Source organism: Hetaerina americana, unplaced genomic scaffold (genome assembly GCF_022747635.1).
Source record: "Hetaerina americana unplaced genomic scaffold, ioHetAmer1.1.p SCAF_1, whole genome shotgun sequence".
NCBI lineage: Eukaryota > Metazoa > Arthropoda > Insecta > Odonata > Calopterygidae > Hetaerina > Hetaerina americana.
The window spans coordinates 26490888-26635066 of record NW_027286069.1 but is presented as its reverse complement, the minus strand read 5'-3'; the positions used below and the strand labels follow the sequence as shown (position 1 = coordinate 26635066).

General features: G+C 35.8%; 5 protein-coding genes across 7 annotated transcripts in view; 2 read left to right on the top strand and 3 right to left on the bottom strand.

Moving 5' to 3' along the window:
• LOC139689744 (tudor domain-containing protein 5-like) overlaps positions 1 to 38137 on the bottom strand; it is a 58610-nt gene extending 20473 nt beyond the window's left edge. The window contains exons 1-11 of one of the 2 annotated variants that reach the window (XM_071586915.1): positions 37858 to 38137; positions 30899 to 31008; positions 25029 to 25330; positions 22986 to 23215; positions 18715 to 18892; positions 17475 to 17581; positions 14599 to 14775; positions 12855 to 13060; positions 10567 to 10726; positions 7202 to 7480; positions 6145 to 6345 (exon numbers count right to left, since the gene is read on the bottom strand). In XM_071586915.1, coding sequence (XP_071443016.1) covers positions 6145 to 6345; positions 7202 to 7480; positions 10567 to 10726; positions 12855 to 13060; positions 14599 to 14775; positions 17475 to 17581; positions 18715 to 18892; positions 22986 to 23215; positions 25029 to 25330; positions 30899 to 31008; positions 37858 to 38109 — 2202 coding nt within the window. In that variant the 5' untranslated portion in view covers positions 38110 to 38137. Of the gene's footprint in view, positions 1 to 6144; positions 6346 to 7201; positions 7481 to 10566; positions 10727 to 12854; positions 13061 to 14598; positions 14776 to 17474; positions 17582 to 18714; positions 18893 to 22985; positions 24681 to 25028; positions 25331 to 30898; positions 31009 to 37857 lie in introns of those variants that run through there. The other variant, XM_071586916.1, reaches the window with a different exon arrangement.
• A 16242-nt stretch (positions 38138 to 54379) lies between these two features.
• On the bottom strand, positions 54380 to 89955 carry Rop (Syntaxin-binding protein Rop). The gene is made up of 12 exons (XM_071586913.1): positions 89818 to 89955; positions 82721 to 82864; positions 82286 to 82441; positions 78154 to 78257; positions 76806 to 76954; positions 74766 to 74981; positions 73533 to 73634; positions 69552 to 69759; positions 67291 to 67539; positions 65614 to 65801; positions 61705 to 61859; positions 54380 to 58173 (listed from the first exon to the last, which is right to left on the bottom strand). The coding sequence occupies exons 1-12, from the start codon at positions 89843 to 89845 to the stop codon at positions 58112 to 58114; spliced, it is 1761 nt and encodes a 586-aa protein (XP_071443014.1). The 5' UTR covers positions 89846 to 89955; the 3' UTR covers positions 54380 to 58111.
• A 42-nt stretch (positions 89956 to 89997) lies between these two features.
• mRpL30 (mitochondrial ribosomal protein L30) lies at positions 89998 to 91391 on the top strand. Its single transcript, XM_071586914.1, has 3 exons — positions 89998 to 90238; positions 90839 to 90965; positions 91033 to 91391. Exons 1-3 carry the CDS (start codon positions 90084 to 90086, stop codon positions 91318 to 91320), a joined length of 570 nt encoding a protein of 189 aa, XP_071443015.1. The 5' UTR covers positions 89998 to 90083; the 3' UTR covers positions 91321 to 91391.
• A 129-nt stretch (positions 91392 to 91520) lies between these two features.
• On the top strand, positions 91521 to 115021 carry LOC139689688 (uncharacterized). 2 transcript variants are annotated; one of them, XM_071586887.1, is made up of 12 exons: positions 91521 to 91985; positions 93181 to 93389; positions 97135 to 97248; positions 97595 to 97825; positions 98079 to 98258; positions 99822 to 100093; positions 102183 to 102440; positions 102905 to 103421; positions 104490 to 104717; positions 109340 to 109557; positions 111941 to 111989; positions 114034 to 115021. In XM_071586887.1, the coding sequence occupies exons 1-12, from the start codon at positions 91811 to 91813 to the stop codon at positions 114292 to 114294; spliced, it is 2712 nt and encodes a 903-aa protein (XP_071442988.1). In that variant the 5' UTR covers positions 91521 to 91810; the 3' UTR covers positions 114295 to 115021. The 2 variants fall into 2 exon arrangements, with proteins under 2 accessions (XP_071442988.1, XP_071442997.1); XM_071586896.1 differs by lacking the exon at positions 111941 to 111989.
• Positions 115022 to 127228: 12207 nt separating this feature from the next.
• KFase (kynurenine formamidase) overlaps positions 127229 to 144179 on the bottom strand; it is a 29006-nt gene continuing 12055 nt past the window's right edge. Inside the window, exons 4-8 of the mRNA XM_071586909.1 lie at positions 142800 to 142934; positions 139950 to 140028; positions 133193 to 133378; positions 129032 to 129161; positions 127229 to 127358 (exon numbers count right to left, since the gene is read on the bottom strand). Of these exons, the coding sequence (XP_071443010.1) occupies positions 127230 to 127358; positions 129032 to 129161; positions 133193 to 133378; positions 139950 to 140028; positions 142800 to 142934 (659 nt within the window). The 3' untranslated portion in view covers position 127229. The remainder of the gene's footprint in view (positions 127359 to 129031; positions 129162 to 133192; positions 133379 to 139949; positions 140029 to 142799; positions 142935 to 144179) is intronic.

Sequence of the window (144179 nt, the reverse complement as noted above, 5' to 3'; positions counted from 1 at the left end):
ATCTTAAGGGCCAGGGGTAAACAGAATTACCTTCACTTTATAAGCTCAAGCTAATTGGCTGGAAAAATAAAAACTATTAAGTATTCTTTTCCGGAATCAGGCATAGAAAATGGTTGTCTTATTACAAATTTTAATAATATCACTGTTTTGAGTCAATAGTAAGCAACTTGGCCCAAATATTTCACTGAAAGTAGATACTAAATTTCCTGAATAACTTGTCAATTTATACAATGGAGCGCATTTAGTTTCACCTCATACGTGGTGCAGCCACTAAATTTAATATGCGTTGGCCAGGAGATCTACGGGAATGCCATCACTACTAATACATGCATACCTAGCATCTCTCCAAATAAACTCTTGAGAGTCTACAGGCATTCTACCTTAAGCGGTGTGCAAGTGTCATAAAGGCATTAAAAATGGTACTTTTATTACTAATTTCAATAATATCAAAATAATAACTAAAACAAAGGGTCACATAACAAATTAAAGTGAAGCTAGCCTCATGGGATCTTAAGAGAATAGATTGTCATCAATTATTGCTTTTAAATTTAAAGTTTTGAAATACCCTTCAGAACACAGAAACAAAGCAGCTGAAAGGTATTTTGGCCCACTTCCCACAGAGAAAATTAAATGAGAATGGAGCAAACGGTGGATTAGGTAATTGCAGATACGAGTAAAAAACTTTCCTAAATGATCAAAGCTTCCACTGAAACTGCCGCTTGAATATGAAAGAAAGCTTATAAGGTACCTAATCATGCTGTCATACTGACGGGAAGAATGAAACAACCCTCAACTTTTAGTGTTAGTGATGAAAAAGTCCTGGAGCTGAGAAATATGGTATTTGTAAATGTATCCTGTCAACCAGAATGGCACATAACTTTCTGAATGGGATAAAGTGTTTGCTGAAAACACCACCTATGATCAAAAATAAATTAGGGTGCCGTGCTATCCTCTACTCAGTTTGATATAGTGATAGATATAATGAATTTTTATTATTTACTCTAAGAAAACCCTTGTAGATGACAAGTAAGCAAAACTTGCAAAAAAACATCTCATGGATAAATAACACACAAATAACATGAAACTAACTTTTCTACAAGGTACCCTACAATCCACCACACTGGTGTGTGGCAGTGCATGATTCAACATCCATTATTAAGTTTTCCGGAACTTTTAATCACAACATGTGTAAAATAATGAGAATCACAATAACTATAGGCACATGTAGTAAGGTACAGAAATACCTTTCTATACCTATGGAAGAAGCTTTTAATAACAAGAAGGAAAATGGCTAAGGTTATATGAAATAATGGCAACAAACTAGGCTACTTTGAATGAAAAAGGAAAATACTTCCCTTCCCCCTAGTGTGGTCAGATACAGTCATTTGGTTTGTTCAATTTTGGGTAATATGGCATCTTAAATCTGTTTGCTCTATGTTTTACATTTCTGATATTTTGTCATGATTTCTCCTACCACAGGATGAAGGGGCTAACAATAAAAATAACTGAAATTCCTTAGTGCATTAGAAGTAAACCTGTGCAATACTGCCAATAAACATGTGGAAAAAGTGGTGTATTTGTCCCGCTAGATTGATGATATTCTATGTCTGTGCCAAAATCTATTTTGGCAATCAATCTAACTTCATGAGGATCCCATATTATAGCAGCACATTCTAAATAAGGCCTACTCAGCAAAAGATGGCATTACTTCAACCTTTTCTGGCCATCTCTTTAATCTTTTCGTCACATTTCCCTAATGCTCATCTAGTAAATCCTAATTTTTTGCTAATTTATCCACATAAGTTTCACCCTGGGAAGGTCATGATTAAAGGTAATGCAGAACTATTTAATGGAATCTACACTTTCTATTTTGGTATATTAGATGCAGTAGGTGATCAGGAGGGCACTATTCCAAAAAACTCAGAATAACACACTTTTCTGAGGTTTAATTCTATTTGCCATGTGCCACATCAACATTGTAAAGCACTAAGATCATCTGTTAAAGCTACTTTATCCTCAGGACTGTGCATACATCCACCATGTAAACTATTGCGTCATCAGCAAATAAGCATATCTTACTATTAATCACAGGGTTAATGTTGTTAAGATAAGGAATACATGAGGTCCAATTACAATTCCCTGGGGAACCCCTAAAATGACTTCTACTTCATTACAGAGTTATGATCTTCTACATGGGTCATTCAAAAAAACCAAGAGATGACACTCTGAGAAGAGGAAAATGTTTGCTTTCACTAAAACCCATGTGGTTACAGTTTCATAGCTGATTGAAGAAAAAGAATTTTGTTTATTTAGAAATGATGAAAAAAATGAGTTTTGTGCGGTAATTTAAAATTTCTATTTAAAAAAACTTTACCCTAAAAGAGATCAAAGTCAAGTAGGATGAAATTCAAGGTACATCTGTTCCTGTGAACTATTTACAATTGCATAAATGAGTTAAAATGTCCCTGTACATCCACAAATGATGAACATCATTTGGGATGTCCAGTGGAAGTGACTTCCTCCAAAATGATTTACCAAATCTACCATATGGTTTTGAGTGATTGACAAATGAAAGTTGGCAAATTAGTTGAAGCAATAGGTATATCACAAGGTAGTATGTTTTTGATATTGCAAGAAAAATTGGGGGTGAGAAAATCTTGGCAGGATGGGTGCATTTCACCCTGATGTGTGAATTTCACACACCGTCGGGCTTATTACTATGTGCACTCTACCATCACCTACAAAACCAACCGTCGGGTTGATTACTGGGTATTTACAAGCCAACACAATATGCCACCATATTGCTTTTTCACTATGATTTGTAAGTCGAAACGAGAGATAGGTTTGTGTGCCCTTTCATATGCTATATTGATTAACTTTCAGCAAATCAAATATTAAAAATTAATAGAATAAATGAAATAGAATTTTCTAGTTTCATTAATCTAAATAAATAAATCTGTTAAATCAAAGATACCTTCTAGTTGGGAAAAGTGGATGATGTCTGGTATGAAATACTACACAGAATCGGGAAGGATTAAAAGAGTGTCTTATGAAGAAATAAGCCAATGGATCCTGGAAAGTTGGCAGGGTGTCAGAGTGACTTGTGTAAAAAATTGATTTGAAAAACCTTTAAGCAATATTTCAACTCCAGTGCTAGAAGATGAGGAAGAGTTTCTTTGGAGAGTGAACTCGGTGATGTGCCTGAAGAGATAATAAATGCACTTAATGCATTTAACTGTGATACAGGTGACGAATTTCTTGGATTCCAGTGATCTACCTATCCTATCATATATTTGTACACACGCGTATATAGTGTGACGTACTCTACGTATACGTGAAGTACTATGCATTAGAATAAAAAAGTAATACGTATTAAAATAAATGAAATATAGAAATTATATGTTTCTTCTTTTTCTCATGGATTTATGAGATGAAATAACTGAAACAGTACCAGATATGTATAAAATAGAATTCAATTAGAAATGCATGCTTCCAGACTAATTTATTTTGGCTAGACTCTTCTTTAAATAATTGTGTACACATGTATGTTAATGCTTGGATTTTTTCAATTTTCATTACATAACATGCTTTGTCATTTTTTTCAGTCATCTGAACACTTTTGTATAGATAAGACAGGTGTTATCAATGGGAAAATACGGTAATTTGTTCTTCTATTTTTTCCTATGGATTAATTGAACAATAGAAGGAAATTCTGTCCTTCATTAATTCTTACTGGTATAGATTGAAAAGCATACAGATTGAATAATATCACTCCTGAAGCTCTTCCATTTTCTTTAAAAAAAATAATGCATTTATATCTACAAATATTGCTCTACGAGAAACATGCTCAAATGTCTAAGGAATATAGGAATATTCCTCAATAATAATTTTGTTCATCTAATTTTATTTGTAATAAACTGTTTGCCCTAAATATAAGTCCCCCTTAATGTTGGTGCAAACCTCCTACTGGAGAAGACAATATTTCAGGGGTCAAACATCATGGAAATGATCTATGTATATACATATGTGAGGTCTGTTCAAAAAGTATCACGAATTTTGAATTTTTGAGAGTTACGTATATTTGATTTTGGATTTTTTTGTGGCATTTTGTTGGTACATATGTCTCTCACCTATGCCAAAATGTTCGGCCATTTTGAATGTTGTTGATTGTTGACAGCTGTTTTGCTTGGACGTGTTTTGGCTTGTCTTCGATTTTTGCCTGTTCCAAAAAAATGGAGCAAAGCATCTGTAGCAAATGTTGTGTGAAAAATGAAATTAAGTGCGCGGACACATTCCAAATGTTGACTGCAGCATATGGAGAAGCTACCTTGGACTGAATCAATGTTCATCGGTGGAACAAAATGTTCTCAGAGGGCCATAAGATGTGAACGACGAAGGGCGTGCCAGACGCCCAAGCACGTCAACAACAGACGAAAACATTGATGAAGTGAAGAAAATAGTATTTGCCAATCGTCGAATCACCGTTAGAGGAGTTTCTGAGGACCTAAACATATCGACTGGCTCAGGCCATTCGATTTTTACCAATGATTTGGGCATGACATATGTTGCCGCGAAATTCGTACCAAAATTGCTCAATTTCGACCAATAACAGCAATGCATTAATATTGCTAATGAGGTGTCCACGACGACCCCCAAATTTGCTCCGGAGGCTCATAACTGGTGACGAATCATGGTTTTATGGTTATGACGTGGAAACTAATGCTCAATCATCCCAATGGAAGCTGCAGCACAAGCCAAGACCAAAAAAAGCATGCCAAGTTCAGTCGAAGGTGAGAGTTTTGCTTACAGTTTTCTTCAATTGCAGGGACATCATCAGTTCTTGCCACAAGATAGAATGGTAAATAAGGAATATTACCTGCAAGTTATGTGCAATTTTCGAGAAGAAATCTGCCACAAACGCCCGGATTTGTTTGAAGAACAAAAATTGGCTTTTGCACCATGACAAAGTCCCTACTCACACATGTTACTTGTGTGCAAATTTTTTGCCAAAAACAACACACTAATGTTGCTGCAGCCACTGTATTCCCCAGATCTGGCCCCCAGTGACTTTTTCTTATTCCCGAAACGGAAGAGGCCCATGAAAGGATGACGCTACGCTACCATTGACGAGATAAAGACTGCACAAGATCACAAAAAATGATTTTTTGAAGTGCTTAAAGGATTGGAAAAAACGTTGGCACTAGTAAGTGTATGATATCTAATGGGGATTACTTTGAAGGGGAAAAATTAGATATTCATGAATAAATAAATAATTTTTGAAAAACACAAAAGTCGTGATACTTTATGGACAGACCTCGTATATGGAAGAAAATTGAATGTCTACTCCCAGAAGTAATTCTTGATGTCTTTTTAATACAAATGGATGGCATCCTTTGGTGGTTAGTGTGTATCAACAATGGGATAAGTGGCAATGAAAACCGGTATCAACCTTTACAAAGTATACTGAATAAGCTTTGCAGAATATCACTGATCATCAGAGATCTTGCCCATCCACAACAGCATTTGCTCCTTAAACTTCAAATAACCTACCAAAGGTTTATGTTACTGCATAATATCAAAGCCTCATATTTGTAATCATGAAATATTGTAAAATGACAATATTCTGGTTCAATGACTTACTTACAAAATAAACAAGGAAAAATTGGGGTGAAAATTTATTATTCTACCAAATCCAAACTTGCTTTCAAATATGGAGTAGCAAAATGAAGGAAATCATTATGGTGGCCAGGAACTACCCATAAACAGGTATAATAATCCAAACATTTGTTATTCCCTAAAACTAGAACACTAATAACAGAGATTAAAAGAATGTAAACATCATAATATATTATGACTAAAATCAGTCAACAAAAAGCAACCACTTCCAATATATACACAATGCAACAAATTAAAGAGGGGGCCTACAAGAAGCAACAGGAAGTTTGAGATTGAATCAAATTAATACCCACATAATTGCATATTTAACAGAAAACATTTAGATGCCCCAAACCATCATAATGCAGTCAACATAAGCTGACCACAATATAAACATTTTAAATAAACACATTCATATGGAGACCAAATGAACTGAATAAGGCAATGTTAGATGACACAATTTGATCTTATAAGATCCAACAAATTTACCGGTCTCTGCAGTGGCATTGGAGATGATGATCCTCCAGGTGATGAATGCTCACTTTCATGTCTATGAGGACTAAAACAGGGAAACTCATCTTCCTCCGACATGACACCAAATTCAGCCAACTTTGCTGTAACTAGTAAATCATTAATATGTCTGTCCTCCTCTTCGTTTGTGTCTGTTAGGCCCATGCTCAAAAAATTGTCCTAGAAAACAATAGTTTAGTCCATTCTTAAACAAGGAAAAATAAAAAAATCATTTAAATATTGAGTAAATAGGGTGTTTTTTGATCATGCAAAAGGTTCCCAAGGGGTTTCCCAATTACGAGAATTCTACAAGTGACATCTTTAACAAAGATTTTTAATTATCCTTCAATATCATGCACTAATTTTTCCAGTTTGACTTTTTTAATTTGACTGCATTCGATCGATTAATAATAATATAAAATAACAATTGAGTCACAACAATTACACCACTCAATAGGATGAAGAAATTGCAAAAAAAATCACTTTGGTAAACACTTTTTATTAATTGAGACATGATAAATGATTATAAATTGATTATAGATTGATGATAAAATTAAAAATTGCATAATTTCATCCTTTAGATACATTTTAATGTAAATTCCACATCAAAACAAAAAGGAGAGGGTCAAATGCATACCCTTTAGGAGTCATAGTATGGAGACTTTGGATCTAGCTAGGACATTATAAAAATGATACTTTCTCTCACATTACATCTGGAGAAAGTAAAAATTGTTTAAATTTTTTCATTGCTTATGAAGCTTATACGGAAAACATAAGACCATTTTCTTATATTTTCCTACTGGCAGGTCAGAAAACAGTTGTAAGCATGCAGTGTCATCTATTGATTGATTCTGAAGCCACTGAAGTTACATTTTGACTCAGTAAACCTCTGCCTGTCAGTGAATAGTATTATTATCAAATTGAAATTGAATCAGCCCTCGGATATGCCTTGGATTTTAAGGGTTATCACCAGAAAGCGTATTACTTCTCATTATATTTAGATAATTTTAGTGTAAAATGAAAAAGGGGAACTTACCAACTTTCTTATATGGGTGACAGTAGCGACCATTGGTTTATTGGACACAAGACTCAAAAAATAATAAAAGCATGTCTTCGTCCATGTTGGCTTAACAGTGCAGATGTCATTAGATTCAGGCATATGCTTTAATTTTTTCCATAAGCCATAGCCTATAGGCCTTATGTTGGTAAGACATCCTCTGTGTGCTTGGCATGGTAACTTTGAAAACCTCGAGTCCAAAAAGTAAATTTCTGAATACTGAAGCTTCAATTTGGATCCATAATCTATATAATACACCTAAAAATGAATAACAGTGATGATTTTACTAATCCAATAACAAATAGTGCATGCATAGGAAAACCCAAGATACATAGTCATAAAATAGTAGTCTATTAAGCAGCCATATAAATATTTCTGGGCTAAATAAAAACATTTGTTAGGCAGATACAGTGGAACCTCGCTTAACGAGCACCTTCCATAGCAAGTAATTCACATTAAGAGCAAAAATATTAGTTCCGAAAATGACTCGCTTAGTGAGTGACTTTACCTATAATGTAGGACAAAGAGAGGGGAATTCCAAGATTTATTGCTTGCTACTTCAGTTTGTGTTTTGCACTCATTCCACTAGCCTTATTGTCACAAGTGATCACTTATTTTCCAAACTTGTGCTCAGGCTTATTATTAGTGATTCTGTGGTGGACAGTTTAATAATATTTTGGGCATAGGTTTAAAAATGACCACTAAGAAAACTCTGCAAGAAGAAAACCAAAAAAGAATAAAAATAACAGTAGAAATGAAAAGTAAAAATCGTTGAAAACTGGGACCAAGGTGTGAGCATGGCTGATCCCGGTCACACATTAACAATCAGTCGGCATCAACGATTGGCCACTTCTTCGAGAATGCAGACAAGACTAAGAAGATGTATACTTCAAATAGAGTGATAAGAGTATCTTCGTTATGTATTCTCAATGATTTTGAAAGGTTGCCACTCATATGCATTATTGAAAAGCAATTACAATGCAGCAGTATTAATGAGAATACTATTTGTTTGAAGGAGAAAGTGATTTTTGCCGACCTCACTAATATGATGTCAGGATCATCAACGGCTGAACAAGAATTTCAGAGAAACCATGCATGGTTTGAGAAGTTAACGAGAAGACCCGGGATCACGAGCATTGTGAGGTATGATAAATGCTGCAGAATCTGAGTCAAAGGCAGCAGAATACTATATCAGTGACTTCAAAAAGCTCATAGATTCTGAGTGTTACCGGCCACAACATGTTTTTAATCATGATGAGACGAATCTCTTTGAGAATAGGATGCTGAAGGGAACCTATACTTGTGCACGTAACAGTAGAAAAGGATGAATAGCCCGACCACAAGCCAATGAAAGGCCATCTCACGCTGCTATTTTGCACAACTACAAGCGGAGACTTGGAAATTAAACCCGTGCTTGTTTACTATTCATATAATCTAAAAGTCTTCAAGAAGTGTCAAGTCCAAAAAAGCAGGCTAAATGTGATGTGGAAATCATATGAAACTGTTACATTGTATCATGCATATGAAGCATCACCCTAATAAAGCAGTGGCTACACATGCTAAAAATTTATTTAATGATAATGCCGAGTCGCATTTTGACCTGAGGTTGAAGCATAAGCAAAAACAAATGTCTGTAGACAGCATTCTAGTCAAAAGGAATTAGGTACATATCATAAGTAATAAATTATTTACAGCGATTCTTTTTTGCTTTTAAAATTGAGTCTAAATTCTCAGTCCCTTCATTCCAGGATATAAAAAAAGGGGAACATGATCCAATATCCTAAACAATGTATGTACAATTTTCTTTGCATAAATATAGTTCATAATTTATTTTTTTAGGCATGGAATACTTGTCATATTTTACATTAATTTATATGCAAAAAGTTGTTTCACTGAATGAGTGTTTTGCTCTATGAGGAAGATCATGGAATGAATTATGCTTGTTGTACAAGGTTCAACTGTACGTTACTAAAGATTTTATTCCTAAAATATTGAAATTTTGAAATTTATTGAAGTAATGAATAACTGATCACAGCACTTTTCCACTTGATATCAAGGGGAAAAGCGCTACAATCAGTTATTCATTATGTTCGACTTCCATCACATCATGCCTTTAGCTACTCAATTTGTTCTTGGAGTAACTTCTAGTTAATGAGGGTACCTAGTTTTTAAACTTTTGAATTTACTTTGACAAGGGATCTTTGCAGATGTCCTGTCTCTTTATGTCATTGTAATGAAATAAATCACTTGAAAGGAAGTCAATGTTCCTTTTTAAATATACTAATAATATATTGAACCAATTGATGCAGGGTACAGGTAGAATGTTGAAGTGTAGAAAACAAGGCTTGCATGTTTCTCTATAGTGGATTTTCGCAATCATCCTGACCTCTTTAAAATTCAAAAATTTCAATGAGACTATACAAGGAATCACACAGTATGCTTCCACTACTGCATACAATCAGTCAAAGTTCATTGTTATTACAATTTTCTGACTGATTGAGGCCATTTAAACAAGAATAGATGCTAAATTGTAGTATGCTGATGGCACAGGAAGTCTATATGGTTACTTCAGGTTAGATTGGGACCTTATAGAGCCCAAGAAATTTGACATTATTAGAGGGTATTGCAGGGTTTTAGAAAAATTGATGAGGGACTGCAATTTTCCATAGGGAATTATTAACTCAAGTTTTCCAGGGGGCAAAGGGTCATAGCGTGAAAAAAGTTTAGATTAAGGGTATTTGTCATCCGAGTTGGATCCTGTATTAACCTGCCTTAAAAGAAGATGGGAGAGATCTGGTATTGGTGGAGTCAGTCGATTCTTTGATGGTTATCCTAACTATTTTGGGGTAGTAATTGGAACCAATATAAAATTATCATAAGAACTTTTTGACCCATTTAATATATTCTTACACTGTTTTTTACTTATTTTACTCCTCAAGCACACATTCATTACTGTGTCATTTTTTATAATGCGCATGCTTTATATTTTATCATCGACTGATAATGCATGTATTTAAGGACTTAAACATTTTTTTTCATGTCATTGGGGTGATTTAACAGAAAGGAAAGGGAAAGCACAATCAAATGGGAACTAGAAAATAAAGTAAAAGAGGCTGAAATTATCACTATAATTTGGCGGCAGAGGCATCAAGATATATTTTTTTGAGCTGAGCTGAACTTTAAAAGTTCAGTGAACTGAAGGTATTAATGTTGATTTCACTGATATTTACAAGATAAATTCAATATTATTATGTTGAAATAGTTTCAATAGAAAGCAAATTCCACAAACACTTTTGAAAATTGACATTTTATATCAAAATATAACAAGGTAACTGTGTACTAACCTCAGCTTCATGCAATGATGGTAATGATGATATTATTGCTCGATGCCATTCTGCATCTGGAGCTGATGCAGATGGATATTTAGCAGCACAATATTGACCTATCATTATGATTGCTTCTGGCATTTTATGAACTGAGGGCCCATTACCATTATAAAACACCCTGGAAAGAAGCATTTTTATTTCAATGAAGAGGGTGCATAGAGAACGTACTTACAAAGATAAGAAAACAGCCATTCTTTTTGTTTATTAGAGTCCACATATTAAAATTTGTATTTACTTCCCTTGTTCAAAGTGACATATCAAACAAGACAATCATAATTTATTCATGTAAACTGACTGTCCATTAACTGCATGCACAATGGGGAGAGTCACTTACCTGATTTGAGTTTCATAACTGTGTAAAACAAAACTTTAAACATGTACCTACATTTAAAAAAATAATAAAAAGATTCCGTTTCATAAAATGGATTTTATCAAGTCTTAAAAAAGGAAGTTATGTTGCCACGCCCTGAATGACTCGCAGCCATGATATCTATTGCCCCTTGATGCCTGGGTGAAAAGAGTTAGAGGTAAACCCAATGACCAGTTTTTTTCTTAATGACATTGGTGATTTAATGAAAAACATGTTTCTTTAGTGATACTGTCTCGTTTACTTGCATTGGGTGGGCTAATGATTCTCCTCTAACACAAACAAGTTAGCTTTGTTTGAGTTTTTGGCTTGGCTTTTATACTCTTCAATCTTTTTCGTTAGACACAGGACAGTAGCCATGGCTAAATGTAAACTTAAACCACCAGAGTTTCACTAGTGTGGATTTAAGTTTACCCTAATGTAGAGAATATTTGCTAAAAACTGTTAGCATTTTGTCTATGGCATTGGTTTTTGAAATGGAAGAGCTGATATTATAAGTACATTTTAAAATAAAACTTTCATCTACATTTGATTATGTTTAGATGCCAAAATTGTTAGATTTATGTTAATTGCTTTTCAAACACCCCATCTTCTATTACAAACTGTAATATTCAACATACATTTTTATTTGTGTTTTGAATTGTGATTATATGGTTACAGTAATGTACTAAACATAGGTACAACAGGAATTGCACAAGTGAATGAATACTGACTCCATTATAAATGAGCTTTTGACTATTTGATAAGTTTAAAAGGGCACTGCTCAATATACGTACTAGTTGAAATCAATGACTGAAATACCATAATTCAAAAATTTTAAATTAAAACTTTATTCAATAAAATTTTTCACCAACACATTTTCCGGTGGATAGCACATGCGTCATCTACCAGATAATATATTAATATAACCAAATTCTTTAGTTATGGAGTTATGGTAGTGCAAAAATAGAATCAAAAGCCTTTTGTTAGTAGCGAAGAAAAATGGTTTACTGTTTCCATAAATATAAAGATTAGATGATTGAAAATTTTCATGCTATTTAGTAAATGCTCATATCCGATACAATATTGCTACTTGCATAGTGTGACCTAAATTTTTTAGATGAACCTGAAATTCTTAGAAATCTCTGCGATCAGAAATAATTTTCCATCTTATCTTTTCAAATTTAAGAGATATGAAATTGTATTTTATTGAACTTTCCAAGTTTCCTTTCCAATAGAATCACTGTTGTCACACTAGCATGACTAGTACATGAGAAAAAGACATTTCTGACCAATTCATAGATTCACTGAGCCTCCTTTAGGACAGTAAACACTATCTTTCACTCAACCAAAAAAAAAATATCTTTTTTACATTAAAAGTTCACAAACATTGTTTTTTAAAACATGAAAAACCAACACACAAAACTCTTGGGTACAGGAAGTAAAAATTGAATTTAATAAAACTATTTATTTTATCAAATTTTATAAAAATGGGTCGCGATAGTCTAGGGGTTGAGCGTTGGACTACTGACTGGAGGGCCCAGGTTTGATTCCCGGGCAAGTCTCTCTGGGCACCTGCAGCTCCGCCCAAGCTATGTGATTTTTTGGGTACCAGATCTTCCTAGGAAACCATAACCTGCACAGGGAAAGGAACTGGCCCCCCTACCCTGAAGTGTGAATTTTACATGCCGTTGGGCTTAGTCGTGGGTGAACTCTACCATCACCTACCAAACCGACCTTTGGGTTGATTACAGTGTTTATGGTTTTTTTTATTTTATAAAAATAATTTAAATGCATTTACACCAAAACAGATCTCACGGCAAACTGCATGAAAATGCCTACCAAAGGGTTAAGTAGTGACAATTACATTGGATATGTATGTAGATTACTGTATACTCACTGCATTTCATCCATCATGGCTTCAAACTCTTCTTGTAAATTTTTCTCCCAGATTTGAAACCAGAACAATGATGGCGACTCTACCTCTGCAACCTGAATATCAAAGCTGTAACCAGGTGCTAAGTCTTCTGGCAGTTCTTGTAAAGGTATCACTTCATTGTATTTAACTACATCCATCGGATAAAGAGCATTGATGAAGTCATCATCCTGCAAGATATCAAAGTATGAATAATTCAAGTATAAATATTTCAACCAGAGGTTTGTGAAACATTTTTTTTAACAAGAAATGTAACTCATAACCTTAAAACAATACCAGTGTTTACTCATGAATGCAGAAAACTTAACTTATTAATATGTATCTGCAGGGAATCACTTTGTCATATTCACTTATAACTTTTCTTGTATCAGTTCAACTGACCAAGTTAATCCAATTGATCACCAGCAAACCAATACTTATTATTTGGGGTATTAAAAAGCTCCAAACATGAAATTCATAATGCTATGTGATCATATTCGTAAAAATGCAACAATGGCGTGAAACATCAGGGTTTAGATCATATAAAATCCCAATGGCTGCCTTGCACTTGACACAATGAAATTATCATGAGGAAATGAGACTTCAAAACGCAGTGGCCCATTTCAAAATTGAATTATTTCATTTAAAATATTTTAGGGCAAAAATACAACTAAAAGTTACGTAAAAAGTAGTTATCTAAATGAAAATATCTTGTCATCAGCACATTAAATTTTTCAAACTTAAAGAAGTAATATTTTGAAAATGAACATAAATTATCCAGATGAAATAACATACATAAACTTATTATCTAACAAAATCAAACTTATTGCTATGTAGCTCTCATATACAGATTCCTTTCACTCTTTTGGAACAGGACCTAACAATGATCTGACAAGTCTACCAGCTTAATTCCTCTCTCATAAATGCTCTGAATTAGTCGATAAAAATTCTCCCTCCCACATTTCCCTAAGCCTTTAAGAAGTTTCATGGGAAAACTGCCTAAACCCAGAGCCTTATTGGATTTCAATTCCTTAAATGCCCTTTTGTATCTCAATATTTTCCCCTCAACCATACATATCCCCAGTCCCTACATGTGTAACTAACCATATTAATCCATCAGGTTAACCAATTCACAGAAAATTAAAAAAGCATGCACTAAAATGTATATTTAGGGCGGTAATTCATTTTCTGGATTCTCATTCTAATTTTTTTCCGGTTCCCCATCAAACATCTTTTTCCCAATTTTTCTTCATATTTCCCAGAAAAGCTACCAGCCTAATATGGTGATTTACATACTTAATACTGCATTCTAAATTGCTAAGCTGGAAACATAAGCTATTCTCTCTAAGGCAATTTAATGAAAAGAGAGACTTAAGTTTTGTCATTTCAATACAATTTCAGCTCCCTGAAAACTAAGGTATAGAAGGTTACATCCTCAAATATTCCTTTTTCACCAATTCCAATCATTAAAGTCAATCTTACATAGCGCTTTTGACAAATGACTGTCTTAGCTCAGATTCAAATTATCTCAGAACTAAAAATACGATCCTTATTGGGAATTCTCAAATTGTAGATCATGCCTCAGAATTATTAAAAAATGAGGCCTTTTAAAATGTTTCAGAAGCTTTCAATGAATATTAGCATTTGGCAACTGTTTCCTAATTTTTCAGATAGAATGGCCATCTTGACATTAGATAAATTGTAGCTTTCATATCTTACTTGGTCTTACCTTTCTGAGTCCAACAAACATATCATCCTGGGATGAAAAACAAAAAGGCATGCACACAATTGGTGTATAGCCGGAAAACTTCAAATGAACGACATTGCGCTTTGCTAGGTGGCCAAGTAATGCCATAAGATTTTCAAACCCAAAGTCAATCAATGGAAAATCTTCTTTGTATTTTGCCTGAAGTAAAGTAAAATTTTATTAAAAACAAATAGTTCTACAAAAATTACAAGCATTATGCATGTGAATTTAAGATTCTTACTAAACTAAATACAAATGAATAAGGCATGTTTAATTAAATAAGGCTTTTAAATGAATTGGCCATTTCATTACGTATTCCAACTTGGGGAAAGTGATAGTGCAAGGAGGTTCACGAGGAACTTCAAGTATGAGTGCTGTCTGAAAAGTTTCTGACCTTAACATGAAGATGGCAGCACTCCTCAATAAAAAGTTGAGGATGGTGTATGCGCGTACATTGAAGGGTACTTATCAAATTTTCAGCCATTTTGGATACTCAGTTGTTTGACAATATTTTGAGGAAGCTATAGAAAAGGTTTTTGTGAAAATTGAAAAAAGTGAGGATCAAGCTACCATTAAATATTTGTTTCCAAAAGGCAACATGCTTATGCAAATTAAAGACAAGTTGGATACTGTGTTTAGGTACTCTTCAACATCATTTTACAACCGTGAAATTTGGGCATCTGAATTTGAACGTGGCCGTACCACCTTGATTGATGATGAGCATTAGGGACAGCCAAAAACTGTGACAACCACTGATAACATCAAAACAGTTCGCCAAATGGTACTAGACGATTGTCGAATTAAGTTTAGAGGGATAGAAGAGGCTACGTGCATATCAAAAGAATGCATTTGCCATATATTTGCCAGATAAACAAAATCAAATACATAACCCTGAACCAAAGCTACTGATATAGTTAACAGCTTAAATACCATATTTCTTCGAATCTAAGATGCCCGCAAAAATAAGACATGCCCAATTTTTAATACCTTAAAACAAAAAATCGTTAACAGGCGATTCTCAGACGCAGCATAGTTTGGGTTCAAAGGGGCATATTTTGGGCAAAGGGGCATGGGTAAAGAACCGAGGCCTGGTGTGTATTGCGATAGCTGTGCACTATGAAGTTCAAAAGGCAAGTTATCTGGGAATAGAAGAGCAGCTGAAAGATTTGGTGTAAACAAGTGCAGTGGAAGATGATGGTGTCAAAAAAAGACCGCTACTTTTGCATGCAAGTCTTCACGAAAGAAAATCACTGGGCCAAAACATGGAAGATTCCATGAAGTCAATGCAGCAGTTTGAAATATTTCAACACAAGGCAGGAGGGTGGACTTTTTGTGAGCTTCGACCTACTGCGACAAGAAGTCAACAACAAAGCAAGAATTTTAGGCACCCCTTGCACACAATTTTGGGCCAGTCAAGGATGGGCAGAAAGATTCATGTGACGAACAGGGCTAGTATCGCGGTGGTGAACATCAATTTGTCAGCAGCTCCCGGTGGACTTCAAACACAAATCAGTGTCTTACCAAAACCAGCTACTTGATCTTTGAAAGAAAGGGAATTTCATGCTGGGGCAGATGGCTAATGCAGATGACATGGCAATATACTTAGATATGCCACCAAATTACACACTGAGAGAAAGGGGTCAAAAAAGTTCTTCTGAAGACAAAAGGGCATGAAAAACTCTGAGTGACAGTGATGTTGGCCGCTACATCTGACGGTCAAAAGTTGCCGCCATATCTTATCTTAAAAAGAAAAATGATCCCGAAAGGAGGTGTTCCCAAAAGATGTCATCATTCAGGCCCAAGAAAAAAGCTGGATGACAGAAGAATTAATGATTAACTGGTTAAACACCAAGCAGGAATGCAGACCAGATGCCTGTTTGAATAAGGCTTCTATGCTTGAACTGGGCTCTTTCCAGAGTCATCTCACTGATGCCGTAAAAGAAGAAATCAGAAGGATGAAGTCAGAACTTGAGGCCATTCCTGGGTGAATGACATCCATTTTGCAACAGATGAATGTTGGCATTAATAAACCATTCAAGGACCGACTCCAAGAACAGTACATTTCATGGTTGTCTGCACCTGACCATGAGTTAACTGCTACAGGAAAAATCAAAGGAGCTTCTCCTAACAAAGTTGCACAATAGGTTTCTGCAGCTTGGAGAACCCTTTCTGAGGAAAAGATCCTGAAGACTTTCAAGAAGTGCAGTATCAGCAACAAGATGAACAGCACAGGAGATTCCTTTGGGAGAAGGTTGAACAAGATGAAGTCTTTGCTGATGAGGATGATGAAAGTACGTGTTTCCTATTCCCGTAGGTTATAAGTCTTTTTATCCCTTCCTCTAACTTCACAACACCCATTTACATGCATGTTTTTTTCTGTTCAGATGCTGAGTAGGAGCAAAGTGATTAATATAGCAATGCAGACGAAGAGGACAACGTTTAAGGGTGTAACCTAACAATGCACTGAAACAACAAATCGAAGTAACCTAAACAATGACATTACCTTTTACCAACTTTTTTGTTACTGTACTTTCAGTATAGTTTCTTCAGCAATCAATTACTAAGACATCTGTTTCATTTCTTTTATGCCTCCTTGTAATAAGCCTATCCATAGACTGGCACAGAGCTGTGATGCCCGGGAATAATACCGTGCAATTGTGCAGGTTACATATGTGATCTCTCACCCGTTCTTAAATGCGATTTTAACCTCTGTATCTAAGATGCACCCCAATATTTGAGGGGGAGAATTGCTAAAAAAAGATGCATCTTAGATCTGAAGAAATACGGTGATTGTGAAAATAAATAAAAATCAACAAAGAACATATGAACCACATCTAGAAACTCATGGTGCTTCATACCTTATAAGCCTCTAAGAATTTAGCTCTTTCAATTCCATTTGGGTGGTCCAGTAGGAGATTTTCTATGCTTCTGATGAACTTGGAAGGTAGTGATGGCATTTCGTTCCCTAAAGAAAAAGAGCAAATAACTTTCACACTTTTCAGTGAGTGTAAAACAAAAATCAATTGACAGGAAAAGATTAAGTGCTTCAGTACAAATCTAAAACAAAAGCATCTCTATTCCTGGAGAGAGCATCTGAGTAAAATATTTAGAAACATTACCAGCCTTCTTACTCCATAAGTAGGTTCAAAACATACACACATAAAGTAAAACAAGATAAAAATCAGAGAAATAGACTCAAGCATAAAACACACAGTTATTGGCACAAGTATTGTGTTGTATTCCTCTTGGCCACACAACAAAATGTATGTTGATACTCTGTGATTTGAAATAAAGAATGGTATTTATGGTTAGGGTATCTGATTTGAAATTACAAGCAAATGAAAGGTAATAAAAATGGTAGGTTGCCTGGAATGGTATTACATGGAGACTGCCTCCCAGTCCACTGGTCTTGAAGATAAAATTGAAATTCTAGTTCTAGGGAAAGTCCTTCATTGCTATGCCAACACCTACTGTAATATTTAACTTGACCTTCCTCTTTCTCAAAAAGGCATATCTTTTCTTTTATTAACATTCATTCTCATCCCAAACATATGGCACTGACTTTCCAATGGCCCCAGTAACCTCTGGCTGCCAGGCAAACTACAGCTTGAATATCAGCAAGCCATCCACAACCATATCACAGGATTATAATTGAATCTGCCTTCCTCAATAGTGTTTTTTAGTGGGAAATTGTAATTTAAATGGCCTGGGGGTACAAGTCTTTGCAGTCACCTCACCAAGGAACAGATGCTGCAAGGACTACCTTTCATCTGGCTTCTACCTTTAAACCTAACTAGCAAGGGTGACCCTCCCCAAGAGGAGTTATCATTGGTCCTATCAGTATCACTCTTGAGTCTATCAGAATGAGTAAAACCCTTCCACCACACCAAGGTTGTAGTCTCCTGGGAGGATAATTTTCCATGCTTGCAGAAAGTTATAAAAATGAATCTTTAGAAAAAAATATTGTTGATATTATAATTAATTTTCTTAAAGAACCTGGCACCCAGCTGATGTAGACTGATACTAAAATTATGATTAAACCTAGAAACTGATCAATATCTAATGATAAAATAACACTTTGGCAATGTATTCCCTTACCTTTCCCAATCGGAGCAACTGAAGAATTCCACACAGAGTTGGATTTAGAGTCGAATAAAAGCCAATCTGAGTTTTTGTCAGGCCTAATGCAAATGAAGACATCTTTAAGTTTGGAAGCCATTTGTACAATACTAATAAAACCTAAATCTTTCACATCGAGATCACTACCAGTAAGCACCTGAAACAAATAAAAAAGGTTTGAAGGATAATACAGAATATGCAAATATAAAAGAAGTTAGGTTTGAAGTCACTGAGTGAATGAATGCAGAAATCACAAAAGAAAACATAAAAACTATAACACAATAACAATAACCAAATATTTCCAACTCCACGGTAACTAATTTATTTACTATATTAATATAATAATTAGGACCATGGCAACGGAGGGGAAAAGGAGCATGTTTATAGGAAACATAATTCATGGATAGCCTGTTTACTTGCAACAAATGTAATGCACGGTTAAAGAACTCCAAATTTATAACTTCAGTTTGTTTTTTTTTACAGACAAAATAATGTCAACACCATGTCCCTGGAATTAGTAAGCATTCTCAATCAAAGTGGAATGAGGGTGAGATAAGAGAAAAATTAGAATTTTTTTAAATTAATATTGGTCTACACACCATCATGGCCTATCCAACGTGAAGAAACTAAACTGCTTACGATTTCACTAAGTGGAAATTTTAAATATTCATATTAAAACAGATGCAATAGTATTTTTCCACTGATGCTTAAGGGCACTTTGCATTCTGGTGTCTGCATCATAAAGTCAATGAAGATTATTTCTTCTGAATCACAAAAAGCACTAAAAAGTCACAATGGCTGTCCCATCCGAAGGATGAGACAGCCATTGTGACTAAATCTGGCGAATGAGGTAATAATTCAAACTTCAATTCAAGAGTTTTGGCCATTGCAATAATGGATTTGTGAGCTGGTGCATTGTCTTGATGAAACAACACTTTCTTCTTACCCAAATGCGGCTGCTTTTGCTTGATTTCTTTGCTCAAACATTGCAATAAGTTCAAATAATACTGGCCGTTGATAGTTTTTCCTTTTTTAAGATAGTCAATGAAAATTATCCCACGCGCATCCAAAGAAACCAACACCATGACCTTTCCTGCACATGAAATGGTCTCCACCTTCTTTGGAGCCAGTCCTCCCTTTTGAATCCATTGTTTTGATTGTTCTTTTGTCTCAGGTGTGAAGTAATGGACCCATGCTTCATCCATGGTTATGAAACAGTGCAAAAATTGTGCTTTCTTGCTGTGAAACTTTGCTAAACACTCAATTAAAACATCTTCACGACACTGGTTTTGCTCAAGTGTGAGCAAATGCGGCACCCATCTTGCACACAGGTTGCGCACTTTCAGTTGACAATCACCCAGGGTCACTGTGTGGATTTTCTTCACCGTTTCTGGGGTTGCCACCTCATTTGGTCAACCAATTGTCATGACAGATCGTACAGCCTCGTTTAAACTCTGTTACCCAATATTTTACTGTTGTAAACAAAGGAGCAGACTCACCCAGAGTAGAATCCAGTTCAGATTTTATACTGGCTAGGCTGAGGCCTTTCAAATAAAAGCATTATATCTCATAATGATGACATATTTTCTCCATTTTCACAAATTTACTGAACACATTCACTAATGATGGCTGCTAAGCAATTACTAAACGACGAGGCATTTTCAAACTTTAAAAACATGCTTTATAGATTATGTACTTTCTAACACAGCAATATTTTTTAAACTACCACCATCTCCTGGTCTGGCCGGGTACTTCATGGACCACTCTCGTAGCTACTCGTATCTAAATGTCAAGGCAAAATTCTATGTATCCATCCCCTCCATGTCTATACCTTAAGCAATCTTGTACACCTTCATTCTTCTATCAAGCACCACCATATGAAAGATTTTATGAATGATTTCATGAGTAGTAACCTCAACAAGGTAGCTTGTGTTCAACATCAACTCATATGGCCATGCCAAAAATTTTGAAAGAGCCAATAAAACATTCTAATTGAAGGTGCAGATTCACCATAACATTTAAAAAGTTTCTCTTTTGTCTCCTAAGTGGATCTGGGATTCATTAAATAATGTTTAATTTATACAATAAATTCTCTTTCATCCATTATTTGGAAAGCAGTCGCCTTGCTGGGTTCAAACAAACACTAAGCACAGAGTAACGGGCCAATGCGGTTGAAACTTGGCACTTGAAATCTGTCAAGAGAGGCTAATACATAATTGAAAAACCTTTGATATTCTCTACTGATGCCATCTCTCTTAATCTTTTCATTGATGTTTCAAATTACTCTTGTAAACAGGAATTTTGTTAACATTTCAATTTGTCTTATCAAATTTAAAGGATTTCTGAAAAATTCAAAGATTTTTGAAGATCCCCCAGATTCTAATAAGCTGTAACCCTGATAGATCCCAGGAGTGGCTTGTCATTCCCCTCCTTGCCCTTCTTTAAGGAGATTATTGCCAAAGCTTACATCTAAATTATGACGACTTATCATTTTGCTGAGATTTTCAATGATTAATTCAGGTTTGACAATATTATCACTATAAAATCATTAGCGTAAATTTGCTATTTTTAATCATTTTCCACCAACACTCAGTGAAAATGAAGAAACAACACACACACTAATTTTTAAATAAGAGATTAACATATTAAATTAGGCTCAAGTGGAAGGAAATGACTCAAATATGTAATTTTAGAATAGAGTAATTATATTAAATCAGGCTCAACTGACGACAAAATAATGATACATAACTTCTGTTCACCCCATCTCATCACAAGAATGATCCAATAACTGAAAATCTGAATAATCCTCATTATTTATTTTCTCTTAGCAATATCGCGTAGGATTTGAGCACAAGATAAAATACCTTTTCAAATATAGTCCATAATAATTAACTGATGCACTTTTCAGACTGGATTTTGCTGGTATAAACCAATCAAGGCATTCCTAATAACACAAACTCACAAAAATTGAATGCTAAATATGCCACAGAAACACGTTTTACTGAGCCAACGGTGTAATTTTCACTTAAGGTTTGTATAAAAAGTATAGGGAATAGTTCAGAAAAAAATGTTTCAAATATTGATTCAATGCCTCAAAATTCTGTGAAGTACATCCCTTCAGCGTCAACACATTTTTGCCAGTTGCTTTTCCACAACTCAAAGGCTCCCTTGTAGGTGGATTCAGAAAGGTCTTTACGGGTACGTAGGCAAGCTTCTTTGATGGCACGTAAGGGTTCCACGGTGGTGTCCTTTTGAGGAAGGATTTCACTTTTGGGAATATGAAATAGTATGCTGGTGCCAAGTCAGGACAGGAAGGGTGTTGGGGAATCGTCGGGTCGTGTTGCAGAAGGTCTTTCATCAAGTCAATTGCAAGCAGACATTTGACTCTGCCTTTGGTTGTCCGTCGAGACCTTTGGAACGAGTTTAGTACAGATCTTTTGCAATACCAAATTTTCAGTGATAATGGTGGGCACTGTGAGGAATACCCCACACTTAACTCACACACTGGGGAGGGAGTCACTCAGGGAAGGGGGCGGTTGTGTGTCACACAGGGTCAATATTTAAATAAGAAAGTTGATGGAAAAGAGGAGGAGGAGGAAGTGAACTTAATATCATTGAGGAGGGGGTGTTCTTCTTCACTCGTTGGACAATTTAAATTGCTCCAATGCTTCTAATTTTTTTGCTTTTATTGAACACATGAAGCACTTGTTAATTGAAGTCTCAAGTAAGTGTTTGGCCATCATTGATGTGGTGTTGCCTAAGATCGTGCACTTCTCATGTTCTTTGATTTGGGGGGAGAACACCCCACCCGTTTGGCCCACATTTATGGCTTTGAACTCACACTGTATCACATACTTTTCACCTCATCAATGGCATCTTTGCTTTTACACATGAGTTACGATATGTTGAAAGTGTGTAAAAAGAGACCCTACATTCATCCTTCCGCAGTGCATTGGCCAACTAGTATGATGTGCTCTTGATGAAAGGGATTTTGCACTATTTTTAGATTTCTGTGATCCTTTCCGTTTGCAATTTTATCCAGGGGAATAGTGCTACTATCAGTTATTCATTGTGTTCGATTTCCACCTCATTATGCCTGAAACTACTCAATTGGTTTATGTAATTAGGTTTTTAATTTTGCTTTTGTGGTGAGTAAGGCAGAAATCAAAACTAATTGCAGGAAAAATATGATATTACAAGACATTTCGAATAGTCATGGCATACCAGGTACTTTTTCAAGGAAGCCTCACCTTGTATTCATTAGGTAAAGCTGCACACCACAGACCATCTGGATAATTCGATAATATTTCCCTGAAGTTTTGCCGCATTTTCTCGCTGACTAAGTATCCAACTGCATCATCTGACCATGCGCCATCATCATCAGAATAAACAGGAGAAGCAGTTGGAACCACCACACTTTCTGAACTCTTTTGATTCTTTTGGCTTCCCACTTCTTCAAAAACTTTGTGCTGAACTGTCTCTGAAATTCAAGTGTTGATTTAGAAACAAAAACCAATAACATCCATTGTTCACATCAAGAGAAATACAGGGTCTGTACAATAAGCATCATGACTGGTTCGCTGTAGCCTCAACGGTTTGCTGTAGCCTGGAGCGGAGGATGGGGGTCCGACCGGTTGGCTCGGTAGAGGGGTCCCCCACCACTCAGGCGCACTTTAGTTTAGTCGCCTCTTCGGGCATGCATCGAGACAGGAGGTGGATTTTTGTGACATGGGATTGTTTGCGGTGTTGCCGCACCAACATGGAGCGCACGGTCGAGCAACGTTACGCTCTAAAGTTTTGCATTTAACTCGGGAAATCCGCATCAGTGACCCTTGAACTCATTAAACAGGCTTCTGGGGATGATGCCTTAAGTCGCAAAAGAGTTTTTGAGTGGCACAAAATGTTTAAGGAAGGCTGGGAGCTCGTCAAAGACAAGCACTGCGTCGAACGCCCACCGACTGCTCAAACCAATGCTCAGGTGGGAACTGGGAACTAAATTCAAGCACTGAATTTTTGTTTCTTAAGGGACCAGTAGAAATATTTGAATTTTATGTAAAATGAGGCTTGGGAAGAAAAATGTTTCAAATGGGAATTTTCATATTCATAAATATCTCACACTAATACAAAAACAGAAATAATGTAAATAATTTATTCACAAAAACAGGGTCAATAAATATACATAAAGCAAGCCCAAATCTAAAAGAATTTAAGAATATCTAATTTAGGATTTTTTCCTGAATTCATGAAAACTTCTCCAGTTTCTCTTTGACTTTCAATGCTTTCATTTCTTTCAACCTTTAATAAAGCAACTTTAAAATAAAATAGTACAAAAAAGTAAATGAACAACTGCAGTGTTATTTCAAATCATTTGAATAAACAAAGCCCTCCATAAAAATTAAAGCATAAAGTTTCATGTAATTCCGATTTAAAAGCGGGCAGATAATTAGTTGGATGATGATTTTGAAAACTGATTGCCTGAACAGTGAATTTCTTAATCTACTACAGGGCTAGCAAGTCAACGTCACTGATCTCTCCCACTCAAGAATTTTCAGTGAAGATGGCTTCTATCTAAGCATCCACACACAGAAACATGAATACTTAATAGCATTTATTCAACCTTTTCTTATTTTTTACAACTGAGTTAGCCACAGGTTCTACTTTTTTAAAATCTTTTTGGAGGAAATGAAAATGAGATTGATAATTCAAGAAGTAATGAAATCTCTAAATCAGATTTTAATACTATGGAGCATGTTTTAGAAGACATCAATGTACAATTTTATAACCAAAAGTTTCATGAATAAAAACTTTTCCAAAGGTTTAAATTTCACTAGCTGTTAGCTTAAAGGGTAAAGGATGGGATTGGATAGGAGTGAGAATAGCCCTTGCAGAGGCCAATTGATTATCTACCCATTATTATCCAATTATCTACCAGATAAATGATGTTCCTATGCATATAAATTTAAAAAAATTGTAGTTCATTGCTCTGAGACACAGGAAAGAGGGATATTTCTCAGTTAATAATTACAATAATAATGATATATTCATTATTTTTACTAATAAGATATTATTGTTGGCTATTTCCACTTTTCTACATCACCCAGTTAACGACTCACACCTTTTCACCGGGTTTGAAATTAAGAACAAATTTTCTACGGTACCTTCAGGTTATAGGGATACCTTCCTTCCTTACTATTGGAATTGGTCACATTCCAAGAGGATAAGATGCAGAAAGGCCTAGTAAGTTCATATTGATATTTTCAAATAAAATAAGTAACAAAACCATTGCATACTACCTTCAACACTGGACAAGACCCAATTTTTTCCTTTTCGGGTGGTGATTTTAATTAAACCTTGGTCTTTAAGTCCATCTATCACCTCTTGTACATCACGGAAACCATTGGTATTCAGCCAGCCACTTTTCCCTCCTTCTGCCCAGCCAGCCATTGAAAGGTCACAAGTAAGTTCTGCACCCAGGGATTCCAGTGGAAGGCCTCGTGGAGCATAACGCTGCAATACACGAGCTAGGGATGTGCGTATGGACAGGGGAATAAATCTTGGGGCCATTCTATTGAGAGTAGAAGACTCTGCCCCAGTCCTGCAATGAGATCATATACTGTCCAAGGATTGTGCAAAAATATAATGTCTTAAAAAATAAATATCTTATTTACGGCATTCAATAATATTGCTTCATTTTGAACTTGAGAGAAAGATACATGATTTATTTTGCAACATGAAGTTCTATTTCAATAATATCTTATTGAACATGCAAAATACCAAACACAAAAATAGCATTAAAGAAATAATTGGTATACTAAAGTACTCATACTGATAGAATACAACATAATAAACTGCACATAACAATACTAAAGAAATATTAAGCATAAATCATCAAAGCATCACTAGTGATCACACATTTTTCCAAACTTGTTTTCAGACACATCATTTGTGATTTTTTGTGCAGTTTATTAATATTTTGTGCATTTTAAAACGAACCCGAAGAAATATTCATAAAAAGAAAGCCAAAAAAGAATAAAATTAACAATAGAAATTAAATGTAAAATCATTGAAAATCGGGAACAAGGTGGGAGTGTGGCTGATCTAGTACCTACATCAACAATCAGTCGACATCTCTTTTAGAGCACGGACAAGACTAATGAGATAGATGCTTTAAATAAAGTGACAAGAGTATCTACATTGCTTTACGTATTCTCAACGATGTTGAAAGGTTGCTTCTCATATGCATAATTGAAAATCAATCACAATGCGACAGAATTAACAAGAATATCATTTGCGCAAAAGGGAAAGTGAATTTTGCCAACCTCATTAATATGATATCATGATCATCAATGGCTGAATTTAAGGGGAGCCGTGTGTAGTTCAAGAACTTAACAATAAGAACCATCATCCACTGCACTGTGAGGCATGGTGAAGCAGCAAACTCTGAGTCAAAGGTAGCAGAGAACTTCATGGGTGACTTCAAAAAGCTTGCACATTCTGAGGGTCACCTACCACAACATGTTTTTAATAATGACGAGACATCTTTGGGAAGAAGATGCTGAAGCAAACCTATACATGCGCACTGAAAGTTCCATTTGATTTTTAACAATGATTTGGGCATAACATGGGTCGCTGCGAAATTCATACCAAATAGCTCAATTTTGACTAAAAACAGCAATGCATTAACATTGCTAATGAGGTGCCAGCGACAACCCAAATTTGCTCCAGAGGGTTATAACTGGTGATGAATCATGGGTTTATGGTTATGACGTGAAAACTAAGCTCAATCATTCCAATGGAAGCTGCAGCATGACCGAACAAAGCACACCAAGTTCGGTCGAATGTGAAAGTTTTGCTTACAGTTTTCTTCGATTGCAGGGACGTAGTGTATCATGAGTTCTAGCCATAGGGTAGAACGGTAAATAAGGAATATTACCTGCAAGTTATGCACAATTTGCGTGAAGAAATTCACCACAAATGCCCGGATTTGTGGAAGAGCAAAAATTGGCTTTTGCACCATGACAATGCCCCTACTCACACATCGTTACTTGTGTGCACATTTTTGGCCAATAAAAACACACTAATGATGCCATAGCCACCGAATTCCCCAGATCTGGCCCCCAGTGACTTTTTCTTGTTCCCAAAACCGAAGAGACCCATGAAAGGACAACGCTACGCTATGATTGACGAGATAAAGACTGGATCGAAAAAGAAGCTGAACAAGATCACATAAAATGATTTTTTTAAGTGCTTTGAGGATTGGAAAACACGTTGGCACAAGTGTATAATATCTAATGGGGATTACTTTGAAGGGGACAAAATAGATATTCATGAATAAATATAATTTTTGAAAAAACACAAAAGTCGCAATACTTTTTGAACAGACCTTGTATATGGATGAAAATAGGAATAGATTGGAGGGATAGGAGGCTAATCAGCAACCTGTACATGTTTGAGACTGCTCAGGTGCAAGTGGGGGATGGAGACTCCAGATGGGCTGTTAGGAGGAGGAGTACGCTAGGGTTGTCTGTTATCACCTGTGCTGTTCAAGGTATATGTGAAGGAAATGATTAAAGAGGCAGGGGAAGAACAGAATATAGGAGTAAGAGTCGGCGGGAAATTCGTAAAATCAGTTAGGTTTGCTGATTACCAAGCTCTAGTTTGTCATTCAGCAAAGGGGTTGCAAGCATTGCTGAGTGAATTGGAAATTCAGTGCAATATATATGGGATAAGAATCAATATAAATAAAACAAAGGTTATGCGGTTTTCCAGAAAAAAAATCTTAAAAAGCTTAACATTAAAATTGGAGGGCAAAAACTAGAACGGGTGGAATTGTTCATGTATCTTGGAAGTGTTTTGGACCAACACGGTCAAAGTAGTAGGGACGTAAGGAGAAGAATCGTACTAGGCTAACAGGCTTTCACTAGGAGGAGGGAATTGATGATACGGACATTGAGTAAGAATACAGGTAGCACTGACAAGTGCTCAACCGGTAAAAGAGGTAGCACTGGCAAGTGGTTAGCAGATAATGAATACAAGGAGTGATTGGAGCAAGAAAAAAAGTCTTCTCGGTTAGAGTAGTGAGAGTATGTGTTGTCTGGTTTGAGAGCAAACAGTCAAGGTCTCTTTCACCCAGCAAGAGAATATGCACGGTGCAGCTTGATTTTTAGACAAGAGGAACAGGCAGTAGCAAAACAGGCAAAGGGGAAAGGGGCTCCAAATTCGCAGTATGAAGGTTGCTATTTATATTTTGAGCTTTGACAACACTAAGTGCTTTAGGCGCCATATGACGTTTCCATCTGAAAGTTCGACTCTTTTAATGCTAACTCCTACAAAACATTTTGTCATTTGATCATTACTTCTGTTGTTTACAGTGACTCAAAAATTTTGTCGCAGCGAAAAAATTGAGTTAACTCGTGAACACTTTCGTACAACTACGACTTTTGACATGGATTATCAAGACAGTAGTGCATCGATCAACTTACTTCCACTTTTGGCAATAAAGCCCCATCCTTTGCCACTCTGAAATGCTGGTATAACGAATTCCATCATGGCCACCGCTCGCTCATTGACAGAAGTTGTGAAGGTCGTTCAAAATTAGTCGTTCTGCCAGAAAACAATGATGCTGTGCAAGAACTAGCAAAGGAAGATCGTCATGTGATATCATGAGATTGTGATGCATAATTTGGGATTAGTATCAATTAGATATTTCATGAACATTTAGCTGTGAAAAAATTTGTTCCCGTTGGGTCCCGCATAATTTGACAAAAGCTCAAAAAGATGCTCATGTCAATTGGTGCAAAGAAATGCTCAAGAAATAAAATCGCCAAGCATCAAAAGCTGTGAATAACATCTACACAGGTGAAAAATCTTGGGTCTATGCGTATGAGCCTGAAACAAAACAGCAATCTACTGTATGGGCATTTTAAGATGAGCCAAATCCGACAAAAGTGATGCCGGGACAAAATACATCGATGTCAATGATCACCTGTCTCTTCGTAATAACTAGACATGTGGCACCCGTACAATTAGAGCAACAGAGAACCACGAATTATGAATGGTACATGAGCATTTGTTTGCCAGAAGTGTTGGGTGAAATACGGAAAAAGAAGTGGCAACAAAGGATCATTCTTCATCATGACAATACAAGCTCTCACAGATCGTCTGGAACAACTACCTATTTGACAGGCCAAAATGTTGGATTGATGGGACATCCTCCGTACAGCCCTGATTTAGTATCAAATGACTTCTTCTTATCCCCGTTTATCAAGAAAATATTGCACGGCCTATGTTTTTCAGCACCTGAAGAAGCCATTGATGCATTCAAAAACCTCAATCGCAGTGGAAAAAGTGTTTTGAGAATTGGTTTGAGCACATGCAAAAGTGTATTGATTATCATGGAGAATACTTCAAAAACAATAAAGGCATTTTCAACAACAAATTACTGTCTTTTCATTATTAGGCTGAAAATACAAATAGCAACCCTCATATTGCAGGGAGGGAGGAAATCATAATAATTTTTGCTGCTAGTTCAATAGCATCACCTGACAAATTGCATGAGTGTGGAGCTCTTCCCTGATCTCGTCGCCCAGCAAACCAAACACATGATTCCTGGTATCAACCTACCACTGTTAGCTACCACTAGGATCCACTAACTGTCAGACATATCTTGGGCCTAGCACAAAGATAGTGAGATGGGACTAACCCATAAAAAACCATAGCCATGTCCGGCACATATCAACATGCGAGTTATCTCCCCAATTGTGATGTTTTCCCATTTTCCTCCATCCCCTCATTGCTTTAACCACAAGGCTTAAGATCAAATAATTCTACCCCACAAAAGTCATATTTGTTTTGATAAATTAATAAAGTTTCTTGCCATTAGATTTAGCCATTTGTTTCATCTATTTATAGAAAATATCCCACAAAGCATCTGCTTCAATGGGTCCATGCTATTATTTTCTCTTCATTCAGTTCACTTCATTGTGTTTTTTTTCTTTTATTTCCACAGGGTTCTTACTTTACCAAACCTTCTTTTTTTCTCAGAATACAGATCTTGCTGACTTTGTTGGAGATCATTTTCCAGTACCTATTCCCTTTTTCCATCCAATTATCCAACCAAACTTTGCTTTGTTTGATGCCCCCTTGCCCTGAGAACATTATCAGTTTCATTTTCCCTCAGGTGAGTCTGTCTCCATAGGGACCATCACAGTATGTTGTGAAGATGAAGAATGCGATTCCTGTAAGGCTGAGACTTCCAAGTCACTATGTAGCAATTTTGCAGCCTAGACAGTTGGGAATTGCTGTGGCACAGGAGACTGGGTGATGGACAGAGAAATCTGTTTTAAAATTCCTTTACTTGAGGTAACTGTGAAGAATAACATATGCAACAATCAAGGAAAGACGATGGGAATAGTTTTTTTCTAGTGGGATCAATGCAAGCAGATGGCATTTTAGATGCAATTTACACATGCTGCAAAAGGCACTGATCAAAGCTCTACCACGTGTTAGAATCAAGACCATTGTGAGGCAGCTTGGTATGGAACATTTTTGATTTTTCTTATATTAATTTTAAGTTTTTTGTCATCGTTGACATTTTTAAATAGGGTAGACTGATTAAAAGTTTTCTTGATTTTGAGGGTTCACCTTATTTAACAAGATATTTAACATAAGGTATATAAGAACAGTTTTTAAATAAGTCTTGTTTATTTTAAGTGTTCATATTTGTTTTCAGCAACTGCAACATTGTCCCTTACTTTTGGGCAAACAAATTATATGCATTTTCTGGCTAAATTTGCACCATAAATTGTTCTTGTGAATTAACTGTGACATTTTCTTTGTTTCCAACCAAACGTATATCATACTAAGTAAATCAATTTTGCTATAGGACAAAAAATTGCTGAAAGGGTACTATTGATTTTTCTGTTCACAAAATTCCTTAACCCTCCTCTTTGTTGGAAGAGCTAGCACAGAAAATTTATTTATCATGCAAATAACTAAAGAAGAATCTTAAATTGGGTAGTTTCACTGAAATACTGAACAAAAACATTTCCTGAAAGAGCATACAACTCATTTGTTAATCCGCTCACTTCTCCAGCTAAACCATACTCTACACAAAGAATTATGCCAAAAATGTAAGAAAAATGTAACTTATTAAATGTCATACCTTTTTTGCGTTTTTGATTCTGGGACTGCAGAACTCCTTTTCTTGCCAAATATTGGCTTGGTATGTTTTTGCCTTGTGACCATTTTTTCCACATGTTCACACTTTGCTGACTGAAAAAAGAAATGAAAAAATGTCTGTTCAATGTGCCCAAAGTATACATGTAATCAAACATTTACCATCAGCACAGCTTTCAAGGATGAAGTTGGAATTGTTCCTGCTATTATTTAATTTTAGTTCAAGGACAAAAGTTAAGCACAGTTTTATGATGCTGCATGTACATGAAGATTATAGCGAGGTTCACAGAAAAAATATTCAAAAAGCAGTACAATGCACAATATTTTCATTCATGGCCCATATTTTGGACTGCAAAAGGACAAACTAATACAGATTGAAACTAATGAGACTTTTTTTGAGGCCAATGCATTAAATTAGGCAAAAATCGAATTACAAATGGCAACTGATGAATCAAGTGTGAATATATAATAATTCTAGATGGTAATGACACACAATGTATTCATTATGAGTATGGTAATACTCCAAAAACCATGCATTTGCTAATTCAACAGGATACACGTGGTATTTCCACATAAAATACATATTTGTGGACAACCTGGGTTCCAATGCTTAGTGTCATCATTATGTACACCTACAGGAAATGCATTTAATATATAATGAAAACTTCGTTGCAATTTTCCACAGTTAAAACTTTATTGCCGACCATGGTTTCGATACACTGTATCATCATCAGGTGGACTGTATCATCATCAGGTGATGACCACCTGATGATGATACAGTGTATCGAAACCATGGTCGGCAATAAAGTTTTAACTGTGGAAAATTGCAACGAAGTTTTCATTATGTCTCGATTCCACAACATCACGCCTGACTCTTCACTTTTCGTGCATTTAATATATACTCTTGGTGAGAGTTTTGGACAGTGATGGTTATTGCCTGGTGTTAAGAAAGGGTAGGGATGTGGGATTGGAGGATGGAAAGGATACCAAAGGCATCAAGGAAGGTGGAAACCTAAGTCACCTATCAATATATATTTTTTGTGGAAATACATAGTTTTTTCTTTTGAATTATGAATCACTACCACAGAGTAAATCAGGAAACTACATCCAATATTTGCTTTCTGCTTAAAGCATATGAAGTACTTATAATCAAGCAACCTTCGTTCACAGAGTATGGCTTCAATTATACCACATCATCACTTTTTCACCAGCAGACCATGTGGTATAGGTTTTATCAAACCAGAAACACATATATGTATGTAAAACTATAGAAACATGAGGATACAATTCAAGCTGAATGCAGACACATTCATTGATTATAAGACAGGTATTCATCCACACTATAAAACATTCTCTCGAATAAAAAATATCTTGATATACTCTAAAAAGTCACTTAACACATATTAGATTACAGAAAAGAAGGACGTTTATTGTACAAAATAAGTTCCATGTACTTGGGCCCTTGGTAGGTGCATCTTGTGCGCACAAAATTAATTTGTAGATTGTTTATATTGCGGGTACTGTGATTGTGAACATCAGCATTACTAGGGAAAGTCTTAAGGTTCATTCTTGTGTATACTACAGCAGTGAAAATAAAATACACGGAAAAGGTTAAATTGCCTACATAGTGGAAGACTGGGGGCATCATATCTAACATTAGCTTCGAATTGTACAACTTCTGTTTGTAATTAAAAAATGGATATGGCCTGTGGGGTTGAACCCCAGAAAATAACATTTAAATAATACGAGAATAATATTAACCATAATAGAGTGATAGAAGAACATTATTAGAAACAGTTAAGTGGATTGTCCGGATTAGGAAGCACAGTGGATTGAGTTTCATTAAGAGCATATCAATATGAGAATCCCAATTAAGATGACAATTCAAATGTGTACCAAGAAATTTCACTGAATCAACCTGAGGCAAATATTTACCTTCTAATGGTATGTTCAACACTTGGGATGTATCGTTCTCATGAGCAAATTGTATCACTTGTGATTTATCGGTATTAATTTTGAGGAAATCGTTCATAGATCACAAATGAATTTTCTGGATTATAAGAATGCTACTGTGAAGGAGTAGCTGAAGTGAGGCTCAGGAGATAAGAATGCTAATGTCATCAGCATATAAAATGGGATGACTTCAAGGTATGCTGTTCAATATATTGGGTAGATAATTAATATACATTAGAAAGAGTGTGGGTCCAAGGATGAAAACCTGGGGAACACCTTGATTGATTATTTTAGGGAGAGAAGTATATTTCGCTCCATCTTTATAGATAATAACACGCTGAACACTGTCTAGTAAATAACACATCAACCAGTGTTTTGATGAGCCTCTAACACCAATTCTAATTAATTTTTCAGAGACACCATTATGGTTGACAAGATCAAAGTCTTTGGTGAAATCAAATAATAAAGCGCAGATATTAAATTTATCATCCAGAGCATTGTGTAGATGATTAATTGTATCATAAATGGCAGATGTGGTGGATTTATTCTTTCAAAAGCCATATTGATATGGAGTCAATATGCAGGAGGATTCTAAGTAAGGAACCAACCGTCGATGGTAGGATTTTTCAAATATTTTGAGAATTGGTTTTGAATAGCAATGGTTCGATAGGAATTGAGATCCAAGGGACTGCCTTTTTTCTTAAACAGAGGAATGACTTTTGAGGTTGTTAATGCTGATGGGAAGATGCCTGAATAGAGGAAGCATTAATGAGATGCAACAAAGGTCCTTAATTAAATCAAAACAAAGCTTGATGATAAAGTTAGGTATTTCATCAATGCCTGCAATGTATTTACTACCACAGCTATTAACAACAGTTTTAAGTTCGTTTACGGAAAAAGGAAAGATGAGGTGGATGAATTAAAAATATTTGTATAATTAAACTGATTAGTAGGTGGGTCAAGATATGGGAGAGAAGTAAAATGATTATTGAAATCTGTTGCAGCTATATTTGGGTTAGGCATATGATAAGGTTGGGACACGGATAATTTCTTCGATGCATTAATAATCTTCCAAATATCCCGAGACTTGTTGGTGCAGTTCAACAATCTGTCATTATTGTAAGTCTGTTTAGCAGTATTGAGAAGTGTCTGGTATGACCTTTTGAGAGATTTGTATTCAAGCTCTAGATCCTTATTACCAGATGATTTATATTGGACGAATACAGGTAGGTCCTTGAGGTTCGTAGATAGGGCATGAATTTCATCTGTAATCCATTGATTTTTTGATTTCTTTCTGAAATTTGCAAGAAACTAGAGGAAAAGCAACATGAAAACAGTATCAAAACCTTTCAATTCTTAAATCTTCAACACAAATGAGCCAAGATAAGGTCATGCCTGATATAGTGGTATGCATCCAATACAAAGAAAAACTTCTTGCACTTTTCTACTCGATAAAACTTTGTTTTTCGAAGTATGTCAGAATTTACAGTCATCAATACACTTGCTATTCTTGTTTTTCAAGTTTTTTAGGTAATTTCCAAGACATTTTTGAACAAAGGTTTCCTAAAAAAATACTAAACTCTTACGTCCACTAAAAATAATCGCTGGTACACTGGGGAATTACTAGCTCTTATAAATTATTTACTTAGTTACTACCACTTCTACAAAACCAGTGGCAGCCTGCATGACAAAGAGGCTTACTTGAAATACAAAAGAGATTATTATAACTCAATTAGGTATTCAAAAAATAAAGCTTACAAGGATTTTATATTGAATGCAAAAAATAAACAAAAAGCAGCATGGAGTGTAATCAATGAAGAAGTTGGTCATGGTAATGCAAAAGAAAATCTTCCTTTTACCCCAGATGCTGAATACTTTTTTCTTAAAAGCTGTTGAAGACAATTTATTCTCTCAAAGCGTTGATGCTGCCAATATTGGCAATATGCTGCAAAATCTTCCTCTGAATAATTTAAATATTAAATGGAATTTTGTTATCCCATTTGATATTATATCTACTGTTTAATAATTTTAAAAATCCAACAGTAATGATATTTATGGCCTGTCTAGTTCACTTATAAAAGTGGGTGTGTCGACCGGAATGGCAATTAATATTTTACATCGTCGGCCCAATGGGTTCCGCAATTGCTCACGGTGGACAACAAGCTGATCAGGCTGTCAACTTTGAAGCAGTGTTTGCAGCAATTTAAGCGAGGTCCAAAGGTGTTTTTGCGTCAAGCTATCACTGTTGATGAAACCTGGATTCATCATTACACACCAGAAACTAAGCAACAATCAAAACAATGGATTTCTCCCAGTGAATCTGCCCCAAAGAAGGCGAAGATGGTCCGATCGGCCTGAAAGGTCATGGCGACGGTTTTTGGGATGCAAATGGCATCATCCTCATGGATTTTTTAGAAAAAGGAAAAACAATCACTGGGAAATACTACAGTGAGTTATTGGACTCCTTTGACAAACAATTGAAGGAGACACGGCCGCATTTGGCGAAAAAGAAGTTGCTGTTTCACCACCATAACGCACCAGCACATTCAACTGGAGTTGTCACCGCCAAACTGCATGAACTACGTTATGAATTGCTACCGCACCCCCCATATTCACCTGATCTGGCTCCCTGCGACTTTTTCTTATTCTCTAACATGAAGAAATGGCTCGTGGGAAAAAAATTTAGCTCAAACAAGGAAGTTATCGCCGAGACAGAGGCATATTTTGGAGAGTTCGAGAAATCCTATTTTTTGGAGGGGTTAAAAAAATGGCCGGAACGTTGGGAGAAGTGTATCTTTCTAAAAGGGGACTATGTTGAAAAATAAAAAATATGTTTTTGAAAATATGGTTTCTTCATTTCTAACATGGGTACTTATTGGACCACCCTCGTATGTCAGTCAACTTATGTTTTGAGGCAGGAGATTTTCCTAGAGCTCTAAAATATTCCGAAACAGTACCAGTCTATAAGAAAGGTAATAAAGATCATTTAACAAACTACTACCCCATTTCCATTGTCCCTGTTTTTGGTAAAATTTTTCAAACTATTATGAAAGATCAAATATGTAATTTTTTTGAGTCAAATAGTCCCTTAGCAAATCACAGTATGGTTTTCGATCTGGGAAATCTACAATTTTGGCAGTAGAGTCCATAATTAATTATGTCATTAATGCATTTGAAGAGAAGGAATAAGTCTCTGAGACACTATGTGATTTTAGTAAGGCTTTTGACTGCGTTAATCATTCAATATTACTAACAAAGCTAAAATGTTATGGTGTAAAGGGAGTTGCACTGAAACTAATGAAGTCATATTTGGATGATTGCCACCAATTGGTTGAACTTGATGGTAGTCGATCTGCAGCTCTTAAAGTAAAATGTGGTGTACCACAGGGTTCTGTGCTTGGCCCAATACTTTCCATTATCATGACTTATGATTTGCCCTGTTATATGAAACCAACATTGTTTTATATGCTGATGACACTACTTTTGTGCAAAAATATCAAAATCTTGAAGATGCAAAGGTACCATCTAGCGCTACCCAAAGACAGGCTAAGGAATAGTTTGATATTTATCATTTTTATTTATATACTAACAAAACTCAGCATATTGTGTGCAGTCTTTTAATAAAAAATAACTGATATTGAAACTGCTAAAATACTAGGAATTTATATGGATACAAAATTTAACTGGAAGACTAAAATCAGTCAGACCTGTGATAAACTGAGTAAAGCTGTATATATGTGTAGAAAGCTCAACTTTCTCATTTAAAATGAGTATTGTTTAATACTTTACCACGCCTTCTTTCAATGTCATTTGAATTATGGTGTTGAGTCATTAAGTCATTCCCCACATGTACACACACATTCCACACACAAACAAATTTTGCTACAACAAAAGAGAGCTATTTGCTCTCTTGCTAATATACCACCACATGATTCCTTCAAACCTTTTTTTATTAGGTATGGAATCATGACTGCATTTAGCTTAAGGCTCTGATTCATGTGAAAGTTAATCTAGAAACTTACCAATTAAGATCTAACATCCATAACTAATCCACAAGAGGTAAATCACATCTAAATACTACGTATTGTAGATTGTCATCAACTCAAAACACATTTCATAATATGAACATACGACTGTATAACTATTTCCCTACTCAGTTGAAATCAGACTGTATCCAGAGTTTCAAGAATAGGGTATATGCCTGGTAACTTGCTCACCCACTTTACTCTTTTGATGAATTCTTTTGTGACAATCTTCATAATATTTAAGAAATTATGTTAACATATTAAATAATATTTATATTGACGGCATTTAATATGGTTGTACCATTTTTCAACATTAATAAAGTATTATTATTATCAGCATGCTTGATGAGCACCCGGTAAGTTGCTGAAACATTTTTCACAAAATCCAGTTTTTTAAATAAAAAACTTTTTCTTTAAATGAAACTTCAGAGGATATTAATAACTAAGCATAAACATAATTCCACCATTAAAAACTTATTATGTGCAAATTCAAGGTTACAATATAACTCGTATATTCATGTACGGTTTTGCGATATTTAAAGTTTTCAGAGTTTATTTATCAAGAAATGAATATGAAGCAGTTGTACTGCTAATGTCAGACAACAATATGAAGGAAAGTGAAAAGGATCACTTTACACCAGAATTTTACAGAAATTTTAATGCGTCATACACTTAGGGGTGAAAAAGAGCTTCAAACATGATTATATCTCCTCTACTATGATGATTATGAAAACTAGAGAAAGTGTACACTATTGATTTAAATTATTTCGTCAATTGATTTCAAGTATTACTCTGAAATGTCGGCTATTCTTATTATTACTGATACCATTATAATTTGTGAATATTAAAAGATTATACTTTAATGAAATTAACGAACAGTCGGTCAAAATGAACGCGCTTGAAGCGTTATTGATTCAACCCACCATTTGAATTTATTGGACCATTTCGGAATTTAATAATTTCTCACCTGTACTGGTTCCACAATCACCATACTTGAAGGGCAGCCACGCGAAGGTTCTCGTAAATGAACAGTATCTGGAATCGACAGAAGAAAAGCTTCTGCTGAAGGGTAGCCAAAATTTTTAAATGGGAGTGCGACTCCCTCCTGTTTGTAATATTCATTCTCCAATTGTCGAATGGATAATGCAGCAACGGAAGATATTATAAGCCCACGAATAATGGACTTCGTCTCTTTCAACTCAAATTCGGAATGTGACATCTTCTCAATGACAATCTTTAAGTCATTAAACCTGAGATTAAGTAAAACAAAAGGTATCCAACATTAACGGCAGCACAAGAAAAAGCTTTTATGGAGAGAAAATTGTTGTCCAATATCACTCAGTACGTCAGTGCTAGCAGACACAAAATTAACGTCGAAATAAGTATCACTTCAAGAGAGGTTTAAATTTTTCAGAGCAACAGTATCATATCAATTAAATATCATAAGAAAAGGTTATTGTTGCGTAATGCATTCACTTAATAACTAAACTTAAGAAAATGTATTCATCATAACATAAGTATTCACATGTCTAAACAACTTAAATTATATTTATTTCTCAAACCTGTTACACTGTAACTCCATCCCTCATTTCAACAACACATGCTCAAACTTATTTGAAAACACGATCAATGAGCGCACCCGTGATAATAGCCCTCGGTCAACAGTTGAGAATTTTTCAAATACGAACGCTCCTCAACTGTTCAGATTTAAACAAAGTTACGAATTTTCGGTGACAAAATTAAATAGGACAGGATGTTTACAAAGCATCGAGGTTCACCTAGTTAATCTCATATTCATCACTCTTGTGAAATAAATATTCAAAAAACCCCTTTAAAAACTCTCCTCGTTCCTGTGGATAAATTATATATCTTCTCATTTCTTCAACAGAAAAATGTATTCAAATATTTTTTGAGTTTCGGTGAAAAGGTATAAAATTTTGCACAATCAGTTTTTTTTTGTCTTTCTGTTCACTTAAACAATAAAGGGCATTCCAAATATTTGTATCAAAGTTCTACGTCATTATGAATTTCAAAAGTAGAGAAGTCTCCCAAGTCATGATAAACTTAAATATTAAGTAAGTAATGACTGCCGACCCAACTTCAATCACGATGTTGTATTGCGAATATCCACCCACTTCATAGATGTGGCAGTGTTATAGTTTCCCTCACCCACCAAACACAACAAGTGATGGTGCTGCAGTGATTTGCCACCTAAAATCACTTTTGTCAAAGTTACATTGATTCCTTACGCTAAGGTTATAATATGTACTCATTCCGTTCTTCCCCTCTGCCGAAGAATGATCAGTTTTATTTTGCAGTGCTGCTCTACTTCGGCGACGCATGATGCAAGGGAACGGGTTAGTATTTAATGCCATTAGTTTTTCATTTTTTCCCAAAACGTAATTTTTCCTTGGAATTTTATTCATTGATAACTTGTGATTTCTTATTTCGTGTGAATGGAAGTTGTAGGATTCCTAAAAAGTTAGTATATATGGTGCTGTCCCGTGTCATTTATTGAACATATTAAAGTTATATCAGTCGAATTTCTCTAAAATCGATATTTGAAATTATTTCCTGCAAATAACTTTGTGCGCTGCAAAATAACTATCACTCATTGCCGTGTCTCGTTACATTACTAAGTACACGAAGACAAGAGAGAAACATGAGTTTGCCACTTTTATGTCTATATTCACGTCCAAAATCATGGAATGATAATAATACTTTGCTCTCCATGTCACGAATGTGCATATTCGTATCGTGGTTATGGATGAACTCACATAGGACGATGCAGTAAAGGACTGTTTCCAAAACCACAGACATGCAGAACAACCATTATAATGCTTAATTAAACATTAAAGTTGCGGTGCACTGGAGCAGATATAGTTCAGCCAGTTAGAAAGTATTCTCGCCTATATCTCAGTCTTGAAAATTCCATCAACCCGCTTTGCATCCACTTTTTCTGCCATTTTAAATTTATCCGATAAAAAACTCTCTCTCCCCTTCCCCTGCATTTCCTTGTAATTCGCTTGCTTTTCTTCAAACCCAATTGGCTTTTTCCAACCTTCTCCGCAGCAACATCTCAAAAGGCTCAAATCTATCGTCTTACTTCAATGACCAACCAAATTTCGTGCCGTAAAAAATCACGAATAATGCAATACTGATAAGTACATGCTGGTACGTATATAGAAGGGGGTAAATCTGAAACAGATCACGCCTTCGCTTTGAGCTGTTGGGGCGAAACATCGGCACCCTTCCGATTCCTTAACTCATCATTTCATCCCAGAGCGCAATTTGCGGTCAATTGCAAGCATTGAAATTAATGCCAGCCTCAGTCTAGCGTTACCGTACTTTCCGCCCCTCATGACAACCTGGATCAGTGTCGTCATGTTTTCCAAAATAAAAACATTTTAAAAAACCAGAAGTGTCGCGGCAAATTAGAAATGCTTTATAGAGAGAAATAGCCCATGAGGTTTATATGGAAGACAGAATTCAAAACAACTTAAAAAGTAATAGGTCCGTGAATTTAAGTTGATTTTAGTCCTGCTGTATGGTGACTATTCGAAAATATTATATCAAGTAATGAAATCCGTGTCAAACGTCTAAAACAGGCACATATTTGATATTATCTTTTGTAAACTACTTACATCTCCATGTTTCCTTTTGTTGGCAGCAATCTAATTAACTTAAATACACAATCATTTCGAGTTTTTTCGAGCTGATCGCACGTTCCCATGGATAACAGATGTAAGAGATATTTACTATGTCATTTTTCATACCAGTTTATAACATCACAAAAACGATTGTATTGCCCTCGATTTCATCATTTCATCAGCGGCAAAATTCACGGGATCGGCAATGGTTTTATCTGAAAATCAGTAGTTCACTGACGAAAGGTTACGACCCAGTATCAGACCACACTATTCCACATCATCTTGTCAATATAAGATGTGGTAGTTTAACAGTTCCAACTTTTCGTATATTTTGGAACACATATTGAACTCGAAAATCCGCCGGAAAACAGAAAAAATAATCATTACCTATGCACGGTGATTCTATTATGTATACACAATATGTATATTATGCATCATAGTATGAAGAAGGGTCGGAAGAAAAATGGCGCATGATGACTATTGTTGTAACTCAACAGCAATATTTCTTTATTCTACAGAGACTATGCAATGAATCTGAGGTGTTAATATTTACTGTATACACCATTTGAACTGGCTGAGCTGACACACACTAGCTATTATAAACAGTTACAAGTACACACGAAAATTATTTTTTTAATCGTATTGTTCAACCTGAAAACGTGCTCTGTTGACGTGATTTGATGTCCAAGGGAATTATTTCTTCGCGTATTGAATCCCGTCGACGATGTCTCATGAGTTTCAACGGTGATGATTTTCCTGCATGGGCACTACGCACTTTACATTCATACTGTTGTCCGCAGTCGACGCTACTGGATCAGCATTTTTCCACATATCAACACTTTTTAACTTGAGTGATAGATTAAACCTCACTCAATTGAAATTGTACGATGATAATCACATAAGTAGCAATAACGCTGAGGATCTGCAAAATAGAATCAAATTTTTTACATGATAAATGAAGTATGGAGTGTAACGGATGGCAATTTAAATTTTCTGCTAAGATCAACCTTACCGAGGAAATAAGACAAAATATATTCTTAATATCTAGAAAATTGTTGATAACTTAATATCTTTATAAAATTATATGAGTATTTGAGTATTTCGTGCATAAACATGAACGATGGGCTACATTTCTATGCATAGGGTTTTCAGACTTAATAAGATTTAAGAAGAATAAGATTTAAGAATAAGATTTCATTTGTGTTACCCAGTTAGATAATTTAAATTTTCAATTTGTCATCATGCATTTATTTTAAAATGTTTTGCATAAAATATCATAAACTGTAGGATACATGCTTATTTTTGTAGTATACTGAACTTGCCGAAACTTACTGAAATCAGGAATCCTTTTGACAGTGAAAAATATCCCGACGCCGTAACCTCCACCGGCAATGCGGTATGTTGAAGGATGAGTTGCTTAAGCTGTCAAATGATTTGAACAAAACTCTTGAAAAAATCTGAATGAATTCAATTGTTTTAATGCTTCTATAGCCCGGTTTCACAATACCTCGTTAAGCTAAAAGTTAAACTCCGGTTAAGATCAAAAATCTGTTTTAGAAGTGCTAGTTAAGCCCAAACCAACCGGTTAATTTCAGCGGTTAATGTGCTCGTAAAGTTACAAGATGGAGTTGAAACGATTAGCATGTTCTCGTTCACTAACCAGCAGTCTGCATCTGCCACGTCATTGACTTCCATGTTACGTGAACGTCCACATCAACTAACGGTTGGATATATGGAGACATTATAAAACTGGACCTAAGATGGATAATATAGAGTATCTAGTCGTGAAATAGATTATTAATAGTATCATATATCATAGTATACATTAAAGGAGATCAAATTGAGGGGATAATATGTTCAAACCGCTCAGTAGGTACACAGGCATGTATAAATGACTTGAATATACAGGGAGATCAGTTATTTTTGTGATTGTGAGATCCTAGCTTAAGAACATAGTCATCAATTTCTAGTTTTCCGATATGCAGATTCGAATACGCAGCGATTTTAGAGCTCTTAAAATGTAACGTCAAATTTAAGCGGAAGGCGTACATAAATGGAGCGCAGAATCTTTTACTGCACGAAATGGAAAGAACCATAAATCAGTTGATGCAATTTATAAGCCAAGGCAAGAGAATGGAGGACGATAGAAGAGAGGAAGGAATACTATGGAAAAGCTTATACCAATTTTGCAGAGGAAAAAGTATGAAGGACAAACAAGAAAAGTATTGAGGTGTCATGGACATGAGAGATGATTGATATTCTAGATGAGAAAAAGCTATAGGAGAACACTAACACGAAGTTGCGGAGAAAACAGCGATTTAGATTTGAGTGAGGAAATGATGGATGAAATAAAATCGATGGAATGGGGTACAAATGGCGGGTGAGGAGGTTTTTGACAGAAATTAAAAGAAGTCAGAAAAAGTGAATGTAGCGGCAATGGCATATTAGGATCTTTGATTGAAATGGCCATTAAAGGCAACAGAGGTTATCACCACTTTTGATAACCTGTCAAAAGAAGTTTTTTGACGGTCCTTCGCACCTATTTTGGATCAAGTACGTTTTGAGAAGACTTTTTGCTTTCCTTATATTTCCTTTTCTTTTTATTTTGCTTTCCTTATAATCCCTTAAGTTCCTTGTTCAGTTCGTCATACTTTCTGCCTACCTCCATGCCGTCCATGAAGCCCATTTCTTGCTCTTCTCCGCTTACCTAACATTCTCCCTTCTATTTAGACCGTCATCAATGGAACCTAGGCAATGGTAGGATAATCGTAATTAAAAGTAACTAGGACCATGGCCTTAGGTATTTAGGTTCCGGTTCCGTCTTGGAGGGAACGACCGAGGGAGTTGCGGGGAGGAAAAGAAGAAGTCTTCTTTTGTTGGGAAGAAGGAGTAGCTAAAAGACGTTGTGAAAGGGACTCAATGCGACCATGTAAGGAGAAGGATATGGTTCAGGGAAATGCGACGGAGAAGTTATGACCTGTCTACAAGAATACTAATGATGAGGCCGCGTTACTAGCACCTGCTTGCTATTTATGGACACCAAAAATGTTTCAGGTATGTACTGCACACCTAGGGCAAGAAAAATAAATTACAGTTACCTACTGCCTGCTCCTACTGACCCGAGAGCCGTAAATGTAGGCAACGGTACCGAAGTAATAAAAACAGCCCTAGTCAATATGATCCCCTGGGCTCCCAGAGGATATTTCACAAACTACACCTACACTAACTCGGAAGATGAATATGCCCTATGCTAGATGTAGGTGCCCTCAAATCATAACCTTTTAGCCCGAAGGAAGTAAGTAGTGTTAAGGTTAATGTGTTTACATTGTACATAAATGTGTTAACGCTAGATTTCACACCGGCCGCGGTCTTCAAAAGGCATCCTTCGTTGTCAACCTTATCATGTTCCTCGTAACACAAAGTCATCAGCAGAAAATTATAGATGGTAATTTCGGTCAATTTTATAGTAATGGCCTTACCTGATTGGTACTCTTCGTGTCCAGAGTATTTATGCGTATTGTGTTTATCATCCATATTCCACTTCGACCCTGGAAAAATAAATATATCGTATAAAAATTTATATTATGGAAACTTCGATAGCAATCTGTAATAAACTCAGAGTGAATTACATCCACTCACAAGGTTGCAGAAGAAACCTTGGAAAAATAGTATACCCTTAAATATCATACAGCATACAGGGTACCGAGCATATTTTAAGAAGAAATTCGAGAAATATACTTTGTCTCTCTTTAGTTTTTATAGAAACCTTCATGATAGCCTGACATTTAGCAAAAATGTAATAACCTCCCAGTATACTTATATTTTTCTAGTTATTTTACCATCTTTTTCACGACATTGCCCGACATTGTCTTTATAAACATTTTCTTTGTGAGAATCATTCCACATTCTGTTGTCCACTACGTACTCAACTAATTAAGACTGTGCAATGAGCTCATGAAATGTTTAAACATTTTAATGTAAAGCAAGATACTTTTACAGAGTTATTGGCTTAGCAGAATTAAATTGCTGACAACTGACCTTTTCAGAAAGAGAAGTGGCTGCCAGGGCTATCGCCGCCATTCCGAGGATGCGGAACAATTGAAGTGGGATTTGCCAGGCGGACATGTATCCTCTGGCTATGGATATTGTGAATGCAAGAAGTATGTCAACGAGACTTTTGAACGTCAAGAAGAGGATTATGCTTCCCTGGCAACCATTCACTCCTCTAAATCTACCGCAGGACTTTAGACATCCACATGGACACCGAAGAAATAAACGATCCGAATTGCTCCCACAGTCCGCATCCTTTGTGGCGACACCTCTCTCATTCGGGCCAATTGGATTTCTCCCAACAAATGTGGATGTCAGCCGCGGCTCGCTTCCACTTCCGGATATCTCGGGGGGGAGACTGTGGATCTAAGGGGAAATTGAGATAATTTAATTGCTTAGTTTTTTAAATATTTCCAATGACGAATACTTAGAGGACGATACCACTTAGCTTGTTTTGGCGACGCGTAGTTGCCCTGTATTACTTTGGAACTACCTACCGACAGGGGGGTAGCGTGTACGAATCCGAATCGGATGAGAAATCCCATCTAAAAATGCATACCGAAATTTCACGGAAGTCCAAATGGGACCATCAAGGAAATACCACAGCTAAAATATTGGAGCATATTTTTACGTATGATTTTCAAACGCCACCGGACTTAGTTGTTTAGGTAGAGCTGAGCGCAACCCTCATTAATCAAAGATCCAAATATTCGCCTTAAGTGAAGTTTTTGCGAGGCTCCTGCCACGAGGTCCATTACTCAAAGCTCTGTGTCAGTTTACACATCCTCGCAATTTGAGCATAAAAAGTGAGCGGTTTACCATTTTGTACTTGCCTACAGTGTACATTGCGCGAATTAAAAACTTTTATATTACATTGAAGACTGTTTTTGGGGAACTTGCAAATCGACTAGTAGCATTAAGAGATGTGCCTCATATATTTTGTTGCTGACGTTTCTATGTCTGGCTCTGTCATTGTCCTCACTAAATGCTCAAAGTAATGTGGTAGAATCAGCCACCAAAACGAAGCGTTTTCAACTGAATGGCTTGGGCTGCCCTCGTTGATTCATCCCAGCCTGGGGAAGGCTCAGGAAGGCTTCGGTCAAATATTATCGCCGGAACACACCGAATCCTTCATCAATCTTCGAATTCATCACTGCGGGGATATTGGCGCATTTTGGCTTCCAGACCAAGGTCATACCTTCAATCCTTTCAACTAGAGGAATACTTATTACAGAGCCTAGATTAAATCAGTTAACTTTTCTGTGTATACAAGCAATTTGAGCGAATGGTTTATAATTTTTATAAAATATCTCCACTTTTTGAGAAAGAATAAATGAAATGTAAAGAAGTGTTTTAAAAAATTATAAGAAATCTGATTTTACTCCATGCTAGACAGCTTAATTGTCTGTTCCTTCTCTGCGAAAATGTCTGCAATATCATCCTTAAGTCGACACGGAAAGAAGTTTCTCCGGCAGTGAAACGTTTACGAAAATTAATGAGAAAACATTCGGAGAGTGTAAATTCAATCAGAGTGAGGAAATGTTCACAGTGCAACGACCTCAGGTTATATAAATTATAGATTCAGGTGGGATATGGTGGAACTGAGACGAAGACTATTACAGGGTGACCTCAGGTTACATCAATGCAAACATAAGAAACCCATATCACTCAACCTTCCCGCATGAGTAGGGTTTATTACGATACGAGTGAATACAATAGAAATGTGCCCTACATAGCAACGGTGAAAAATGGACCCCCTTCTTCAGAGTGCCATGCATTACTTTAGAGCAACTAGTATTTTTAAATTTGAACGTCTGATGAATGACGACGGAGGAATTAGTTTTGTGAAAATCTAAGGGGTAGACCATAAGAACGCATACATTCACGTGATGCTACAGAGAAGGGATCATAAAAGGGATAATTAATTCTGCATGGTAAGGAAGTAACACCTTATTTTTAACTTTGTAAAAGTTTTTACTTCCTATGGGGAAATTCCAGGGTGGAGCACTCTTAAAGCCATTGTAAATCAAATCTGTTGACTCGGACTTCTCTTGAAAATCAACAAAAAAAGGAGTTTAGAAAGAAAATTAGACCAAAGAATCTGCAGAGAAAGTGAATCCACGTGTATTTATCATCATTTACGTTACCAACGGCCGATGCCCAAATTGGCAATTTATAAATAATTATTAATCGGTAAAATCGTATGCGTTGAATGCACCCGAATGCGAGAAAAATAATACCCTTTTTAGATCTATTCCCCACGCCCTATCAATTACTGTGCACAACTTAAATGGTTTCCAAAAGAACGGGCGTTGTTGATTTTAAGAGCCCCGTATATTTAGGCTATACACGCTGCACATGTGTAGTTTAGAGATGCCTACTTTAGGCTTGGATTTGTCGAGAAAATATTCAGCAAACACTATTTGAAGGTATTTACCAATAATATGGTCCTTTCTTGAAATATCGTAGTACTCAGCGTATAATTAAAGTGAAGGCCTAGTTTAATTTGAAACGATAAAGAAACGATGCATTGAGTGGAAAGAAAAGTAAATGAAAACCTAGCGTGGGAAACAAAATAGATCAAAGGTATACACAAATGAAAAATTGTTCCATGAAAATATTTTAGTTTTAGTTAAGAGGTTTCAATAGAGTAAGGAAAACAACAATACGTATCAGTTTTCATGACTTGCGTCGAACGATACAAGGAATATTCTCCTTTCCGCACCACCATACATTAACATACGTTCAAAAGGAGACGCTTTCACTAAAGAGTATTCCCTCCTAACGTGAGCGTGCCACTGAATTATAACCTAGAAGAGGTGAAATTTATAAAAAAATATGACATATTTTTGATAATAATTTCTAGCAACTTCATTTTTTCCTTAAATAAGCAAAGCCAAATCACTGCAACTCTCAACTGGCAATATTTCTCAATACCATTTTATCAATTGTCCGGTACAGCATTGAACTAAACCTAAAATAATTATTCTGATTTCAAAAGCCCCCATTTTAAGACATCAGTTAAAATATGGTAAATAACTATTATTGGTAGCTTCTTTGAACAAGTTACGACTAGGTTATCTTGTCAGCGTAATGCATTTACCCTCAGTATTTGAAAACGACTTTTTAAAAATTTATTTAGAACTAATTTTGCGAGGCAATTACAATTTATAGAGAAGATAAATTTTGTTGTTAAATGCAAAATACATCAATAATCAATGCAATATTCTTGAAATCGTTCTTGAACTTTGAGAAAAGAATTGAAATCTATTGTAGTATTTGGTCTCCGTAAATAACAAGAATTATGATTAAATAGTTTCTTAATTTACATCCTGGTTCCAATGAAATTCTCTGCAGTTCATGTTTACCTTTATGGGGGCCCCTGTGCCCATGATCAATGAGCAGATAGAGGCACGCAGAAGACGCAAAGTTTCCAAGCGTGAATGAAGCGGTCTGCACCCAAAATGATCATTTCTAAATCCGCCAGTTGGCCCTGTAACAACCATGGAAATATGAGTGTGAATATGAACCATTTCGACTGGTATCATCAGAAATTTATTTGATATAGCAAATAATATATAGCAAAATAAAGGGAGATTATTCAAGAATAAAAGATATTCGCTTAAATTTCACGACCATACTTATGCCAAAAATACGAATGTTAGACTAACAAACTCGAGGAAGATACCGCATCGGGGATAACTTCTGATATGCTTTCCTTGTTGAAAAATTTAGTTAAAAATATTCCTTAGAGCTATTTACGCGAACATTTTTAAATTCGAATGATGAATGATTAAAATTTTCCACGGGAATGGCATGCTATTTTAGCGAGTTTCTGAGACACAAAAGAGAAGAAAATTGCAAAACCTGACATGCCTCCTTCTCGATGAATTATTGCGGGTCCTCCACTTTCCATCCCGATATATTGCTCCAGTTGCTTCTTAATAAGAGCATCGACCCGCTGGAATAAAGCACTGGCCTCGAAAAGAAAAAAGAGAACTTGCACCACATGCAGATAAAAGTACGATGAAGTTAGGGCCACACTGGCTATCCACAGAAAATACTGAAGTGATACGCCAAATTGATGGACCCAATCGGGTCTGTTTTTGAATTCATCCTCGGACTCTGATGGAGTACCCAACTTTTCAGAAGATTGAGCTTTGGGATAATTCTGGTGAATAGATTCATCGAAAAGAGCTCGTTGGGTTTCCGAGTGCTTTTCACTATTCTTTCCGATATTTTCTCTGGCAATCGAATCAGCCGCTGAGGTTGGACGAGTTCGATGCGGCCATGAACTGACGGCACGTCGCTGCCTGCGAAACCAGTATGAATTAGATGCACTATTTTCCGAAGACCCTCGGTCTTTGTTCACCGCAAGGCCATCTCCCTGCCTTGTGGTCGGTTCCGAGCCGCCTTCACCGCATGGGACGGCTTCTCCCGACTGGATCTCAAATGCCGGATTCGACGGCTCCCCCGTGAGGAAAAATCGCGTATAGAAGAGGATAAGCCAAAACACCAAGATCAAATATGCGACAAAGGATACGGTTGGGAAAAGGTCAAGAGGTTTCCTCCGGACATGGTGTCGGAGAATCCTTCTCTTTGTCTCCGTCCTACGATTGGTTGAAGTATTCCGCCACTCCACTTCACTTCTGTCGAAGAAAAGTTTTGGTAACCCTCCCTTCCCACCCGTCGATAGAGGTGTATCCTGGACTTTCGCCGCACTTACCCTTTTCTGGCTTTGCTTAAGGCAGCATACGTTCCAGAATCCTTTAAGTCCCCATCGATGGGTGGGAATAATTCTACTTCTCATGGACCTCCGAGGCAAACATGTGGAACATTTTAAATGCCCAAGAGCCAGTGAATGACAACCTCTCCGCAGACACATCAGAAAACCAGTTCCATCTGAAGTGGATGTAGAAGTTATTTGAGGCGAGGTTTGCAGTTCTACGTTTTTCCCTGCACCATTTTCAGTAACATGAGTTTCTTCGTAGAAAGTCACTCGTGGAATGCCATTGACGTCCCGGCTGCCAGAAATAAGTCCCAGTTGAACGCGAGACATACGAGGCTCGAATTTCCTTGATTTACCGCGCCCCTGCCGTTCGATCGATCGCAATGCATCGGACAAGTCCTCCATCATGGCGATCAAACAGAAAGTCTTCCAGGCAAACGCCCGGGCCACAATGAATAAAAGAGCTTGGCAGACAATCCCAATGTAGGTGAAACCAGTGGACGCTTTCATTACCAAACTTGAAGTTTTCTTAACGGTGCCGTTTACTGGTTTAGAGTTCCTCCAGCGTTCGTCTGAAGATCTCAGCCAAATCTCTACGACGTCATTATTTACCGAGGCCCGTCGTGACGCATTCACTCGTTCCCTCTTGACCTTAGATATTTGAGTAAACCTTGTGAAATATCTTGGTGCATATTTTTTCTTCAATTCCCTCAGGTCTCTTGGGTCACTTTCAGAATGCCACGCCGCCGGATGTAGAGATTCTTTTGTTGAAATAACAAAAGTTACTTCAGTTTTTCGAGTGTTAAGTGTTAAAATGCGCCTCCTTGATGAATCTCGGAACATCTGGAAGAGTTGTGGAGGATTGAAACTTTGACCACCTCTTCCGTCCAATTCCCGCGGAGGTTGATCAAGACGGTGCATACTACCATTCTCACTTCTGGCCGCAGGACTAAATTGACCTAACTCGTTTTGATTTTGAGCTTTGGTGTCGCCGGTGTAATCCTCTGGGTCCTTCTTCGCAGTTGAATCACCTCGGGGAGAAGGCTCAAGGTACTTATCAATATGCTTCCAGACGGAGTGGCTGGAGTAACTATGTGTCGCGCTATAAAAGCCTGGCGGTTTTTCGTGCTGGTTTGGGTACGCGACTGCAGGAAGTTCTTGAGGAGGTATTTTCGGTTCAATAGTCAAACAGCCTTCTAGTTGCTTTGTTGCATCGGGAATCGTGGTCGTGGAAGATATTTTCCCAGCGTGCATTAAGATGGAAAAAATATTGAACATAAATGTGAGGGCCAAAGCAAAATCCCAAAGGTGGACGGGGTGAACCACGGTGAAGTACTTCCCTATTCTCTTCAAAATAGGAATTTTGGTGAGGTGTCGCCCATCTTTACCGAGAACACCACCCGCCGGAAAGATTCCCAAAATACGACTCGCAACAGCAATCGGCCTGAGGTGAACGTATACTCGGTCCTTTTCTTTATGCGTCCTTTTTCTCAGGCCCATAATTAACAACCGATTTAATGGACCTAAAGAGAATGTATAATTAGAAAGCAATCGAAATCTTTCAAGCCTTTTTGATTTGGTTGTGCTTCGACTAAACTCGTCGATGCTGTTTCCACCGACTGAAAGAAACCTCTTTGGCAACAACCAATAATATCTATCACATGATTCATCTTATTTTTGATAATTCTTATTGTCTATTCAACACTGTAGGCTGACTCAACAAACCAGGCCAGAGTCGTGCCACATGAAGTTGCCATGCCTCTGAACTCTTTCTAAAAGAGCGAAAGCAATTTACGAAGAAGTTCAACATGAATAAAAATCTATGCTTAATTTGAAGGTTTGTAAACAAAACCTACGATAATCTTCGCGGAATCTCAATCTCGCGCTTGAATACATTGGCTTTTGTTGATATTCACCTTGTGATATTGCATTTTCATTCATGCTGAAAGCATTGATTTGAGTTGTAGTAATTCAATTATCGTCATTCTTTTCAATTCCTAAGTAATGTGGTACATTTGCCCCGATTAATAATATATGTCAATCACTTTAATGTCAGAACGGTCGATTCGTCACTACCCTGAATGATTTTACCTAATTTTTTCCTTCTGCTAGTAAGAACACCAGTTCCAGAAACCTCTGGAAGCATAGTGGTAGCGGGGTTTAGGGGTCAAATTGATGCCAAATATAGATTGGAAATTTAGAAAAGGTTGATGAATAGAGGAACGAGGTTTGAACTAAACATGGGTTTAAAGGTCTCTTTTCATCCAATTCCGTAGAGTTATATTTACATCATTCAATCATATGGTATTTTTTTTATTCAATCGCGTAAATCGACGGGATGATCTTCTCTGTTATACTTGGTTGAAAAATCGGAGTCTGAAAAGTATATTCCTTCTTAGTATGGTAACGATCACCACATTGGCATATTAAAAATTATCCAGGAATGGAACCAAAGGATTGAAGTCTGGTTAAGGCAATAAAATATTTTTCATTTGAAATTTTCATATGATATATAAAATCATTGCAGATGACACTAAACACTGAGCCCAATAAATAATATTGTACACTTGCTTCAACGTATTGTGCCTTTCTTGTTAATTTAAAGTTATTTTTTAAATGGTCTTTCAATTTAAAGTTCAATTTACATACGAGAGTGACAAAATTAACCTTATGGTTTACCCACCCTATCCGTTAGATACCACCATACAATTACGAGACAATACAAGGTTTGTATAAAAAGTATCGGTAACAAGTTTTTCCTGACACATGCGGGAAGTGCTGAATTCAGACTGTCGGTAAAGTGTGCATATGACCGCAGATCATATTCGCATTGATGAAATGGCAGTGCAAGCCATTATCAATGAAAATTTGGTGATGCGAAAGATCTCGTCCTGAAGGTCTTGAATGCTTGAGGCTCCAAGGTAGTCCACTATCTGACGAAAAAGACACCTCGACGATTCCCCAAAGCCCATAAAGTTCCAACTTGGCACCAGTGTATACTTGCTATTCCCAAAAGTGAAATCCTCCCTCAAAGGACATTATCATGGGACCCTAAGTGCCGTTAAAGAAGCTTGCACACGCACCCTTAAAAACCTTCCTGAATCCGCCTACCAGGGAGCCTTCGAGTCGTTGGAAAGCCTTTGGCAAAAGTTTTTCAGTGCTCAAGGGATATGATTTGAAGAATTTTGAGGCATTGTAGCAATATCTGAAATAAATTATTTTTCCGGAACTTTTCCCGATACTTTTTATACAAAATGTATTAGTAGTTTGTGAAGGAGTCTGGTCAAGGTAGAATTGAACCCAAGGGCATTAGATAAGTGTTCCCAGGGACATCAAAGCGGTTCTTTTTGGCACCTTAAGAAGGAGAATGTGAGATGCAACTTTTACGAGAAAATATTTCCTTTCAATCAATCTTTGCACAAATCTTACAGGTTTGCACAATTCTTACAGGTCCACCTGTATGAAAATATGCTGACTGTGGGAGGTCATGAATTTAACATATGTAATTAATTGATAGATTGATTTAGATATGAATTTATGGTGAAATGTATGAATAGTATGTATAGTAGAGAAAATGTTGGTGAAGGGGAGAAAGGAGTATTGGAAAATGTTGATAATAATTGATAGCATGCAGTAGGAAGATTAGCGAGATACAGTATAAAAATATGCATGCAATAATTAATCTGTTCATGAAAAAAATTATTGTGAACATAAGAATGAAAACGATTACTTGAACAATGCTGAAGTCATTTGGCAGATGAATTATTGTTTGTAGGCGAGTCCAAAGAAAAGAAAATGTTGGGGTGTAATGCATTGGTGAAATAAAGCCAGAAATCTAATAAGAGTAAATTTGTCTGCAAAAAATGAATCAGTTCAGTAACCTGTTTATATATGAATAATACATTTAAATATGACCACTGAATGAGGAATTTTATATGGAAAAACCATTCCACCCAGGAGCTTAAGGTAAAAAGAAAGTGTAAATTAGGCACTGAAAAGTTTGTATTGGCTCAAGCATATTGGAAATGAATAATATGAAACAACAGGCCAAGGTCTTTGTTAATGCAGTTTTTGACAATATTTTAATTTTTTACCTTTACACTGAAAATATAATTGCATGGAGGAAGAAAAGAGATTATTGAGTGTTGGAGGGATTACAAAAGAAGGTAGGAAAGTCAGGTCAGGTAAAGGTCAGAGTGATAATCAGCACATTCTAGTTTTTTCCATGAACACGCACATAGTGTCTTAAGATACCAAAAATGCCGAAGTTGACCTGCATAAAGTATTTCTGGTATCCTATCTGTAAAAAAGGTTTCATTATTAGTTTGTATCCCAAAGAACTGCTTCTGGCAGGATATGCTAAATATCCTGTGATACATAGAGATCCAAAGATAACAAATTACATTTGGTTTTCTTCCTCTCTGTCCAACTTATTTTCTCCATTCTCCACCATTCCCATAATTTTCCACCACATTTCAATCAGCGGTAAGAGCTTGTACTGAGTTAAACATTATGCACCTGCTCTTTAACTCTCCAACACATAGTTGGCAATAACTTGAAATTGTTATTGTCTACTAATGCTGAATGGTATACATGCTTTTCTGAATAGAAATGGAAAAAAATCATGGCTCCTTCTTGATGCGTTAATTTATTAAAATGTGCAAAATTGGCATTATTTCTATAATGAATTCAAAAAGCTTACTCTCCACAAGGTTAGCATAGACTATTATTCAAAATGTGTCTATAGTCATGTCATGTTACTAGGTAACTCTGGACAGTCTTGGTCATTACATACTGTGATAACCACAATATATATGTATATATTAATAAAGTTTTAATTGTTTTTGTATTAAGCCTTGAGTATTGAATAGGATTTATTTTAAATTATCACCTGAAACAATAAACAAATCTGCTTAACAAAAGATGCCACAATTACCCCATTGTAAAGTACTGCTAATGGTTGATTCACGCTCAGGACAATGTATCCAAAACTGTAATGCCAACAACAGAGTATTAAAAACAAGGACACTAGTTTTCAGGTAAAAGAAACAATATTTAGCTGACAGGTATGCCTTTTATTTAGAGACAATACTCAATAATTCTAATGGAATGAATAATAATAAAAAATAGCAAACTTCAATAAACTAATGCAAATAAGACCAATTGATTTTGTCTCAGGAATGAGATAGAACAGTACAGTAGGAAACCAAAGACTACAATTTCATTTTTTGTCTCAGGAATATGATCTATTGTGACAGTAAGAATCAAAGACTGCAATCTTCTCATCAGCCGCGGAGCAGGTTCCAATTTATCCATTGATGCAGATCATAAGGTGATCCATTCAAAAGAGTGATATTAAATGTACAAACACAACAATCTTTGTGTAACACATTTTTGAAGCAAACTGGTTCCTGACATATTAACAATAGAGTATTTTCTCTAATATACATTCCAAGTTATGCAAGAAAATGGATATAATACATATGAATATTTTACAATGATGACTGAGAAGGCATTTTTCTAAAATAGGCAAGCTATTAAATACTTTATGTCATCAGTACAACTTATCACAGAATAACAGTTTACTTGGGTTGCATTTGCAGTACCTCACACATTTAACCCTATAGCAATCTGAACATAAGTTTAATCCATGGATGAAATAATTTATTCTAACAATTTTATAAATCTATATGTATAATGTTTAGAATAATAAACTTGCTGTGGCCCAGCAGCACATACACTATATAACACCAATTACATACAATTAAAAGATTCAAAATCTTCATAAATCACATAAGTATATCTCAAATTTGTATTGCTACTCTTTTCATAGTTAGGGTAACAATATGAAAATACTCAAATTGTAAAAACCTACTTGATTGAGGAGATAAATAACAACTTGTAGCTTTACATACTATGGATATTTTTAGGTTTTAAGTACCATAGTAATGGTAATATTAATTTCACCACTTGCTCAAAAATTTGTGAAAATGCATATAAAATTTTTCACAAATGAAAAAATACATTTTTATATTTGCCGCTATATTTTAATCCTGTACAAACATAAATATCTAAAAAGTCAACAAAAATTGATACACACAGAGAAAATGCATACAAATCACTTATGCAGTTATATGCAATGGGTGCACAGGTGCAATTTTACAGTTTTATACTAGTTGTAAAAAAACTAACATTTATTTACAAAATGTTTTGATATTGTGTCAAGGAAACATTTTGACTTACACTGGAAGAGGTAAAATATAAACTGGAACAATAAAACTTTCACATTCCTCAGCATACTGACATACCAATATCAACATTACCCACAAATGTGTTCAAAATATTTTAATTATATCAAGGATGTAAATGCATCGACGAAGTGAGCTGTTCAAACGATTACTTCATGAGTGATGTGTAGAGTTTAAAAGCATACCACAGCAACATAAAATAATAAATAAATGGAGTTCTTTTGTCACCGGTTCTTTCATTACAGTCATCATTCTACATTTCCTATAGGTAAACCAGATGGGAATGTGAGCCTGTATTAGGCCTTATTTGACAATTATTCACTAAGTATTGAATCCTTACAACAGGTCAGACATTTTTAATAAAATGTCCAGGCACAGTCATCAAAACCCTGCCTAAAGACAAAAGTATACATCAATTATAGATTGCTACACATAATGAATTAAGGAAGTGAAATTTACAATTTGAAAAAACTTCTATGACCATCTAACACTTTATTTCTTTTTTGTTCAATAAAACATTTCTGAAAGGAAAATTTAAAGCATTTGTTGTGTGCTAAAGCCTTCTTGTCTTACAATTTTCCAAATTAACATGCATGAATCAGCATTGTAAGAACTTTTTGGCTCTCAAAATACCCAATAAAATATAAAGCAATAACAATACTGTCTTAATAACACAAGTCTTAGCATCAGAAGCAATAAGGATAATTTCCTGAAGAATGTGAGTGAGCAAAATAATTTCAATGAAAGGAAAAAATGAAATCCAGGGGCGATTTTTTAGTGCATTGATATGTCACCATGGCAGCTTTGGCTTGTCTGGGACAAAATGTGAAAGTGGCTACGATGCTTCTCAAATAACGACTGATTTGTAATGCCCAGAAATTCATTAGTATAACTCAATATATATGACATCTGTTTATAATTACCAATCAATTAAGCTCACAGGATATTTGGTGCATCATTTATTGTTTACTATACAAGGTTTATATTAATGATAAGATTTAAGTCAACTCATTAATATAGTTTAGTTTAAAGGGCAAATAAAAAAGAAAGTATGCCAATTTAACCATGTTATATAATCATGCAGTATAACTGAGAGATATATTTTTAAGGTTATACATTTCATAAAGAGGTACACACAACTTAAATTGATTTATGCCAAGTTACAAGAATGCATCCAAGTTTCTCCAAACCTCTTCTCAACTACACTTGATATACATGAGATCAGTAATTTATACTTTTTATGGACTAAATTTACATTTCTGAATTGGTAAAAAAGCTATCAAATACGATAACTGAAAATATTATAACATCTTAATGAAACACCCAACTGAAAAGTGGGAGACAATAATTAACCTACGTCTGGTATCATGTCATATCACAACACAAAATAAATTAAGCAAAGGAAAGATATCGTTAACAATATTGGCACTTAAGTTTTTGCAACAAAGGAACTAGAAAAACATACATATTTGTAACAAACAAAGGTCCCTTGGATTAACCAAATTTTTCCCTATTTCAATTAGATATTTACATAATATTTTTAGACATACCTCATGGCTTCATCTTAATTAGGCAATTGACATATTGGTAAAAGGATATTTTACAGCACGGGGAAATACACAGAGGGACTTCAAAACCACATAATCTAAATTACTTCAAAGGCATATATACATAGCCTTGATTACCACCTACCATGTAATCTTATATTAGAACCTGATGTTAAAGAGGCTCTAATTAACAAAACTATGGCATAAGGTTTGATCACTTATGATTCCACTTTGGTGTCTTCCGGTTAAATTAGGCCACATAACTCATTTGATTACTTAATTGGGCCTATTGAAAAGATTTTCATTATTGTCAATGTAAAAATGTTGTTTTACATTAATTATTCCATATGGATTCCCTATGCAAGGTTTCACATCAAGTTATTGGGTCTGAGAATTAATATTTGAATACTAATTATTGTTATTGCTCTTTTAAACGAAGGAAATAAATAAAAGGATAGAATTACAGAGCTACAGCAAAAAGCCTTCAAATATCATATGAAATGGGAATAACATGAAATGTCCACATGAGTAGCTAATTGCAAAACCTGTGGTTTTTAACATCTGAAATCATCACATCAGTGAAAGGACTGTGTTAACATTTTTCCTACAACAGAAACTTAAATCATTTCACATTTATTAACTTAGCAAAATAGGTATACGATAACACACAATAAACTAGGGTGAAACTTAACTTTTCCCATGCCAACTTACATAAGCACCATATGTCAATGGATTTAGGAAGTATAATCCATGTGAAAAGCAGAACTTTGTAACAATACTATACATATAAATTAATTTTTACCAGTAAAATTCAGCATTGACGTCATGCAGAATTGAAATGTTAAATTATACACATGCCTACCATCCAATCAATGATATAAACAAATTAAATGCTCTAGAATATGACTTCAGTTACTCAAGGCATGACATGAATATCACTCTTAGTGGTCATCATTGAATTTCCAAAGGAGGGAAGAGCTGCAGGTATTCAATTAGCTTATGGGCTCAAGTTGTTCAAATCGCTCAAGAAGTTCTCTGGTGTCAATACATGAGATGAGCCTGCAAATTAAGTGCAATCATCAGTGAAAACACACATCTATGATATCATTTAAAAAAATAAAAAACTGGAAAGGAACTGGAGGTAGAATTGAGAGAAGCCCTATGATTAGCTTTAAATGAAGAACAGAGCAATAGGGACCTCACTGATAAATCTCCCATGTGATAGAAAATGTGCTCCACCCCATGCATGCTAATGTCACATACAATACTAATGTGACTTAAAACAAAAGTGAAAAAAAATCCCCGACAATTTCCAACAAATCAAGGTGAAAACTTTGAGTGAGATCAAGTTTTCTCCAATCACTGCTCAAAGGTCTTCATATTATCATTTCCCCATTTAAGATATTTTCACTTAACATGGAATCAGCATAATAGCAGAAAATGGAAAATAACAGGAAATAAACTTGTGAAAAACTAAAATTTAATTAACAGTTCAATTGACTGTCTTCGGGCAAGGCAAAGTTGTCATTTTATTAATGGTATCTCTCAATTTACTCATCCGCATGCTCTAGATATGGATTTCACCAAGATATTCTTCAGCAAAAATTGATATATTGAAATGAAATTAAATAATTACAAAGTCAATTATTTCATTTCAATATGTAATGCAAATTCCATAAAGTTACACCTCAGACAACAAAAAATTGATATACTAGTTAATAATTGACAAACTTCATTACATGTTCGAAACTGAATCATGGAATTAATCCTAACTTTGGCAGCCTCTGCGTAACATTTTACCTCTGCTCCTAATTCGTCAAGACTTCAGAACACTTTTAATCTCACTATCTTTATCACACAGATAAGCATGGATTCTAATGTGGCATGATAATGCTACAGTTTTACTGAAAGTCTCACAGAAAACAAATCATCCAAGAAAAGCACTTAGGCCAGGAAATTATGAATGGGCAGGACGAGATGATGGTGTGCACTTAGCCATAAAATATGGGTGCAATTATGGACACAAGAGGTTATCTCATAACATCAAACAACGAATGTGGGAGCAATATTTAAACCTTGCCATTACCAAATTACTTTGAATGTGAATAATGGCCCAAAAACCAGCACATCATTGGACATTACTTGTTGCCTCAGGATTCATCTACATCTACATCTACATAATACCCCGCAAGCCGCCGCAAGGGCGTGTGGCGGGGGGTGTTAGGTCACCAACCGTAAAAAAGAAAAATACCACATGCAAAAAAACAACACGGAAAATTACACCCACAGCAGCGCACACGCTCATGCAAAAATCCCTTCATCCAATACTCATGCAAACACATATACCGCAAAACAACTAAAAAACTGCACCCCATGATGCGGCACGAAAGCCATCCTACAACACGGAAGCCAGGACACAACAAGCAAGAAATTGAAACACCACATGAAAATGCACCACGAAACACTCTGCCCCCAAAGAGTCTTTAAAAGGCAGGGAATGCGACCCAACGTTGCAGGTAGCAGGAATTTCCCGCCGCGGAGAGGGACGAGGGGTTGAAAGGGAAACTTAAAAACAGATGAACAGAACACGAATGAGGTCATTCGGAAAGAATGGGTTATTATAACAAAACACACAAGGTTAGTGGAAGAGCATGCATTTAACATGCATACAACTAATTATTTTTTAGACGCTGAGGGTGGCAAGTGGAATTTTTGCTATCTATAACCCTGCAGTTGCTATCCCGTATTGTCCGTGGGAAGAAGGAGTCCTTGAGTCGGCTAGTTCTGGCATCTATTTCCCGAATTTTATATGCATGATCCAAGCGACCAATGTATGTAGGAGTACGAATAATTTGCGAGACCTCGGTGCTGAAACATGCGGATCTAAATTTATTTAATAATTTCAATCTTGCATTGAATCGTCTCTCAGCCAATGATTCCCACCCCAAATCCATGAGCATTTCGGTGACGCTTTGCGTTTTATCGTAGGAATTTTTTACAAAACGGGCTGCCCGGCGTTGAACCTTCTCAACTTCCCGAATGAGGCCTTTTTCACTCGGATCCCACACGCTGCATGCGTATTCTAAATGAGGCCTTACAAGAGCGTGGTAACAACGTTCCTTGACCTTCGAGTCACTTTTGCCGACAATGCGTCTAATGAATCCCAATCTTTTATATGCTTGACCGCAGACTTTACGTATGTGAGTCCCCCAAGTTAAGTCTTTTGAGAATGTGACACCTAGGTATTTTACCGTATCAACTACTGCCAGGTCACCTCCAGCTAATTTGTAAGCAAATCCCGTTGATCTTTTAAAGAAATTTACCACTGAACATTTATTATAATTTAGAGTCAATCCCCAGTTAGAACACCATTTAGTAATGCAATCTAAATCCTGCGCTAGAATAAAACGATCCTCATCCCCAGATATCTCCCGATAGATCACCGTGTCATCCGCGAACATCCTAATTTTACTTTTCACTTCGCGGTTCAAATCGTTAACAAAAATCAAGAAAAGCAATGGCCCGATCACACTTCCCTGAGGTACCCCCGACGTGACTCGAACGCTGTCGGAACTAGCGCCATCAAGGACTACCCTCTGTTCCCGCTCTGAAAGAAAATCTTTAACCCAACTTATGGCGCCCTTGTTTATACCCGCGACCTTTAATTTATGAATGAGTTTACCATGTGGGACTTTATCAAATGCCTTTTGAAAATCTAAGAAGATGGCATCCACTTGCCTACCTCTCTCACCAGATACAAGTAAATCATGTGTAAATAATCCTAATTGGGTTTCGCAGGAGCGGGTTTTCCTGAATCCGTGTTGATTGTCACTTAAAAAGTTAATATTGTCAAGGTGTCTCATTATTGAACTGACAATTATGTGCTCTAAGATTTTACAACAGATAGAAGTGAGAGATATAGGTCTGTAATTACTGGGATCCTCCCTGTCACCACTTTTAAAAATAGGCGTTATTTGCGCGGTTTTCCAAATCTTAGGTACTTTGCACTCTGTGAGGGATTTGTTAAATATAAATTCAAGGTACGGGGATTCTTGTTAAATAATGAACTTGTCACATCAGAATTTTACTAAATATGAAAATCTTGAGGCAATATTCTTTCTCACTGTATATTATATTATGGAAAAAAGTAAAATATAACAAGAGAGCTTGTAGTCACATAAAGAAAAGAAGTAAAATTTCATTTTGCTTATATAGTTGTCAAGGTACCCCATACAAAAATGTGAATGCTAAAGCATGCTCAAGGTCAAGCACGAGAAAAAATAAAATCATCAGAAAGCTTAAACGAAGTGATACAAACAAAGGGAGGAACTATGAAATTATAAAGACTTCAATTTGGGCCGCAAGAAACATTTTCAGTTTGAGAGAGAAATGCTAACAGCCGCAAGGGGTGATGGCAGCTCTATCACTAACAACTAAATAAATACAGATGATTCTACAAATCATCATGAGGGTCACCATACTGTCCTTTTCTGCTAATGCACAACATAAGAATGCACAGCCAAATGAAAATCATAGGCTTAGACAATACTATTATTATTATTATTTATCATAACAATTAATGATTTTTACCTATAATGACTTCCCAGTTCTTGAGTGCATTGGTGACTTCATAAGCACATCGTATCTCAGAGAAACAGATGCCACCAATGACGAACACAATAAGCCTTGGAACATTCTTCACTGTTTGCTGTCCTTTATCCTTGTGCCAGTGGCCATAGCGTGCACTGTAAGATTACAGTGAACACATTATTAATTTAACAAAAGAAGAACTTAAAGGAACCAGAAAACATATTAGCATACAACTGAGACAATCTAATTCTTAATTAAAAATGGATTACAAACACTTAGGTCTAGGACATCAGAATTAACATTACATTTTCAAGTACCTATATTTTTCTATGATGAATAAACAACATACGTGGGTGGTTTGAAAAGTTTCCGACCTAACAGAGATACAAGACATTTTTTCTGAAATTTTCTGAGTTGGAAACTTTTCAGACCACCCATGTATGCACAAAAAGATCAACTACGAAAATACAAAAACTTTATAATATATTAAAACCTCAGTACATAATTAATAGAAGCATATGTAGAATAGAAATTTAGTGCATCCAAAGAGCAGGAAAGCAGATTAAATGTTCCAAACAGCTATTGTATTTTGCAGTTTTTTCACTTATCCAAGTAATCGCTTTTCACACATACCTGTAATCAAAGAAAAATCTTGGATTTTACATAACTGCTGGGTTCTATTGAAACCATAATTATTAAAAATCAATACAGTAAAAACTCGTAACTAAAAAACTAATGGGACTGAAAGAATTTGGTGCTTCATAACAATAAATTTAACCAGAACAAATAATAATTCAAAGTATGAAATAATTATCTTTTTAGGCGTTTTTTTCATTTCCTGTAATGAACATGCTTCTATAAAATTTTCCATTACCCATAAGTATGAATAAAACGATTAAAAGAAATGAAAAAGTTATTGGTAAGCCTTGAATCATAGTTTCTGAGAATACAGCGTATGGCGCTTAAATCTGGACAAATGAAAATTTTGTTTAAATAAAACCGAAAATGAAAATCCTTTTACATAAGAGCAGAGATATTTGCCAAGAGTAACAAATCTCAATGTAACCCCCTTCAGCTTCAATAACTGCCTCCAATCTTGTCCTGATTCAAATGCACCCACTCTTTAAAACAGCACTGTCCATATTCCCGAATGCTGCTACCATAGCAGCACCTAGAGATGCGACATTAGGGTGATTCATCTTATTGGTTACTCTTTCTGCTACGCTGCAAACATAATAGCCAAGAGGGTTGAAGTCCGGGCAATTCCGGGGCCAGAAAACCTTTGACCAGAATACGTCAATGTTATCTGAGAGCCAGTTTTGGACTCACCGACTCGTATGTGCTGGTGCACCGTCCTGTTAAAAGATGTATTGTCTCCTTGAAGTCACAGTTACCATCCACAATTTCATGAGATTCTCCAAAATTTGCAGATAGACTTCTTTTAAGATAGTTTGTTCCTTTTGAAAGATATGTGGCAGCATGACATCACCATCACTCGACACAATATCTAGGACGTGAACGATAGCCGGAAATATTGTTTGAGCAACAATTGGGACGTCCTCGTGGTTGTGGGCGAATCAGCAATCATTTCTCCAGTTGATCTTTGCATCAACAGTAAAATACTTTCATCAGAAAAGATTCTGATTCGCCCCGCAGCTTCATTTTTTTAGAGGACACAATTGCAAGTTGCAGCGCGCAATCCACTTTGTTCTGGCAGCCTAAGACGGCTTCTGTAGCACTTTTATTGGGTATGACTTGTATCCTTTGCCATCCGACACATTGTTCACTTCCTAAAATTCAATTCTGATGCCAATTTCCTCGGTGATCGCCCCGGGTCCTATGAAATCAGCATCTGAGACTTCTTGACGGCTGCCACAGGTCGTGACACGCATTTCCTCAATTGAGGTTTCCTTGCTGGGTTAGTGAAACCTCCCGCAGACTTCTCTGAAGCATGAAACTTAGCCACAATATTGTAAACAGTTGATCTGGAGTACCCAAAAAATCAAACTATTTTACTGATCGAACGCCCAGCGCTAACAGTTGCGATAATCACGGCTCTGCGATTGTACTCCGCACTGGTATGTAACATCTCAGCCATTTTGAGGTTATGAATGTTTACTAGATGCCCATAACTTTCAAGAATGCCAATCGCGACCTCTAGTGGAACTACAATACGGCGGGAAATACAAATTGAAATATGTCCAGAGATAATGCCGCACCCTGTACATTTGGATGGTGGGCTGGATGCTGATCAATAAACAGCAGAATTTTCCTGTTCTAAGCATGATTATCAAATATTTCTGAGGTCATCCATGATCCCGAATTTGCAATGTTTTAACATGTTTGAAGCACCTAGAACTCTTTGATTTACCAACTACTAATGGCTGAAGTTTCTTACCTCCTTCTGCATTTGTGATTAATAAGATAATAATTTTTTAAGATTCTGTGGATGTGCCGCGACAGTAACTTTTACTGGAGTCATCCGCTATGTGTGCATTAAAATGCAACAATTTCAGAGTGTAAAAATCATTCGTCTTGACTGGGATTAAAATCCAGATCCCTCGATGTCCGGCCGAGTGCTTTAGCCGGTTAAGCTATCGAGGCATCCTCTTACACTTTGGGGACTTTATTGGAACAAGATGATGTGAAAAAATACCAAACATACAATGTCTCAGGCATTTGTAGTTGTGCGCAATACGCCACAGTCCACGTGGTTAAAACCAACTTTAAACACTAAGGGTGTTTGACCTTTGACAAATTCCACAAAACTGTGGGAGATGCTGCGATAGTAACTTCCAACAGAATCATCTGCTATAAGTGCATTAAAATACAATAATTTCAAAGCGTAAAAATCATTTGCCTGGACTGGGATTCGCACCTGGTCGATCTCCAGCAAATTCAGGACAAGGCAAATGAATTTTACACTCTGTTTGTTGCCTAATAAGCCTTTGTTTCCTCAGCATCTCTTCTTATCATTGTTCCCCTCTGAAGCACAGTTTTTTGGCTGGCAGCACTTAAAAAAGTAAGTCTTGTTTGTACTGGCAACAGTTTTTGGGCTAAATTCTTCAAGAAGATCATTCAATTATGACACCTTCCAATGAGTTGCAATCTCAAAATCAACACTTACTTTTATCACACACATTCTTGTGTACAATAAGGTGCCTATTTTAAAACCTACCCAACCAACCATTGGATGCTGTGAATTCTTTGATCCCCATTCTTGCGGAAATGTGCAAGACTTTTTCCCTTTTAATGTCACCATTCCCAGGAATATTTTATGATATGAACTTTAAAACCATTATCACTAATCCTTCACTTGGAATTCTTGACATATTTTCTCTTCTTAGACAAATATTGTATCCCCACGGTTTAGCATGTTTCAGAATCTAATCACAATTTTTCACTATAGCATTTAGTGTAGAGGCCTACAATAGTAGATGTTTTGCCAGAACAACACAGATTCCAACATGAGCGTTGACTTGTTCCAAAATTCTTAATTTTGTCCTAAACTGAAAAATTTCTCTTTTTGAGTGATTGACAATACCTTAACAAATGAGAATCTGAGCTACCTTGCTGTTCAACTAGTGCAAACAGTCATCCAACTTCAAATTTTTTTTTAAGAAAATAAAACTATTTTCGGTTCAGTATAGTCTTGATGATATTTTTATATATTTTCACCTTTGCCAGGAGTCTTTTCTGAACTGCCTCAATTGATCAGGTGATGGATAACCTTCCCTTATACTAGTTTGATTTAGATGAAACCTGGATTCCTAAACCTATAATTTAAGTTGTTGTCGGCGATGTTACTGACAATGCATGAAATACTTCACTGCATTTGTTGGGCAAGGTAAGAGTAATATCGTCAGATTCACAATCTGTATTTAATTTAACAATTAATGGTTATCTCACCTTGTTGGAGCATGATAACCGGATGGGGTAGCTCGCCCAGCAAGGTACGGGAAGTGCTTAAGGTCCAACTTTTCCTCAATGCAATCTTCCATGATATCCTTGATGATAGGAGTCCACCTTGACATCTGATATGTCTGCTCTGTGATGCGCTCCTTCCGAGGAACTTGGTAGATCTTTTTACGGTTTCCCTGGCCACAACAGAATATATGAATTTATTACTACTTTTCCTTTTGTGCTCTTATCAACTCTAGATATTACCCGTATGAAAAAAAACACAAGCAAGTTCCAAGATATAAAATTTCCATTTTACAAGCTGAACCAATTCAATAAGGTATGATTTATAGAATCATTATTTCGAAATTATTTCAGACGAAGACAATTTTACAACATGAGTAAGCACAACAACTGAATTCTAAACATGGAGATATTTTAATCCAAAGAATATGTACAAGATATAAAGCTATGCCTCATTTATGAATAAGATTAGCTACAATTGATATTTAATCTTCTAAATAAATTTTCAAACGTATAAAGACTAAGCAGTAAAAATACTTTACATGCAGTTTTGTTTAGCTTTTTGGGAAAATATTTTTACAACCTTTTAATTAAGCAAAGAATAGTTAAAAAGATAGTGAAATGAATAAAAAAGTAAATGCAATGGTCGAAATAATAATATGATTATGTATACCTTAATTTAGCCATCACTTAGTGAGAACAAAATGTTAACATTTGAATTAGCAAAAACATAACACTTTTCCTGATATTAACTTTGGCCAAGTATTTGCAACATTATGAATTTTGAATAATACATTTGATTCATTAATCACATTGAAATAAGGTTTGTAGTACACTGTAACAAATTCTGCATTTAAAAGTAAAATCTTACATCAAATTTCACTCCATTACTAAACAAGATTATATTTCTGTTGAAAATAATATAAAACATCCTCTAAATAAATCTCATTTCTCTCTCTCCTCTCACCTCTAAATAATAATAATAAAACTTAACAATATACATATAAATTTTAACCGTGGGCAAAAAAAGCTAAGCACAGAAACATTTGAAATTTTGAAAGATCATTTATCACGTACTTTGTTATTAACACATTGCTAATTAATAGGAACTATAAGTTAAACACTAATTTTTCATAAGTCTGAACACTTTTAATATTTTTCTGCTACTTTTATAAGTACTCATGTTTAATTTATTTAAAAAAATAACATCAACATTGACACATTAAATAAATCATCAGATGGAAAAGAATTCTCATTGGAAAAATGTTTAGTTGTAGCCATTGCAATGCAAAAGGAAGGAGAATGAAAATACTTCAATAAGGAACCTTCAACAGGGCCTGATTAAAAAAAATATTACTTTTGTTTAACTTCTTCAGGATCAATTTTTTCTTTGGAAAATGGCACAAATGGCATTTATGAGTGAGTTCAGTTTTACAGTGTTCCTGATAGAAAGCATTATTGACACAACTTTTATTTTAAATATTTTTATTTTTGCATTAACTTAAAAGCTGATTCTAATTTTACTTGACTGATTTAATAGACCTTCCACATAAAAATGAACTCCGGGAAAAAACCATAATATTCAACGGAGACAAATTCTACATTTAACTTCCCAAACTCTGATTAAAAAATGACAAATGATTTGATAATATTTATGCTTACATCAATCACAACATTTAATCCAACATGAGACAGATTCGTGATGGTCTGCTTCTCCTGTGCAGTTAGCTGTGCATGCTGCACCAGTTTTGCCAGATTCTCTTCCAGGATGCCATTCTTTGAAAGAACGTACAGAAGCACTACACGCATCTTATCGTTATTGGATACAGTCTGATCTAACAGCACCGGAACAATGTTCCTCATGTGGTCCTTGATCCGCTCTCCTTCAGCATCAGTTCCCATGGCAAGATCCTAGACAACCACAGAAATGAACGAAGATCAAAATTCATTCAAAAGTTTCAGTTGAAAGAAGACTACCTAATTAGCAGATCATCACTAGGAGACACGACAAGGGTCACCTTCCTGACATACATAATATGGATAAAAAGTATTGGGATAAATTTTTTCCTGACGTGACTGCACGTTGCTGCACACTTACACCGCATAAGCCTGGTGATGGGGGGTCTCACCTTCAAAATGCACAAAGCGCCAATCACCTGCAAACATTCATTCAGGCTAGATCATGTTTTTGTGGACCCCTGTTAAGTGACTTAGTGTAGGTGCAAAAATGCCGCAACCATTGAACAATGGCACAGCATTAAATTTTGTGTTGGACTGGGGAATGGGGTACAGAGACTTTGGGCTTGATACGTCAAGTGTTTCAGTATGAAAGCATGTCAAAAACTGTAGTTTTCAAGTGGCACAAGCTCTTCAAGGTTGGTTGAGAGTGCTGAGGATGAGCCACATGCTGAATGGCCACCGACGACAACGTGCACGTGAAGTGCTCAATTCAGAGCATCAGTTAAGGTTGTGCATGATTGCAAATCATGTTGGCATTGATAAGATGAACGCACACACCATTATCACTGTAAATTTGGCAATGTGAAAGATCTGTGCTTAACTCGTTCTGAAGGTCTTGATGGATGACTAAAAGTAGAGTCGAGTGTCAGCTAGCAAAGACCTTCCACAATGGGATGTGATGATTCCCCAACCCCCTTACAGTCCCAACTTTGCACAAGCAAACTATTTCTATTCCCAAAATTGAAATCCTCTCTCAAAGGAAACCAACATGGGACCCTAAGCGACGTGGAAGAAGCTTGCATGCATACCCTTGAGGACCTTCCGGAATCTGCTTTACTGCTTCCCATTGATAAAAAACTCAAATTAATCACAAGGAAGGAAAAGTGAGAATTTCTGAATAACAGTCAATAGTTTTTTTTTAACCTTGATTCATATGAATCAAATGCAATTATATCATGGTCATATTTTCTGCATATTTCGGTTATGCTGCGCTTTTTGATTATTCACGCTTCAGCATGAATCCATAACCAAGGACAATCAAGAGTTAACTGCAGTTGTGATATGGCACACAAAACTTCTACATACCCTTATAATAAAAGAAATAGTATACACAAGCACCGCTTGAAGGTTAAAGATTCTTAACATCTCCCTTATTATTCTTCAGATCACTGAAGTTAAGTAATTTTGGGGTCAGACAAAGGTGGAATGGGCGGTGCTCATACCTTTACCTAGGTGATCATTTTCCCTCTAATTGTGACAGGCAAGCAAAACAATGTAAGTTGATCCAATAGACCACCAGGCGTGCGTGCCCAAGAAACTTGCCGAAGGACCCCTCCCCCCCCAATACCTATAATCTATCTGTAAATAAATGCAATTGAAGGGTGTGAACAGCAAGTACAAGGTAGAACCAAATTTTTGATAATTAGCTATTTTAACTAAATTAACCACCAATGTTGAAGTTATCAGAACTGAGAACCATAAATGAGAACTGAAACTAAGAACCAAACACGTGGCCAAAAAAGTAGAAACAATACACCCATGATTTTATGCATCACACCAGGAATTTTCCTGTTTTTCCAGGATGAAATTTATTTCTCAAGGACTAAAAGTCATTTATCAAAGGTTTCAGAAAATATTTTTCTGTTTCTACACTGCATCCATTATTCCCTCAAACATACATCCTTCAAAACAGAACTAAGAGTGAACATCACATAAGCATGGTTGGCAAAAATAATTTTACCATTTCACTGTCCCATGAGGTTTAAAAAGGCAAAGAAAGTACTTGGTACTTGCTACCACAGCTACACTCTCCCAGGAGAAAAAACATGTACTATTCTAAAATTTTCTATCCAATAAAATGGTTTGTATAGTATTATCCCATTCCAGTCTTTTCCAATGATTAAAAAATCCAAATTTGCTAATCACCTTAAAATGCAAAACAGTTAAAAGGTATTTGCACATACCTGCTCAACTTTACACAGTTTGTCAACATAGCCTTGGTATGCTTTCATGCAGTCCTCTGCCAGATGGAGATGAGTTGAGTACTTGCTTAGTTCCTTTTGATATTGGGGCATTTTCTTGATCATTTGAGACAAATCACGCATTGACTGTTTGTCACCTTGAGGCATTCTCTTCGAGTCAATAAATTTCTTCAGATTTTTGGTGACATTTCTAGAAAGAAATTCTTAAGATAAGATGATTAAAGAAACACATTTCTAGGATAACTGGAAAGAATCATAACTAACAAAAGGTTTACATAAAAATCCATAAAATGACAAAAAATACTTTTCCCAAGATCTGTTTTCACACTGTCTCGTTAAATTCAGTCATTAGTCAAGATAAACTTTAACTTCAATTGGAGATTACTGAAAAAATTGTATTTTATTAACAAATAAGATTGTTCATTACTGAAAGTGACTTGTAAAAATGGAAAATCAAGCAATATCTTTCAACAATTAATTTTGTAATGAGACATGATGAACCCTGATAATATAAATAAAAATTCCCTTACTCAAATCCAGACAGTACCAACTGGAAACTGCTCAGCATGACTTCATGCTACCCTATCTATATTTCTCACAGTGCAAAGAGCATCTTCAAAAATCAAGGGGACATACCATACAACATGGCTATGAAAATTTTTCAGCTCCGTGTGAGTTCTCTTTACTGGAGGAATTCTTTAATTTACAATCTCAGGGTCCCAAACTGTTGTTCATTACATTGTGGAACTCATTCTGCGAAACTTAAGCCTTCAGCCCTCGTGTAGGAACGACTTTTTATAATTGCTACCTGAACTTTGGCGGACCTAGTTCATTGGTAGACTTTAGAATGGTATATGGTACATGATTAAAATGGTTTATCAGACACACCATATAATTACAATTCATCAGGCATAATAACTTAATTAATAAAAAATTAAGGAGCTTTTCTGGTATGTTTAAAACAATAGCTAATTTGATCTAAAAACCCTGAACAACAATGAACTGTGCTAGTTTCCTTTTGTAAATTTTAGCAGTTTTGACAAAATACTTGGTCACATGTTCTCAGGCATGCTTAAATTACACTATCTGCAGAAGAGACATGCTTTCATGTATAACTTACTCTTCTTCCAGAAGTATTTAAGCATATCAGTGCTAACAGTTTAATATTATATTGCCAATGGTAAATGAATTAAACTTAATTTTATTGGAGGTAGAAGGATTCTATATATGAATGAAGTTGACCTACTTAACAGGAGCTATAGATATGCTTGTTAAGACTCAGCGGGCATGATTCTCGAATTTCGTGACCTCATAATAAACCTCTAGCACTACATGGTCTCACAGAGTCCGGTTCATGTGGCTGTCCTAATTAAGCGGGTCCAGATTTGCAAGGGTTTAACATTCAAAGCATAACTCTCATTTTCTTACCCATTTAAATGGCATCCTTAGTTATCTCAATTCACCCTCAGAAAAGTTAAAAAATATGGTTCCAACTTGAAACACATAAGTTAAGGGATAAAAATACATAATATCATAAATTAAATGTAATCAGAGAAGAAAATTTTAAGAAATTAAGTTGCTAAGTAATGCAAATCATAAATGTATTCATTTGTTCATTAGGAACATAAAAATTTCCAATATCTGTTGAAAACCTTCGTTTTGGCATTACCTATCCTTCTCAAGTACATAATGAAACATAATTGATCATAATAATGATAAATAATTATTCCTTAGAGCCCAAATTGATGTTTTCACATTGTCTGGAGAACATGTGGGAGTCAGCATTTTCCCAAAGTTAAAATCTCCCTGTTGAAACATTTTTGGCTTTGATAGCAAGTAAATGAAGTGCTGCTTTTGCCAAGGGTGAAATTATTTTGCTGTTTTTCCCCCAGTTATGTAATGGACAAGTTTCACAACCCAGTGTTGGCTATTTAAAAAACTCATTGACCTCATTTTGAATTTTTTCCACAACTGATAGCACTCAACTGATACTGGCAATTCATTATTGTACTGTCTTCCCTGGTCCCCATAATTTATCAAATAAAAACCAGAAAAGTATTAAGGTTTGGTGAAATATTGGAGTAAAAATAGTTTATTTGAGTTCCTATACTCACTGATAAGTTTAATTTAAACTCTGCTGATTCGCATAAGCAATACAGTCACATATTAATGATTTCTATACTCAGCTATTAACTTCCTTTTTGAAATTTTCTTTTGAAATTAGTCTTCACTTGAACAACAATTAAAATTTAACAAGTACAGATGACCCAGAGCTAGCAACAGAGTCATTATCTGTCCATAATTTAGAAAATACAACCAAGGTTGTGAAATAGGAAAAATGTCAGAGAAAGCCATAAAAATGTTTTCAAGAAGTTCTCTCGGGTTTCCCACCGGGTCAGGTTGCAGTACACCGACGTTTCGAAGGCTGACTCTATCAGCCTTCGAAACGTCGGTGTACTGCAACCTGACCCGGTGGGAAACCCGAGAGAACTTCTTGAATACCATACGCCGGGAAAACCTGAGATCCTTCATAAAAATGTTATTTACAAGTTCTTGTTATTGGTTTCATCATTTTGTGAAATATAAGGTTGGTCCCAAAAGTATTAGGACTTATTTTTTCTCAGATAGACGGATGGACGCAAGGCAGTTTCTCTGAATAGGTTCAAGTGGGGGGGAGTTTCAGGTAAGGCTGAAGACCAATGGCATTTGGCTCTCAGCCTTTTTGCAGTTCCAATCGTTCATTTACAAAAACTCTATAATATAACATTGTTACACTACGTCATGAACAATTTATTGGAACAGCTCTAAGCCACAAGTTTTGCGTGAAACTGGGCAAAACCAGGAGAGAGACTTATAAATACTCAAGGCAGCTTATGGTGAAAACGCCATGGATGGATCGGGTGTTCTTGAGTAGCATACGTTCTTTTGGGGGGTAGAGAAGATGCTGAAGACTTGAACGTTTAGGATGCCCCTCGACTGCGAAGAGTTTTGAAAATCTGGCAAGAATGAAGGCTTTGTTAGACAGGGATCAAGGATTAATGTTCGCATGGCTTCTGAAGAACTTGTCATCCCTAAAAGTTATGTGCATCAACTTGTGATCAAAAATGCGGGAATGAGAAAGGTATTTGCGAAATTGGTGCTCCAAGTGCTCTCCAATGAGCACTTGGAGTGCCACCAGACTTCTTTCTCTTCCCCTACCCCAAACCCGTGCTTGAAGGATGTCACTATATATCAGGAAGGCATTACAACTGCCACACACGAGAGAGCTTAGCAGCATTCTGGGCACCGACTTCCAGATGGTGTACAAGGCATGGAAAACCTGCTGACAGCAGTGTGTAGATGCACACTGGGTGCTACTTCGAAGACGTTTGATTGAGCGTATCAATTCTGGCAATACATTTTTTGTAATCGACTCAGTTCTACTACTTTGGGACAGACCTTGAATGTGCTTGAAAAAGAGGGAGATAAGAGAACTTATCAAAACTATCATTATTATGGTGACCAATTACTTCAAACTGCAATTTCATGAACTTGAAAGAGCATTAAAGTTTTTTTTAATTGGCCTTAGGAAAAAAATTTACATTCACTTACCTTATTTTCACAATTAATAATGAAACATAAGCACTTGTTACTTAAATATTTATGCAATGAATAAATCATTCAAATAATCCCCTGAGATGATAACAGAATTAGTCATGCACCCTGATATTGCCCCTCACCCCGACAAAAACCCATGAGGACTTCATCCAATTTTTACGTATATGTAAGCAAATTGTAAATATGCTATTTGCTAATGGATACGGGTCCAATTCAGTTGCTAAAATTTTTAAAGATTTAATTGAAATCAAATCATTCACTTTTAGTGAATTGAATCTTGAATTTTCCCTACTTTCAACACAAACAATTAAATCAATTATGGTGGTTTAAAATAAAAATGATACCGCTCAAAAAATTAATACTTACTGTGAGACAACAGCAATATGCTGATGACGAAGTTCCACCCACAGTTCATCATTCTCATCAAGAAGAACTTCTTTTTCTGGTGCCCCAGCAGTGGCTTCATACCTTGTTAGAAAGAGAAATTTTAATATTAAGTTCAAATAGAATGATGATTTTCTCTTAAACTCATCAATACTCCAAACCCCAAAATTTCAAGTTTTTTCAAGAGCCTGAAACTAAAATTAAACGAGATAAAATGCCACACATTCGAAGCTATACAAAGCGTTTTATCGGAACATCCTCCTTACTCTCCTATTTTCTTCTCAATCTCCTGAAGTTGAAGCAGCGTCTTAGTCATCGCTGTCACTCTCTTCATCCCACAGAACAGTCCTCACTGCATTCATACAATTTCTTAAATTGACTAACGAATACGCTCAGTGGTGATTTTGTCCCAGGCTGATCATTCCTGTACTTCAGTGACCGATGGTTTCTTTACTTTTTCCCAATACAGTCATAGCTTCTCGCCAATAGCCTCTCATTATAATCCGATCTCATGATATCTATGAAACACTTATTAGTGCAATATCCAACACTTGCAATTGTGACACCATTTCTTCAGGAATAATAGTTAGCAGGCATTTCAGCCATAAGAACTAGCTAAGCTAGGCACATCTCTTACATTGACACTAACTTAATTCCTTCTGTCTAGGAAGTGTTAAACGTTAAGAATTAAAGCCCTCACAGCTAACATTATAGTAAAATATTTTTATATTAAATATTTAATATATAATATAAATAGAATAATATAATAATAGAATAATAGAAGAAGATAGGATAATATTTAATATTATCCTATCCAAAATTTTTTGTCAGCTGGAATTGGTGAGGTGAAAAAAGAGGTTTCTTCAAGTTCAAATGAGAATAAATATTGAGATTGGTCAAATTATAGAAATTTATTACTTTGAAAATTAAATTAGCGTAAAAATATCACTTTGATGCTTGTGGTGCTTTGCAAGACATATGTATTAATACTTGCCATGAAATACAGTGGTTATTGTAAATGCAACTATTCCAAAAGAGTGACATAACCCAAAATGAATAGACCAAAACGGCAGTTGAACATTCCCTTCAAATTATAACCATTCAACCCAATTTTGTTGCTTAATTACAGCAACAAGTCCCAATGATAAAAAATTCACAAACAATTACAGATTTTCAATTTGCACTTGGTATTGGCAGGTTATATAAAATACTCACTTGTAAACATCATTTTCTATTGGCAGAAGATCATAAGCCATGGCTTGAAGAGTTAGCTCATGAAGAAGGGGAGATACACAGTCAAATCCTCTGTCCAGAATAAGAAGTTGTGAGCGAGCCTTCTCAGGCCCTTCACCCATTGTCGGTTCATCAGCTTTATATGCGTCCAACTTCTGCTGCACCAACTGGGCCAATTCCACATTCTTCTCAAAGTCGCTTGAAATAAAAAAATTATGAAAGTTTTTAGCAACTATGTAAAACTATAAGGAAAGCTATGAGAACAGGTCAGTTTACTTGACTTTTAATGATGGTATGATCAAAGGGCTTTACATTGAGTACTTGCACAGTATCTTAAGAATCAATAGATCAATTTTAATCCATGATAACCTTATGACTTTCCTTTGCATGGTTTTCTTATTATTTTGATCATAATGAAAACAAATCATTTTCTATTCGCCATGAGGTGACATTGGTTTATTCAGCTCAAAGTGAACAAAAAAGGCTTACTGTCTACCATGGAATCCAAATGCAAAAACTTGGTAAACAAATGTACAAAACAAAAGTAATTATAGAAAAATTAAAAGAGTAAAAAGAATGGTGAGAAATAACCGTTGACTGTGCTGCATAATACAAGGGTAGGCTGAAAAGTATTGCACACATGTTTGTAGAGCACAAACAAAAACAAATAGCAAGATCGGGCAGAAAGTACATTGAAGTACAATTCTTAAGTTTCAAAATCCAACATTTATTTTTCAACACCATCACTGTTAAGGCTAACACATTTCTCCCGAGTAACAAGTTTTTTCATTTGAGGACATTCAGTCCTCGGACGATGAGGTGCAAATGATTACCCTTGAGGTGATTCTGGAGTTCAGGAAAAATATTATGGAATCAGGAAGGGAGGGAGTGGAATCAGTTCAAATTTCAGGCTTTGCAGAGCCTCTCCAGTTGCGTGTGAGGTGTTGGGATGAACATTGTGATGTTGCAAGATTATTGGCTCCAGGCTACCTTTAACACCACAAACTCAACATCGGAGGTGCATTAGAGTTTGTATATACTGAGAAGAATTTACTGTTGCCCCTTGTTCAAGAAAATTGGTCACAATAACTCTGTAAGCATCCCAAAAACACAGTCAAAAGAAGTTTTATCAACAATAATGGCTTTTCCAGGCTCACAACCATGAAATTTTACCACTCATTGACTTAACAGTAGACCTATCGACAGCATCATCACCATAAACAGCTTTTAAACAAAGATAGATCCCGGTAGGAGACACTTTTTCAGAATTTAAAACTTCGGTAACAGCATGCTGCTGAACTCGTATTGACATAGCACTAGAACACATCTCCACACTTCCGCTTCTCAAAATACAATGGAAGAATGAAACGACCTCAAACCTGCGCATGCGTGTTGAGGGATAATGTTACTTCCACATGCCACCAGGAGTGCTTCTGAAGGTAATTTTGTTTGTGGTCTACAAGCATGTGTGCATTAGTTTTCAGCCTACCCTCGTATCAGTTACAAAATAGGTAAATAGAAAAAATCAACAGTTTTATCAATTCATAATAGATGCATAAAAAAATGAACATCAAAACATCTATTAAGATATATAAAAATAGTTAGGGACCATCTGAAAATCCTAATCAGTAGATAATGCCAGCCAAACTGAAGACAATTAGTGAAGTGATTTTTTCAATATCCCAATTTGGCAGACTCCATGAAGACTATTGTAACTCATACTAAAAACATCATCAACTCACGGAACACCATAACTTGTTAAAAACTTGATTTCAGTGGTAAAATCTGTTAAATATATTAATTTCCAAAATAAAAATTATCTTACTGCGCATTCACCTCTGCAGAATTCAAAGGAAATTATGAGACAGAGTTATTGTCTTAATTACTTTTTAACTTGCACATTTAAAATAATTGATATCTTGAATGTCTATTTTTGAAGAGAGATAGAATTAAGACGATTAGCACTTATCTAGCAATTTTAAAGACGTTATGCTTTAATGAATAAATATAAAACTTAAATACCATCTGTATCTCACAGATGGGTATTCTCCAAGGGTTGCACACAAAGTGGCAATTTGCTCTGCAATCCTCTCCAAATTGGCATTTCGAGTATTAGCAAAAGCAGGGTTGTAGAAACACTGGAAAGTCTCAGGAGAGTCCAGGGAGAAGACCTTAAAATTAGAAAATCATTAAGATCAGATTAAGCAATGGGCTTAAGAAATTAAGTACTAACATAGCTGTAAAGATTTAAATTACATTTATACTCTGCTATTTACTCTTGTCCCTGAAGGAAAAGATACCTTACACATTTAATGCTTTAAGATGTCAAAAATTTTTCCACAGAGGGCTCAAGCTTTACATTTGATTTAACAGGCTGAATTGTTTGAGCCAACCAACACAACTGGTATAACATCTTATTCTAAAATGCGAGATCATGGGAGGTGAACAGTTTCAATCGAACAAATTTGACAACATTACTTTTCATTCTCCAATTGACATCATAAATGCAGTTTTGGATAAATGATAAAATTTTATGATTTTACTTTAATTATTGATACATGATCTATTTATGTATTATGCTCAGTTAGATTCATTATTTACTGTTCAACAAAGACTGTATATAAAATGTTCATTCACAAAAGTTGCACAAAAATTTAATTTCATTACTGGGTTAGCTTAATATGCAATGCTTAAGTGGTACAAGTTACATGGATTTGATTATGGTATGACATCAGCAGGTTGAACCATGTTCAGTTTGCCTATGCATTCTTCTGAGGTAGAATAACGCTTAACAATAAAAGTTTCTTCACATTAGGAAACAAGAAAAAGTCAAACAGGGATAGTTCTGGACTTATAAGAGGATAAGGAGCACACCTCACATAGAATTTAATATGATAATCATGATTTTGTGGTGGGTTTAACAGAAACCACAGCATATAAAAATATTTCTCAAGTCAATTCATTTTTTTGTGCCCAATGTGTGGGTGGCAAACAAAATTTTCAATAATGTCGATACGGTTCTTAATGTTATTGATGATCTTCCCTCTCAATGGCTGTAGTAATGCTAATGTTTATTTCTGTAAGAGCAGTGGCTGGAGCTTCAGGTGGATCCTCCGTTGAAATTGATTGCCTCCCCTCTTGAAACATGTATATCATCTTCTAGCTGTTCTATCGAGAAAAAAGACTATCCATAAGCCTTCAGTAACATTATATAAGCCTCGCTGATAATTTGATTGGTGAAAGTAATATGGAATGTCGCTTGTTACCACAATGTAGGCAAACTGAACATGAATTATCTTGCAATGGCTGACTCTGAAGCAATATTGGAGTCAAACGAAGGAATTAAAAAAAAAATTAAAAAGAATCTTACCTGACCCTCATATGGTAGGAAAGCAATATTTATCTCCTTCAGTGTTTTTATTTTTTTAGCTGCACATGACTTGCAGAGTTCATTGAATAATTCCTCTGGGCATACTGCAATTATGAAAAAGATAGTGGTAAAATTAAGATAAAATAAGTTTTAGAGGTTGGTTTTGCAGATGAATAAAGTTATTAAGAGTGTTGTTTTTCCACTTACGAAAGAGTAAAGAATAAAACTACATACGAGGTCTGTTCAAAGAGTAACGCAAATTTTGAACTTTCACGGGTAACGTATATTTGAGTTTTGATTTTTTTGGGGCGTTATGTTGGTAGTTAAGTCTCTCACATATGTCGAAAAGTTCGGCCATTTTGAATGCTCAGTTAATTGTTGACCACTGCTTTGCTTGGACATGCTTTGGCTTGTCTTCGATTTTTGCCTGTTCCAAAAAATGGATCAAAGAATCTGTATCAAATTTTCTGTGAAAAACAAAATTAAGTGCGCGGACACATTCCAAATGTTGACTGCGGCATATGGAGAAGCTACCTTGGACCGAAGCATCATTTATCGGTGGTACAAAATGTTCTCAGAGGGCCCAGAAGAAGTGAATGACGAAGAGCATGCCAAATGCCCGAGCACATCAACAACAGACGAAAGCATTGATGAAGTGAAGAAAATTGTATGGGCCAATCGTCAAATCACCAATAGAGAAGTTCCTGAGGACCTAAACAGATCGACTGACTCGTGCCATTTGATTTTTACTAATGATTTAGGCATGACACGGGTCGCTGCGAAATTTGTACCAAAATTGCTCAATTTCGACCAAAAACAGCAACGCATTAACATTGCTAATGAGGTGTTGGACTCGGTCCGTGACAACCTAAATTTGCCCTAATAGGGTCATAACTGGAACACGAATCATAGGTTTATGGTTATTACATGGAAACTAAAGCTCAATCACCCCAATGGAAGCTGCAGCACAAGCCAAGACCGAAAAAAGTGCCCCAAGTTCAGGTGAATGTGAAAGTTTTGCTTATAGTTTTCTTCGATTGCAGGGGCGTGGTGCATCATGATTTCTTTCCACAGGGTAGAATGGTAAATACGGAATATTACCTGCAAGATATGCACAATTTGCGCAAAGAAATCCACCACAAACGCCCGGATTTGTGGAAGAACTAAATTTGGCTTTTGCACCATGACAACGCCCCTGCTCACACATCGTTACTTGTGAGCAAATTTTTGGCCAAAAACAACACACTAATGATGCCGCAGCTACTATATTCCCCAGATCTGGCCCTCAGTGACTTTTTCTTGCTCCCAAAACTGAAGAGGCCCATGAAAGGATGACGCTACGATTGACGAGGTAAAGACTGCATCAAAGGATGAGCTGAACAAGATCACAAAAAATGATTTTTTTAATTGCTTCGAGGATTAGAAAAAAGGTTGGCACAAGTGTATAAAATCTAATTGGGATTCCTTTGCAGGGGACAAAATAGATATTCATGAATAAATATAATTTTTTAAAAACCACAAAAGTTGCAATACTTTTTGAACAGACCTTGTATTTGGTACATGGCAATGTACTTCAATTTGATCTATAGTAATACACCTAAAATGGCAACAACAAAATATTAACATTATAAAATTGACATATGTCACAAATAGTAGTGTCCACCAGCTACCCATGGATAAGCAACTGATTGATTACCAATGAATATGATATGCTAAAGGGAGCAGCGCATAAATACAGACAAATTAAATAATTGATGATCATAAAAAACAAATTTATTCAATACATCCCCCACTTGCTTGAATGTCAGCCTCAATTCTCAGTCTGCAGCATTCACAGGTCCCTTTTAACACAACTGTTTAAAAATCAACAACATACCAGCATCAATGGGCCAAAATACATTCCAAGGGGATCGGGATAGTGTAGCAGCTAACATACTTGCTTCCCACCCAGAGGGCCCAGGTTCGAATCCCAGGGGCAGCAGATAATTTTCAGAGGTATCCCGATCCCTACCCGAGTTGCTTTATGGAGGGCACTTTTGAGCGAGTACGCCATCTGTCAGATAGGACAGTAAGCTGCAGACTCCTTGGCACCTTTCGTTAAGAGTAGGCTAATGCTCACGCCAGGATTGCCTCTACCCTTCATCCTTTCCCGTCCATTCCTAATGGCGCAAAAAACCTCAGCTGTCGGTCACTTTCCCAAACACCACTACCTATCAATTCCAATGTTTTTACAATGACAATCCATTTGAGAGAAATTTAAAGCAGAAGAATGCCAGAATTCTATCATAATGTGGATATCTAGCATCACAATGGTGAATGTGATTCACCAAAATGTGGTGAAAACTAGAAAAAAACCAAAACATTGGGAAAAATAAAACTGATTCATGGGTCATCTCAAAATAGAACAATCAAGGGGTCTTAGAATGGTAAAATTACAAGTTTGGACCCAAAACTCTCAAAGCTTATTAATTCATGGTTTTCAAAATTCACATATCTTCAATGGCCTAATGGTTGAGGGGCAACCCTAAGAATGTACAGGATTTCTGAGAATAAAAATATTTGGTGGTGATAAATTTCATACTTCTTTCTTATATGAGAAGTGACTGTACTTTTTGGCAAAAATTAGCCAGAGCATGAAAAGATAACATTGGCTCCTAGCTTATTGAAATGTCACCACATCATGCCAGCTCATCTCACTAATTTAAAAATCTGGAAATTGATTAGTCTGGTTGTAAGGGGACAAATCATGCCAAAATGGTACGGAGTAAAAGCTCCTCATTTCTTTGCATAAATAGGGTAACAATACATCATTCTATAGGCTGGGTTTGATGTGGATAACTTACGGAAACAGCGGCTACACTATTTTATAGTTTCAGATTATTTTTTCAAAAGTTAACTTTAAAAGTACATAATTTTTTTCAGTGAACTATTATTACAAAATTCAATGGTCTTGATTTATTTATTTTGGAATTTACTTATAAAGTAAACCACTTCATTTTTTTAAATTCAGTGTTCAAAATGCCTGAAAAAATCGAATCATATTTATGCAAAGAATTTGCAAAAACCTGTGCCTACAAATGACACCACGAAGAAGAAACTGCCCATGCACGTAAAATGGCATATAATACAAATAAAATCCAGTTACAGCTGTATGGATAAGTTGGTCAAGCGAAGCCAAGCAAGGCCATTTATATTCTTGACAAGAATCCTCTTCACTCCATTGATTCAATATCTATGGGTTATTTTTCCAGATAAAGGAAGGGATTTCCCTATTCAATATTTCTGTCTTTAAATGTGCCCAAAAGCTAAAAACAGACAATTTGACATGGCCAGAATGGAAAATGCAGTTCTAGAAAAGTATGATCTGAAAATAGAATTCAGAGTGACACATGAATACAAATCTATATTACATCTCTGTGAGTATTTACTTTCATATATACCACATGGTTGAGATGGTAATACTTGGAAGGTAGCAGTAGGTACATCAAGCATGACAAACAAAAATGAAAATGAGTGAAGAGGCATATATTCTTGAGAATGTATAAAAATTATAATTGATTATAATTATACATATAATCAAATGTAATTATTACTGCAATTGAATATAATACATACAAAATATCCTGACATCCAGAACAAATAGACTAAAAAAGTCTGTACAATATTATTAATTAAAATGAGGAATTCCGTACGTAGTTACACATAATAATTCATAATCCTTGGGTGTGGTACAACAGACACAACAGCTACGACAAAGCACCTCATGTCGGGGTGACTAAATTATGCCCAATGGCTACACTTTACTTATTTTATATACTTTGTATTATTCATTTTTATAAATAAATAAAAAAGATGTCTATAAATCATATTCATATTTTCTAATATATTTTATGAGTTTGAGGTAAACTTTAACATTAATCACGGTGCCACAATAGTATGTAAAATACAAAACTACATTTGCATTCAATGATAGCTAATTAGGTAAATAAAAAATAAGGAGTTGAAATGTGACTAAAATATTGGATCCATAATTGGCAAATTTCATGTAAGATAAGGGCAGTTCATATTCGTTCCAACCATGGATTAGACTCTTTTCACAACAAATTGAACCAATTCATTTAGGATACAATACCTTCAGTGAAGTAAACATGAGCTCCTCTGTACATTGTACGATTTGGACTGTTGAAGTCATTCATCAAGGAATGGACTGATTTCTCACATGGTGTGACAAGGTAAACAGCCTCCATTGTTGGCAAGGGCTCCCTTTTCTTGTGAATGTCTTCTACAACTGAAAGAGTGAGAAGATATCATTTGAAACTTAAATCACACCATTATCAAATATTAGATAACTGTATTGTAAAACAGAACTCAAATTATTCCATTAATTGAAATATTTTGACTTAAATGCCTTTTCATTCAGATTGACCATATTCTAATAACTGGACAAATGTCACCCAGTGTTAAGCCAACACTTGCAGTCAAAGCTTATGAGTAAATGTGCAAAGCAACCCTTATCTCAAAATTAATTCTTAATTAATAATACAAACAATGAAATTCTAGAACTCACTTGTAATCCCTTCGGCAGATATTTCATGCATTTTGCAGCATGCTGAAACCATCCTCATTGCAAGCTGATCAACAACAAGTACACGCCATTCCACCCCTCCTGGCTGCCCTTTTTTTTTTAATTTGATGGCTTCATTCATAATCTCTGTAAGGAATCGTATATCTCTTTATGGAGGTGATAGTTGAAATCAACATTTTTCTCACACTGGGGAATATAATGAAACCAAAACAAAAAGGATGGCATCATACGGTGTCATTGCTTACTTTATCATTGACTTTGATGTGTCTTACATCTTGAGTTTCATTTGCCGTGATAGCCAAACAAATTAAACATAACATGAAAAAAGACATTACCGAATAGCTTTCTCATTCAATGCCCGTAAAAATACCTTAACTATTCACCAAAAAGTTATTTAGGTTAAGTGGGTCGCGGTAGTCCAGGGGGTAGAGCGTTGGACTACTGATTACTGTGTGTATGTGCTATGCATTAATAAAGAAGATGGGCTGTCTTGTGTCAAAACCTCTTCACATCCAACATAAAATATATTAAATTATTGAGGCCTCAACATGAATTCAGGGAATATATTAACACAAATTTATTAGAATCACTAACTGCATCATTTTTTTCTTTTCCCTCTCCATATGCCTCGGGAAGTTGGTGAACCCCTTTGGATTCCGATAAGCCATTGGCTTGTCATTAGGTTTCCTAGGGGCTGACCCACCAGAGTTGACACAAAACCCAAGCCTAAGGTGGAATTAGTCCAAGTGACCTTATCATCAGCTGGCAAGCACATTAACCACCTGGCTAACACAGCCAGTAAAGTCGAGGATAATGACATAGGCAAAACAACAGTGCAAACATACATAATTCTCTTTCCTAATATTATAAATGTACTTTTTCACTATTTTTGGATGAGCCAGATATTTCTTGCCAGGACCATATTTATCTTGCATATGAATTTGAAGCACCTTTGCATCACCCAAAGTTAATTAACTTTAGGGACAGGCACTGAAAGACAAAATTTTATGAACGCCCTAAATTTCCAATGTGAAAATATCAGTTTCACTTGTGAGAAAGAACAAAGTTGTTTTCTAGATATCACAGTGTCGAGAAAGGGACAGGGCTTTGAATTTGCAATTTTCCAGAAAAAAACCACCACAGACATCATCCCCTTCAACTCCCACCATCATATATCTCACAAGCTTTCCACTTTTCATTTCCTACTAAACAGACTGTTGGCCATTCCTCTTTCCAAAAATAATTTTGCCCAAGAACTTAAAACGATTAAAGATTTAGCAATGCAAAATGGCTACAAAACAAATGTAATTGAAAAAATACAACAAAGAAAACATTTCTTTAAAGCAAACAATCTTTTTTTTAAACCAGTTAATATGAAGGGAAAAGGTTACAAATTGTGTAAACTCCCTTATTATGATGTAACAATTTCAGAGTGTAAAAATCATTCACCTGATTTTTACACAGTGAAATTCTTGCATTGAAATGCACACTAACGGATGACTCCGTAAAAAGTTACTGTTGTGGCATCTCCCACAGTTTCTTTGGAATTTCCCTTATTTTGGTTTGATTTCACAAAAGATAGTCAACCTCTTTCCTAGGGAAAAATTTCTAATAGCTTTTTACAATACAAATAACTGAAAATCATTCTTGAATACTACGAAAGACAAAGTAGAAAAACAAAATAGAAGTGGCATTTATAAGTTAACTTGTAAGGACTGTAGTGCTATAAACATAGGCCAATCAGGGAGATCATTAAAAACATGGGGGGAGGAACATAAATGCTGTTTCAGAATTTGTGACCACAAGCAATCTCACTTCGCCAAACATCTATGGGAAGAAAGTCATGGGAGTGATTTCAACCCGGAGGGCACTTTGAGTGAGTATGCCGTCCGTCGGATGGGACGTTAAGCTGCGGACCCCTTGGCACCTTTCGTTAAGAGTAGGCTAAGATGCCGACGCCGGGTTTCTCTCCCCCCTTCATCCTTTCCTGTCCATCCCCTATGGCGCAAATGACCTCAGCTGTCGGTCGCCTCCCTTAATACTACTACTACCAGGTGTTATCTAAACACTGACACTGAGCATATAAATATATGAGTGGAGAACAAGGACTTAAAAATTAAATGAAAACATAACTATCTAATTTCAATGTAAGCAACAACCTCAGGTCAAACTTATCTCAGGTCAATTTACAACAAATCCCAATAATTCTTGTTATAAATAAATTTGTTAACTATTAAGAAACTGTATTAAAATCTTTGAGTCATTATTGATTGAAATCTAAAACAGAAAATTCTTTACAAAACATCAGGAGTAAATACAATTGAGCACTCCACCAGGTAAAAAATATTTTACCAAAAATGTACGTTAAACAGTTGAAAACGCCATTATTTTCCATTCATTGGATTGAAGCAGTAGCATGTTAAGCAAAGTTGATGACGAAACTAACAATGGACTACAGGTGACAAGGAATGCTGCAGTGTGACTTGTGCAAGATTTGATATGGTGGAATCATGTAACAGCCTCATATAACAAACTAAAACAGCCAAAAATAAGATTAAATATGTGTACATCTCTTGCCCCAACCATTTCATCTGAAAGCACAAATTATTTAAATTAAAAGTAGTTTTAATTGTACAATGATAATACTGAACGAGAATTGTTATGATTAATTATTAATTTAACATATCTAATATGATTCCTTGTTACGCATTGTTGTTGTCGCATAAAAGTTGATTCCTTTTTTTTGTTTGCTAATTAACCATGTATTTTATGCTAACAAATTACTGTAAAAAGGAATCTGGTCAGAAGATTTTGTTAGATCAGTGTTAGTTCCAAAAAAGGTTAAGGCTACAACATGAGATCACTACAGAACAATAAGCATGATTTTGCATGCAGCTTAAGTGTTTCTCAGGATCATAAACAAAACGTAGGAGAGTAAGGAAAATGATTACTAAGGAGATGATCAGTTTGGTCCAGGAAGGGGGGAGGCACTCGTGATGCCACTGCAGTAATGAGATCACTAATCGAGAGGAATGTAAAACACAATTGGGAAGTATTTTCTTGTTTTGTAAATTTAAAAAAGGGTTTGATAGAGTGAATTGGGAACAATTAATGAATATATAGTATTGCAGAAAATAAGAATAGATTGAAGGAACAGGAGGCTAACCCATAACCTCCACGTCTCAGACTGCTCAGGTGAAAGTGGGGGATTGAGAGTCGGAATGGGCAGTATTAGAAAGAGGCAGGGTTGCCCATTATCACTAGTGCTGTTCAACATATACGTGGAGGAAATGATTGAAGAGGCATGGGAAGAACTGGAGATAAGAATGAAAGTCAGCAGGAAATTCTTAATATCAGGTTTGCTGATGATCAAGCTCTAGTTTGAACCAGCCAAGGGGTTGTAGCATTGCTGAGTGAATTTGAAATTCAATGCAATAGATATGGGATGAGAATCAATATAAGTAAAGGAACTGCTGTTTCCCAGAAGGAGAAAGTCTAAGCTTAACATTAAAATTGGAGAGTACAACTAGAGAGGGTGGAGCAGTTTATGTATCTCGGAAGTGTTTTGAAACAAAATAGACAAAATAGTAGGGAATTGACACCAGGGATGTTGAGTAAGGATGTTGCGAAGAGGCTCATTAAAACTGTAATATGGAGCATAGTTATGTACGGTGCAGAAAAATGGTCACTGAAGCAGGATGATAGGTGTAGATTGGAGGCTTTTGAAATATGGGAGTGGGAAAGAATAAATAAGGTTGATTGAACAGAAACGAAAACAAATGAGGATGTGCTCAGCATTAAGGGGAGCAGAGGGGATTTTTGGGAGAATTCATTGCAGGAGGCAGGAAAAATGGATGAAGGGCGTATTGATTGGCAGCAGGATGCTGAACACTGATAGAGGGGGATAATTTTAGGAAAATGAGGAAGGGGTATGAATAGGATAGGGATGTTGGGAGGGATGAGGGGAGGAAGGAAGTACACAAAGATGAAGAGGGACCAGTTGTAGAGTAGAATGTTGGGTTGTATTTAGTTAGGAGAAAAATATTTATTTGGTTGTGATGTCCATCCAAAGCCCACCCTGACCAATGGATTACCTAATAAAAATATTAAACAGCATGTGAAGTTCACCAACTTCCCTTATGCTTATCACAAAATTCTGTTTCACAATTAGAGATTAAATCAAATCATATCGTGCAAATTGAAATTTTACATCCTAAGTACTGCCAAATTTAAAAACAAAGAATGAAATAAATTTAAAATAATAATCATTTTGGTGTGGGTCCTGCTAGTCCAGGGGGTAGTGCGTTGGACTACTGACCAGAGGGTCCCAGGTTCAATTCCTGTGCAAGTCTCTGATCACCTGCATCTCCTCCCAAGCTATGTAATTTTTTAGGGTACCAGATCTTCCTGGGAAACCATAACCGGCACAGGGAAAGGAACTGGCACCCCTACCCTGATGTGCGAATTTCTAACGCCGTCGGGCTTAGTACTGGGTGAACTCTACCATCACCTACGAAACCGACCTTCGGGTTGATTACTGCATTTATGGTATTTTTAAATCATTTTGGTAGTTCCTGTGAGGTGAATGTACGTGTGCCCTTGAGGAGATGAACACATGAATTTCACCTAATTCATCAGAAAATAAATTTACCTTCCTTGTAAGTAAATAATTTACTAAAGTGGAAGGGATACAGTTGAACCTTTCATTGAAAAGAAGTTAATGCAATGTTTTTATAGTTAGAAACGACAACCCATGGTTGAAGAAACATGGCTTGCTGCTGCCTGGCATGTAGATTTTGAGTTGTTTCTTGCCTCCACTTTCTCCTTCTAATCCACCTCATGAGAGGACCCTGTTTACTCAAATAGCATGAACTATTTATTTCTACTGGTGTTTACCATCACTCTAATCACATTAAGTTGGGTTACATTGAGGTGCATGACCAAAAACATTTATAGAAAACATTACTTCACACCCAACCACTTTATCAATAATTGCTGCCGGGGTGTGGGGAAATACACATGTGATTGGCACAACACTAAGATTAAATTGAACAGACCAGCAAACAAAACATTTTAAAAATATTCAAATGAAAATAAAATTACGGATTGATTGAAAGATGCTTTTTAGTTACAACCAATTTTCTGACCTTAACTAAATATCAATAAACCCACGCATACATAAAAATCTATCATTATCTGATACTGATGAGGTGGTCAATGATTGTGAAAATAAATGATGGAATGTGATAAAATTATTACAGAATTTCTATATAATATTCTACCCAAGGAAAGCACATCAAATTATATTTAAAAATCTGAAAATGGTCCAATAGCTTGGGTAGTGTCAAGACAACACTTGAACGCATTGGTCTCAAACATTAGATATAATGGTTTGAAACCCCCCCAGTATTTCCTGCCATTTTTAAGAATGTATAGAGGAAAAATCCCAAAAGAAAGCAATGGTGAAAACAAGAGTTATTTACCCATACTCAACGTAACCGTGATATTTCCTATGAATAAAAGATCTATTCTAAAAGGATTCTCATGATTTTTCACCGCCCTCTACATGGAAAGAAATAATCTAAGGATACAGAATCGAGTTAATTTAATCAACTATCCCAATACCATTGCATTTCATCATATTACTGACATGTACCTGAAACGAAGCTGAAAGGATCTCACAAACGATAAACCCGGGCAGAAATATTTCCTATCATTGACTTGACTAACTAACATTCACCCTCGTAATTGACTACTTTCATGGTAACAAGTTAAGTGAGAGTCTCATAAATTCGGCATAACGATGAAAAAATGGACAGCTGAGCTTGCGCTTGGATTTATTTGCAGCGACTACGACAACCAATGCAAGTTCATACAGCATAAAAGCCATATACATAAAATGAATAAAAAAAATCAAACATTATAGTATTGACAATTCGGTGAAAATTATGTCATTGAGGTACCTAAAAATTAAATTACTGCGAATTAATATTTCCAATATATATTAATATCAATGCATTCTAAGAATTATAATGTCAGGAGTTCCCATTAATTACAGCAGTCTCTCGTAATTATACTATGGAAGTACGCACAGAAAACTAAACTCATTTGCAATTTTATTACATGGCCAAACTGCATGCATAACTGTATTTTATTCTATAAATACAATCAAAACCCTTTTTCGGGGCTAATTTATTTCCATTTCTAGCATTGCCACCCTAAAAAATAATGTTTACTCCGTGGTAAAAATGATTTGAAACATAAAGCATTCGCTAAAAAATAAATGGAATCAAGATAATGAATTATTAGGATTATTACACATGACAGTATAAATGTAAGTTTTAACAAAAATAAGCTTCGAAGGCTGAAACGATTGACTTTTTCAGACACAAAGGAACAGCAAAACAATTTCGCATGATATAATCCCTGGACACATCATCTCTAAGATGGTCGTACCCTCCCAACCACTCGCAAGTATTGATTACTCGGCTGACGTCAGTGTTCACTTGGAAACTAGCCAGCCGCTTGTTCATCGATCGCATTGGTATCTCGAATTGTCACATCAAAGATATGCGTAGCACAAATTTCCACCATAAATTTAACTTGGTGAAATTTAGCAAACAATAAGGCACAAATGAAAGCGAACATTGGGAATGTTCGACATTAACATATTCCTTATTTTACAAGGTCTGAGACACGAGTGGCTTCGAATGACCTTAAAATTACGTCAATTACTAGAAAACTTAAGGATATTCACAGGACAATCGATCAGACAATATTCTCTTGTCATTAGCTCTAAGTATTTCTCCCTTAGCCTAGCTCTCACTAAAATAGTAACTTATAGATATTGAATTCAAAATTGAAATATGCCTAGCAAATTTTATAACAAGTACATCATACTCATACGCATGTTAAAATGAAACCTCCATATACTGTATGAAAAGCTTTAGGTGTTAGATAATAATCAATGTTATCTACTAACATTACATGGGCGTACCAGCTAAAGAGTAACTCTTGAGAAATTATGGTCATTAGGACCACCATGAGTAACAAAATGGATTTCTAAAATGAAAACTTACTTTGACCAACCAATGTTTTGAGTGACATCGTTGCACAATGAATTTACACTTCACAAACTACTGGAGAAAACACACAAGATATTCCACACAAAAAAGATGGCAGATACACTTCGGCTGCCGTGGTCTACGACACATTGAAGACAGTGCCATCTACAGAGGCTGCAGTATGAAATTCGTTTAGAAAAAGTTTCATAACAAAAGGAGTTACTTATAGGTCGACGTACGTTTAGTCGGAAATTATTTAAGGGGCAATAATAACAACAACTATGCGTTTACTACCGATTTACAAGTGTAACCTCCTAAAGTACGTTGATTTTCATGTCCCCTGCCGAACGTTGTCTTTTTTTGCCTGTTCTTTCGGTCGGCAGAAGTTCGAGCACGGGAATCCGATAGAATGTCTTGGCTTTACTTACTACCCAAGGTAAATTTTTAAGTCACTACATCTACCACAGGAGAGGTGTATCGCTCCCACTTGTGCCCACTTAGAATAATGATAGTTAGTCTGATATCTGTAAGATTGTTTAGACTAGTGTTCAGGGTTGCATGAAGCGCGTTGATTGGCATTTTTGCTATTGTCAGGATTGTGGAAAAAGTCGTTGAAAAGATTTATTTTTAGTCATTTTTGAATATAATGACTGTTATTTTCTCGTCAAAATATTGAGAATTTATATGAAAAGAATTGTACATGTTTAACTGATGTCATTTTGGGTGGTCGTTCTTTGTCATTGTTCGGCTTGCCATCAGGAATATTCTTGGTATCTGAGTAATTAATAATGAAGTTGTTTTAAACCATAATCATTAGTAAACCTCATTCGAACCACCAACCTACAGTATTCCCCAGAATACAATTATTCCCCTTGTACTAGTCAGAAAGTCAAAATCGTTTATTAGCACTTCCAGGATAAGCTACCTAATACCGTTTTCCTTATTTGTTAGATGAGTTGTGCCCGTTATTATACAACTTTCAGGGTGATTACTGTTGTTTGTATCGTTGATCATTATTGTAATTTTTCATTCGTAGGTTTCCAAATCACAAAGACCCACCAGTACAACCAAGTAAAGTCTTCATGGTGAAACGAATCAAGCCATTAAAAGGCACTTTATACTGGGAGAAACATATAATGAAAGAATTAAAACTGGATGGAAAGGTTCGTATTTTTAATCTCCTTGCCATGTATCTTAAATATATGTTGTAAATATATTATAATTTTGCAGCATCAAGACGTCGTCATTATGAAGAATATACCAGAAAGCAATGCGAGATTATGGCAAGTGAAGCATTTAGTTCAGATTACACCAATTGTATTCCCCAACGGACCGCCGGGAGAAGAAGACGTGGGTAGTACTTTCCTGAAAGAGAACGGTGAATTGCTTGTGTCGAAGCGACTTAAAGTAGACCCAGAGCGCTTGGAAGTTTCTGAAGAAAAGGAAAATTTGAAAATGGATAAAGATACCATACGTAAACAATGCCGTTTAAGGTGGCTTAATCCATGGCAAACGTAATGAGAGGTCCGATGACTTTATTGAATGTTAATAAAATAGCTTGATGTATGTAATAAAGTTTTTTAAATTAATACTTGTTTGTGTTTATTTCGAGCTGGTTACGTTAGATTTATCAAGACTGCTGGCAGCTGTAATTAATCCATATTATTAGAAAATGTTATCTTTGCAAACGGTAACGCTGAAATGTTTTCGGCAATAATGATTCGTTTGTTTTGGTCTGGGGAGCGAAAGTGTTCCCTAGTCCGCCATGTTGGTTGAGGATTTCAGCTGTGTAGTCTGCAGGCGAAATGCGAGTAATGTGTGGGATATTTCATCGTAGAACTTATTGTCAGACATTATTATCGTTGTGACCTGCATTTTTAACAGTATTTTACATAAACTAATGAATCGTTATTGGCATGGATATTTCGGAATTAATGTATTTAAATGTGATATGTCAGAAGATAAGACTGCTAAGAGCAATGATATAGCCTGCTAATAAAAGTTTTACATGGTGTTCACGGATAAGTTTCTTGTGCCCACGATGTCTCTGGAGAGTAAAATACAAGATCTTCAAGCACGTCTCGACGCAGAGAATAAAGCTAACAGAATGGATAATTTACCGAAGGACCTTAGCCACGTCTCTCCTAATCCAAGACATGGAACAAGTCGAAGACCCAGGCAGTGTAAATATTACAAACTAAATGGAATTATACCGTTTCAATTAATCAAACAAGCATTCCGATGCCACATGCTAATTTTATTGCATCACTTGATGCAAGTAAAGGGGTTGAAAGTCATCAGACCTTTAGATGTTCTTCAAATTTAAACATTGTAAACGTAACTTTCTAACTATTGGTTCTCATCTGGATATAGTGCATTACATGTGGGAATATCCATGTCCTGGCTTTCTTTGTTTATTGCCGCTGAATAATTATATAATGAAGTGTGACCCTGCGTTCTACTCCAGTTTTAGGTATATTGATAGATTATATATGCATTGGATAGAGCGAAATGTTCGGTTTTTGTGTATAACACCATATATTTTATTTTTTGTTTGTTTAAATAAACATATTGAAATGAAAGAAGGGCACAAATTATATATTTGATAAAATTCTAAATTGTCTAATGTATATCGTTTAACCCTAAGCTCTACTCCAAATTATGTATTTCCTAGGGCAATCAATGTCATACTGTGTTGATAAGCAATTAAAGATTTTTTTTAGTTGCTTATTTTATCATTTGCTTTTAATTAATCATTTCGGAAGTTTTTGTTGCTTAATGTTATTTAATATTTGAGCATTGATTTTTCTGTACTAAGTTTAGGATTTTGAATGAGATGTTGCCATAAAATAGGAGTACATCTGTGGGGCATAATATTGGAAAATATCGAAACTAAAATAGGAATTATGTTCAGGTGACTATCCTATTGATTTTTCGTGGTTATTTTCGGACATGGTAGCAATGTTATGAGTGATTACACTGATGTGTACTCACAGTTAAGGGCTTAGGACAGTAGCCATTCAGAAGGAACACTACCTTTCCCTAACTTGTTTTGCAAAATGTACCTCTCTGAATTCGGTTCAGTGAATTCTTGGTGAAGAACTTCAAGAATTTGTTTGCAGATACATGCCACCAGCATTGGTGGCATGTATCTGCGTAGATATCAGCTGGTGTTTAATTGCTAATAATTTTTGTTCTCCATTATCTCACTTCATAACACATGATTCTGAGTGGATCATTTTTAAGCTGTTGCTTCACTTCTGTGATAATGTGAACGCCCTTGGAAATTTTTAGGTTGTTTCGTATGCTATTTTGTTGACTAATTATTTCAAATAGCCGTGTCTACTTTGTTTAATTTTAGCCTTTTTTTAATTATAGTGGGAGACTTGGGTGGAGGCAGCCTGGGAAGGGCTGATGGTACTGGGGGGAGCCGTCCACGAAAGCAATTGGTCCTTCCTGTCAGCTATATGGCCCAGCAGAGGGGCCTTGATGGCTCTGGGTCCTCCTCTGGGGGAGTTGGAGGAGACATGGATGGAAAGTTGCAGGAAATTATGAAGATGAATGGCATCTTGGTTTTTGACAGTAAGGTATGAGTCTGATGAGCCTTGGAGCCTAAAATTTTATTTGTGTGCAGCAGATTAACAGATGAGCTAATTCTAAAATATCTAATTAGTAAAATCATCAAATAACAGAGCACTTTCAAGCTACTATGTAATTGATCAATCTTTCCTGGGTGTAGAGTATTTTCATGGGCCCTGGAATGTGGAAGTCTGTGATAGAATGAAGAACATTAGGCAAATGAGGAAAGGGTAGGAATAGGATAGGCATGTTATACTGAGTGGGGGAAGTAAGCCAAGTTAATAAGGGGCTTGTTAGATTATGATTTGTTGGAGACGCATGGGAATTATCGTTGTACCAATATTTAGACTGTACCCTTCCAAAATCTACATTAACCAATAGAATACAGAATAAATAAATGTAGTTAATATTACCATTTTAGCATTGCTTTTTTTCAGAATTTCAAAAGTATGTGATTGCAAGAGATTTTCAACAGTATTGTGTGATTACTTGATATGTTTCACATATATTCCTAGCGCAAAGCAGTATGTTATGTTACATACCCGACATAACTTGGATACTGGCCTTACCTAATCAATTATGACTCTTCAAGTCATTAAGTATTGCCAAATAGCCAATATTTGTCCAAAAATATTCTTATTTGGAATAGAGAATGTACTAAAAAATAAAGGGAATATATTTATAGTTGGATAGCAGATACACTGAGCACCTTATATTAAATATTTAATTTATCCTGCTATCACCCTTTTGCTATATTATTTTACAGAAAAATATGGCATCAAATGGATAAGAACTGATGTTAGGTGCTTATCTTTGTAAATATGCATCAATTTGCTCTGTAACACCATTATTAATAATCTGGAATGGCATGAAGGAACAATCATGCAGTTTAATTATTTAATGGTTCCTCATTTTTTAATTGAAGGTAATGTGTAATCCTAAAACAATTTTGAGTTTAAAACATTACATATTCAACTCTAGGGATTGTCTTTTGAATCCCACGCTTACATCTGATTTTCAAAAAAACTTTCTTTTGTATTTTATTAGTACACTGCAAGAAACCACTAGGGTGTGTGGCAAGGGGTGAATACGCGCCAGATTAATTTTGAGCCAAATATTTTTACCCCTACTGCGGTCGGATAATGTTATTCTGATCGCTTGTCGTGTATGGAAAAAATGACATCTTAAATCTGTCTGTTCTACACTTAATCTCTCTTAATTTTATTGACATTATCTCACCTACTGTGGTGCATAAGGGTTTACAATGTATATTGAAATGAAATTATTGACTTCATATTTCTACTCACTTTTGAAAGTGTGAGGAATTACAAAATAAATAATTTATTTTCAATATGTTGTGCAAATTCCATAAAGTTACCCTGAGACAACACATTTTGCGACATAACATTTTCAACATCATTGCTAAAGAGACATTCCACTTTATACTAGATATTAAATCTGTAAGTTAACCTTTGTTCCTTGCGTGATTCCCAGCCTAACTCTTCTAAGCTGCAGATAATCCAATTCAGCTATCAATCTAACTTCATGACGATCCCATGTACTGCCAGGTTATTCTGAATTAGGCCTAACTAGCAAAATATAACATTTCTCTAGCCCTTTCATCACATTTACCCAATATTCTTGTAATAAATCGTAATGTTTTGTTAGCTTGTCCACGTTCCTCGTGTGTGCTTTACTCAGGAGAGGTCGTGAGTGAGAGTAACACATAAGTATTTAATTGAGTCTACACATTCCATTTTGGTGTACCTGATGCAGTAGGTGTTTGGGAGGAAATTTCTCTTTTCCAAAAATTCATCACTATGCTCTCTCGTGACACTAATTACATCTGTAACTATGGTGAGATTCAATTGGTTTAGCTCATAATCACATCATGTGTTAGACAGTATTGGTTCTCTTACCATATTTTCAAAGGAAACATTTTCTTTCAAGAGTTTTGGATCTATTGACCTACCTTTATTGTGCCACTTTTTGGTTGATCTGGTATGTGTCATTTTCATTCTGGAAGACTGCAATAGTCACCATTATACAATTTCACTTCCCTTTTTGTTATAAAGATTTACAGATCTGAAGAAATAAAAAATACTAATTCTTCATAAACAGAAGAAATTGCTCAGGAAGTAATGGCTTACCCATTCACAGGCATGTCTGATTGAGATATGTCATGAAAACTGTAGATCATGATGAGAAAAATAGTTTGTATATTTCACAGAATTTATTGGTATAAAATGTAATATGTGTGTAAAATAAAATTCTGTGAAATCTATGAAGGTTTTTTTTCATTATCATTTTGAGGTTTCACAAAGGAGAGCCTAGAATTGTCAAAATTCAAATATGACTGGTTTTCAAAGTCTAGCCTGTTGCTAACTGATCATTGATAATCAGCTTTAGTTTTATCCGGGACACTTTTAAAATGCTTCCCGCCCGGTGATGTTTATGTGATGCTCTTCATATTCTTAGCATTACCTTCATTTCCCTTATCTTTCTGCCCCCAAAAATTTGTAAATTTGACTAACTTTGTAACTGTTGGGCCTTCCACCAAGGTTACACTGAGTGAGTCAGGCTGTTGCATTGCTGTTACAATCACTGGCGAAGCAATAATGAATGAATATTACTCACTCTTGTTTTTGCATACTCATTAGTAATGTGTTTAACTCGATGACTCATGAGAGATCATTCTAGTTTATCTCTCTAGGTGTGTATGAGAGAATACACAATATAATGTTTACTTCCTCTGAATTTATCAAGATTTTGAAAACTGCTAAAAGTTAATCTAACGTATATACTTTTTCTGTACATTCATATGTTACCTGTAGTTATATTGCCTTACCTAAGAGAGGATTGGTAAATGGAGCATTCAACTGATGATAAGTTGGTTACTTATTTGGATGCAGGCATCTAAATCCAGATTTTTTAAATAGTTTTTCACAGTATTATTAGAGATACTAGTCCAGATGATGCTACAGGGTAGAGAAACTAGTTTGCAATAAAATTTTATTCTGTGGAGATGCAGAGTTATTTGATTCTTCCTTTTTAATCCAATTTTTTTGTTCTGAATGCTAGAATTTTTAGAGGATCCATGGTTTACTTAGGGTACCCCCCTACCTCAATATCATTTCACAAGTGTTAGGTGAACTTAACCTCAGCATTCTATGTTTAAGCAGTACATGCGGCTGCAGGGATCCGCAACCTTTTGGTATTAACTAAAACTTGCCTCATTACATGGTCAATGCAACAATTTCAGAGTGTAAAAATCATTCGCCTTGACTGAGATTCAATTCCAGATCCCTACCCAGAGGGACCTAGGTTCGAATCCCAGTTAAGGCGAACGACTTTTACACTCTGAAATTGTTGCATTGAAATGTACACTAGCGGATGACTCCGTTAAAAGTTACTGCTGCGGCATCTCCCGCAGTTTCTTTGGAAAAAAGTCATTACATGGTATTGCATATTATCCTGTAGAAGTTAATTCTGTTTACAATGATAATATTAAGTATTTTAAGTGATAGGTACATGCTGATTTTCCTTTGAATGTTTTTAGAATCAAATCCAGTCCAATTCTTAAGGGTTAGAATGAGGCTGATGAGTTAGCCTTATGAAAACTTGTTCCTTGAAAGTGAGTTTTTGATACAATTACAAATGTTTACATCTTTAGAAACAAGTTGAAATATATCTACTTTATTTATTTACCAGATGAAGGGAGTTTATTTTGTCATATATTTTTTCTAATTGCAGGAATATCACACAGAAATAGAAGATTTGGAGCATCTGGGTGAACTTGGCAATGGGACTTGTGGTCATGTTGTAAAAATGCTCCATAGGCCCAGTCAAACGATCATTGCCGTAAAGGTTAGCATTGATATTTTATTTCCTCTCAAAACTATTCACTTGAAACAGTGTGATTGTAACAGTAAAAAGAGTATTAGGTTTTCGATTATCTTTCTAGTTTGATCAAATACTTTCAATGTGGTGTCTTGGGAACAATATGTTGCCTCCAAACATTGTATATGAACATTTTTGTTATTATTAGAGGCATAATTATTCATTCTTGTACCATTTTACAATATAGAGCTAAAAAATTTGTTTAATTCTACATGTAATTATGTACTATGACTAGTAATACTCTTTCCCTTTTTTGTGTACTCGATGTATTTCGATTGAATAAAAATCTTTAAAATGTAAAATTCCTCTGCAGCAAATGCGTCGTTCTGGCAACAGTGAAGAGAATAAACGAGTTATTATGGATCTGGAGGTTGTCCTAAAATCTCATGACTGCCCATTTATTGTTCGTTGTCTTGGCTGTTTTATTGCTGAGGCTGATGTCTGGATCTGTATGGAGTTAATGGCAACCTGTTTTGATAAACTTCTGCGGAGGCTCAAACCAGATTCCGTTCCAGAATCAATTTTAGGAAAGGTCACTGTTGCCGTAAGTACCTCAAATGTAATTTTCATTTAATCATGAAGTTAGCTCACCTGTGGCAATACACATTGTTTTTAACAACCTACCCAAAAAGAAATATATTTAAATACTGGTAGTGGGTCTACAAGTGATGGTTTCAGACTCATGCTGTGAGAGGGACACTTATTCAATAAAGGATCCAATATGAGACCCAGTGTGGGGATGAAGTACGTATTTGCTGACAGTACTTCATCTTCAGTATGTTATTACTTTTTTTCAGACTGTAAAGGCGCTTCATTATTTGAAAGAGTCCCATGGTGTGATCCACCGTGATGTCAAACCGTCCAATATCCTTCTAGATGAACGAGGAAATGTAAAACTTTGTGACTTTGGGATCTCAGGAAGACTTGTTGACTCAAAAGCAAAGACTAGAAGTGCAGGTTGTGCTGCATATATGGCAGTAAGTTTAAAACTTAACTATATTGTTTTGCATGATGTTTTAGTTTGACTTCAAGTCATTTCATCAATAGAATAGGTTAAGGCCCAATAATGTAATTACGTGGTTGGTCCCAGGAGTACCCAACCAACAAAGAAAACACACAAATTCTGGAAAAGTATGTATTTATTTTTCAACCTAACCTCCTTTTGGCTCTATACACTTTTCCCCGCAATGTTCAATAAGTTCAATACCCTTTTCATAATAAGAACTGTCTTGTTCTCAAAATAGTCATTAAATGCCGACATCACTTCTTCACTGTTGGAAAATCTTTGACCACCGAGCCATTTGTTCGAGTATGCGAACAGAAAATAATCCAATGGGGGCTAAATCTGGTAAATAGGGTACATGAGGTAGCAATTCGAACTTAAATTAATGAATTTTGGCCATTGCAATAATGGATTTGTGAGCTGGTGCATTGTCTTAATGAAACAACACTTCCTTCTTAGCCATATACAGCTGCTTTTGCTTGATTTCTTAGCTCAAACTTTGCAATAAGTTTGCATAGTACTCGCCGTTGATAGTTTTTCCTTTTTCAAGAGAGTCAATGAAAATTATCCCATGCACATTACAAAAAACTGACGTCATGACCTTTCCTGCAGATGAAACGGTCTTCACCTTCTTTGGAGCCAGTTCTCCCTATTGAATCCATTGTTTTGATTTTTCTTTTGTGTCGGATGTGAAGTAATGGACCCATGTTTCCTCCATGGTGAGGAAACTGCACAAAAATTCATTCTGCTTTGCTGCTGTGAAACTTTGCTAAACACTGAATTGAAACATCTTCACGACACTGGTTTTGCTCGAGTGTGAGCAAACGGGGCCAATTTTCTCCATTTTCACAAGTTCACTGAACATGTTCAATATTGATGGCTGCCAAACAAATACTAAACATCGTAGTGTCTTCAAACTTGAAACATGTGCTTTATAGATTGTATACTATCGAATGCAGTGATATTTTTCAAACAACTACCGCCATCTCTAGGTCAGGCTGGGTACTTATGGGACCACCCTCTTATATCATGAAAATCTCAAAACTGCAAACCATTTATGCAATTATGAGATTTTAAAATTTCCTAAATAGAGTTGAATTACAGTAACTTGTTGGTAATCTGAAGCCAGTTGGGTTATTTGGCGAGGGTGGGGTAATAAGGGGTTATAAGGATGCTGTGGTACTCTGCCAAGAAATATATTGTAAATCCTTGCATTTTTCTCGGAAAATACTCAAGTCCATAGTACAGCTATCTCAGGAATGCATAAATTCCCGAGTTTTACATTTTTAATTACGAATAAATGATTGCTTCATGAAACAATTTCAATGTTCATGTAAATGTGGCATATTTTATAGATGTGTCTAAGGAGTAAAGTAGAAAAGGTTCACTAAAAATGTTCGTGGCTTGCTGTATATATTAATTTCAATTCCAGGCACACTCAAGCCACCAGTATTATTTTTCAAACAGTAAAATTTTTTATGGGACAATTAAAATTGAGTATTAATTGTTACAATTGAAAAAATGTTCATCTTTCCAGCCTGAAAGAATAGATCCACCAGACCCAACTCGTCCAGATTATGACATCAGAGCAGATGTATGGAGTTTGGGAATAACTCTGGTGGAACTAGCAACAGGGCAATTCCCATATCAAGACTGTCGGACAGACTTTGAAGTTCTCACGCGAGTCCTTCAAGATGATCCTCCAAGATTGCCAAAGTCTATCAAAAGAGCAGGAAAAGAGGGTGATGGATCTGATGATTCAGAAACCAGTTATTTTTCTCCTGAATTTCATTCCTTTGTCACTTGCTGGTGAGTATATATTATCATACATTATATATAAAGAATTATTTATCCTTTTTCATTATGTATACTTGTGGTCATCCCTTTTATGTATTATTGAAATAGCCTCATCTGAATAATACCCAGATCTCAAGTAAACTTTTCATATAAAATAATGTGTTCATATTTAAGAGTATTTTACTATTAAGATTAATATATTCTCAACCAATGGTTTTCTTAATGGCTGGCATTACCCAAAAATCATATGATAAAATTATATTGTGTATCTCAGTGTGAATAATATGTTAACATATTTCCCTTTAATTTTCCTAATAGATGAAATGATTCTGTTGTAATCAAATTAATTTCACTCCAGTCTAGCTTATTTACCTAACCCTATTCTTTATCCTGAATGGATGATTTTCACTTGAAAATATGTGTGTACTCCTAGGACTTTGCTCTTTAAGTTTGAAAAGTATAAAATTGTATGTTTGAGGCAGATCTTACTTTAGGTACTGTATTAACCAATTAGTACATATTTAATTTACAGTTTTAGCATAGTAAAACTTCTGAAAATGCTCTTCACTGCATTTATTCTTATGGCAACCAAATTATTTTCTAATGGAATTTATTTTTATGAAATAATTTGCACATTGTTTCAAACTGTCAAATATGTTATTTCAAATTGTCAAAATTTCAAATGTCATTTTCACTAGTTTTTTGAAGGGTCATATGATATAATCGAGAATGTTATTATAATGAATATACTACAGTTATTTTCCATAAGGTTGGTTTGATAGGTAAAGTTAATTCTCACCTAGTACCAATTAGATGTGTAATTTGCACATCAGGGAGAGGAGACAGTTCCTTTCTGTGTGCCACCTATGGTTTCTCACGAGGATCAGCTCCCCAAAAAATAACACAGTTTGGGAGAAGTTGACGGTTTCCAGAGATAGTGCCCAGAATCAAATTTGGGTGCTCCAGTCAGTAGTCCAGTGATCTACCATAGGACAGTTGCTTCTACCCATTTAAATGAATAAGAAAATAAAAAGTGTTCTAATCAAAACTTTTATCTAATAACTGTGCACATGCCAGGAGGTATTATTATGCAAGTTCTATTCGATTTGAATGTCAAACAAAACTGTTGATTCCATGCAAGATTTATTCAAATTAGAATTACTGATTTGCAGATCCCTCTATATGCAGGTGCACTTTTACAAATTTGTATTAGAACTTGTGTGCATCAAAGTTATTAGGACATAAAAGGTTTCCCATTTGGTTATCTCATTGCCCTTGGTAATGAAACTATTTGGACATTTGGATTTCTGATAGCTATTTCTCTGTTATTCCCATCTTTTTGTATTTTTCCTGTTTAGAAAATGGTCTCTTTGTCTAAAAAAAATAGAATCAATTCTCAAAGATTACTATCCATCCCTCATTACCACTGTTCATAAAGAAAACTTATTGCAATTAGTGAAACAATTAAACCATCACGTTCACCAAGTGCGGTAAACTTAGATGCGAGAAGGTAAAAGGGGCTGAAGAGATCAGGATAAAAAATAAGATCTTAAGGAGATGCTCTAAGCCAATTGTAGGCTGCATATCTTCACTAATAATGAAAAAACAAAATTTTCCAAAGTATAAACAGTAAGGCACACAAAAAGAAATTGAGTAAAGAAATGCTTATGGTAACAGTAATTTAGCAAAGAATAATCTTGCATTAGAAGGAACTAACCGGTTGAAAAATACATTTCAATTTTTGGCCCAAAAACTAAACTAGTAATTGTACAAAATGTTAAACCTCTTATTTCCTAATACTTCATAATTTTTAACTTTATTTTTATAAGCAATAAAGTTAATATGAACATTCTCTTGCTTTATGAGGGTTTTACAGTCCTTGAATGCTATCGAATCTAATACTGATCCTGCATTATCATTCATCATGGATACCTGTATATTAATAAATACTGATTTCTTGCAGAAGAGTAATGAATAGCCAATTCGTTGAGGGTTGCATGGAAAATATGTGATTTTAAATCTGTTCAAATCCTAGTTTGATTTTTAGTGAATGCTGTTCACGTCAAGATAAACATTTGATACAAAATATCCTTCATTTCAGTTTGACAAAAAACTATAAGCATAGGCCAAAATATCGAAAACTTTTAGAACATCCATTTATTAAGAAGTATGAGACTGCACCAGTGGACGTTGCCGACTGGTTTGCCCGAGCCATGAAGCAGTGTGGGGAGGCCAATTCATCTAGTTCATTAACAGTTACAACGACTGTGGCAAATAGCACAGGAAGTGAAGATGCAGGTAGAGCAGGACCTCCTCCTCAGCATCCAAACTCTGCTACAACTACGTCTTCTATTCAAAGGTAAGGTATTTCCCATGGCCCCTACTTTTTCCTGATTTCAGTTGCCTGTGGACTTGTTGCCAAATTAATCAGTAGTGATGCACGGACACCATTTTTTCATAATCCTTGGTACTAAGTCCAATATCATTAACTATTCCCTATATGACTCATCACCATTTAATACTATCTATTATGCATATCGCATTATATTTTAGCAGTTGTGTGGCAGCCACTTATACTGGTGACATAAAATGTACTAATATGTGAGCAAACCACAAAGTGTTAATAGGACATTTTTCACTGTATTATCTTCTATTAAAGTATTTTTCATAGTTTGAGGTGGCCCTGGATAGCTTATGCTAGACTCTAATTAAAGTTCATAGTTATAAAGAAGTGGTTCATGGGCTTGAAATGTATTGTAAGTATAAACTTATCAATTTGTTTTTACTGTGTGCCAATTTCTTGAAAATTGTATTATTTTCTAGATTCACTCCAACACCAGGAGCTTCTCCTATGCTTCCACGAAGAAGGGGCACTTCCTCACCATACCACCATCAAAGGTCTCTCTCTGAAACTCCAAGGCCTGTCTCAGGAGACTCGAGTGCTTCTTCAAGACCTTCCCCACCACCATTCTCAGCGTCTAACAATAACAACAACATTTCTACCTCCACCCACCCCGATGCCCTCAACAGGCTGTCCATTTCAATGTCCTCATCGACCCCCTCTGCCCTGCCGGTCAGTGCCTTCCCCCCTCAGCACCATCACCACCAGCAACATAGGATACCACATCACCTGACACCTCCTACTGGGAGGAAGCGGTACCCTTCTGAGCCTCATGGCAACAATGGAACAATTAATCAGCAGCAGCTTCATAGGCTGTGTAGTTTCTCTCCACCGCCACAAGCCCACAGGGGGCATCACCACCTGCACCACTTCCATCATCATTCTCATCCTCATCATTACTATGAAAATCATGATGTTGGGATGAAATGTGCAGAAAAGGTATAAACATTTTACATAAGTTATTTTGGTAAATGTACTGTTAAGTAAAAGTGGTTAGACAGTTTACCTTGGTATTTTCTCGATTAGACGTATTTCTTTGGTTTGGTTTGGTTTCTGTATAAATCAGTGTGGAGTATATCTCAACTGTACATTTAAAACTCTAAATTCACATAAAATCTCATAGGCCCTCAAAGTTTACGATCTGGCATTTATGATGTAACATACATAATATAGTGTAAACATTTTTCAATTTAATATTGATTTACTTGGCTCTAAGAAGGTTAGAAAAACTTTATGGGCATGAATGAAGCTCTGAGGTAAACTATGACAGACTATTGTCTGAAATGCATTTGAGTCTCATTGGCCATAGGAAGGCTGCAATGGCTTTTCAAGTTAACATTCTTGAAGCTGTGCATTTTATGGCAAGATCATGCAAGGGAAAATAAATGAAACTTATGGGACATATTTTACCTACGTTTCCTGGTAATAGCACTTTCCCTTAATGTAAATTTTCATGTGATTTACACTTTTCCTGTGTCCCCCCACAAAATCGTAAAAGGAGGATTTCACTGAATGTATATTTGTAATGCCATGAACAAATCATCATCAGTTTAAAGTAATTTTTTATTCAAGCATTGCTCTGTTTTCAGGGCTTGATCAACTGTATTCTACAATTGCTTCATTCCTTCAGATAAGATAATTAAATAATTTGCATCAAAATTTGTTTGAGGACCAGGTCAGGGAAAAGAGAGGAGAGGTTTTTCATTTCTTTGTACGGAATGATTTTGTTTAACTAGTCATCACTATGTGCATATGCATTTGTTATTATATCCATGTTTGATTGGTTTTTAGTGTTTTGTTCATTTTGGGAATTAACCATGGTTTTTATTGATCTGAAAATTTAATATCCCCGTATTCTATGGTAATATGGAATTATGTGCTCTTCATAATGTCTGGTGCTATTCTGGGATTTATTTAAGATTGAACCTAAAAGTCATATTAGTGGAATACCTCCCTTCTTTAATGTTCCATTGCATTTGAATGAAGTGTGATTAATTATTATTCAAGGAGGATGATGCAGTAGCAGGAAAGAAGCGTTTTGCTGCCAACATAAAGTTCCAGGTCCCACCACCGCCCTCCCACTCACCGCCTCCCCCTCCAGTCCTCGCCACTCACCCTCCAAGCCATCCACAACATCATCAAATGTGTTCCACTCACCAGGTTGGTGGCTATAGGAATGACTATAGGGGACGAAATTCACAGCCAGTATGTCAAGGAAACCAACCTGGATCTGCCGTAAGTTTGTTCTTTGTTTTTATTTTTCACATTCTCAATTCAGATGTCATTGATATTTGAATGTTTTACCATTTTCATCATTGGCATAAAAATTGGGTAATTGTATGAACCTCAACTCATTCCAGTTATTTGGATTTTTTTCTTAAGTTTTTCTCCTGGAAGTAGACAACATTTAGATTATTGTTGAAATAACTGCACTAGAAGGGAGTCTTGGAAACTCTAATAGACTTGAAAATGAGAGATGCTTCGGATTCAACTGTTGTGTGATCCCACTTAAGGCATTCATATAGAAAAAAGTCAGTGATCACTCACATATTTCCTATAATGTTAATTGGCATTACTGTGATGTCCATTGTACAAAAAATAATTTTAATGTCTCCACATAAATCTATTTTTTATTACCATTGTGTCTTTTACCCGGTAAGGGATCAAAGTACACTTTTAATCTTAAAATGTATTAACAAATATATTTTCATTTGAAATCTGGCTCAGTCATGCATGCATAACTTTGATAATAGGGAATTTTATATTACTTCTTATTCCTGTGCTACTATTTACTTTCTTAAAAAATGCTAAAAACGAAATAATTCACTGTGAACTCCAGTTAGAATTCAACCACTACACAGGCTGTTTTCAACAACTCCTGTTGATGCCCTCCACATCTTTCATTAGCCGCTGTCTCAATTGAAAATCAAGATTTGCTGGAAGAAATAAACAATGCTCCTAAGATTGTGTCCAGCCCTGAAGTTAGCACAAGTGGGACTGAACTCTTTGAAATATGCTAATGAGTAGATGACCCATAAACAGTTTTCCTTGACTAAGGATGTCAGTGATGGCATACCTACAAGACGAGCATGTAATGACTTTTGTCTCAGACATAACGTTAGGTATCTAAAATTTCCTGATTGGTATACTAATTCAGACTCCATCATGAATGGGTTTAAATAAATTTTAAGTAATCATTACATCAGTTCAAGAATGAAATATTTCTCTCAGTATTAGTGTAATGGAAGATAATCCCAATTATGGGAGAAAGTTTTGACATTTGTCAGTAAGGAGGTTTTTTCAGATGAATGAAATCAAAAATTGGGTATTAAATTGTCCTTACTTTGTGAATAATTATCAAGTCAACACTTTAACAATTTTTTAATTAAGCACAATACTTTTCATATGTCATTAATTAGCTAATAATTGGTAAAGTGTGAAAACATGAAGTTCAAAGAACATTATTAGTGACTTGCTTATTAAAGGTATGATCTTTTCCTTACAACTAATTCATACAGTAAAAACCCCATGTTTACACTTTTCTAGGAACCCCAGAAAAAAGTGTAAAATGCTGGAAAATGCAAATAGTGGTAAATGGAAATTTTGGCCTGTGGAAAGCAGTTATTCATTGTAGAATCCTTAACTTGCTTCCAACCCTATGATATGTAGTGTAAACCATCCAGTACATTCAATTTGATTGCCTTCATATTCCTACCACAATCATGTGGAGATTTTAATTCCTGTAAAGTCATTCTTTAATAATGCACCATATATTAGCGAATTATGCCTAAAACCAGTTGTTGGAGCTCACTAGTACAATTTTCAGGAAAAAATTGAAAATGTACATTTCTCGAGTATACATTCAGTGGATGGGCTAGATGCTGATCAATAATTGTTTGAATGTTCTTTTTCTGAGATCTCATTTAAAACTGTTCGCATTACTTACTTATTTCAATCATTTTTTCAAGTTTATATGTACAAACACAGTCAAAAGTTTTTTTACAAAGGATGATGTGTGTAGTAACTGTTTTAGAAATGAATTTTTTAATTAACTTATCACCCATAGAAACTGTCGGGGTACCACAAGGTACCATTTTTGGGCCATTATTATATTTAGTATATAACTGTGATTTTCCTAGATATATTGAGAATAACGAAATAATTCAAAATGCAGATGATACAACTCTGTAAATAAGCAACAAGAACCCTTAACTTGTTGCAACCCAAGTTCAGCAGCTCATAAATGCTCTAGGAAAAATGGTTTAATGCCAACAAAATATCTGTAGATGTACTTAAAACAAACAAATTGAGTAGCTTCAGGCATTATGTGTTGGAAGTTGAACATAATGAATAACTGATCGAAGCACTTTTCCTCTTGATAACATTTTTTTTTTATTTTACGACCGGGTTTTGATGATTTACATCATCATCAGGTAACAAACTGAAGTTGTGTGCCGGCTTATACATTCTGGAAGGGGGGGAGAGGACGTGGTAGGAAAGGAGGGGGAGAGGAGACGGGGGAAAGGGGGGGGGAGACCAGGGAGATGTTTACAAGAAATAGTGGAAACAGCATTTTCACCTTTTTAAAAAACCTAGTACATATAGTCTCAGGGTGCGAATTGGTCCTATTGGGTGGATGGCAGCAGTCTCCAATAAACCATCAGTAGCCGGGACGATGCCAGTAGGCGGGCCGGGGTTTGGAGGCCAAGGATTAGGCCCTTCTGGAAGGGTGGTGGTGGAATACCCTCATTTAACTGGGGGGGAGAGGAGAAAGCACTCAAGGGCGGAGGCGGTTGTGTGTCACGTGTGGACAAAGTTTACCAACGAAAGTTGATGGAAAGGAGGGGGGAGGAAGAAGTGAATTGCATGTCATTCAGGATTGGGTTTTCTTCTTTACTCGTTGGACAATTTCCAATTGTTCCAACACATCTAATTTTCTGCATTTATTCGACACATGCAGCACTTTAAATTGAAAATCACAGGTGTGACGACGAAGATGTCTTGCCGTTTTTTAGGCGGCTTTTTTATTTCAGAGATCGCCTTATTTGGGCTTTTGCTCTGTGTCCTGTGTATTTTTTCCGCCTTTTCCTGGACTACCAATCCAGCGTCGTTTTTATTTCCCTTTTCCATTTTTTAATTGTCATTATATTCATTATTTATTTATTATTTATTATTTTTTTTCCTATGTGTTAGGGGTTTAACACCATGTTTGGTCTTTTGTACTTATCGTATGGACCAATTTTGTTGATTTTAGTGTATGTCATAGCTTCGTTAGAATTTCCTTTCAGTTTTTCGAAGTAATTCTTAGTTTGCCTCAGTAAAACGTTGTGTAGTGTCTCTATGTCTATTATTTTGTATATATTTTCGTTTTTCTCCCACGGAGGGAGTCCAAGGGCCAGTCTTAGTATTTTCCTTTCAGTGGTTTTTAATTTTTCCATTTGGGATCTACTCACTAGCCCCGTCCATGCAGGTGACGCGTAGGTTAGGATTGGTCTTATAGTGGTTTTGTAGATTAATAATTTTATTTCCTGAGGGGAAATGACTAACGACGACTTGCTCGAGACTAACCACACCTGTGGTTAGTCTCGAGCAAGTATTTGGCTGATGTGGTGTTGCCTAAGATTGTGCACTTCTCGTGTTCTTTGATTCGGGTCCCACGTTTGGCCCACGTATATGGCATTACACTTGCTCTATCGCATACACACCACTCTTCCTTGTACTGTCAATGGTATCCTTGTATTTGCCGAGCAGTTTCAATATGTTGAAGGGGGTGTAAAAAGAGACTCTAAATTTGTCCTTCGGGAGTGCATTGACTAACTGGTATGATGAGTTGTTGATAAAGGGGATTTTAAGTTTAAAGGGGTTCCATACCAATGGCCTGTGTTCCACTTTGGCAAAAAGTGGATTTAGTCTACGAAATCATACGAACAGTGTAGATTTTATAATGCAAGAGTTTTTATAATAGAAAAAAATATATATTAGATGTATAGCAAAAATACCCCCATGACAAAATCGCTAACCTTACTTTAAAAGATTGAAAATTCGAATGTTTACCTTGTCTGTGTATTTATTACTTATCTATGTATGTTAAGGATGATGTGAAACAGCAAATCACCAATGCTCAAGTACATAGGCATAATGCTCAACAGAGTGTTGATGTAAATTTGTTCTTCCACTCCTCTGCTATGTATAATAAGAGTCCCTTTCATGTGGCCATCAAAATTTGCAACTATCTGCCTCCAGGCATAAAGTCGGCTGCTTCTAGGGGCGCATTTAAGAAATATCTCAGGCGTTTTCTGATAGATGAATGCTTTAATGGTAAGGAAGAGTTTCTGGAGTCTTAAGAATGCTGAAGCAGCTTATTGTTTGTTCTCTGACTTTTCCTATATTTTACTTTGTAAAGTCCTGGGACCAATAAATATTATTATTGTTATTATATTATCCAAGATAGAATCAAAGATGTGGATAAATTGAAGAAAATATTGCTAACCAATATCAATTATTAACTAAGGGGTCCAGTGTGGTTCAAGTTTGAAATCTGGTGTGGTTTAGGATTGAAAATGTTTTTAATCGGCTAGATTGCCTATCACCTGGCTCAAGGAGGGATAAATATATTATTTGCGCTGTACTGTCTCCTAAGAAATTAAGTTAATCCCATTCATTTATATTTCGCCCTTAAAATGTCTACTTAATTCAGAAAAATGAAAAAAATCCTTAAACCATATGAATGCAGAAATAACTGATATTTTGTGTTGAAGATACGAAATTGTTTGTATATATTAATTTCAACTTTTATTTCTGTATTGTTATTTTCATGAAAAAATAATATTTGTTCTACATTTGTTTGATTATTATAGGGAAAAGGTACACAAATGGACTCCACAGCACTCCAGCAGCACCAGCAGCAGCTCTACACCAGGCTTCAAGGAATGGTCGATGGGTTTGGCCAGCAAAAACTCCCTTCCCCACCCCCAAGACTGAGCAGAGGTCAGCACACGGCCTCAGCAGAGGGTTCTCCTCTCCTTAGGAGAAATTGCTTTATGGAAGGGGCTGGCTCTCCATCAATGGGCAGGAGGTAGGTCACATAATTTGAATTTCCTCCCGATATTTCACCTTTAAGTTTTATTTTCTTTTCAGTGTTTAGGGTAGGTTCAGTCAGCACCCAAGTTCAATATTTTCAGTTATTGTGGTTCAGCCAGTGACAGAATTTCTTCTTCTTCCTTCCTGTTTTCAGTTTTCTTTTCAAACAAATTTTTCTAACATGCAAGCATCCTCCATCCTTCTGGTCCATGTTAATGTCAGTAAAACACTACAATGATTATTAGTTGCAAATGCCAGCCCTGGTATACGTTTCAATATTTAAGTCATAAAAATTACCATATGAAGCTCCAACATGCATTTTTTTAAAGAAGTCATTTTCTTCCAGCTTTTCATATTTATTAGATCATTAATACCCTGTATGTATAAATGCGTGCCTAAGATTTCAGCTTTCTTAATAGAAAGAAGAATTTTTGAGCTTTGTATTGCAAAATCTAGTAGGTTTTATCAAACATCAAGTTATAGCATACCAATACACAATTCACTGATAATAATTACTCAAAAAAATGGAATGCATTGGAAAGAAAAAATTGTATGTTTGTATATTATAGTATCTAGATGTATAATTATCCTTATTTATTCTGTAGTTTGTTAATGGAATTTTGTTCTCATGATATTGTTTTGAAATTCATTATTCTATATATTTCTATAGTGGCTTTCTAGGTTGATTGTTGTACTTCATTTATGATTAATTAATTGTGTAAGCTCTGTGTGTAAGTCAGATGTAATTATACAATGAGAAGCTACCAAATGTAATCAATAAGTTATCATATGTACCCATACTGCTGTAAAATAAGGTTTCTTGTGCATGGTAAACTATCTTTTGAGTGTATCATGCCTTGTATTCCATTCCATTATTATCAGTGAGTTGTATATTTAGATGTTTCTAACTATTAATAGGCACCTAATATCCACGCTCTTCTTTCTTTGTAAGTCTAAAGCTATGGATATCAATTTCACCGATAAGGTTTTAACAAAATTTGGTGGAGTTCAGACATTGTTCGTCATGACACAAAAGCAGGAAAAGTAACATTGGAGAACCAAAAATGTTTAATTGAGGTAATCAACATAATATGTGTATGGATGTATCTTTGGCCCCAGAGGCAGCAAGAGGAGGGTTAGAAGAAAGGCTTATCTTGACAGGTATGTGATCCGAGATATCAGTGGAACCTGAGCCTATGCAGGATGTGCATCCTCATTTTTATGATGATTTAAGGGATAAAACTGTGAATGGTAAATTATGTGGGTTTATATGTTGTGCACCTAAGTTAAAACGTCAAAATGTATCCTAAATTTAGAATGGACTAGTCCACACACAGCTAAGAAGATGACACAGCTTTTGATTATGAAGTCCATTCTTAGCTCTTGATCAGTCATTAGGGCTCGAGGTTGATGGTGAGGTATTGAAGGGACTGATGAAGAGAATAGGTGTCAATTAAACACTTAGGAGATTCCAGATATAGAAAATGGTAGAGAGTGGCAGTAAGTGGTGAAGAACAAGTAGATGAAGATAATCATGTATCAATGCCTGCCAGATGCCATTAAAGTTAAAGGATATAGAGAAAAGTATTATTGTCAAAAACATCTTCGCTAGCTCTGATCTCTTGATGTGGCAATTTGACGACAAAGAAAAGGCCAGAACAAACAAATGTAGAAATGTTTTTAGGCGATGGTTATATTTTTTTTATAAGTAGGCAGTGGGTTCAACTCATCATTTGTAGAAAATTATTTTTATTTTTAGGAAGCACAAAGTTTTGGTCCATAAGTTTTAATTATACTTTCTCAATTCAAGTATTAAAATACCAGTGGAATTATTTATGTACATCTTCTATAAAGTGTTACCACTGGAAGCTCTCCATTTTCAAGTAAGGGATGCTTGTAAGACAGGTTGAGAGAATGCAATCAGCTATCTGCCTGGAAGAAAGGGTAGTTAAGGCAGTGCTTTCTCCTATGCTGCTATCACCACTGTTTTTCCATCAAGGTGGCTATTGAGTATGTCTTGATAATTGTTTGTTCAAAGATAGCTTTGGAGAGCATTTCTATTCAGATAAAAATAAAATTGTAAATCATCCAAAATTGCTGAATCTGCCGCACTTTTATTCATTAATTTGCCCATGCAGCTATGAAGTTTGTTGAGCTAAAATATTGAGAGCATCCTTCGTAGTTTCTTAAAAGTTCATAGAGCTTACTAAAAATAAAAATGTTACTATCTATAGTTATGTTATTATCTTCTGTATTAATGTGAACTAACAATTCTTCTGGCTCCTGACCCTCATCTTTGACCTATGTATCTGTCATTGCAGAGGCATAATTTAAAATGTCATTAATAAAGTCACAATCTAAACTTTTGCCTGTTGCAGAGGAACCTCTGCTTTTGGAAGGTTGTGGAGTCATCTTGGACTCAAGTTGGTTAGTGTACCATTGTTTACATTCTACATTAGCTTATTAGAATGAGTCTCATAATGGTCTCAGGGTGTATTTAATTACCTCTTTAGTCTTGTATTTAAGAAATAAAATCATCAACCCGCCATATTGTAGTGCCAGGATTAATATTTTTAATTGTAAGAAGAGTTGAATGAAACTTATCTATTGGCCATTTTGATGCTCAATTTTGTAGTTAATCTAGATCTTCGATAGCTTAAATTCCTAGTTTTGCTTTCAAGATTAGAAGCCTTTTCTAAACCTGGCATAGATTTTTCAGTGCATTGCGCTTTATTGTATTCTTAGTGGTAGTATTCTTACTTAACACTTGTCTAAATATGGCACAGAGCTTTTGAAACACCTCGGTAGCATTAAGAATATATTTTCGTAAGATCTCAGCGTTAACTGGTTAAGGAATTTGAGTAATTTTGCATAGCCAAAAATGAGGTCTGTGTATAAGCAGTAGAAGCCATCTTATGAGGGAGTTTCATAAAAATTCCTCTGTTATTTTATCATGGTTGTACTTATAAAATATAGTGTAATTTTCTAAATATTACACTCTTTACACTGCTGGTACCTGATATTCTGAATTTTTATAGCCCCTTACCATTATTAAAAAATCCTCCCAATGTTTTGAATGTTAGTAAATACTGAAATTCAACAGTGAGTTACAAAAGGTACAAATTTTGGCATTATGTGACATGTTTTTATGAAAAACTAAAATCATGTATGTATGCATGAATAGATTTTGTTGGGATTCCACAAAATTTATACTGTATCCATAGAAAGTTTTGCATTGGCAAGTATTACTTTCAAATGTAACTAGTATAATGAAGTTTTGCCTTTCAGCCAATATATGTACTGCTAGTAATTAAAGATTATAGTGAGCATAGGAAATGCTGCGAAGAAATTATATTTTTTACATTAAATTCGGAATGAAATCAAGCCCGCATTCAGATAGTATGCTGCAAATTAGGGCATAATTAGAGATTTCTCAGTAATTTAAAAAAATCCATTTAATTAAAAATTAAAAAATCTTTGACAAAGTAAAATTATGGAAAATTTGTTATCAAATTATTACATAATGCAATTATCGTATTGTATTCACTTAATTAATGAAAATATCACTTTACACTGTACATATCAAAATTAATTTATTTACAGCTGCAAGCTAAATTTTAATGCAATGATTTCGATTCAAAATATTCAGTACTAGCTGCGGTGAACTGGCTCATTATAGGCACACTAATGCTCATGAACAAGAATTAACAACCATACCAAGAATTGCATGATTTAGTTATGTGACTTGAATTAAGCAATGAATGCCTGTATTTTCATTAAGAGGCACTGTTGGGAAAAAGGTGGGCATTGATCTAAATACTGTATTAACTTTAAACAATAATTTGGAATCACTCAAATGAGTGATTTTCAGTACTTCAAAAAACAGGTTGATCTTATAATGGAGAGTCAAAATTGTTTGTTCATTATCTTTTGGCTTCATTTCCCCACTTTAAAAATAATGGCCTGCTCTGTAACATAACTGCTGCAAATAGAGGGTCTCTTGTGCATTGAATTATGTGCATGGCAAAATGGTATCTTAGCTCTTGGGGCACCTGTAATCGAACATATGTAGCATTGAATATGTTGGAACATTTTTTTTTAAGGATGGCAGCACGCTAATGGGGAAGAAGGTAATACACCCCCAATTGCTTATTTTAATGTATTATGGCTTATTCTTTATTCTTTTGATTCTCAGTGCAATTTTTAAAGGCCTTCATAATATGATGCATTTAAAAATGTACACAGTGTAATTTAGTGGTTGTTTTTGACCATGGTTGGGTCAACAAAAAGATTGGGACGAACAAAGGACCTATTTATTCTAAATACCAGTAATTGACTAAGATTTTCATTATTAATGTTAACTTACTCTCAATTTTCAATCCTTTTTATCCTAGGAGTTCTGGTTAAGAGTTAAGCCTGTCCTTAAACTTGAAATTTCCTCAGCTAATGAACCCGCTTATGACATTTCCAGGTACATTTCTCCGACACCCCCTCAACCTCCCCCACGCCGGCTATCCTCAGGCGAGAGCAGCTCAGTCCCAGGGTCCCCTCGACATCTGAGGTCAGGGGATACCAGCACGGAGTCAAACCAAACGGAGGATCAGTCAGCATGCCAGCAGTCACCTCTCCAGAGGCCCAATGCAGCCCAGCCGCAGCAGCAATTGCATTACTCCCCCTTTCGATCGCGCTTCCATTACACACCTCAGCCTCGACGCAGAGTTCTAGCTCCTGATTTCAAAGACCTGTGACAAGGCAGAAAAGTTAATTCATTGTTTTCCCATTTCACTCAGATGGTGGCGATAAATTCAGTTGTTTCTAAGAAGTTAAAGTTTTCTCTGGTAAGCTAGATCTCATCACAGTGATGTCCAGAGGTAAATGTAAGCATTTGTCCCCTATGGGGTTCTTGGCAGTTTTTTGTATTGTTCTTATTTGATGTATAATTAATCCTTTATCCCGATGGTCAATTTGTGAGAGATTTCAGTTCTCTTCCTATAGACTAAGAACTTTTATTTCTCATCTGCTGGATATTTTTTTAAACTCATGAAGTTCAAGTTTAGTATCAACAAAAGCCTTTTTAAGTTATGTTCACCCAAATATAAGATAATAATGGCATCTCATAGTTGTGTTTATTCCAGAATTTTTCATATAATTTCTTTAATGTTTCCATCGCTTACTCATTATCATAAGTTATTTATTATTAAATTAACACTGCTACTAATAATGATTTTATTTCAAATCTGCTTTTTCATTGATCACCATATTTATCTAAATTTTGTCAGCTGATTGACCCACTTCAAGAAACAAGTTATGACCTGCTTCAAGAAACGTGATACGTTTTGTATTTGTAATGAGCCTAGCTGTAAGAAGACTTCATTTTGATTGTCAAGACATTTGAATATGCTTTATTTAACTAGTTATCTTGTTATGTTCTCTTTTCATTTAATCACCACTGAAGAATATTTACCTTACTGCATTAGTAAATGAAGCAAAAAATGGAAAATGACTTTCTCTTAAGAAATTAAGAGAGTTAATATTACCTAGCTCATTTAGCGTTTTTCAGCTTGTTTATTTATCTATCATCACATTTTCAAATATGCTGTTGCCTAATTGAATGGATGACTCAAAGATTGCTTTCATGGATACATAAAATGTTCTAAGAAACTTGAGCCAATAGAGAGAGACCAGCATTATTTGAAAACTGGGAATGGTATAAACCATGGGAGTAATGAGGAATTCCAAGTTTTTTTACTGCAAAATACACAGTGGAAAGTGGATGAAAAATTACAGTTTTTATTTTAAATCTAAATGAAAGAATTACCTAGTCATTATTTCTAAAACTAGTGAATTGACTTTCGAGGTGTCTGTCTGCAAGGAGTTTAATAATTTTTATTAAATCTCTATATATTTAATGGCCTCTCATGCATGTATTCAGGCTATCCATGCATCTATCAGGCTATATGAGTGTCGCCACATAACTACATGTTTTAGCAATGCCCCTGTGCCTTTCTTGCAAACATGAGTTTAATTTGATTACATTGTACTTATGATTCAAATAGTTGTATCTTTGGGAGAAGTTATTTAATGTTGACATAGTTGCCATAACTATTATCAAGGCCTCAATAATATACCAGAGGAGATGTGGTAGTCCAGGAGGTAGAGTGCTGGGCTGTTGACCAGAGGACCGAGATTCGATTCTAGGTGATGCCTCTGGGCACCCTTACCTTAGCTTAGCTGTTTGATTTTTTTGGGTGCCAGATCTTTCCGAGAAACCATATCATATGGGTGAGCTCTACCTTCACCTATTGAACCAACCTTTGGGTTGATTACTGTGGTGGTTGGTATATCAGAGGTAAACTAAGTATTACAGTGTGGTGAGATGACCATTAACCTCATAGTATTATTTAGTTACAGTAGATATTGTTATTTTTTATCACTTTTAATATGCTAATGTAATCAGTTAGCATGGATTGTGGAGAACTTCCTGGATCTCAATACTATTGCAACCTCAACAGTGAACCTCCTAGAGGCATGAAGGATAAGCGCAAGGTTTTTGCAATGTTAGAACATGAAGAAGGGGAAAGCATTACAGTGAATCCTTGAATTTACACATTTCAATGGCTCTGTTGGCTCTCAGTATAAAGTAATGTCAACCTCAAATGTATGTCCCTGAAATTCTTGAAAATCACTATCCATTAATTAATTTCAGGAAAGCAGTTGGAATAGTCATCTTCTAGTGTAGTAATCTTAGCTGCACAAAATATCAAATATATATTGGTTTTCTGGCAGGAGTATTTTTTAATCATGTGAAATAACACCACAGCTATTGACTACCTTTATTTACTTGTTATTATACACTAAATATTGATTGGAATCTCTTTAAATAGGTTAAAAGGAAATATGTCGTCTAAAATCATGGTAAAATAGGAATTCTGCAAGAAGTAAATACCATACATGAAAATATAAGGAACAGTATAGCATATTAGAAACCTTCCTCTATGAGAAGTCTTACTTCAATTTTTTCCGTGTTCAACCTTTTGGATTCCATTTATTACACCTGATTTTACAAACATTATTGTTTATATTATTATTTTTTAATAATTAAAAGTTTTCCCTAGCCTTAATTTACCCAAAATATGATTTTACATATTTTTCACTGGTCACTTCAATTTTATAAATTTGAGGTTTCGCTGTAATTTATTCAAAATATATTCAAGATAATTAAGTACTTTTCTTTTCTAACCTTTAACTGCAACAAGTTGAAATAAGTCTGTACCTTCTAGCCTAAGACCCAGAATCTTCATTTTTGACAAACTCAATGAAAAATTATACATGAGTGCCATACAGCTCAAGGATCTTGGAAGAGATGTCCACTCAGATCATTTTCTTTGGTGATATATTGCTAAAAACACTTCCTGGCCTGTACCATATAGTTAAAAATACTCTTTGTCATGTAAAATGATTGTTTTCTCATGAATAAATTATGGCAATATCATTATTCCCCCAGCTTAGTGCACTCATTGTGTATGATAGGTTTTTACAAATCACCTCATGGCATATAGCAGTTAATTTCATTTTCAGTTTTAAAACAGAAACCTCATACTGAGTCAATCAAAAGGAAAGTTTCCTGCATCCCAGAATATTTAAGTTACTCATCCACTCAATTTTACTTCATGATTTACCTGAATTAATGTGATGATTTTTAGTATCATTTTTATTGTATGGGTTGCAGTAGTCCAGGGGTTGAGTGTTGGACTGCTGACTGGAGGGCCCTGGTTCGATTCCAGGGAAAGGCTCTCTGGGCACCTTCAGCTCCACCCAAGCTATGTGATTTTTTGGGTACCAGATCTTCCTGGGAAATCATAACTAGCACAGGGAAAGGAACTGGCCCCCTATACCCTGATGTGTGAATTTGACATGGCATTGGGGTTACTATTGGGTGAACTCTACCTTCACCTACCAAAACGACCTTCGGGTTGATTACTGTGTTTATGGTTTATGCTATATATAGGCATATCTGTGAAGTAAAAATTTTTTTGTGTATTCTTTGATGGAATGCATTCCTGTTTCCTTCTTGAATATTCAATTAAATCTTTAAATTTTCAAATTAATTTTTGAACATGCAATAGTTCAGCGTAGTAGGAATCCTTATGTCCTTCTTTAAGTGAGGACACATTTGATAAATACTCCCGTGATAGGAAAGATTTTTCTGTTAGCATTGTACCTTTCTGATATTGTTGTCTGCCTCTATCTGTCTGCCAACCCAGAGGTCACAGGTTCGATTCCCGCCTAGGTGGTTTTTCCTCCACCTAGGGCTGGAGTGTATGTAATTGTCAAATTGTTCTATCAATGTTCAAAGTCCGATGTAAAGGTGGAAGTGCTGTCTTCAGACTAATGCTAATAAATAAATAAGTAAAGCCTCAATATAAAGGTTCACACTAGGGTTTTGGTGACTTCATATTCTAAGCCGCATTGAGCATGCATTGATAGTCATTTTTGTATTCATATTTCAATTAATTCTAGCCTTGAAAAACCTTAAAGGCATTATCGTTATGGTTAACAATCTTGTAGGCATTTCCAAAAAGTCAAAATCTGCATTGAGTGAAATTGTCACATCAATATGAGGGGGAATTTCATTCAGGTAAGCCACCAAAATTTTAAAGCTTCTCATTCATTAATTATCTACCGATGAATGTCTTATGCCACATTTCTTACAATTGATTATGTAGCAACATGTTCTGATTGTGACTGTGATTCTGTATCAAATACAGTGTTGAAGATAACAAATATTAATAGTGTAACATTATATAAGTTGATTGGATTGCTGATGAGCATCTATTTAAATAGTGTCATTTTTTATGTTCGAGTGGCTCATTTAATTCAGAAGTTCTTTTGGTGAGTCTTAATTCCTTCCTAATTTATCTATCCAAAACATCCCTTTTTTTAATATTTTGTGTATTTTCTAGCAGATGAGTAATTCAGCTATCATTTTCTTATATTTGGGTGATCATGTCAGTGCAATGAACTTCATACCTGCTTTATGGGAGAAAAATGAATCCAGCATGATAGCTACTCCATTTCTGTCATGCTTTTCATTACAAAAATCTTTAATCTGTTTTTTGCCAAGACTTTGTATCAGTTTTGTTTTGTCATGCTGAGCATTTTGTTGTGGCAAGAAGTAAAAGTAAGCAGTTATCTTCTCTACTTAAATTATAAAACTGTGTGATTAGAATTAATATCTTCTAACTAATAGGTATGTGTGGTCATTTTATGTGAATAAAATAAGTGGGTGTGTCTTTTTTAATTCTTCAAAACTGGGCAACTTTGGAAAGGTGTCAACTTTGGTCCACCTTTAATGCATATGAGTTTACTTCTACCATCTGATTGATCCTTGTTTTTAAGGGATTGAAACATTGGTATACTTGAAATATTTACGGATGCATATTCCACTATCCAAAATATAAATTAGTCTCCCATATAATTGCCTAAAAGTTATGTCTGAGAGCAACATTGCAGTTTTGAATGAAATTGAATGCCACATTTTGCCTTGACCATGTTACCATTTTGTTTCCGCTTAATTCTGCTTTCTGAGCCATAATTTGATAAATATAGGAGATATTTTTGTAAGGTCATCCCCATTACATAGAGCTTAAAGATTCATAGAAAGGTTCAAAGTTGCCCTTTTAAACAATTAAATAGCTTTCACCTCGTAAAAGAATGTCATTGGAACATTGATGAATTTTATCTTTGAGCATTGTATCTTCTCAGTTTTGCCACTATGTCCATTCTGATTTTGTTTTCTGGTTCACTACAGGTATATTAAATGTATAGTTTCAATTCCATTTAAAAAAATTTGGACAATTTTCCTTGCTGACCATATCTCTTCACAGTCAAATATGGATTATGATAATAGTTTACAAATATAGCTGGATGAATCTTCACGAGACACATTTGGGAAAGTGCCTTTAACTATGAAAACTTAATTTAATCATGAAAGTAAATATGGCTTAGAATGATCAACCTTAATATGTACATAACTGTTTGATCTGGCACTTTTTCTTGTGTCAGATTCATGAAACATGAAATTCCATTTGTCATTGTAAGTGTACTTAGGAATGAATGAGGCTTTATTTTCAATTATCTTACTGATTTGTTGTACCAAAATGACAAATGAAAATTTTGAGACTGCACTTAGTCACCATTAGTATAATTAGTATTCTTAATTCAAGGAAGAATGTATTGGACAAGTTCCAATATTCTGCTGATTAGTATGTACTTGAGAATGTTGGACAAAAATATTTTCAAATGTTCGTATTTTTTACTAACTGGTACCCTTCTCCAGTTTGTGGCATCTCTGTCAACTGATAAGAAGTAAAAATATAATATTATTGGAAAGAGTGGCAGTCATGATTGGTCCATATGAAGGCTAGATTGAAGTAAGCTTCATTTATTTGGAATAACAAAATTATCACTTGTTACCTATTTAATTCCAACTTAATATTTTTACAAAGTAATTGATGTCACTACTTAATCAGGAGTGGTGTTAGTAATAAAACATTATAAAGAGAGCTTGTAGTGCTGCATTTCAGCTGGAAATAATATTAAGACGTCCCAATTTTCAATACTCTAATATAAAAATATAAAGGCATTTTATACTATGAAAATTTTTTCAAAAATGAAGTTTTTACATTTTATATCTTGATTATCTCTGATAGGCTATGTTGTTCATCTGTTGGTTCAATGACATGGAGAGATAAAAAGACAGCAGCTGTGCCACATGTAGTAGTGGTGCATGAATCAAAATTTGACCACTCCTGATTAATATCTTATCTCTTATTTGACATGCAAATTTAATTTGATTTTGTGTTCCCTTGAATATTGTAGAATATATTAGAATCAGCAATTATTGGAACCCAGTTCATCACAATGATAAGATTCCTGGCATTTCTTCCGAAGAAATGTATGTGTATCTTAACCTCAGCAGTTAAAAAAAAAAACTTGCAAATAAGATTCAGCAAAATATACTGAATTACACAGCAATTTATTTCAAATTAATGCTATAGCAATCATCCTTTTTTTTAGTGAAATACAAAAAGGTGACTTTCTTTTGTTGGAGAGAATGAATTGCACATTGGCATTATTTGCTACTTTGATTGCATTCTGTAACTCAACAAAAGGGGTTTGCGTGTGCAGTGAGTTGTGTTGTTATGTATAAGTAATCAATTAGACAAGTGGCATACCTCTGGGCCTTGAGTCTGGGGTTACACTTGACAACATGTGCCTGTACTGCTCATTTCCATAAGTAGCAAAGAGTAGCATATTTTAAATTTTATTAATACTGCTTATTCTGTGATAAACAGAGTGTGAGAAGAAAATGCCATTTTCATGTTAATACTGAATTTTCTTTTTCCAAAGCCAATATCATTGACTTCAGTTATTTCTCAATAATGACAAACTTTACTTGCTTACCTTTATCAAAATATTAGATAATGGTTCATTATTTTACAGTGACATTGCATTGCAAATTGCCATATTGAGAACAAAAAATTCATTTATGATTTTTGAAATTTATAGCTTTTCTGAATCCTTTAGGAACATTGAATTTTGCATTTATATAATTTATGAACTGTGTATGAGTAGTCGGGGTATTTATTTATGCAGTTTTTGTTTTCTGTGAAAACTAAAAACTTATCTTTTTAATGGATGCTTGTAAATTGTTTTTAAAGTAATTCTGTAATAGATTCACAATACTCATTTTAATTTTTATTGTTCATTTTCTAATTCACTTTTATTTTAATTTTATTACTGCCAAAAGCAGGGAAGTGTATTGATGTATAACTTCATGCAACATGGTGCTGCTGTTTATCAATGCAATGGCCCCCATTACTCTAAATCAACCAAAGCATTTGTTTTAAACTTGTTGGGCTCCTCATAAAATAATAATATTGCCTTCCAATAAGGCATAAATGCCCCGGCATCTCATACCATTTGGATGTGTTAAATGCTTCAAATGTTTGAATTATATATGCTCAACCTCAGAGGCCAAAGTTTGTACATGTATTTGTTGCTGGTCTGATAATAGGTCTGAGTTGTGGAAATATTACTGGCATCGGTATATGTGTTTATAAGCCAATTCTCATTTTTTTTAGAGTATAATCCCACAAACAGCCAATGAAAAGATGTAAATAATATGTATCAGCTGTATAGGTTTTATGCTATGTAAATAAATTAAAAAATAAAAATTGGGAAATTTTATCCTTTTATATGAAATTTTTACTTTTGAAGGTGAGGTGAAGTAAAATGTGGAAATTTAGCTCTCAATTTTAAACCTTAATGCTAAGGAAATCTGTTCAGAAAAATGGAGGTGTTTAGGGAATGAAAATCAATTTGCTGAGCATAATAAAAATCAAGACTTCCAAATGCTATTGTTGACTCAAGTATCTTTGGTAAATGTTAATGTTTGGTTACAAAAGAAGAGAGGGGCAAATTCTGATCAATGAACCTACCTAATTCATGTAATTACAGGGCTTGATAACAAAATTTGAACTTGGAGGAGAACTTATGTAATTGGTAATGTTATTTTAAAATACTGTGATATGGGGATCAAAACTGTAATCAACCCATAGTTAAGGATAGAGCTCACCTAATACTAAGACCAGCGGAGCATGAAACTAACACGTCAGGGTAGGGTGTGAGTTCCTTCCCTAAGATGTCTGTGATTTCCCTAGGAAGATATGGTACCTACAAATCACTCAACTTAGGTGAACCTGAGGGTACCCAGGGGGACACCTGGAATGAAACTATGCTCTCTGGTCAGTAGCCCAGTGCTTTACCCACTAGACTACCACAACCTTAAAGATTAACGTAATATTCAGATCACATTCTGCAAAACTGCTGTTAGAAACTGCAAAAATGAATGTTATCAGCAATTCTGTAGTGGGAATTAATTTCTGTTACAAAAAAAGTTTTGGAATCTCCCATAATGATTGACATCCTTTGTTCCTTGGCTAGTAAGAATAAAACTTTTAGAGGAAAATTAAGACACTTACTGCTCACCAACCCAAAGTATTATCTCTAATAATTTATTATTAGTGACTCATTTTATTGGTTTTTAAGGCATGGCAGTTTTTTGGCATGTCAGTAATTCATTTCTTGTGGTTATCTGTGCGTGGTCGGGGTTTTTTGCTTGACAAAAAGAGTAAGAGATTGTTGAGTCTATTTTTGAAGGAAATTATCTGAAAAAACAATTGAAACAACTAATAAAATCAGTAAGAATCAACAAGAATATCGGAAAAGAAAGAAATACTTGGTTGTTCCACATATATTTTATTAACACGACCTAGGTTTCGACTTACAAAGTCATCATCAGGTAAAGAACAGAAGACACAGGGCTTTATATAGTGGATAGAGAACTGGAGAGGGGAGGTGTTTGAGAAGAGGGAGGAGGGGAAAGAGAAAGGGAAATGGTGTGTAAGTTTGGGGGGAGGGGGAGAAGACGGTTGTGTATGGCGTCGGGGTGGGAGATTACGGTTGGGTACTGCTTCAGGGGGGGAGAGGGGCTGAGGAACAGAGGGAGGTCCAGGAGGGGGGGGGAACGGGAGGAATAAGTTAGGTCATTAACTAGAATACCCTTAAGGTGACTATTCTTTGAAATTTCCAACCGTTCCAAGGCATCTAATCTTAAGCCTTTTTTCTCTACATGCAGAATTTTGGGGACAAAGTCACTGGAGTGGTTGTTTTCTATAAGGTGCTGGGCAAAATTGGATGACATATTTCCGTTTTTAAAAACAAGCGTAATGTTCCTTGACACGATCACTGAATTTCCTTCCGGTTTGTCCAATGTAGAAGGCAGAGCACTCACAACACAATTGATAAACTCCACTCCTTTCCAATGCGGGAATTTTGTCCTTGCAGTTTGATAAAAGGTTCCCTAAGTTGGCTCTATTATAGAAGGCAGGTTTAATATTGTTTCCTGCAAGGGATCTGGTGACTTTACGGGAAATATTCCCCAGGAAGAGAATTCTTCTCCACTTCGAAACGTCTTCCTTGGGGATGGATCCGAATATTGATTTGACGGCTATTTTCTCTAGTTTTTTCCGATACAAGTTATCGACTAATTGGGAGCAGAAACTGTTGTTTTCAGCTATAGCCGTTTCGAAGTGGAGAAGAATTCTCTTCCTGGGGAATATTTCCCGTAAAGTCACCAGATCCCTTGCAGGAAACAATATTAAACCTGCCTTCTATAATAGAGCCAACTTAGGGAACCTTTTATCAAACTGCAAGGACAAAATTCCCGCATTGGAAAGGAGTGGAGTTTATCAATTGTGTTGTGAGTGCTCTGCCTTCTACATTGGACAAACCGGAAGGAAATTCAGTGATCGTGTCAAGGAACATTACGCTTGTTTTTAAAAACGGAAATATGTCATCCAATTTTGCCCAGCACCTTATAGAAAACAACCACTCCAGTGACTTTGTCCCCAAAATTCTGCATGTAGAGAAAAAAGGCTTAAGATTAGATGCCTTGGAACGGTTGGAAATTTCAAAGAATAGTCACCTTAAGGGTATTCTAGTTAATGACCTAACTTATTCCTCCCGTTCCCCCCCCCTCCTGGACCTCCCTCTGTTCCTCAGCCCCTCTCCCCCCCTGAAGCAGTACCCAACCGTAATCTCCCACCCCGACGCCATACACAACCGTCTTCTCCCCCTCCCCCCAAACTTACACACCATTTCCCTTTCTCTTTCCCCTCCTCCCTCTTCTCAAACACCTCCCCTCTCCAGTTCTCTATCCACTATATAAAGCCCTGTGTCTTCTGTTCTTTACCTGATGATGACTTTGTAAGTCGAAACCTAGGTCGTGTTAATAAAATATATGTGGAACAACCAAGTATTTCTTTCTTTTCCGATATGAATCGCTTCCACAAAGTGACGCCTCAGACAATTTTATTCAACAAGAATAATTAGGCTGCATTGTTGGCAACTTAAGCAATCTGTGTGACAGTGAGGAAAGTAAGAAGCAGCTGACAAGCATTACTGCTGGTGTCCATATGAAACAAGTTTGTACTTTTCCATAGACTATTTTAACGTACAATGCATTTCACCAACTTACGGCGTCATCAGGTATGAGTTTGGTTCAATTGCAGCAGTTGAATATACCCTTTGGACAGGGGAGAGGGGGTGGCAATGTAGGAGGGTTCTCTCTACCTCACAGATTGTAACCACAATAACAATGTTGACCCAGAAATACTGCATATAAGATTTAAAATGGATGCTCTCAAGCTAAACAAGATTCAAAGACACTTTGCAGATCTCAAAACAACAATTCGAAACGAGCAATTATACATTCATCCCTCCCCTCTCCTTTCTGAGAAACCGCCCTAGAAGGTAAACAAATCCAACAGTTCCACGCACCTGTTCACCCGTACCATGCCCGGGACCACACCCAATGCCATATCATAACCAAGGTGCCACCTCATTGCCCTTCCCTTTCCTCACCCACTCTCCTCTGTCCTAAGGGTGTATATTCAACTGCTGCATAACTGAGAACCAAACTTGTACCTGATAATGCTGCAAGTTGGTGAAACACATTGTACCTTAAATTAAAGTCTGTGAAAAATTACTACCTCATTTAGTATGGACATCAAATAATTCCACAAAGTAAAGTAAAGCCTGAAATTGTTTAGTATATTACTGCTAATCTTCAATTACCCAAGTGATGTAGTGACTAGACAGGTAGTAAAAATATCGTTAATTAGAGATGTAAATGAGAGGAAAAGGGAAGAGGAGCCTGAATATGCAACTAAATGTGTGCTTGGATTGTTTGAAAGAGTAGTACCTTGAGACGAATGGACAAAAAATTGAGAGGTTACATTCATTGGAAGTAACTCATTCTTGCCAAATTGTACATGCGGAAAAACCTGGAGTTATTCTCAGGAGACCAGGGATAATAAGTTATTAACATTAACAAGATAAGCAATGGCTCTCAATGGTTAGTGAATGTTGGAGAATTACAGGCTGCAAAACCCAAAGTAGAATCCTCTAACTCAAGAAGGCATAATATCAAGGGAGTACAAGTGAGCTTAGCAAGAATGCAACAGGGTAGATGCACTGTAATTACACTTTTGATGTAATTTAATGGTTTACATAAGGTTGATTCTGCAGACTTAAGTGGTCTAATTTCAGTAACGTGTATTGGTTCCCAATCTTAACCAAATATGATTACGATTCTTGATCATCCAGTTCAAAGCTAATTGTTCACTACTTACACTGATGATAAAGGAAGGCTGAATGCAATGTACATATTGGTTGAGATCGGTGTAATTGCTGCTAGGTCTATCTTGATAACATTGTTGTTAAAGAATCCTGATAAATACAATAGGAGATTAGAAGCCATCCACAAACAACTTAAATAAGCTGAAAATTTCCTGTTTTATTTAGCCAGACGGTTCAATTGGGAACCATGCTTCTATCTAACATGCTTGGAGAAACTCATGACATTAACTTCCTACCACAAACCTCTTGAAATTATCAATTATATAATACAATATAACAAATTTTCCTGAAGAAAATGTTAAATAATTATTGATGTGTTAATTTGGGATATTGTATATTTCTGATTCAGGAGATACAAGACTATTTTCTCATCATGTACTGACTGTTTTACCATTTAATGAGGAATTTATGAACATAGGTATTTATTGAGAGTTTATACAATTGTCGTGATAGTCCAGGGGTAGAGCGTTGGACTACTGAGCGGAGGGCCCAGGTTTGATTCCCTGTCAAGCCTCTCTGGGCACCTGCAGCTCCACCCAAGCTGTGATTTTTCAGGTGCCAGATCTTCCTGTGAAACCATAACCGGCACAGGGAAAGGAACTGGCCTCCCTACCCTGATATATGAATTTCACATGCCGTCAGGCTAAGTACTGGGTGAACTCTAACAAACCGACCTTCGGGTTGATTGCTGTGTTTATGGTTTTTTTATATCATGGTCTGATTTTGTTGACTGAAGAACAAGGCATGGTCCAACATCCAAAAGTGGTAAGGCACAGCATATCTAACTCTCAGCAGAAAAGGAAAAGCGTATGAAATGCTAGATGGATTACAATTTTCCATTGCGGCACTGTTTTTTTATGAAATAAGGGGACAAGTATGAGCATGGCTATTTTTCAGTCTGTGGATTTTCAAGAACTTGGGTTTCATAAATGGTTGGGGAATTGTTTATTTCTGTAATGACATTTATTTTTTCTGGAATAGGAAATACGCACACCAAATATGGTGACATGAAATTATTGATATGTATTTCAGGATCAGCTTCATCGTGACTAATTTTTTTTGTGTTTACATTCCTTGAGCATGATGTTTTTATATCTGCTAGCGAATTACACATTGATACGGATTTTTTCATTTGCTTAGTTCATGGATCATCATTGTATGATGCAAAAGCATCTAGTAAAATAAAAATACATTAAGTTCTTGATGACCTCAATAAATGCATTTCTGATTCTTGTAAAGCACATTCTTCAATGGCAATAATCAAAATTATATTAAAAAAGGAAAATATCCACAAATGGCCATACTTACTATGTACTTACAGATTCCATTGACATTATTTAGTAAATATATTTTTGAAAGTAGAACATTGAGGATCAATAGTCAATGTGAAGTCATTTGAACTTATTTTATCAGTTTAATAATCTTTTGAGTCAGTTCATATCCATCAAAATTGAGCTTTTCTACAATATCAAAATGGTCCACAGTGGGAACAAGGAAGAAATCACATGAGCAGCCTTTTGAGAGAAGTAGCTGAAAAAAGGAAGGAAAACCATTGACAATTATCACTTATGCAATTTTCGTGGCTGCTATTGATAATTTTTTAACAACCAAACATGCGATGCATTAATTAACCTTCCCTAGTTTCATAAACTGTCTGTAAAGTTTTATTTTGGTTCATATAATAAAAGTAGAAACTTTTAGAATTATTTCATCATGTGTATAATCAATATATCATCTGAAATTAATTTTAACTATTCAATGTATCATGCATTGGTTTGATGTCATGAAATTTTCACCCTAAGATTGGTCCAGTCGAAGAGATATCACTAGGAAGAATTCAACCAGATAAAAAAATGCTGGGTATTTTAAAATGCTTTGGAATATGAGTTGTTTCCATTGAGGTAAAATTGTGTTCCATTATTGACCGTCTTCCATGGATCTCTATTTTCTACCATCCCCTGCAATTCTGAGAATTTACCACATCTCATATTTTCCACTATCTGTCTAACATACTTCTCCAATTTGGGCCATCCTTTACAGTTTTTTCCTAGCATCATCATCACCTCAAGTACAATTTGCATACATCTCTCAATGAGCGGCAGCAAGACCCACAAATCCTATCTTCTTTGCAGTGTCTTTCACAGGTCACATCCACTATTTGCCTCCTCTCCTCAGCACTTCTTTTTTCATTAATCCTTCCGTCCAGTTTATCTTGGACATCCTTCTGTAGCACCACATCTCATAAGCTTCCAGCTCTTTCTTCTCTGCTTGTCCTACAATCCTACTACATATCCCTACAGTATCACACTCCCCAGAAACCATATTAGTGAAATTCGAAAGTCTTTTTATTGCAGAAGCAATCTTTAAATTTGGCATGTTCCTCCTTATTTTTCTTGGACTTCTTCCATCAGAACTTATTTTGCTTTCAAAGTTTGCAAACCCTGTTTTTACTAGGAATATTCCATCCAACATAACCCTTGAAATAGTCTTCCTTCCCTGTTATCGATGAAGACTTTCATCCTTTTATGACTTAGTTGCAGGCTGCAATGACTGTTTAGTATATAATTTCTTAAAAATCTCCATTAACTCCTCCATTGTCTTTGGCAGAACAAATGTCATATGCAAATCTACCATTGAAATGAAATGTCCCAGCACAATCATTCTCTCCTCTATCTGTTGAGGGAGTTTGTCCATTGCCCAAGGCACATCCCATTGAAGAGCTTAGTTAGTGTAATCAGCCTTGTTTGACATCCAAGTTAATTTATTCACTGTATTTCCTTCAAAACCAGTCAGAGATTGCCACAAAATTAACCTTAATTTTTTAATCCTATTATTAGATTAAATAAGTACAGCATAAAAATGTTTGGAGATTGTCTACAGGGAACAAACTTACTGAATTTCAAGTTCTTAGAAAACTCGAACAAGTACAAAGATAACAATCAAGGAATAAGGATAATCTTTGTGGGGTAGGACAGCCACTTCAAGGGACCCCATCAAATGCAAAATTCCAGCGGGAAATATTCCCGGCCAAGTCCCTCACAGTTTTCCTACAGGCTGTTACATGGGAATTGAACTAGCTTAGCGCCCTTGCAGAAAAGTTTAAACTATTCATTTTTCATAGCATAAGAAGTCTACAACACTGAATGATGATTGCAAGTGTTGTTGAGTAATTTATTTTCTTGTTGTTATAAATAAAACCTTACATTTGCAAAATCCTTGGATTGTCGCTGGAATTCAGGGGAATCATTCTCTCCCACAGCTACAAGAACTTTGATGTTGACAACATCACAGCTGACATAAAAATGCATTGGGCTGAATTTTACAGCATCCTTGCTGAAATAATAAATTGATATCATCAAATATTAATAAATCTAAGACGATACTTTGAGTGAACTATTTAGGTGCATCATCAGGATCAGAACATCACATCATGAAATTATCTCTGACAATAGTAATAATTATGGAATAATGACTGCTTTGTTCATATTACACAAAGTTAAATTTGCAAGAGAGATATTCCATAAAGGCATCATAAACTTTTTACTATCATAATTCATTGGGCCAAAAATTAATTCTATGTAATATTTTTAGCATTTAGTGCAATGTATATATTTAGATTTGACTCAAATATTGCATAAGCTGCAGCCATTGCAAGTTGGAACATATTCAGTCTGTCTACTTAAACAGTTGGGATAACATGCAAAGAGCAATGCTGATATGTGGCTTCTCTTGAAAAGGTCCTTAGCTGAGACCTAATTAATGCTACATAAGACATATGGAGAGTCTGTCCTTTATTATAGAAGAACTAGAAGATAGTGCTTGGTGTTTAAAGAGGGGAGAAAATCATTTTCAAAGGTAGGTAGACCTGGAACCCTAATCACTAATCTTATTGAAAAAACCAGTAGCACCACTGCTGAGAATATGGTTGAATAAAGTCAAGCACTATCAAAAATGTTGAAATTTTATTGGGTGCTCTTCACATACAGGTAATAGAAAAATTGCAATTGAGACATGTTTATGCATGGTGGGTTTTAAGAGTGCCCAAATCCAAACAACAGGATGCATGCATGCAGATATTTTCACTGACGAATTGATGTTACAGAAAGAAGACTTTCTTTCAAAGGTTATCACTGCAGATGAAACTTGGCTACATCATTTTATTATAAGAGAAAACATCAAAGCTCCATATCAAAATCTCTGGCATCATCAGCACCAAAAAAAGCCTAAATGGCAGAAAAATTATGGCCAGAGCATTTTGTGAAAGTGAATCAGCATGTCGCACCAACTCACACAACTGTGAATGGAGCACATAGTAGGGATATAGTAAAACATATCCAAGGGCACATCAATCACAAAAGACCACACAAACCAACAGGCTGAATGCTGCACTACGATAATGCTAGACTTCAAATATTGTCACTGAATATTTTATAAAAATAATCTGAAGTGTGTTCCTCATCCTCCCTGTAGCCCCAGTGATGTGGCCTTTTCATGTTACCAATGTCTTTTTTATGTTCCCCATGTGACTTTTTCCTGTTCCCAAATGCAAAGAAACACCTTTGTGGAAAGCAGAAGTGAAGGCTGCAAGGATGATTTTGAAGGGCCTATCAAAAAATCACTTCTAGCATGTCTTCTGACAATAGGGAAAAAAGATGGACATGTGCATTGCATCCAATCAAGACTACTTTGACAGGGACCATCAGAATTTGGAGGATGAGGAGAAGAATTTTGTTACAAAAAATGTATTTTTGCTCTACATTAAAGTGTCCTCATATCTTATCAATTAACCACAAAACATAATATTACATTTATTTGTAAATATGCACAATGTTAGGACATCCAATAAGTTAATATGGCCAACATAGCCAATATCACAATCGATTTCCTTTGAAAAATCAAAATAATAAGGATAATAAAATGGCAACTACAGTCTAGGTTTGCAGGTATTTGGAAACAAGAATGTACAGTGTTCAGGAAAGTACTGGAATGAGATTGATGAGCCTTCTGTGGTGCAATAAACACACATGTGGAGTGGTAAATACTGGTTAAGATGAGAAAAAATCATACAAAATTCAGATTAAATGGCTAAGATGGACTGCATAGATCAGGAAACAAATTCATTTTGAAATCAATTAAAATGCAGAAGAAAATATGCCAAAATTACATTATTATAATGCCATTATGAGTGAACATTGGATAACTTGATATTGAAAAAATATAATGGAACAGAAAAAAGACCTATGGGATTCTGCACATATGTAATATAAATATGTAGTTACAAATAATCTGCTAGAGAGCAAATAGTAAAGAATAAATATAAGTACCATTAGACAGAAGAAGTTTTTAATTCAACTATATTCTCCTGACACTCAGATTCAGATACTTAAGTACAAGACTATATAAATTTGAGATCAATTCTTCGAAGACATGAATCCAACTAAACTCAAATGTCATTTATTATATCTAATGGCATTGAATATGTTTATTTTGAAGCTCAAAAAGAATTAACAGTTTTAAATTAGCAGTTTTTTGGCATTGTTCCCAGTAAATTCATTTCTTCGCATTTGGATAAAAATAGCTGAACATTTCAATGAAAGAGTAAAGTATAGCTACAGAAGTTAAGCATACTTTGAGGAGGGATTTGCCTCACATGTCAAACATACATCAGCGACAACAATAAACAACCCATAGGAAGGTCTGAAAGGTGATGGTAGAGCTAACCTTTGAGTTCATACAAAGCACTATACAGTGAGAAATTTACTCATCCAAAGGATGATAAGGGGAACACAGGTAGCACAGGGAACCCTGTGCTGCCTGGTTGACTAGATAAATCTGGTACCTGAAAATCTCAAAGCTTGGACGAAGCTGAGGGTGCCTAAAGACATCACCCTGAATCAAACCCAGGCACTCCAGGGAGCAACCAAGTGCTCTACCCACTGGACTACTGTACCTCCCTCAAGCATATAAAGAACTTGAATTGATCTTCTTGTTGCATTACAATTATTTCGTGAAAAAGTTATACATTTTTAAAATACCTATAAATTCTAATGGAAGGCTCCCTATCTCCATCCGAAAAATGGTGAAACTATCCCTGACTCTTGAAAAAATTATTTCTGCTTCAATTTAGATACAATAACATGGCGATTCAATGAATGTACATCTCATTGCAATATACAACAATTACTATGCTGAGAAGTGAGTATCAGCATAGGAATATTACATAAACAATGGTGAAATTAACTAAACATAAGTTGTTATTCTAGTGGTTGAAGCCTGAGTGGTAGTAATGGGAGACAAAATATATGAAATAATCATTTGAGCACAGACGCATGCTAAACTGTTAATGCACTTTTATTCAATCATCTCCCTAATTGACCAAAAACCACCTGCCAAGAGACATTTTTTTGGATCCCTGTTGAGCCCACTAAAGCCTAAAATACTGAATACACTGACTGGGCCCTGTATGTTTTAGTATTAAGAGAGAGCTTTCTGTTCAATCAATCCCAAGGGTCTTGTGGTTACTGCTGCCCTCTCCCCCCCCCCCCCCTCCCAGTTCCACCATAGACAGCTTTTTCCCCTGTAGCCTCTAGTAAATCCCCACAATGTAAATTGAAATGCTTCTAGGTTAAAGCTGTATGGGGTGCTTCCGACTGGGATGCCAAAAGTCCCATTTGTATTACACATTTCATTAAATAATCTATCAGTGAAATGTGCAAGAAAGCAGCTTTGGTTTTAGCTTAAGGAATTACTTCCCATGATTAAAATTAATCTACACCAAAATAGTTTTTGGATTCTAATTATCAACATTCAATTATATTAATAAATACAAACATCAAAATTAGTTTCAGCTGAATTGTTGCTCGAATTAAAACCCTATGATCAATATGATGAAACATGCCAGAAGTGAACTATATCCTCACAATTGTGATAATACCTTTTAGTCCAACAACATTTAGATTTAAGTGAATCGTGTATTTTTTGCATGGAAAGCAGTATACAGAAATTAAAGTTAGCTACTCAGTGTGGCATTCTCTACAGCCTTATATCCCGCTTTCTGGTCTAAACATACCCATTCCCAGTTTTTTATTTGAACTCAACTTTTCCACACAAGACATTACTTTTTTCAGGATCCATACTGGTAGTCTATTGACAATATAAATAAAATCATAGCCATAAAAAAGAAATTAAATAATGATAAATATAAAATTTCATAGAATTATTGAATATATGTATTGGCAAATCTAATGATATATGACATGCATTCTTCACAAAAGAGACTCATCTGAAATACTTGATCAAGTATCTACCCTCTGTGGCATCCATTTTATTCCACATTAACCCAAGAGCAGAGAAGAGAAATTTACCTGGTCATTGCTAATGCATCATTTACATAGATAGGAAGTAAGGGTTCCAAATCAAATACACCACTGATGAGTATAAGTCCCTTAAGTAAAACTTTATGGGCTGGATTTAATGAATCCATCCACGCACTGGATAATAATGTTGCAGATAAGTGCGCTCCAGCTGAATGACCAGCAAACCATACAGACCTGAAAAAGTTAAACATACATTAAGAACATACGGATGGCAATAAAGTAATCTTAAAAGTAAAGTAAAGATCTTATTACTTGAACTGTTATGGAAGCATAATGCGGTAATGAGGTTTTCCACAATGAAGGAAACTGACAATCTGATCCTTAAGTCTAAGGACCAAATTCCCAACATTCAATGAAAGAATAGAGTTCAAAACTTAACATATTTTTCATATTACAACATTTTATCACCATTAATGTGGTCATATACTACCATAATTTTCCAATTGTATAATACACCAAGTTTTCAACCTTCCAGCTTGCACATTCTCACCCATTCAACTTTCCTCATGCAATCTACATAGGAAATAAAACCTACCCTTCTCCCAATTCATACATATTTCTGTGGAGATTATGTATGCCAAAGATTTGTTCATTTCAATGTATACATAAAGCCTATGCCAAACTACATCATGCCAACCATTTGCTGACTACGGGTCATGTTTCGGGTTTGAACGGGTCATGTTTCAGGGACAGATACTGACTAAAGCTTCTCTATCTTGACTTTATCTTCTGTCTTTCCCCTACTTTTCACAAACTAGACCAAGTTACAAGTTTGCACGTCGTAAATGTTTCTGTAAAAAAGTTGGGTCCACTAGCCATGGAAATGATGAATTGCTTCATTCCAGCCACTATAGATAAAATCAAGGATAGGTGGAGGCTCAATTCAGCACTTCTTGATCCCTACACTTCACTAGCTCAAGGGATATTCTAGGAGCCACTCTAAAAAAAAATAACTATGGACACTTGCAGTCTTCTGATAAGACAACCCACTTGGGAGCTTTCTTTGGGGGGATCGAGATGGTGCGGGGGCTAACGTACTGGCTTCCCACCCTGAGGGCGCGGGTTCAAATCCCGGCGGTGTTGAATATTTTTCAGAGGTATCTCGATCCCTACGTGAGGTGCTTTGTGGAGGGCACTTTGGGTGAGTACGCCGTCCGTCGGATGGGACGTTAAGCCGCGGACCCCTTGGCGCCTTTCGTAAAGAGTAGGCTAATGCCGACGCCGGGTTTCTCTCCACCCTTCATCCTTTCCTGTCCTTCCCCTATGGCGCAAATGACCTTAGCTGTCGGTCGCCTCCCCTCAAAACTACTACTACTACTAGCTTTCTTTGGCAGCTCCCAAGACAACATGAAAGTATAACTTACTCAATATAGTACTTCCTCGTTTGTTTTCCTCTGTCCATTTCACCTTCTCCATTCTTCTCCACACCCACATTTGAAAAGCCTCCAATTTACTTCTATCATCCTGCTTCAGTGACCACATTTATGCGACCTAAACAGCTTCACTGCATATCAAAGTTCTTACGAGTCTTTTCTTGACATCCTTACTCAACGTCCTTGACATCAACTCCCTCCTCCTTGTGAAAGCATCTTTGCCTAGTGCAATTCTTCTCCTTGCAGCCCCATTAATTTGACTGTGTTGGTCCAAAACACTTCCGAGATACGTAAACTGTTCTACCTGCTTTAGTTTATGCTCTCCTATTTAAATGTTTAGCTTAGCCCTTTTCTTTATGGAAAATCGCATAATCTTTGTTTTATTTATAATGATTCTCATTCCATACCTGTCGCACTGAATTTCCAATTCACTCAGCAATGCTTGCAACCCCTTGGCTGACTGACAAATTAAGCTTGGTCATCAGCAAACCTAACTGATTTTACAAATTCCCCTCCAAATTTCATTCCTACCTCCAGTTCTTCCCATGCCTCTTTAATCATTTCCTCCACATATACATTGACCAGCAACGGTGATAATGGGCAACCCTGCCTTACACCTCTTCCTAACACTGCCCAGCTGGACTCTCTGTTCCCCACTTGCACCTGAGCAGTCTGAGACATGTACAGATTGCAGATAAGCCTCCTTTCCCTCCAATCTATTCCTATTTTCTGCAATATAGTCATTAGTTTTTCCCAATTCACTCTATCAAACGCCTTTTCGAAATCTATGAAACAGGCAAATATGTCCTGATTGTATTCCATATTTCTCTTGATTAGTGCAATGGCACCACGCATGCCTATTCCCATCCTAGACTTAAATGGATCATCCCTGAAGTAATCATTTGCTTTACTCTCGATCCTTTTGTTGATGATCCTGAGAACAACTTTAGCTGCGTGGAATATCAAACTTATTGTTCTGTAGTCCTCACATGATGTAGCCTTTACCTTTTTTGGAATAGGAACTAACACTGATCTCACAAAGTCTTCCGGCCAGATTCCTTTTTCATAGATACTACGAATCAACCCATATACCCTCTTCCTCCCACAATTTTCTGAACATTTCAGTAGTTCTGCAGGATTATGAAGGATCTCAGGTTTTCTCAGTGTATGGTATTCAAGAAGTTCTCTTGGGTTTCCTGCCGGGTCAGGTTGCAGTACACCAACATTTCGATGGCTGACTCTGCCATCGTCTTCAGGGTGAAGTGACTTCACCCTGAAGATGATGGCAGAGTCAGCCATCAAAACGTCGGTGTACTGCAACCTGACCCGGTGGGAAACCCGAGAGAACTTCTTGAATGCAGGATTGTTGTACCCCCACGGCCTTATTTAGTTTCATATCCCTTAATTCCCTTTCTATCTCATCGTTGAGTATATCTGGACCTAAGCTATCGTCATCTGAGTCATGTTTCTTTTCTATGTCTTTGTTGACCTAAGTTCTTTACTTTACAGTGCTTCTATATATCCCTTCCATCTCTCTTGGATCTTTTCTGAGTCAACTATTATCTTACCCAACTTATCTCTAACTTTTAGCACAGATCTTCCCTTCTTACTTCCCGATACTATTTAACCTTGCTGTATGGGGCATCAATTTCACCATTCCTCAGAAAACTTTCCTTATCCTCGCACTGCGTCTTCCACCATTCTTCTTTTGCTTTATTTGTTTCCCGTCTCAATTTATTATTTAACTCTTAGTACTTCCTTTTGCCCAACTCTATGTTGACATTCTTCCATTTTCTTCTCTCATCTATCTTTCCAATCATCTCATCTGTGATCCATCGTTTCCTTGTTTTTTCCCATTAACAGTTCACATAGTTTCTTTTGCCACTTTAGACAGCCCTTTCTTGATACATTCCCATTTTTCTTCAATAGTACCCAGCTCTTTACCAGCATCCATTATTTTTTCTATAGCCCGCTGATACTCATTCCTTGTCAATCCATTTAATACTTCCACATTCCATTTCCTAACCCGCTGCCCCTGCCTTATCTTTTTGAACCGGATGCTACATTTCATAACAACTTAATTGTAGTCAGAATCCACATCCGCTCCCGGAATGCTGTGTGACTTGATCACACTCTTCCTAAGCCTGTGCCTAACCAGAATATAATCCAACTGATGCCTTTCTGAGTCACCAGGCATTTTCTATACATACATATGCTTTTTCTGGTGTCTAAAACAAAGTGTTGGTGATAACTAACCTCTACCTCCTGCAGAATTCAGTTGCTTTCTCCCAGCGGTCATTCCTCGTGCCTAAACCGTAGTCCCCCACCTCATCAACATCTCTTCATTCGCCTACTGTCGCATTCCAATCCCCCATCACTATCAAATGTTTCCCTGCAGGAACACATGTGATTATGTCCTCTAACTGATCGTATATCCTATCGACCTCTTCTTCCTTATGGTTACTCAGTGGCATGTATACCTGAATAATCACCAAGTTCATCGGTTCTGCTTTTATCTCTACTAGTAGTATTCTATCCGTTACCTGCTCTATGTTGACTAGGCTTCTTCCTACCTCTTTATTTAATATTATGGCAACCCCTCGTTGGCTATTTTCCCCACCGCTGTATATTATTCTGTACTGTCACTCCAGTAATCCCCACTATCCATCCATCTCACCTCCCCCCGGGCATTGATAAAATGACAATGCACACCATTGCATCACTGAAAATTTGGTGTTTCGAAAGATCTGCACTAAACTCGTCCCTTAGGTCTTGATGGTTGATCAAGAGCAGAATCGAGTGTCTCCTTGCAATAACCTTCTGTAATGGCATCATGACGCTTCCCCAATCCCCTTAAATTTATTTATTTTATCTATTTATTTATTTAGCATTTGTCCGAAAACAGCACATTTTGGCCTTTACATCAGATTATTAACAATGATAACAATGGCCACATTTACAAACACCCAAGCCCTGGGTGGAGGAAAACCCACCCAGGCGGGAATCGAACCAGCGACCCTTAGAATGGCAGACGAGCGGCGACCAAGTCCAGACTTCCAGACTTGGCACCAGCAGATTATTTCCTATTCCCAAAAGTAAAATCCTGCCTCAATGGACACCACCATGGGACCCTAAGTGCCATCATAGAAGCTTGCACACATACCCTTAAGAACCTTGCAGAATCTGCCTACCAAGGGGCCTTTGAGTAATTGAAAAGCCGCTGGCAAAAGTGTGTAGATACTCAAGGGATTCACTTTGAAGAATTTTGAGGCATGTAGCAATATCTGAAATAAATCTTTTTTTCCTGAACTTTTTTCACAAACCATGTATATCACATATGTATTTGATGGCATGTAAGACGCACCTTCATTTTAGTAGGGCACATACAAGAAAAGTTTTAGCAGTCCACATGAAAGTGTGACAGCCCACCAACTTAAGTAACTTAAATTGTGTAGCTTAATCTCTTGTCTCCTGCTGTGATATTTACCAGGATAATTTTTTATACAAATAATTCCCCTCAGATGAGCATGTGCTATTTTGTTATGATGAGTTGTGATAAAATACAATATCTTGCTCGCATCTCTTTCAACATTGCAGAACAGAGCAATATGATATTCACATCACATACGATGAGCTTATAATAACAATCCCAACAATAACATTCTTCAATTGAATAATAAATACTATATGTCTGTAAATATATAATATTATAGATATAATGAAGTCAAACTAAGTATTGCTGATCATTAGTGAGAAAGTGGGAGGATCAGAATACTTCATTTATTCATTAATAATTAACAATCTGACAGCAAAGCAACCTAGCCTCACATGAGCTTCACTCATCCACCCAAGGTAAACATCAACAGAAGTTGTATGATGAAACTTCATGCCTCCAATGATTCCCCTAGCCTTGCATATGCACAAAAACATCAACCCCCAGGAAAAGAAAAACCGAGACCTTAAGACCTCGGTTATGATAATTTCTCTGATTATCTAGGGTACAAATGACATTCAATATTGAATGTTAACTCATGGACTTTGAACCTTCACATATAAGATGCAGGTGATATATATGTATATTACTCATTTGTTAACATGCATAATGTCCTCAAAAATTATAATGGAAAAATTTAATAATAATACTGATAATATTAAATTTAAAAAATAATAGCAATTGACAATGAATATCATAAAAAATAATATGGTAGTGCAAGAAACGTAATATTACAGATGTCACCATAATTAATTACCCTTTTATTACAACCTTGATGCAGTTGAAGGACTGGTGTGTTCTTATGAACCCTAGAGCTGTGCTGGCAGGAGCAACGATAATTGCTCCTGATTGGGTCAACCATGCCAGAAAAATTAAGGGGTAGGAGCCAGACAAAAGGTGATCCATGCAGGTTCTATTCCTCATTGAGGTGGCTGCAAACCCCAGTAGTGCAGCTATTGAGTGATGGTGTCACGTTAAAAACACTTAAGGAAGGTAAGAGGAAACCACCTCTATTGTTTATCTCATGAATTAATGATGGGCACAGGCACGAAAATGCATCCCTTTAACTATAGAACCTGGCCAATTGGGTCATGTGTTGTGCCCATCAGTGGCAGAGGCAAGTCTTTCTGGTACATCATCACATAAAATCCATGCAAATCAAAATCAATAGCAGCAGCAAATAACTGAGGGCTGAGTTAGTTAGAATAATGACATGGAATGTAAGGGCAATATTTAGGACAGGAAAATTAGTAAATATAAAATGGGAGGTGGAGAGAAGAAACATATTTTAGGACTGTGCAGAATTTATGCAGAATAGAAGAACAGTTTAATGTAGTGTGGATTGTCAGATTGTATCTCGCTAAACATGGCTAAGATTTGTATATATGTTCATTCCATGTCCATTCAAAGCCTACCTTAAATGATAGAATACAAAATGATATTAATAGCCAGTCATAAATGGTTATAACTATAGATTAGTTTAAAATTAAAGAATAAATTTAAACTTTATTCTCTAATCAAAAAATTTTCATTTGAAATAAATTCCATCATAAAAATGTTTTAACTATTACACCAGAAATATTGAATTCAGTTATGGCATGTATTTTACAAACAGAATATTAAGACTACCTCATAGATTTGAATGCATTGTATTAAATACAAATACAGCATTGAAAACTCAACTTATGCTGTCCTCAAGCATAATCATGAAGGCCAGATGTAAATGAATTTTCCAATTCATCATGAAAAATAACCAATGGGGGGGGGGCACTGATAAAAAGTAATTAATAGACATGCTACTAATGGTTAACACCCAACTCATGCAAAAGCCAGTTAATTATGGTTTTCCATTGATAATTAATCATTAGTTGTATCTTACTTGGACCCAAGATTTGAGGCTAAGTTCAATATATACTGAGCTGCATTTTGAATTTCTTCAATAATTCCATCCATCTTGACTGAAAAGCAAGAAAAACAAATAATTAAGCCACAATAGGATAAAATAGCTCTTCCTGGATATCATAATCTGAATAAGAATACATACATACAGTGCATTAACATCTACATAATGATACCTTCCTGAGGGTCCCTAAATTTGGATTAACAAATATTATGTACATATCAGAATATGTCTTGAAGAAAAATTTCCCAATTTATGTCAATGATAATTCTTAGGACCCTCCCCATGGAATAGAATGTTGGCATGATGCAAGTGCTTCTACATTCTGGTGACCCATACAGCTGTGCTGGCAGGATCAACGGTAAACACTCCTGGTAGGGTCACCTGTGCCAGTTAGGTTGGAGAGTAGGAGCCATATGAAATGTAGACTGTGCAGCATCTGCTCCTTAGCGAGGCAGCTGAAGAAGTCATTTGACCCAATACTGCTATGAGTGATGATATCACTTTTAAAACATCATTGAGGTAGGGTACAGGAAACCATCTCAATTAATTATCCCATGAACTTATAATGGACACAAATATGAATCAGTCCTAATGTGAGGGCGGTCCCATAACTACCCGACCTTACCTAGAGATAGCGGTAGTTGTTCGACAAATATGACTGTAATAGGAAGAAAGCAATCTATAAAGCATATGTTTCAAGTTTGAAGATGCCACGTAGTTTTTTATTTGTTTGGCAGCCATAGTGAACGTTTTCATTGAATTTTTGAAAATGGATAAAATTGGTCATCGCTATGTGATACAATACTTTTATTTGAAAGGCCTCAGCCCGATCAGTATATAAGCTGAACTAGATTCTACTCTGGGTGAGTCTGATCCTTTGTTTACGACAGTAAAATATTGGGTAGCAGAGTTTAAACGAGGCCATAGGAGGTGTCAAGACGGGCATCGCATTGTTCAACCAAATGAGGTGACGACTCCAGAAATGGTGAAAAAAATCCACAAAGTGATACTGGATGATTGCCGACTGAAAGTGCACCAGCCAGCAGACATAGTAGACATTTCAAAATGTGTGGTACATCGCATATTAACTGAAACTTTGGACATGAGAAAGCTGTGTGCAATTTGGGTGCCCCATTTGCTCACACTCAAGCAAAACCAGTGTCATGCAGATGTTTCAATTGAGTGTTTAGCAAAGTTTCACAGTAACTAAGCAGAATTTTTGCACTGTTTCATAGCCATGGATGAAACATGGGTCCATTACTTCACTCCAGAGACAAAAGAACAATCAAAACGATGGATTCAAAAGGGAGAACCGGCTCCAAAGAAGGTGAAGACCGTTTCATCAGCAGGCATCAGTTTTTTTGGGATGCGTGTGCAATAATTTTTATTGACTGTCTTGAAAAAGAAAAAACTATCAATGGCAAATATTATGCAAATATGCAACATTTGAGCGAAAAAATCAAGCAAAAGCGGCCACATTTGGTTAAGAAGGAAGTGATGTTTCATCAAGACGATTCACCAGCTCACAAATCCGTTAATGCAATGGCCATAATTCATAAATTAAAGTTTAAATTGCTACCTCATCCACCCTATTTGCCTGATTTAACTCCCTTGGATTATTTTCTGTTCGCAAACTTGGAAAAATGGCTCGGTGGTCAAAGATTTTCCAACCGTGAAGAAGTGATGTCGGCATTTAATGGCTATTTTGAGGAACAAGACAGTTTTTATTATAAAAAGGGGATCGAACTTGTTGAAAATCGCTGGGAAAAGTGTATAGAGCTGAAAGGAGATTATGTTGAAGAATATATTCATTTTTTTTCAAAATATCTGTTTTTTCTTTGTTGGGTCGGGTACTTCTGGAACCACCCTCGTAACTGAAGGACCCACCCCACTGGGCAGTGTCATGCATGGCAGTGGGAGAAACAAGGGTACTATGGTCATCATCATGGGAAATAGCTGCAAAGCAAGGATTTCATGATACAGTGGTCAACAAAAGAGGACAAAATCAAATATTTTAGGGATGTGAAATATTAGAATGACATAGAGGAAAAGAAAATTAGAAAATAAAAAGCACGAGATGGAAAGAAGAAATGGTGATAATTTAGGACTGTGTGAGGTGAGATGGATTGACAGCAGGGGTTATCATATCCCTGTGAACATTCTTTTCATAAATTCTGACTAAATTAATTTTATTCTTGTTCTAGCTGCCAAGAAAGCAAGGAAAATGCTCAATAACTAGTCATTTTAGCAAGTGTTTTCAGTTGAATTTGGGCCATGTGTATGCTGTTTGTTCACTATGTATAGGGTACATGCAACAATTTTCTACTATGAACATAGAATTTCTAATGCATCGCAATGTTCTGTATACATAGCTGTATTCTATTAACTGCATAGAGTCATTTCTCCACAGAATATTGGTAAAACCTATTTCCTTTAATTAGTAGGGATTAAAACTTTGTGCAGTACACAGCTATTTCATAGTGAATAGCTTGAAAGGTAGTATACACTGTATTTTGTGGCTGTGTTTCTCTCTTATAGCAGTCAGGATCTTCGGGGGTACTGTTACTTTTACTCCCTCCTATTACTTCCAGAGGTACTTGCGAGTACTTCAATGCAAGAGAAATAATACTCTGAGAGCTCTTGGATCCTGTGTAACAAGTGATATTATAAATGTTGATAAGACTCCTTAAACCTTAGAGGTTCTTAGAATTTAGAGAGGCCTTTCAAATCTCAGGGTCATAGAAAAACTAATTCATTCTAATTCAGTGAGGAGGGCTTATATTGGTAAGCAAACTATACATGAAAAATGACATAGCATGCCATTACCTGTGGGTGCAAGGTCATATCCAGCTACTATCACACGGATACCCGCTTCATAAAAAGGTTTTACACAGTAACTTGAGATAGATCTCTCCAAGGACTGCCAATATCCTCCATGGACATATACCAGGATTGGAGCCTCTGTAACATAAATTACACATTAAAATAGTTGCATGAGGATAATTTACATGCTAATTATCCCAATAATAATAATAATTATTACTAAATTAAAACTATTTCCTACACAGTTATTTACCATTTCTCACAGGCATACAGAAAATGTACCCCAACCCCCTTCCCACATTCTCCAAGGGTATGTAGACTTCATTTTAAATTTGTCTTGGCATCAAAAACCTCATTACATATTGTAATAGAATGATGAGACTAAGATAGCTAATTCATTCCTGACCAATTGAGTTTCTTGGGCTAAGATATGTTTGTATACACACTTTTTGGTGGAACAGATGGTATGAAAAAAATATTTCCATTAATAGTGAAACTGAAGACATTTCGGGACCTGAAGGCAGCCGTTTCTTTAGCAGAAGAAATAAGTGTACACTTCTCGAGTAAATTTAAATAATTCCTAAAAATCCCATTCTCTCGATGTTAACAATTACTTGACAAGATGAACAAACTAGCAGTAATAACTAGAGTAATGACTTTCATTTCAGCAACATTTTTATTTTTCTGGTACAGTTCTCAGGTTCTTTACAGTATCTGACAGCATGAGATGATAAACAAGGCAGAGGGATAAGTCCATTTTCAATTACGCCAGAATCTCCATTCTTAATGCTCTCACTTATTAAATACTACCTCTGCCAACAATGTTCACTATTAAATTTGGACATTATTATTGGTAATACATTTCAATCCAAATGAAACTTATTCAAAAATTAAATATTATGGTTTCACTCTTCTCTTCATAGAGGTTTGTATACATCCTAAACATCAGAAATAACCTGATAATGCTGCATCATGGTGGAATGTTTTGTAAAGAATCAAAAATTCTGTGGGAAGGTATGTTGTTCCTTGTGATGTACTGGCTATCAAGCAACTTTTTTATTATTTTTGTATTTATTTTACAAAAAATAAGCTGCTAATTCCACCCATACTTTTACTTTAGATTTATCACAAGTAACCAAATAATGTGTTAAATGGCACGACTAAGGTGACTGATTTTTAACAGACTACAAAAATGCTTCATCAAAATTTATGGATCCACTTATTAATCAATTTAGGCTTATAGGTTTCACAGCAAATTTCAACCATGAGCACATGTCTCATCACACCATCATTTCTTCTCTTTATTTCATCCCTCCATCCTACTTCCATCATATTATTCATTCCTCTCCGTCAACTTTCTCGTACATTCATTGCTCACCACCT

Coding starts and splice junctions, on each gene's coding strand:
- Rop (XM_071586913.1), bottom strand. CDS start 89,845: ATGTCACTCAAAACATTGGTTGGTCAAA. Junction 82,865..89,817: donor CAAAACATTGGTTGGTCAAA/GTAAGTTTTCAT, acceptor GATTCCTTACAG/AGATTATGAATGAAGCCATC. Junction 74,982..76,805: donor CCATCTGTGAGATACAGATG/GTATTTAAGTTT, acceptor TTTTATTTCAAG/CGACTTTGAGAAGAATGTGG.
- mRpL30 (XM_071586914.1), top strand. CDS start 90,084: ATGCGTTTACTACCGATTTACAAGTGTAACCTCCTAAAGTACGTTGAT. Junction 90,239..90,838: donor GGCTTTACTTACTACCCAAG/GTAAATTTTTAA, acceptor TTTCATTCGTAG/GTTTCCAAATCACAAAGACC. Junction 90,966..91,032: donor AATTAAAACTGGATGGAAAG/GTTCGTATTTTT, acceptor ATAATTTTGCAG/CATCAAGACGTCGTCATTAT.
- LOC139689688 (XM_071586887.1), top strand. CDS start 91,811: ATGGTGTTCACGGATAAGTTTCTTGTGCCCACGATGTCTCTGGAGAGT. Junction 97,249..97,594: donor AAACGATCATTGCCGTAAAG/GTTAGCATTGAT, acceptor ATTCCTCTGCAG/CAAATGCGTCGTTCTGGCAA. Junction 111,990..114,033: donor GTCATCTTGGACTCAAGTTG/GTTAGTGTACCA, acceptor TGACATTTCCAG/GTACATTTCTCCGACACCCC.